Raw genomic sequence first — 134,133 nt, 5'->3', positions numbered from 1 at the left:
GGGCTTCACCAAGTATGGAGTTGCCGGAAGGGATAAAGTGGAGCGTGGTCCCTGTTCTCAGCATCACTGCGCATTCGATGCTCAGCTGCATTTACAGGTGCCATGTGAGTTAGAAAATGAAATACTGTGAGACAGCCTCTTCTTTTACAGCCACTTCATTTACAGCTGCCGAGTAAATCGGATTTTGAAGAGGTATCTGAATTTAGGATGTTTCTTTCCACCAAACCACTGAAATTTCCAGAGAGATGAACTGTGGAGGCATGAGGGTACCCTGGATGTGAAAAATAAAGCAGTTTCCTGTTGCTGTTCTCAGTTTGAGCTAAAATTTCCCTATGAAAAATATGTAGCTGCCAGCGCTGTGGGTGGAAACTATTTGCCGTACTTTTGCATGCCCGCCTTTTGAATAACGTAAGTCTTAATAAGAAAAAAAATACAGCCTTGTATTGACACCATTTTGCCCAGTTTGATGATCAAAAGTGCTTTTGTTCTTTCTGCTGCTCCTGTTGTTTTACACGGAGAAGACTTCAGTAAACAGAGAGCGAGGCTGCCCAGGCAGCGGCAGAGAAGAGGATTAAGCTCCAGGAGCGAGGCACAGATGATACCTGGAGGTGACGCGTTTTGTAGTGAACATTTCATTAGCTCCCACAAAGCTGTCTCGCTGACGCCCGTTCATTAGCCACATACTTCCCAGCCCAATTGCCCATGTAGCTCTGCAAGGGATCCCATCGCTTTATCCCAACGGTGCCGCATACAAAGCAGGAAAGCTCCAGATTTCAAGCTAGCCCCTCAGTAGGAGATATAATTAGGGAGTCTGGCCCATCAATATTTCACCGTGTCTCTGCTCCGTGAGGGAACGGGCTGTGGGATGTTTCTCTGTAGCTCATGTGCTTCTCAAACTTACCTCCTTGACAACTCTTTAGTTTAAACAAAGATTATTTTGGAACTGGAGCTGTCAAAAAAACAAAAAAAAACCAAGAAAAACCCCAAAAACCCAGCAGCTCCAGGAAGTTTTCTTGTTAAAATATGTTGGCTCGGCAGCACCATCTTCTGTTCTGCCCTTTAAACAGCCTTAGATGTCACACTTTAAAAATGGGTACGAGTGCCTCGGTTAGCTCAGGGCAAAAAGAACAGTTTGAATATGATTGGGTTAATGTTTTCCATGCTGGGAGTCGAAGCCATAAAACAGATATAGCACAACAGATTGGAAGCATGAGCCCAGCTCTGCAGACCGAGGGGGCGGCAGGGACCGGGAAACCCATGGTTTGCCCATGCAAAACCTCGCAACCAGGGGCAAATCTCTCCAAGTCGAGTGGTTTCCCAGGTGAGATGCCTTCCCTCTGGTGGTTGTTCTCCTGCTTATGGGATTTTTCAAGGGCTGTGACTCCCTCATTACTGCGGTGGCTTCGGGGGAGCGGGAGGTGAGATCCTGCCCTGCACAACCCATCGTGCACGCTCGCTGAGCCCCGCTTTCCCCGGACACGCAGCAGCGGGGATGTTTGCTGTGGGGTCTGCTTGGCTTCGAGGTGGGGACATTCCTCCCTGCCAGAAAAGCTGCTCGATGGCCACTCTTTGGTGGTGCTGCATAAATGCTGGGTCCCACCCGACAGAGCCCAGGGAGGTCCAGGGACAGGTGAGGAAGCAGAGAGAGGGCAGAGGGAGGAAGGACTCGGAGGAGCCAACCCGGGCTGAGGAGCTCTCATACGACAGCGAAAAATCAGGAATTACAGGAGGAGCTGCTCCTTGCCCCACTGCTCCGCAGCACATTGGGATTCAGGCAGGGATCTGTGGCATGAAGGTTAAATTAGGAGGGCCGCTACAGTAATTTCTCCTATCTTCTTCTGGCTGGCTGCTGCCTCCTCTCCACGTCCTGCATGCATCCTCTGGGCTGGCAGCTCACCTCCTTCACTTCCAAGTACAGCTCTGCTTCTTCAGCCCACCATACAGACAACTCCCCATACGTATCACTATAGTGTTTGCGTGAGAAAGAGAGAGAATACCCATATTTACCTTTTACTTTAGAGTATTGTTGCGGTCCCGAAGTAATTAATATCTGAGCACCTCAGATCCTTGCGTGGCAATCATCACACAAGAGAAAAGTGTTCTTATGAAAAATACAACAAAGCCCTTAAATCTAAAACACGGCAGCTTTCTTGTAAGAGACACTCTGTGGCAGGATTCTGCAACACAGCAATCAGTCTCGCTTTAATATACAGACCAGGGTAATGCAAGAAATACTTGGAGAGCAGCCACAGCTTTCACAGCAGCTGCTGCTACAGTTTTCGTCAGGATTAAGTTCATTTCAATTATAGAAAGGCTTGTGATCACCTGCTAGGAGGTTTTCAGCAGTTCAGGAAGCCCAGGGTGTGTATACAGCTATATTTAAATGCCAAATGCCTGGCATACTCCGGCACCGTCCCATTTGCAGAGCACTCTGCAGACACCCCCTAATTAAGTGTTTAAGTATAGATTCCGTCAAACTTCATGGCTTGATACGAGTGGATTTTTTTAAAAGATCCACATAAATCCTAATTTAATTTGGGGGCAATGTAAAGGAGCTGAGGAGACTGAATAAAATGGACATCATGCCGTGCATCCCTTTGTCACTGCTGCATTGCTCGGGCTGTGCCAGAAGAGGGCTAAACATTGTACCTTCTGGTGCTGCTTCAACCCTTCACTTCATACAATGAAACCATGAAATTCTCTGTCCCAGTGTAAGCGCCCAGATGCCCAGGCAAACCTCAAAAAAAGGAGAATTTTATTTTGCACGGAGGTTGATGGACAACTCAGGCAGGAAAAAGGCTGAGAAACCCACGTGGGAGCCTGGAACCCCCCATGCAACCTCAGAAGGAGAAGAGGAGCGGGAGCGGGGGCAGAAAATGAATGTCCGTGGTCTATGGTAGGAGAATGGGCAGTTTCACGTGGCCCATCTGCCAGCCACTGACACCAAAGGTCTCTTCCATGATGCTGCTGGGCCCAAGAAGCCAGGGCCTCGTTGGCCACAGTGTGGAAGGGAAGGGGCTTATGGAGGTTGTTCAGGGAGTTAAGTGAGCGTTCAGCACAGCACGTGCCAACCTGGGTACGACAGCAAACAGACCTCTGGGGCTCCCAAAGTTTAATCGTAGTCATACTTTGCCCTTCTGTGCCCTCATCTGTGGGAGGTTTGCAGAATGAGCAGCAGATGGTCCCACAAGAGACACCAGTCTCCCTGTCTGACGGCAGGAGAAGGCAGGTATGAAGAGAGGCTGCCATTCACCTCCCACTCCCCATCAGGCATCTATAGGGGATGTCACATTGCAGGGCTGGCCAGCAAGGTCACCACTCTTCCTACCATGCCTGTCTTGTCATCATCAGACCCCACAATTGCTGTGAAGGTGGCAAAAAAGGGACAGAAAACAAAGAGGCCAGAGGACTCAGGCAGAAGAGAGACCTTTTAGGGCAACAACAGCAAGGGCTTGGCAGCAGTGACTTCTGGTGGGAAGGTCTGGCACCTCATCTTCTGATAGCAGTGATGACAGGCATGTCACAGCTATCATTTGACCTAGGGAATGATGTGGTTTGATTGTCCTTTTAAAAATAAATTAGGAAACGGCTAATGCCAATTTTTAAGAAGTGTCAGAACAACAGAAGCTTCCCAGCACTATCCAAAGTGCTGCCAGAATGTTGTTCTCAAAGGAATTAATTTTGTCTAATTAAATATCTCTGCAGAGCTCTCCAAGTATCAAACCAAAACATCAACAAGCAGCACTTTGCAGACTAATCGGAATCACGCTGGAGATTGGCATCGTGTGCTGAAGTGTTAACAGATGGAGCGGATGGTCACGGTGGAGGAGTGGGAAGACAAACCTCCCTTTCCACCCCTGCCCCAAACGACGTGCTTCATCCCCCATCTCAGCTCACCCATCTGTTAAATGCACGGAAAATACTTCCCATAGCATGGATTTACCCAGAGGACAAGCGAGCTGCGGTCACAGAGCGGTGCGGCAGAGGCTTTGAGGGAGCTGAGAGCTTTGGATTTTTTGGATGAGGTTCAGATGAGCCGGGGTAGAAGCCCTGGTGGGATCCGGAGGATTATATCTCGCTCCACACTACAGCAAGGGGAGTCTCGTTGCTTGCAAACCCTGAGCATTTGTCAATGTTAGGTTGATGGTTGGACTCGATGATGTGAAAGGTCCCTTCCGACCCAGACAATTCTATGATTCCATGATTCAGGCCTGCCAGAGGCCGGCTCCCAAATCCATCCGAGATGGACCGAAGGGCTAAGCTGCATCCTAGAGGCAGAGGGCTGCCACCGAGTCCTGCCCTGGAGCATCCTCTTCTTGGATTGCTAATTCACACAGAAAATAAACCATTTTTGTTTTCTTCCTGATTCAGTTACTGTCACTGGCTCCTTTTTAAGTCCCTAGGAAGTGGAAGCCTCATGTTACAGCCAACTCTGTTGCTGCCCTGAAGTTGTTGTTCTCAACTCCTCCTATTTATCGAGGAACAGCACGTTTACATCCACAGCCATGTTCTGGCAAGCTGGAGAGATTTTTGACACTTGGAAAATAGAGCTTTTTAAAATAGTTCTTACCTCAATACCTTCCAATTTAGAAAACCTGGACTATTCATTACAAATCAGGTTAAACGAAAAGAAGTGAGAAGTAGCAAAAAGTCTTCAAAAAAGTATAAATAGCCAGTTGAAATTGCGGGTGCGGGTTGGTACATGGTATAATACAGCCATTCAGCGCAGGCTCAATTATTTCTCAAACCGTTCTGAAAAGCCCGCTGGCTTTGCTACCTATTATGAGCGTTTACCCTATTTCTAGGAGACATGTCTCCATAGAGAGAACTCTGGATGAGATTCGATGTGGTGGCCACCTGATGCTCCCGGAAAGTCCTCCCTGAGTCAGCTGCTGCGTTCTGAGATGCAAACGTGGTGCCTTGGCACAGCACGGCATCGTCCGCGGGCCGGACAGGAGCATCTCACCCTCCTGAAAACTGTCCGAGTACCGATCCCTGCCAGCAGACAATAATATTATTCCAGCTTGGAGGTTTTTTTGGCTTTTTTTTAGTGGAGCGACAGACACCCCAATGAATTGTTTGTGCGCCGGATGATTTCCATTGACAGGAAATCATAATTTTGCTGCAGTAAGGAAAAAAAAAAAAAAATCAAAAATTTACCTTTTGTTTTGGAAAGCCACTGCAAACGATAAAGGATGTAAATTCTCAGTGCTGTGCATCTATAACCATTTAAAATTTTCTATTTATAGCCTCTCACGTTCCTATTGGCCTGATCCCCAGAAATGCTGGGTGGTAGCAACAAGTCTCCCGAGGGAGGACAGGGGCTAAAGATGATTTTCAACAGGAGGGGGAGCTCTCTCTGCACCAACGCCTGGGGAACCACCAGGCAGAGAAAACCTCGGGGGAAAAGCTGTGCTCACCATTTTGTTCCTTATGTGTTTTCTCAGATGTTTGCAAGAATTTCACAGGCCATTTAACTGCAGTGATTTTGTTTTATACATATAGTGATGCTCTATAAATCTAATACTAAAACAAGCTTCCATGCAAAGTATGTTTTCATTCCCGTTTAAATGCAACAACTTCGCTTTTTTGGAGAACAGGGAGGGGAGAGCACACTTGTCACATCCCTTAGAGGTCTGTAGGTATTAGAGGTCTGAAATTATATTCCCTTGTAATTTCAAGTCGTTTACAGAAAGCTGTGCAAGACACGGCCACGCTGGGTATCTGAATTTCCTATTTAAACAAAAAAAAAAAACAAAAAGGTTCAGATAAGATAAATGTATTTTGACCTAAATAAACTGAGAAATAAAATCAAGGACTTAAAATTTATTTGGAGGGAAGGGAAGGGAAGGGAAGGGAAGGGAAGGGAAGGGAAGGGAAGGGAAGGGAAGGGAAGGGAAGGGAAGGGAAGGGAAGGGAAGGGAAGGGAAGGGAAGGGAAGGGAAGGGAAGGGAAGGTGTATGATTAATTTCTTTGACCTAGTTTTCTGCATTTACAAATATACAAAATCTTCATTTTCTGCACAGGGGGACTCAAACAGCTTGGGCAGTTTCCGTATTCAGAGCTCCTGGCCCAGATCTTGCTCAGTTTTTTCAGCATCATACATAATTTCTTGTTCAGGAAAGACTTGTTCTGCTTATTTCTCACTTTCAGTAATACTACTTCATACTTTTCAGTTTGTCTTGCTTTCCTGTGTGCCTGGGGCAAAACACCCACCATCCACACATCCAGGCATACGCTCCCAAAGCAGAAATCCACTGCCCAGGCTGTGAATCCTTGCGCTGTCTGCCATTGCCATTTTGGGGACAGGGAGATGGCTTTATGCCTGAAACCAAAGCTAGAGCTTAGGGATGCGGGTTTAACCCAGTTCAGCCCCCCCAGTAGCGCGACACTGGGCTCAATTCTGCATGTCCCAGGGAAGCAAAACGCTCGGTTTTTTTTTGCTCTGGGAGTTTTTTCCTGAATTCCTGGGTTAGTTTTGTTTTTTTTTTTCCCTGAATTCCTGGGTTGGGTTTTTTTCCCCGGTCTCACGGACGCCCCGTCCCAGGCCACGAGGTGGCGGCAGCCGCCGGTTTCCAGCGGTGCGGCAGCCACCGGATTCCGGCAGCCTCGGGTTTCCAATATCCTCCTATATTGGAGGATATATGCATATATATGTTTATGTATACATAGATATATATATATATGATCCAATATCCTCCCTGAGGGTGCTCCGCTGCGCATTATAGCGGGGTGGGAACAGGCAGAGGGGGTTTGGGAGGGAAAAAGGGATTTCGCTCCAGCATCACCGATAAGGGAAATTTTATCAACAACTGGAGGGTGTTGGGGTGATTTAGGGTTTGATTTAGCAGGTTCTGGGTTGAAGGAGCCCTCGCTGCTCCTGCCGGGTAGTAAAATAGGCCTTTTCTGCTTCTTGTCCACTGGGATCCCTAAACGGATCTGCGGGAGTTTAGTTATATTTTCTCTCCTATTTTGCGCTTCATTTCATCCTGTCCGTTTGAATATCAAACGTAGTTTAATTCTCCTGGCTGTTAACACACGGAGCAAGTATGGCAGATGAGCAGCCCTTTCATTTGCCTTCCTAATTACTACCTTTTTCTTCTTTTTTTTTTTTTTCACCCCCCCCCCCCCCACCTTTGCAATCAGAATGTCTTAACTCACAAGTGAGAATTACTTTCCAATTTACTGCTGCGGACAAAGCAGTGCCTGGCAAAGATGTGTTTCCTTTTTGCACACTGTGTTGGTTTTGGCTGGATTTCAAGTCTGAATATATATATATATGTGGGTATATAGATGTTTATGCACTCTTTTGGGTGGGTCTAGACAGAAAGCATGGACAGACAAACAGACATTCTGTTTTCTCTTTTGCAAGGGCTTTATCTTCGGCTCAGAACAGGAGGGATTTAAGTCTGTTGGTATCAATTTGATTAAGAACACGGAACATTTTTCATTATTTCTTTTTTTTTGTTTGTTTCTTCCCAGTTGGGATATTCTTAAGCACCAGGAAATTATGCAATCAAAATGACTGTGTAACTCATAATTGCAACAGCCTTTGGAGTCAGCTTACCCCTGACTGCTGAAATAGTTTTATTCGCTGATAGAATATTTCTGTATTTATTGAAGAAAGCCTGTGGTACATACCTTTAAAGCCATGACTTAGGCTTCAGTCTTATGAAGAGATGGGGGAAAACATAGGGTTTGTTTTGTTTCTCAGCCCCAGAGAGCCATATTCACCTCCCAGCTTTGGTCACAAAGTTCCTGGCAGAGTAATGGCACTTCAAGACTGATTTAATCTCACTGTATTTCATAGTTACTTCCATGAGGCACACAGGGGACCTCAGCATTTCACAGTGACAACAGGACTGAGATAGGGACCTGCCTGTGCAAATCTCCCTCAGCCAGCAGCAGAGATGGGTCTTGGGGCTAGAGCAGTCCCAGACCCACCTAGAAGAAGGAACTGAGGCCAGTGTCCCACGTATTAACCAGTTCCCGGTAAACCCCTCTCCAGAAAGGTCCACCAGTTTCCAAAGGAGCATGTGCAAGACCTGCATTTACACACCCAGGGGAGATGGTGAGGAGACACCACACATCTCATGGTAGGCCAGGCTCCAGGTGTGTGTCGGGCAGCACCGTGCCTTTCTCTTTAATGGCAGCTTTAACAGAAGCTGGAACAGCAGGGCTGAAAATTGATGCAACTCTCCCAGCAGGTCAGTGGTCTCATTAGGTACATATTTAACAGGAGTAAATTCCAGCGCTGAGCCAAACCACAGCATTGGAGGTGAAGTCAGAGTCCCCGTGAAACCCAGTGTCCTCCAAGCACTGCTTTAATCTCTCACCTACCTTTGGTATTTACCTTCATTTCTTCATTAAAGGATTTTTGTTTACCCAGGGCAATGTGTCATTCTCCCCAGGGGAGCTCAAATTTAAACCAGGTGCAAGTCACGGCAGCGCTTTGCCAAATGACCCACCACCCTGCACTTGATGACACAGGGACAACTGCAGTTCCGCGGTGGAAGAGGAGAAGTCCCGGTGCCACCAGGGCTGGTATTTACCAGCACAGCCCATGCTACCAGAAGGACACAGCGATAAGGATGGGATGCCAATGTTTGACCCAGCCTGCTGATGGACCTCCCCATCTTCTAATGACCTTGCAATGGAGGACATCAGACAAAATACCAGTTACCCCCTTCCAAGGCTCTCAGGGGTGCTAGACTGGCATGATGTGTGTCCTGCAAAGGAATATGCATCCTCTAGCATATTCCTCCGGATTTACACCATAAAGCAGACAACTGGGACATGATTCTCCATGAGCAGGAAGTAAAGCCTCATTTCTTGCGAATCTGTGTCCTATACTACTGCAAAAAACCTGACTCCCTCCCCGTGTCTCTCGTCACACCCACATCAAGTCGAGAGTATGTGCCGTGATGACATGCACGCTAATTAGCAGGCTAAAATGCACATGCAGCCTGGCTGGGCAGCTGCCACCGAGTGGGATGGCAGATGGTCACTCTCACAGCCTTCCCACCCCAAGCTCGAGTGTCTGGAGGTCAGGTGGGGGAAGGGGTTTTCGGGAGACATCCAGAAACTTCTCTTTGGTTCTTCTACGCGTCTTCTTTCAAGTATGGTTGGATTCGGCAGCAGAGCTCAAAGCATTATAGGAGGCACCGCCGGATCCTGCAGCACAGCATTCCCATAGGAAAGTGGGATAGCTGGGCTGGGCTGGGCTGAGATGAGGTGGCTGCTGTCTCATGTCACCCCACAAAATCTCCACCTTCTGCATCTCTTAAACATTCTCGGCAAGTCTGGAGCTGCAGATGTTGTCACACTAGAACAAGCTCCTGTTGGCTGGAGCTGGTAGCAGTTTCCAGACTTTGCCTTTTCTGGGGTAACACAGAAATACATGCTGGAGTTAGAAAATGTATAAATATTGAAAGCAGAAGTGGGGTAACTTCTTTGTAAGAGTGGAAGTGTTGGTAGGATCCCTCCTACAGTTCCTCTTCCTATAGTTCCTCTATATCTACTTGCCCCGTTGGATGGTCATTTACTCGGGCGTTAAGGCAATGCAGAGGAAGCCCTAGGTTCTTCCTCTTCCCCTGCTGATTTCGCAGTGCACTCAGTGGGCACTGGTTTAGGAGAGTGGAACTGGCCGAGCTGAGAGCTGTGGCACCATGGGGCTGGTTTGGGGTCAACATGCACCAACCCAAGCCCTTGGTGCTGCTGGCAGGAGGCATCTTGCACTCCTTTGCCCCGGTCCCCTGTTCTCACTCCCTCTGTGCTGGCCCGTGTGCTCTGGGAACTGACCCAGGTGAAAAGCAGAGAAAAAAGGAAAAAGATTGAGTTTGAGTCTGGATTAATTCATCGTTCTGGTTGACAGCGTGACCACTCACTGGCAAGCATCTCCTCAAGAGAAGGGCCGCCTTCTCTTTGAGCAGCAGCTGATAGAGAAGCCAGTTATTAAAAAAACAGCCTGAAGTTGCAGCTAGAGGAACATCTTCCATAGACACAGGCACTGGTGCCAAGAACAATCCCGCTTTCCTCCAGCCCCGGCTACTGTTTCCCAACACGGCAGTGCCCTCGCCTCCCACTGACGGGTGGTTTGGGCCAGATCTGAGCTGGCTGGAAGCTCCTGCTTGGTTGTCAGCGAAAACAGTTCCCTCACCCAGCACCCTGGGTGGCCGTGTGCGGCCGAGGGTGGTGAGAAAGACATCCGTCTCTCCCATTCAACACTCCCATGGATTTGTGCCCAATTAAAATGACTATTAACTGTAGCCTTCATTAGTAGGACTGACAACGGCAACTTATAATCAAGTGTTTGGCTCGCGGAAGAGGCGGAGGAGGGAAAGGATCACTTCTCCATTTACCACAGATATGTTTAAAAAAAAAAACAAACCTAAAAAAAATTGCCCATGAGTAATTTGAGTGTGATACAGCTGGATTCTAAAATTCAGGATTTTGGTGTGGGAGGGAAAGAAATATATTTTAAATCCCTACTTTGTCTCCCCAGCCAGATGACTTTTAGCAAGGATCAGGTTAAGGTGGTGACTGTTTTCCATGTTGCCTCTTGAATGCTTCTGCCAGAACTGGATTTTTATGTCCCATTTATAACAGGGCCGGAGCAGGGGAAAAGTGCTGTAATGGAAGTGCTGACACCACTTCATCGCACGGCAGCCCCGCTAACGATGCCCCTGGAGCTGGAGGAGCCGACTTGGCAGCTTATACCTGGCCAAGCCTGACAGAAAGGCTCTTTGGAAATAACTTACTGCTCTAAAAATAAACACAGAAAGGCTAAACTTCTTTGCACTGAATGGGTGGCAAAATCGCTCTTGGCTTTGTCAGAGTCCCAGGACATTGTCCGGGGCTTCCCTAGCCAGTGCTGCCACAGGACAGGGTTAATTGCTTAAAAAAAATGGGATTTTTTTTTTGGTGTTACTTATTAACGCTCTTTATCTGAGACAGGAGGTACCTGAAGGAGAGAGGAAAAACTGGCTGAGCTGGAATAGCCCTGGCCTCGCTGGGGGTGGAGGCAGAGTAGTGCACAAGACTGAAGGTGTCTTATCTACGCCATGTCCTTCTGTCCCTGTGGGACTGCAGGAGAACCGCTGGCCACCAAGTGTCCTCTCAGCCCTCAGGGGCTGCACTGGGCTGGTGTGGTCCTACTCTGGGCTTCCTCACGCATTTGTCCTGCACGGATCCCTTTCACTTGTATGGAGTGGAAATCCGTTACTGGGGAGGAGGAACAAAGGCTGGGCGCTTTAAGCCACCGTGCTGTGGTCTTCAGGGAGTTTCTGGTTATGTTCTTGGAGGAGCCGCCTTCTCTTTTCTCCTGTTGAAACGGACGTTGTGCCACAAACCGAAGGGCAAAGTCCGGGGAGCAAACCGACTGCAGGTGTGCTCAGTGCAGGGCACCCAGACCCAGGGGAGGCGGCACTGCAGAGAAGGAGTTGCTGTTTAACACTTCAGCTGGGGACACCACCATTTATCTTGATTTTTCCAGAAACCAAGCCCAAAGTTGAGTCTCGAGCAGAGCTGAACTCAGTTGTTTTTTTGCGGAGGGGAGAACCGTGCAAAAATCAGGAAGTTCTGAGGCTCACGGAAGCAGAAATGCTTGTTCAAACCACAAAATCTAAAGGGAAATTTAAGAGAGCCTGGGGCTTTTAAGAAGAAACTGTTCTTTTCACACAATGAGTTTCCCTGAGCAATGCACCAGTGTTTAAGCAGGGAGGTGACACCCAGCCAGCAGGACCCAGAGCACGGGAAACACAAGGGATGCTCAGGAGATGGGAGAGCGATGGGGGCATCACGAGAGCTGGGAAAATTAATTCAAAATATGTCTTTCAAGTGGACTTCAACAGTTTGGAAAAGTGTAGGGGTTACTTGAAAAGCAGGTTATGAACAGATGTTTTTAACTCAAAACACATTAAGGTGAAAAGCCCCGACGCAGCCGTGCTCAGCGAGGCCCCTGGCACGGTGCGACACATCCCCTGCTGCAAGGCACTGCTCCGCTTCGGGAAATGTATTAATTTAGTGGCAGCCAGTGGCTGCGTTTAGCCATTCCCCTGTGACAACGGTTGCATTAGTAAAGCTAAGAAGATAATAAATCTGGGGCATCTTCGCCTTCCACTCCCTCGTGCGCATTTTCTGAGCTCAAACCCTTTTGCTTTCTTTGTCTCAGACCGCAGCCCTTGGAAATGCAGTAGAAAATTCCAGCAATTCCCTCCAGCCGAGCAGAGGCTGCCACGTGGGCAGGTCCATACATGGCCACCGGCCCTCTCCACCATCAGACATCTTCAATGTAACTCCAGACTCAGACCAAGATTAGCTTTCACCCGGAATGCGGGTTTGCAGCTCTTCCAGGGAGTCTCTGCAGGTAGCCTTGTGTGCCGTGGAAGGGTTTCATTTCGTTTCTCTGTACAGCTTGTAAAAAAGGCTTCTTGGAAACCAGGTCTTTGCACTTTACTTGCATTTGCTTATCTGCCAAAAGCTGTTTCAAGTTACTCTTTCCAAGCCGTATTAAATGAATCCTTAGGTAAGAAGGAGGCGGCAACAACAAGTACTGTATATCTTTGTTGAAAAGTCACCGCTTCTAATTACGTTCCCTCCTCATAAGCTTTAATATCCAGGACTACAAAATGAGGTCAACCTCTATTAAATGTAATGACTTTCCCTGTGGAGCTTGCAATGAAAGCAGCTGCGCAACAAAGGTTTCTATTTAAGGAGGGGGGAGTTTCTGTTACAAAGAAGTCCCTAACTCAGGGCAGGGGCTTCATTTTCATTTGCTGGCTACAACAAAATGAAAAGATTTGGGTTGAGACTTTAACCAGTGCTTATCTGAGAAAGATAGGAGCAGATGAATTAAAACATGAAGATGGGGAAGAGCAAAAGCCACGTTGCTGCCGGAGGTGACCTAGAGCCACTCTGGCAAAGCAGCATGTTAAATTGCAGGCAGCTCCAGAGAGGGCAGAAAGCTCAGCTGCATCCTTGAACCAAAGCAGGTCCATCATGAACCCCATCCTTGAACCAAAGCAGGGCCATCACGAGCCACAGCTGCACCCAGTAAGCGCAGAGAGGTTCTAGAGGAGGAGCAGGTTTGCTTCTTGTTTCCCTGCGGGTTAGATGCAGTTGGTTCCCTACGGGTGCCCTGAGGAACAGGCAGCGTTGTCTGCTCCTCGAGGGGATGAAATTAAACCTGTAATGGATACAGGAGCTAATTTTGAACCCTGCGATGAGCACTGTTTGTGCAGCACTGTTTGTGTCGCACTGTTTGTGTCATGCTCTCGCTGGGCAGCTCGCGTGGCCGGGTGCCTGTCAGGCAGATGTTACCCTGCCCAACCGGTAAGTCTGCAAATCTCTGATTTTCATATAGCAAAAGCGCAGCAGCTTGAATGCTTTCGTGCTACTGTAGATATTTATGTGGCTCTTTAGCTTGGTATTTTAAGCTAGGTAGGCACAATGCTGTCTTAAGAAATAAGTTCCCTTTTACATTAGAAACCGGAGGAAAACATGGCCACAATTTTAAAAACTTGCTGTTGCCCCGATAATAATCTAACAACAGGCAAAGTAAGTTTGCTCTTTCTTGAAAGGCATTTTTTTTTTTTTTTTTTTTTCTTCCTGCAGCCTTGCAGGCAGTTGTTAAAACATAGTGCCTGCCAAGCCCAAGAGGACTGTTTCGGCATCAGCTCTCTGCTAATATTAACTGCGCCGCGTTCAGGTCGCCATGTTTGAGGCTGTGTCGAAAGCAGGTTTAGAAAGGCAGCTGCCGGCTTCTTCACCTCCCGCCTCTGGCTGCTCAGCTCTTTCCCCCCCCCTCGCTGCTACTTAGCTCTCTGCTTTGCCTTTTTTTTTTTTTTTTTTTAATCGCAGCAGTCAGTTGAAATATCATGCAAATGATTTCTGCCTTTATTAATGCCCCGGCGTGCTAGTGACGCACTGCAGCCCTTCTCGCAGGAAACACACAAAAAAACCAAATTACCCTGGGGCGCGCTGGGAAGCGGGGCTGCGGACCAACTTTCTGCGCCAACGGGGATTCTCGCCCTTTAAGAAGAAGAAAAAAAAAAAAAAAGCCTGCAGTAATTTTCCATTACCCTGCACCGGTTCTTGTCTACGTGGCAAGAATTGTTTGCGGAGGCTGGAGCATCACGGGTGAGGCGCAAGCCCTGATCCGGCTGCCGTTGCCTGGCTACGTGCTCGGCATCCGGCATCGCGCCAGGCTCCCGGGAAGCACCTTTGTTCCCGAGGAGGGATTTGAGCCATGTTTTCACGCCGAAGGCAAGGGACAAATGCTGCCTTTCTCAAGCAGCCCTGGCAGAACTGGGCTTTCCAAAGAGCGCGAGCCGGCCAAATACTCAGTTATAATAATATGCTTGAGGGCCAGCTCCTGTAATGGTTTCTCTGCCTTCGCACAGGGAAACGTCTTATAACGAGCTCGTGTTGTTTGTTTGCTGTTGAGCTGATCGCAACAGTCGCTTAATCAAGGCAGTGTGTTGAATCGGGGAGAAATAATACCAGCAAAATCTCCCCCTGCTTTTGCTGTTTGCATCTAATAAACTAGATGCGTAGTTGTTGTTCTGCAACTTGATAAACAGATTTTTGTTGGTGTTTTTTTTTTTTTTTAATGTAAGCTCGGGAGTCCTAATGGGCGAGTCTCTGCTCCAGTCAGCAGAGAGTTGTCTGAAGTGCCTGAAATATTTCAAATGCCACCAGCAAAATCTGCAGCGGCACAGAGGCTCGTGTGTGTGTGTGCTTTGCCTGCTGGCTGGGGCCAGGCTTCATGTACGGCAGCAGCGTTAGTGCAACAGGCATTTTTGTGATGTTTCGGGCATGGCTTCAGCTCCAGAGTAGCTTATTTTATTTGTGTGAGGCTCGATGCTTCCATTAATAACACAGCTTTGTGTGTCTCTCTAGCAGCCTGTGCTGTCAAGGTCTCTCCCTCCACCAGCAGCCAAACCTACTGATAACTGCTAAGCAAACAAGCCCTCCCCGTTAGGAAATGCCACCATTTGCTTTCTGCAGCAGCTCCGGGTGCCCTCAGGAGCTGGCCCCCAGGAGGAATGACTGAACATGTGGTTTTGGGGTGTCTGGCTACCACTGGAAACCTGAGAATTGAAAAATAGGGCATAGGGTGGAACACACTGAGCGTCAGCCTTAATTTTGCTTTGTGAAGTATGAAGCCAGAGGGGAATTTTATGCTCGTAATCTGGCAGCCTTCATCGCACAGATGAAGGAACCTCACCCAGCAGAGCCCTGGCATGGCTACAGAGGGGACCACCTACCCAGCCCCGCTCCTTGGGGGGGCTCAACATGAATCCTGGCTTTGAGGCATCTCTCCCTGGGCACTGGCATAGCCCTACCTGCAGCCCTCCCTGTAGCCCTGTCACACCGCGGCGTTTGTCTCTTAACCACAACCTCTCTGAGGTTTATAGTTTAAACATGTTGGCCTCCTGTAGTTTCTCTTGAAAATTAGCAATGTTCTCTGCTTTCTGTGCTCCTTTTCTTTTTGGTCCCATTTCCTCACATCCAACCTTTCTACCACCTCCTCATCATCATTGTCCCTGCTGCTGGTGGCCCCATTGCTGATGCCCCTGCCTTCTGGAGACCTGCACAGCACTCCCTACATCCCGGAGAGCCATGCAGGAAGGGTGGATGGAGCTGGGCACGTTTAGCAGCTTGGCTGTGTGCTGTCTCTTGCCTGGAATGTGCTTGTCCTTCATCAGTGAAGTCTGCTTTGTATGTTGGGAATGACTGCGCAAATGTTTGGGATGATGAGTTTCCGTATCCCTTGGTCAAATTTTCCCATATGGGTAACTCAACAATTAGAGACAGCACCTTATCCGCATTACGCATTGCTTGGCTCTCTATTCACTTAAATTTTTTACTTGTCTTGTCTGTCCTTGGATTGTTTAGAAAAAAAAAAAAAAAGTCAGCTACTGCCTCTTAGCAATTTTAGCAAACCTTGGTATCTAAGAAAAGATAAGTTTGACTCTTGAGAAGCAGTTGTTAGTAGTAGCCATTTTTCTTTTCAGATGTGAAAAGCAGAACTTACGAAGTCTTGAATCTTTTCAAGAAGGCAAGCTCATACAGTGGCTTGGGAAGGAGGATCCCTTTCTGAAATAGATTTGGCCCTGTGCTGTGTTGGCTACAAGGTGCCACCACCACAGCTTGCTCTGACTTGGGATTTGCTCCATGCAGAAGAACGCGGAGGATCCGGTCTGCCAGGAGGAGGGTTCGCCTCCCTGGTTGGAGCCATCAGGAATGTGGGTGAGTCGCTGCCTCGTTTGAGGAACGAAACCTTCCATCCCAGTGTCTTATGCCTTTGCTTTTAGAACTGGAGTGTGTTCTTAAAGGTAACTCGCGCTCCCGTGGCTTCTCTGTGGCTCAGTCTTAACGTCTGGTTTCACATTTTGTAATTCTTTCTTAAAAGCACGTAGGTGAGCCTACATCTTTCTACGTGCGCTCAGAAATCCATAGGATCCAGCAGATTTTATGAGATCAGAGCAGGCAAAACCACTTCTGTCCCCAGCGAACACGGCTCATTTTCAGCACAAGCAGCGCAGCGGGGTGTAGTTCTACAGCAACGTCCCTAATTAAAATAGTGGCGATTTCTAAATACAAAATTAGAACAGTCTTTGAGGACAATTTGTTTCAAGAAGGCAAGAAAAGCAGAGGAGGAGAGAATGTGTAGGAAAGACATTCAACACAGCACAATTTGCTAACTTTTCTGGCTTTCAACCATTTCATTAAGCTTAGGGGGACCTGTGGCCATTTTGTGAATGATTTATCTCATTTCGAAGGTTTTTAATACCTCAAATGATATTACTCCCTTCGAAAATAAGGTCCTTGCTTACGTGGATGCTTAAGTATGAGTTTAGGTTTGTTCTTTTATGCTTTGCAGACTGAAAAAAAAGCTATTAAAAGACTCTTCTTACTTTATGCCATTTTTCCTTTACTGCTATTTGACATCTAAACCTGATCCTTTTTTCCTTATATAATAGCTTTCATTCTTGGGTTTGGTGTGGGTTTTTTTTTTTTTTTTTTCATTTCGATTTAAGTCTGCCAGTTATTCCCAAAAGCTCAGTATTTATATTTATTCCACCCCAAGCATGTGACTTTTATGACTGCATAATTATATCAAAATGAATTTGGGTTCCTTTTGTTGCAAAATGTTCTCGGGCTACAGATACGATTTGAATGCTTGATAAGCTCTGAGTATTGAGATTACAAGAAAAACTATCTACAAAATCCTACGGATTAAGGTCATGCATGAGATATTTAATTCTCCCTCCTGTGAGGCTCGATTGCAAGATACAGTCTGCTCCCACCGACTTCTTAAAATGAGAAAGCTTGAAAAATTGACCAGATTCTGTCAAAATTGCTTTGCTGCTAGAGGAGCTGGAGGTGTTGAAGAAATAGGGAACTGTGAGGAAAGGAAGAAGCAGGGACCAGGAGGGTCAAAATCCCTGCTGGCTCACAGCTTGAAAGCGAGGAAAGCCACCAAGATGACTCTCTTATTTTTCCTGCCAGAATTTGATCAACTATAGAATTAACTATATTGGAAGGGGCAGCTCTTCCTCTTCTTTGTTGTTGTGATTGCAGCAGTGTTTCAAGGCTACGGTTGGGACCAAGGCACCATTTTGCCAGGCCAAAGAATCTGCTTCCTTGCAAGGAAAAGATGTAAAGTGAGGGTAGGAGAAATGTGGAGAGCTCATGGGGGAAGCACCTATGGAAATTCAGTCGTAGGTTTTTTTTTTTTTTTTGCCAGAGGCAGATGTGTGATCAGACAATATCCCACAGAGCCTTGACTTGATAGAAGGTCAATCTGGGATTGGTCTCTGTGGGCCAGCCAGGCCCTGAAGCTCTGAAGACCACTGCTCGGTTCTAAATCAGGAGCTGAGTTTATTTTAAAAGAGATGACCATTCTTCTGCTTGAATTTGCTCTGAGATCACCAGTTCTTTTTTTCCGCAAGCTATTGAAAAATCATCCGAAGGGAATAACTTCTGTATTATGACATGCAAATGGGGTGTATCCTTACTGAGAACAAACCACCCTGTTTTTAACAGTTAAATATCGATCAGCTGCATGCGCTCTCTTCTCAAAATGACCTGGGGATGTACCAATTTCACCCTGTTGCAGACATTATTAGTCTCTCCTGTCCTTCGTGATGCCTGTAACTAGGGCATTGCTGCTGCCCAACTGCATGTCCCAAGGGAGCCTGGTGGTGTTTGCCCAAACCTGATTGGGCTGAGAAAGGGGTGGAGAAATGCACTTCGCTGCCCAGGATATATTTAGTGAATGCAGCTGTGGGAGGCAACGGGAACAAGAGAGTTCTTGTATTGCCAGAGCTCTGACAGCTCACATGCCTAAGTAATCTGCTGTTTTCTTAGCAATATGTTTTCCCCCCCCTCAACAGTGTTTTTAATTTGAATGTAAAGTTATACTTTAATGGAGCCAGAATTCTTCCTGGAGCTTAGAAGTGAGATGCGTTACAGTGCCAGCCTTGCTATAGCCCTTCGAGAGGAGCAGCAAGCACCTTCCACGTGCACTGGACCTTCTCCATGGTGAGGAGGGGGATTTAACTTCATTTTCATCCCTTAGAGAGGCTGGTAGTGAAGGAATATGCCTTTCATGTACACTGCAGTGCTCGCTTGGACTGGAAACGGCCCTGCAGCACCAGTATGGCCCCTCCCAAGCAAATACACTCTGCTTCTTCCTAGGGCTGATGAGCTGGGGTGGGGAGGCTGCTTTCGGTATTCCAGGGCACTTTATCGTGCTGTGCAAACTCTGCTGGTCTTCCTGGCATCTCTGAGAGTTGCTGCTAAGTCATGGAATAAGAAAAAAAAAAAAAAAAAGTACAAAAACAGGTTTACCGACCCACTGGGTCAAGTGAGAGCATGTCACTGTTGCTCTGCATTAGGACTAATTTGTCTGTACTCCCTGGCCATGTTCAGACTTGCCCCTGGAGAAAAAAAGACCAAGGCTGGGAATTCCCCATGGATCTTCTTCCCTGGCTTGTTCAGCAGTGCACAAGCCATGAGCTGGTCTGCCTCAGGCATTAAAAGTTTATGACAAATGAAACTGCAGAATATAAAAAGAACTTTTTTTTTTTTTTTTCGGGGTGGGGGGGGGAGTCTTGTTAAGGAGTTAGAAAAAAAAGGCGGGTGCGGGGAGGTCCAAAATATGTCCTTATGTCTGGGCACAGAGATGTATATATTTAGAGGGAGACAGACTATGCCATCGCTTTCTTAGAGCTTGGCCCACCTTATGGTGTTTTTCCACCCCACAGCAGCATCCCTGGGAGATGCTGGGGTGGCCCAGCAGTGTGACAGCAGTGACACAGGGTTTCCTCTGCCAGGACAGCACCCTGATCCTTCCCACCCCACACTGGGCTGCCTGGCTTTGACCTTCCTGCGGCAGGGACTTGTACCCACCCGAAATCCCCATCAGAAATGCAGTTCCTGTGGGTGGCTTTCACAGTTCCTCCACAGGCTGGCACAGACCCTGAAACAAAGCCAGCTTTTATTAAAGTTGGGCTGTGTAGGAGTTCTGGATACAGCTGTCCCACCTTTGCATGTGAGAGTGTTGGTGGTCAGCTTGTTTATGGAAAATAAAATGTTTACGGGGAAAAAAAAAATGCATCTGTGAACAAATCTGCAGTGAGCTCGATGCCCTGGGTACCCACACATTCCGTCCCTAATTCTCACAGAGTCTGTGCCTGAGACTTGAGGTTTTTCAGCAGTTAAATGGTTAACTTCAGGACTAATTGGCTCTGAGCACTCCAGTCCTTTGCAACAGATTATTGGCATGCTGGTAAGAGCAGCTCCCTTCCTTCCCTTCCCCCATCATTATAAAAACATGTACTGTAGGGAGAAACCAAATACCACATGGCGCCCTACACGGAGCCCATCCGTGCTCCAGCTCGGTATTTAGCACAAAAGTCCCTTTATATTTGGGAAGCGGAGGGAGAAAATTCTGGAAACGCAAGATCGCAGTGATAACCGGCTGAATCAGCAGATTTATTTGCACTGACCAGGGCGCTGGAGCCCAGAGCTCCGTGTCCCAGCCCAGCCAGCACCCACTCGCCTTATGCCGGTGGGGAAAGGTCCCGGGTGGTTGCCCAAAGGTGGGAGATGCTGGTCCCTGCACAAGGAGAGCTCTGCGCGCTCTCCGTCCTTCTCTGTTTGTCAGGTCACGGCTTTGCCGAGGGCTCGGGGGAGTCCCTGAGGGACTGAATGTAATGAGAGAAAAATGAAAGCTTTTTTTTTTTTTTTTCTTTAAAAAAAAAAAAAAAAAAGTGAGTTGTATTTGTGGTTTCCTGCGGGGACGCCTGCGTTTGTCGGCAGCTGGCTAGAGAGGCAGTCGCCATTTTGTGAAGAGGCATTAATGCAACGGGAGGAGACATGTTGTGTTCAGGGGAGTTTGTATTTTAAGGGTTTTCTCCTTGGTTTTAATCCAGAGGCATATTCATTCCACCTTCCCCCTCTTTCAGTCCAAAAGCCTTCATTCTTTAACTGGAGCTAACAAAATAATAACAAGAAGTAAGAAAAACAAGGAAAAAAAGGGAAAAGTTTTCCTGAGGGGAATCACAGCCAGAATCAGGTCTCTCTCCAGATTTAAAGAAATTTAGAGACGTAACATGGTTCCAAAAATGCCACCGAGCTCCTAGCGAGGGTAACCAGGATGATAACGTGGCCGCTCCGGCCTCGCGGAGGCACGGCTGAGGCGTTCAGGGAAAATGTAGTAGATCGAGTATATTTTAAATAGTGTTTGGTTCCAGCATAAAAAGATGGCTGACTGGTCTGTGCACGCACATTACCAGCCCTTTTTTGACTTGCACAGGCCGACCTGGCTTCCAGGTATTGAGATTTTAGTTTTGATCTGAAGTCTCGGGCTGCTGCTGGTGCCGCAGAACCGCTCATTTGATCGAAAAGAGACAAAGCTGATTGTGGCAGGAGCGAGGTCAGGCTGAATCCCCTGAACTGCAAAACTCCCGGAGCAACAACAGCATTTTTATTAAGGGGCTTTGGTTTTGGAATTTACTTTCTCCTCTCCGGGATCTTCCGCTTGCAAAATACATTATAAGGCTCATTTGTTTAACAAGTCTCTGGGAGCTGGGAGAGGGAGCGTTAATGCCGGCATTTGGGAATACGAGCGATAACGTTGCATTTGATTTTGGTTTCGTGTCATTATTTTCTGGTTTCAGAGTCAGGAAAAGCTGCTCATTTATTTTTCATGCAGCCGTATTTTTATCCTGGCTTCTTAAGGAGGCAGGGCTCATGAAATCGGGCCGTTGGAGGCCTCGAGCTTTTGATCCGATGTTCAGTTCCAACAAATTTCAGCTCCAGAGTTTCTGCGCTTTGGGGGAGGCTGCAGGTTATAGAGACAAATTAGCGCTTCTGAGAAAGAAAGAACTACAAAATGAGTGCGAAGGCCATCTTTTCTGCTGTCCCTGTTGACCGGTCAGTGTTGTCTCGCTGAGAGAGGCGGCGGGCTCTGCCTGGACGTGGCGCAGGAGCAGGGCCGCTGCGGCCATGCTGGCTGGGCAGGCGGAAGCAGGCCTCACGGTTTCAGCTGCTCATGCCAAGACTCGATAACGTCTAACTGTGATATTCAAATCAAAACTAGGGTTGCAGAAAGGATTAGTCATATTTAGAAGCAAGAGTAAGCCAGATTCCGCCATGTTAACTGCAGCTGAATTGTGCAAGGCCTTTGATCTCCTCGCTCTGGGTCTAGAAGAGCATTTCCTTTTAAAGCGTGTCGCCTGCAAAGATCTCTCTGAGACGACGGTTCCTTCATGACAGAAAAGTAATGTAAAGAAACCTTTTTGCCACCTCAAGATCGTTATTTTCTTGATTGGCCTCTCATACTCTGCAAGGGTTACATGAAGTCCTTGGGTCAGATGGAAGTGGAATGGAGTGCGCACCCATGGCCGGCTGTACCTGTGGTGCAGAGCTCTGGGATGAACTTCAGGCACATCTTTGGTTTGTTCCTGTAAGACATTGCGTTATAATGATAATATAAAGCATAAAATAACTTCCATATATAAACATTACTTTTTCAACATATACTAATATGCCTTCCTGAACCTCTTAATTAGGTTGTATTTTCTCCTACACTTAATTCCCTTTTATTAACACCACTCGAGTAGACTTTCTGCATTTAAATAATTGTCTTTCAACTTCATTTTTGGTTCCAATTTTCATTATCTTTAGTGTGTGTATATCTATATATAAAGATAATCCTTTATTAATCTTTTGAAGAGAACAGTTTTAATTCATGCAGCAAAAGTACTGTTCCTGAATATTCGTTATCAGCACCTGCTATCCTAGCCAGGAGCAAAATATATTAATAATCAGAGTTTAAGAAAAAAAACCCCAGTTATTAAAGTCCCAGTGTTCATTTTTGTTCATGTTATGATTATAAATTATTCAAGCATTTGACTTTATCTTCTACACGTACAAACTTATGTTCCCCATACATTGTTTTCTTTCAAAGCGTTCTATGGTCTCCTCTATCTTATACACTAAGTCAGAGTGTTCAAATGTACTGTTTAATACCAGTAATGTGTGTGGCTTGTTACAAGAAAATTTTAGATAGTTTCCCAATTAAATGCATTTTATTTTTACATATTTGCTTCTACTTAAGTCTAACATTTGGTCCCTTGATACTCTGTTTTATGGAAAGGTTTTAAAGGTATACTAAAAGAGACGATTAACAGGTGAAGTACCTAAGTGCAACTTAATTTATATTATTCCTTTTGCCCTTATTAATAAAAATGGGCAAGAAAGAGAAATGTTGGGGAAAATACAAAAAGGAATGATGCAATTATACCCACATATACATGCTTGCTCCTACTCTTGGAACTCACAGACCTCTGCTTTATGTTCTCTTTCCCTTCCACGGACAGCATTAGTTCGTGGCAGTTATATTTTCCAAGTACTGACATACATGTTCGTTCCTAAACTCACTTCATATGCTTCCATATCCTTAGGACAACATTCCATTTAGACACACCAAGAAAAACCTGGAGTGATTCCACTGACCTAAATGTAATTACTCAGTACTGAATTAAAGGCACAGGCACATAGCTTAAGACCCATATGTTTGGAGCAAGAAGAGGAGCTCAAAATCTCAGCTTTTGTTATTATCTAAAGGTTTCTAGACCTTAAAACAAGACATATTTGTAAAGAGAGGTAATAACTTCTTGTTAAATCCACAATTAAATCTTGAAGCAATCAAGTTGTCTTTTGGGCACATGGAATCTTGTTCGGCTCTTCCGCTGGGTGAAATTGCAGCAAAAATTGCACTCAGATTTCTCAGCCAGTGATCGAGTGCTGTGGGTGTCTCACCCAAGACGTCTCGTGTTCCCTTTGCTGCCTTAATTGTACAAAAAGCCACTGACCTCGTTTTGCGACAGGACTGTACCAACAGTGTTTTCTTGGGCTGATCACGTCTTCTCACAAGCTCACCTCCTAATACTATTTTTTGACTAAATACGAAAAAAAACCCAAACCCAGTGTGAATGATTTCAAGCTGAGACAAGATTATCACCGTTAATAGCTTGGTTGGAGAGAAGGAGTGTTTGCTTGAGCGTGCAAATCTGTTGCCTGCAACAGCTAAAGCTGCTAATTCCGGAGTTGAGGTGGAGGACATGCCTGACACCGTTCTGGTCCCTGGGCTGATGGGTGCTCCTGGCTGGGTAAAACTCTGGCAGGAGCCGGTTTATAGGGAATTGACTGTAGGAAGAAAATATAAAAGCTCTTGGGAAACATCAGTCTGACACAGAAGCTATTTCTGTGCAGGTGGCATTCTAATCCAAGGGTGTCCCTGATACAGTATCACTGCGTCAAAAATTGATTGGTCTCCACATCTAACAAGTGCTTACAAATATGAAGAAGTTTGTTTCGAGCTACAAATATAAGGGGTCTTCTCTTTTATGTATATGGTACATTGCAACGGGGTGATTCAGTGCTTCATCAAGCTGTCTATAAAATAAAAAAAGCATATGCTTGTAAGATTTCAGAAAAAAGGCACCGTTTCTTTTCACTGCATGTGGCAATTTGCTGAATAATGCATCATTTTGTCAACTATTGTATAGCAATCAATAAAATGCCCTATGGTGCTACCTGCACACGGGAGACAAGAATGAAGATCGTTATGGAAACAGGCTTGAAACTTGCTTGAAATAAAAATCCCAGTTCTATACTTGCATTTTTGGAGGCCTGAGTTGTTTTTCTTTTCATTCTGGAGGAGCTGTAATTCATCTTGTTCGATTTGAGTGAAATTCATCATGTTTGCAAGGCTGGTATGAAGCCCCTGTGCCTCCAAGGAGATTTACCAAGAAAGTGTTTTTGTTGTTATGCTCATCATCTAAACTTCACAAAGTCTCCACTAGAACTCAGATGGAGAGTTAGTAGAAAATAAAAATTAGAGCTTATAGTTGTGGGGGGAAGGGGTGTCCTTGATTTTGATGTGTAAATACATATTTGTGCTAAGTCTGTTTTCCTTTTTCTGATTATATTCCTCAAATACTTAAGCAATCAAGCTTTACTGGCTCATGTTTGCAGCAAATAAATTTCAAGGATAGACAGATGAATGCCTTTGGAAAATGAACTTTAAATCTGCACAAGGAAGTAATCAGGCTAGAATTTCAAATTATCTGAGTTTAAAAAAAAAACCACCAAAATTATTATTAATTTCATTGCCTAGATCTTGTAAAAATGTATTTTTTCCAGCTATATTTAAAATCCAAATATTCTGAAGATTTTGCTTAAAAGACATAAAGCGTTCTTTTCTAACTCTCTGTGATATATTGGAAAATGAGAGAACAATTCTTTATTTTGAAAAGTAAGATGGGGTATGGGTCTCTAAATCTTGCCAATGTTTTTTTTACAGACTCTTGATGAAATGATGACCACCTCCCAGCTCAGCAGAACGCTCCTATGACTCCACACACCATTTTTCCAGACAGAATGGTAAGATAAAGAACACTCTTTGCAGCTTCCACCTTTTAAACAGATTTAAAACCCTACCAGTATGTCCAATCCTTGCATGTTTCCAGTCCTGCAAGTTTCCAAGCAGCACACTTCAGTACAGAGAAGTTCAAAGCGTGTAAGTCAAGTCACAGAACCTGCCTTTGCACTTTATAGCTGTGGGTATTAAAGTTCCTGGGAAGGTGCACGTTACTTTCTTATTTGCTTTTGAAGGTGATTTCAGTAATAAGCAAAGTTGCATCATCCTTTTTCGCGTAAGATGTGTTATACCTTGTTAGCGCTTACAGAAATTCTAGAGCCTAAGTAGGTACAGGCAAAATGGTCAATCGGTATTTTTTCTGCCACTTCCCAGTCCTCTTATAAAAGTTTGTCGAATACTTTGTTACCTAAAAGCTGACCTTAAAAAACCAGATCATTTCCTACAAGTAGCAGGGGTGATAAAAGGGTAAAGAAGCAGATTTGTTGTTCCAAGCCCCGGTGGCTTACTTTAAGAAGAAATGAAACATATTAATAAACAGTCACCCAAATTCTTTAAGTTTGAAAAAAGTCTAGAGTTTTAAACTGTCATAAGATTTCATCAAAATAAGGGGTAATGTATCTTTCCTTGTACCTTCCTTTTCTTATGTCTCTAAGACTTCCATTTAAGGCAATCGCTCTATGTTAAATGTTGACCAAATACAGCCTAAGTACCTTGACTGAGGTGGTTACTATTTCTTACAGTTAAGATGGCAACAAGGGATAATTTGAAGATGATCTGTAATAATAACAAAGAAATTCAAGCTTCAAACCTCCTTAAGAAAAGCAGATTTGATTTCTAAAGAAAAATACATGTATGTTCCGTAGTTAAGCTCATATAAAGCACAATAATTAATCTTCTCACTAGACAACAATTATTGGTCTTTTATTTGCCTTATTGTATACAGGAACTCATGCATAACTCAAATAGCGAGGTGGGTAGGGTGTTCAGGAGCTCCTAAATCTAAAATTTGAGCTCAGGTCACAAGATCAGGTGGACAGAAACAATACTGATTCTTTGATGCACTGTGACCAACAAGTTAAAAATTTGCTTAGGAAAGACAGTTAAATCCCACAAAAGACATTGGTTCCATTTCTCACTTCCCTTGCTTCCTTATACTTTTTATTGAGAAGTTATTTTTCTTTGGGAACAGGAATAAAAATAGATGAATCTTGGTTAAAATTGCTTCGTTTTGAATAAACCGAGAAAGCACTGGAGTTTGGCTGAACACACTGAAAGATTTTTTTTTCTTTACCATATGTTTATGACACTGATAAGAATTTGTTTCTTATTATTCTTGGTAATAAATCGTTTTCTTGCTGCTCACAAGATCCATCGTTCTGAACACGAGCACCGTAAAAGTGCTAGCAAAACCACCATATTAACATACTCTTAGCTTTCAGTGTTAAATCCTAGAAACAAAAAGGGCGTATGTAAAAGTTCTCTGTGTGTGTGGATGTGTTTGCAATTATTCATTACGGGCTGGAACAAAAGTCTGGATCTGAATTCCAGTTCCAGCCCCAGAGCAGAATGAATAGCACGAGCTGATGGCTAGAATTGGGGTTTATCCTCACTGCTGCGGCTGTTACTGCTTGTCTTGTGACAGAAGCAAAAAGCTTTAGGATCAATATACCATAATCATCTTCACCCATCACACAGGAAAGTCTGTTCCATGCTTAGAAGAACTTTGTCCTTGTTTGCGTTTCTTTCTGTCGCTGTTGCTCTGTGTCACTGGTGTGAGAAGCCCACAGATGGGAGCAGCGCAGGATCAGCTGGACTCTTGGAGGGTCCGCACAGGCTGCTCAAAAATCCCAGGTTTTCAGAAGTGTGATAGAAGGCAATTTCTATCTGCCTGCACAATTACTGTGATTTTAATAGTGAATTACTGAGGAAGGAAACAGAAGGGAGGGGAAAAAAAAAAAAAAAGCAGATTGTTTTAGTAACATGTTACAGATTACATACACAAATAGAAAATAGGACTATACTTTATTCAGGACAAAGTGAAAATTTCTGTGAACACCCAGTTTGGAGGAAGTTAAATGCCTACCACAAAACAGCTTGCTGTGTTCAAAGGGCATTTGGTATCCTGTTTGTGTATTCTCTATCGAAATAATCCAAACTATTATGTTTGGCTTCAGGCCTAGAAAATTGTTATTGATTTCTCCGGAACAGTTGATAGAGGTTTGGTTGAAGAAAAGTTTGGTGACATCGCATATCTCCCACTCTTGTTTAGACCCCTGTTTTTCACTTCAAGAGGCAGATATGATGCTTAACCATTTTGTCAAATGCTGGCGTCAGATCTCTCCTTTTCCATTATATTTGTGTCTCCAAAGAGCTCTTCTGCATTTGCACCTCCTGTATCGCAAAGCACAAGCTTCTTCACCAATCTTTGGGTATCCTCTGGTACAGAGGGCAAGTTGGGGCAGGCAGGGAAGGGACACTGCCCTGTGAAAGTACAGAGTGCTTTTCCGTGTCGTCCCTAAGGGATAATAACAACCTTCACGGGAGCTGGGGCGGGGGAAGGAAAAAAGGTTGTAGAATAAAATAGTTTGGGTAAGTACCAGAAAGTGAGGTTGTGTGCCTCTATTGGGAATGCTGGACACAGATGCAGTCTCAGAAAATAGTTCCCAAATTAGTAATGGGAACATTAAGTTGTCTTGTTATTATCAGACATGTGGTTCATAAAATATGGCTGAAGTATTTGGTCGAATGATACATAAAGCAAGAATACGTGTTCTCTAAACCAGAAGAAATAAACTGTATGGAGGAATTTGCAGTTGTGTAGAAATGCTGAATTTAGAAGAAAAAACCGGGGGTAACCACAGAAGCAGTAGAAACGAGAATTTTGTGTTTATGGAGAGCTGACCATGGGAGATAAAAAAGTGAGAAGGGAGACTAGCACTGTTCTACCATTTAATTAGGAAAGAAGAATGCAAACAGATAGACTGTTACTGGTACAAGAACAGCAAAGTTGTCAGACAAGTGCCGCAGCTCTGGAGAGAGCGGCTACTGCTGTTCACGTACGTGTAACTCACTCAAAGCCAAGAAAGAGGAGAGGTGATGGATACTTGTGTAAGATTTCTTGGAGCTGCTTTAGGCCTTGGTGGCCAGGAAGCAAGAGAAGCAATACTGAATATATTTCATGAGGATATTAGACTTCCAGTAATTTTTTTGGTTACATGTAACAGCAATACAGAAAGTGATTTCTAAAAAACCACTTTGTCAGTGTGTTGTACGTGAATACTTTTTAAAAAGAGGAATAGTCTATTATTAGGGAGTCTGGTGTAGTTAGAGAAAATCAGATAACACTTTGAGCATACATGTTAGGTCTTGTTCAGTTACAATCTTAAACTCTTCTGGCTGGAACCACAGTATTCTTACAAAGTGCCATTATGTCTTGAATGCTTGATCTCTTTTTTCTCCCTTTCATGTGGTTATTGCAAGTGATCACACTTTATATATTTTTCTAGAAATGTACTCGGGTTCTGGGAAAAAACAGTAGAAAGGCTGGGGATTGTAACTTTTCATCTTAGTCCTTGCTGTGAAGTCGTACCTTGCAGTGTCGGCTGAAAATGCCGGCATGAGTAGAAGTGCTTTTGCTGTGCCCTACTTTTATCTAGTTCCTGCCTTATCCTTGGCTGCTTTTCCCCTTTCCTCACTGTTGGTTGTTTTCCAAGGAGGATGGTACCTGGGTTCTGTCCATGCAAAGGCAGTTACATCCAGTTACACATGAGTAGCTCCACTGAGAGCAAGAGGATTAGCCTTTGCAAGGATCTGAATGGGAATGAAGTTGCAGAACAGGCTTCCTGCTCTCCATAGTCTCCTTAGACCAGAACTTCAATTCTCTATCTTGTGGGGGGGAAAAAAAAGGCCTTTTGCCCTCGTCCAGTGAGAAGCAGTTATCTGCTGGTTTGATCCACCATTGATTCTTTGGCTGGAGGGTCCCTTTATGCAGGACCACCACCATCCCTTCTTGGTAACCACCTTATCTCTATTCTCTACAAGCCAGCAGATTTGTGCGTTCCTCTCCTGCTCTCCTACACAGGGAGGTCAGCTTTTCTCTGTATTCTTGAAGGAAATATATCTCACAACTCAAAATCTTTTCTCCTCAGGGACATTAGTGAGCGATTCTTTTCAGCTGACCAGCTACTTCTGGCTTTTCCAGGACCCAGCTCAGGGTTAGCTCTGAGGTTAGCTAGTGCTGCTAAAGTCCAACTGCGTGATTGCAAGTGCCAGACTAGCTCCTGAGACCTTCCATAATCATTTGAAGCATTGTTGGTTTAATTGCTGCTATAACTACCCACGTTATTAGTATAAAAAAGGAAGAATAGGACTCCTTTCTCTCTGCTTTTAATGGAATAAGCTGTGCAAATAGAAGGAGAAGAAAGGCATGCATATCATTCAAAGTGACTGCTGAAGTATGTAAATATTAATTATGCTGCTCTGTCAGGTTTGCTGGGTGTGCCTCTTGCAGAGGAACATCATAACCAACCGGGTGGGGACAGGCGTTTTTTGACAGTGACCAAGAATGTGGGGGATGCCCCTCTATTGTGCTGATATCTGAAGTGGTTTCCATGGCAGTAGTCAAAATAGGAGACAGTGTCCTGGTGAGGTTGGCATACGAGACAGTTTCTATGGTGTTGGCTAAAAAAAGCACGATACCTCATTTTATTTGGGTGTCTGTGGTGTTTTTGAGAGGTAGTAATGAGGGCTGGGATTGCTGCTGCAGGTGGGTGATGTGGTCGCTCTGGTTCTTTCTGCCGGTGGGGCTTAGAAGCGGGCTGAGGGTGTACGGCGCAGGAGGCCCAGGGCAGTTGGCCATACTTGGGTCAAGAGAGCAGAGGGTTTTGTGGCACCTCTGTCTGTGGAGAGTTGGAGCCGGTGCCTGGGTTTGGTGGTGGGTGGGGGCTGTGCCAGGGCCCAGGCCAGGCTGCCGCATAGAGAATCGCAGAATCATTTGGTTGGAAGGGACATTTAAAGGTCACCTGGTCCAACCCCCCCTGCCATGAGCAGGGACATCTTCCACTAGACCGGGTTGCTCAGAGCCCCATCCAACCTGACCTCCAACGTTCCCAGGGATAGGGCATCTACCACCTCTCTGGGCAACCTGAGCCAGTGTTTCACCACCCTCAGTGTAAAAAAATGTCCTCCTTATATCTAGTCTAAATCTTCCTTCATTTAATTTAAAGCCATTACCCCTTGTCCTATTGCAACAGGCTTAAAAAGGGCTAATGAATCATAGAATGGTTGGAGTTGGAAGGGACCTTAAAGATCATCTCGTTCCATCCCCCCTGCCATGAGCAAGGACACCTCCCACTAGACCAGGTTGCTCAAAGCCCCATCCAGCCTGGCCTCGAGAACTGACATGCTTTTTGTGGGAATGTCAGTGCGGGGTGCGAACGCAAACGGGGCCATTGGGTGAAGGGTGTTTACAGGCCAAGTTGGCAGGGTGAGCCCCAGTACAGATGGGTGCAGGCTCACGAGGGGCGCCTTGGGCAGGCTGAAGTCTGAAGAGATTTCTGAAGCTTGGGCTTCGAGAGAAGGCGGTGCTCGGACCGAGCAGGGTCACGGCTGCGATGAGGCGAGGTAGAGTGGGGACGCCCCGGCCAGGTGGGGCTGGGGAGGGGGTGGCAGCAGGGCTCAGGCCCGCCGGCGGGGCAGGCGCTCCGAGCCGGCTCCCGGCTCCCCGCGGCCCTCCTACCCCTGAGGGGAGGCTGGTGCGGACGGGGCGCAAGCCCGCGGCGGGGCGGGGCGGGGGGCGCGAGGAGGCGAACAGGCGCCAATGGGAACGCCGAGGCGGAGGAGCGGCGGGGAGAGCGACCAATGGGACCGGGCGCGCGCTCGGGCCGTGGAGGGGAGGGCGCGGCGCGACCAATGGGGGAGCGGCGCGCGGCGCGCGCGCGCAGCCGAGGGCGGGGCGGGGCGGAGAGGTTGGGGGGGCAGGGGTGCGGGCCCGCCCCTTCCTCGCCGCAGTGAGTAGTGAGCGGGCGGCCATGTTGTGCGGGGGGGAGGGGAGGAAGGAGTTGAGAGGAGACGGGAGAGAGTCTCTCACACACACGGCACAAGATGGCCGGGGAAGCAGCCGCAGCTGCAGCTGCAGCCGGGCTCCCGGGCGCTTTCCGCGCCGCTCGGAGCGGGGACGCCTGGCGATCCGCCCCTGGGTGCCGGTGTCGGAGGCCGAGTTGGGCCCGGCGCTCTGAGGGGGGTTGCGGGACTACGGAGGAGGGCAGCGAGCCTGGCTGCTGTGCGGGGCTGCCGACGGGCGGAGGGCAATGGCGCCGGGTTGCGGAGCTCTGCCCGCGCCTCTCCCTCGCCGGGCGGGCGCGGGACCGCCCTTCATCGCGGGCAGGGCGAGGAGGGGAGCAGTGCCCCGTTCTCAGGGCCCCCGGTGCCTGTCGACGGGCTGCTTTTCGCCGGGTAAGTGCCTGAGTCTCCTCGTTTCTCATTGTCCTTTGTCCTTGGGAGGAAAAACAAAATGTCCTTGGAGCCGGGAGGGGGAGGGGGCGCCTGCCTCTCCCTGCCCCTCCCCGCCTTTCCCTGAGGGGAGCTGTGGGGACCCCCGCTCGTCTCCGTGACCCCTTTTTGGGGGGAGCCGTGTAGTTTCGGGGGGGAGCGGCGGGAGAAGGGGTGCCTCAGAGGGAGCCCGACACTCGGCGGCTGCCGGACTGCAGAGCGTCCCCCCCCCCCCTCCGGCTCCTGCAGCACCGAGCACCCCGTCCCCCAATGCAGTAGGGAGGACGGGGGGGGCAGCTGCAGACGAGTCCCCCAGTGCAGCAGTGGGGAGAGGGGGGGCTGCAGACGTGTTCCCCTCCAGTGCAGCATGGAAGGGGGGCATCTGCAAACCAGCTTGTAACTCCAATGCAGCAGTAAAGGGAGGGGGGGAGAGGTGAAGGCTGGACTACATCATCAGTTAAATGTTTAGTCCCAAGCCCGTGTCTGTTTAAAGAGCATTTGTTGCCCATTGCTGCTCAGAAGGGGATATGTTTTTGTAGTTTGTAAGAACAAAGACGCCATGTCCTTTTCTCTTAAAAATAAAACTTGCTGGTTTTTTTGTGGGGTGTTGGCTTTTAACTCTTTCTAAACCAGTAAGGAAAAACAGGCTGCGGATGAGACAGTACTTTACTATTTAGTACTTTACTGAAACAATAGATAGAAATTTAGTTCACTTGAAAAACAGCAGTTCAGGTGCAGAACTTTAAAGAAAACTCTTTAAGAATTACGTGCAATATGTTTTTGCAATTAAAACGGCAATACAAAAACTTACAAGCTTGAAAAAAACAAAGCTCGGTCATGCCAAGTCTACAGTTTAAAGTTGGCAAAATACTACAGTTGTGATTTAGACGACACTACGAGAAGAAAAGGTAGTGACTTAAGTATGAATTACATGATAAGAAAACAAATGGGTTTGTGTGTGACATCAAGCTTTTAAAAAGCATTTATTAGGTGTCAGTTTTGTTTTTAGTGTTCAGTTTATGCGTTTTTTAGGGAGCTTGCAGTAATTTCTGTTTATGTAGCTTTTTTATCGTTGTTTCGATGATTAATAATTTAGAAGTTGTACAACACCTATTGCAAGACTTTCTAAAAATGTAAGTTTAAATGGAATGCCTGGTGTTTGTTTTGTGTTCGCTCGCATTCAGCAATCACCGATTTAAGGGTAAAATTGTAATTCCAAATGCATAAAAAGTCACTGTAGTAGGGCAAGACGTAAATATATAAGGAACTTTAGTTTTATTTGGAGATTGTGTATAGCCATATTTGTTGGATTTATCTGGTACACACTTGTACAGAATTATAAAACTCCGTGCAGGTTTTAAATATTGCAATTGGAGGTAAATCTACGTTTTCTGGTACTTCCTCTGCAAATATGAATCCGTCATTACAACAGTGAAAGTTGGCTTTTTTTTGGAAATGTAAATACACGTTTAAGCGACCGTTGGACTTCTATCACCTTTATGCCAAGTGTTCGGTATCTTTCTTTTAGATATGGATTATGGTGGTTTTATAATCCTAGCAACAGTTCTGCAGTGTAGAATAGGTTCTGACATACTCACTTTGCTGAAAAGAAAGTTCTAGCTTTAGGTGGGTGTCTGCTGAATTTTGCTTCTTTATATATATTAGGGGATAATTTTTTTAATAGTTTTGACCTGTTTCTTTCAGCTGTTGAAAATAAAACAGCAGCTAAATGTCTCTGAAAGTAAATTACTCTTAATTCTTAACATATTTTATTTAATGGTTTTGTGTTTTTGTATATATAAGATACAGGAATTTTAATTTATATCTAGATGCCTTTTAAGGTAACATTAAAATGTGATTTTAATTTATCCACGTATTTACAGGATGATTCCAAACTTCTCTTACAGTATGAAATAGTGGTGATAATTGTAACTGCTACAAAATAAAATGTTAAGCCTTTTCACAAAAGGCGAAAAAAGTTGGTTAAAGGTAGTGCAAATACAGTGTTCCTTGTGTTCAAGAGCATAGTTTAGGATCTAGTTAAAGGTTAAAGAAGCTGAAGGGCAAAAAAGATATCTTTTTTGGGGGAGATCAAGTAACTTATGACTTAAAATTCAGAGAAGCTGATGACAGAAGCCATTTTAAAATCACTTTGCTATCACTAGAGGTAATATTTAATTTTGCATAGCCTACTTCTAAAGACTATAATGTGTGGAAAAAAAAAAGTAGAAGGACCGAGAGGTATTGTGTGATAAATTACTCAAAGAAAAAAAATTCTCAAATTGGCTAGACATTTGATCTTGAAGTCATTCAAAATTAAAATAATGGGAGACAGAAGAGCAGATTGCAGTTATTAATGCAAAAATATAGACCATGAATGTTGTATGTCAGTCAGTCTTCATCTCCAGTGTTTTTCTTCAGCCAAGTATGTACAGCCACCCGTACTTTTATTTTTAGAGTTGAGTTCTAAAGATACACTTACTGCTATCATAAGTTTTTCCTAACCTAATAATTACCTGAAGATCAATAAATTTCAGTCATCTGACTTGTTCTGCTTTTCTAAAGCAAAATGCTGAAAATTTCCATACTTTCTTTTTTTAGGTAGAATTACGTGAACAATACCTTATTTCCTGACTGGCTTCCAGAAGAATCGTTCGTACCTTATTTTCTTAGGTAAGAGTGGTTATAACCTGTGGTAGTATGTTAATTTTCTTGTTATTTTTTTGTTCTTGGGATTTGCCTTTTTGCTGCTGTACAGACGGGAAAAAGAAAAATCTCATGTTTAAATTGGAGAGGAGACATTTTGTAAATTATCTGGACTTTTTAAACATCTTTTTTTGCAGATATTGGTAGACTGTCTTAAAATAATGTGATATTTATGCTGCTACTTCTGAAAAAAAATTAGTTTACTGAGGCTATTTACTAAGTAGATTGTTATTTTTTTATATGTGTATACACATGCATTATATTTGGTGGGAAATTACAGTATTTTCCTATAAACCCAGAAGTTCTGTATGTCCCATTTCGCTACTGAAAACGTGCATTGAACTTTAAAAATTGTTTGGTTTTTGTACTTAATGAGTTTGTACCATTAACGCTTGGGAATATTGTAGAATTTATATACGACAGTACTAACCCTAGACTTTCAGGTATTTGAACAGAAGGAGATTTTTGGAGCCTGTTTCTCATTTTTGGAGACCTCAGTGCTAATGCTTGGCAAGGATAGAATATTATGTTTTTGTACTGTAGGTAGAAGTTTTATTAATCATAAAACACCTTATGAGTTTTGAAGAAGTTTAGATCAGTTGAGAACATTAGACCTGTAGGTAAAATCTGTACGTACCTTTGTTTTCAGACAAACCTGGTTTTGTTTTTTTTTTTCTTTAAGGCTATTACTGGATATTGTTCCCACTTCCAAAGAGTCAGATGGCTGGTTGAGTAAAAGACCTTGAGCAAACTTCTGTACTGTGCACACCAGGTATGTTACACTGTGCTAGTTTTTTTTGTTGGTGGTGGTTTTTTAAGTCATCCTGGAAGTAATTTTTTTTTTTTTTTAAGCAAAATAAACATTGAACACTTAAGCTACAATGTTACCCTGTTGAATTTTCTTTCAAGTTTTAGTGCATTTGTAAACTGTTAGTATGTACTAAATACAGTAATGTTAATGTCTCCTTACACATCTTGTAAGATTTTTATGGTCACTCATAAAGAAGACTTATTTAAAAAAATCTGAAATGACCATGTCAGCACATTGTCAAATAAAGCTGTGCTTGTGAGGATTGTCGTCTCTACTAAGAACATTCAGTCTAATCAAACTTTAGAAATGCTTTCCCTTCAGCTGAAGGTATTGGTTCATTAGCAAATGACATTCGGAAGCTTTTCCCTTCTAATAAATTGTTTTTATACTTAGAAAATTTGTAAAAAATGAAAAACTAATTGTTTTTAAACTTAGAAAATCTTCTTTCAGTGTAAATTTTACTCTAAAATCCTAAACCTGCACTCAGTCGTTACAAAGTTTCTTGCTGTCGTCCTTGTGGTATAAACAAATCGGGTTTCTAATGTTTGGTTGTTGTTTTTTTTAAGCTTTAAGGTTCTGCATTTAGAGACAGTAACATGTTACATTTAAATCATTTTTTCACCACTGTTTAATTAAAAGTTGGGAATCTTGTTTGCCTGTCTTAACTGGTTCCTTTTCACAGCTTACCATGCTAATGTACTTCAATACATATTCAGGGCCTCAAAGTGTAAGGTGTCTTCGTGAAGACAAGTGTATCGAGATTCTCAAAAATACTCTCGATAATTTACTTCTAAAATCACGCTAACTTAAGAATTCAGATCTTATGAACCCCTACCTGAGTGCAGCTGTTCTCTTTGTCTTGGATGAAGGCTTCAGCCTGTTCATATAAGAGAAAAGTCGTGGACAAATTTTGCGTAAGCTGCATAAAATGTCTCTTTAGGTTGTAATGAAGCTGTATCTGCAGTAAGTCACTGCTAATATGCAAGACAATTCAAATAATATTTATAGATAATAGACGTGTACCACACATCATGGATGTCCTGCAACAAAACACAGCTAACGAATAACGTTGTTAGGTATGTTCTAGAACTTCATTGTGTAACTGTCTGATATGAAGTTTGGGAATCAGAAGTTCGTTAAAAATTATCTGGCACCTTGAGAAGAACAGCAGAACATATTTGAAATCTGAAGTGAATTTTCAATTTAGAGGGTCAAAATCACTAGGTCTTGCTGTCCGTTACGATAAAGGCAAGACTAGCCTGATTCACATAAAAGTCTGATAGTAATGGTGGGACTGAACTTGTCAAACTGAAGACCTGCATTCCTAATGTTAAATCTTTAAAGGTCTGAAGCTGCAACTTTATTTGACCTGCTCTTTAAAAAAAAAAATAAAAAAAAATACAGTGCTCTAGCAGGGTCATCTTGACTGACCTGAGGATTTTATGATAAATATGAAATTAAGCACTGTGATCTCAGTCTTAGATATTTCCTGTACCATGGTGCTGTTTGTGCTGAATAGATATTATAATAAAGATAGTTTTAAATGTCCCTCGTTACTGTTGTGAGCGTTTTGGAGCAGCCTTTTCTTGTAAGAACATCTAGTGAATGGCAGCTTGATCTTCACGTTCGGTAGACCTCAGTAGGCAAGATGCACACCACTGGGGGCTTGAGGAAAGTTTTAGTTCGTAACTATCCCACAGCACGCTAATGAGGATTGACGAGGTCAGAAGAATGCTCCCTGATTGAGTCTGAGCATTTTTGGCAGAGCAAGCTGTTCCTCTCTGCTGATGTAAAGCCATATTAAGTATTCTCATAGAATTAATTTGTAGCATTGACAACTTATATGGAAAAACATTGGTGTGGTGATACATATCATCTTTGCTGAAATGCTTCATCAGTTTATCCTTAGAAAGAATCTGATGTCAGGTAAATAGCTTTAAAGCATTTGGCCTCACCTCATGCTGTAAAAGGAGATACGCTTTCCTGATTATTAAAGCTAGAAGCGTCAGTCTTTTGGTGAAGGAGTCATGGATCTATGACGCAAGGCATGTTTTATGTGGTGAAGGCCGTACTGTACTTGTGAGACCTCATTCTGCAATTTAAAAATAAATATAAGCCACAACTGTAAGACTAACTAAAAGAAAAAATAGTAAATCTATGTTTATTTTTAAACTGGGGATGTATTTTTTTCATTACACAGGCTACAACAATTACTGTGAGTAGTCCGAGTAAAGATTTTTAGTTTAACGTTTATTAAATAAATTGAATGTTAAATAGGAAACACAGGTGTTAATCTGAAAGGCCAATTTTTTTCTGTTGAAACTTGTATTTACTAGCTTTATACTTTGTGGCTCTTGGCATAAGCCTTCAGCTTTTGTGACATTCTGTATTTTGGGAATGAATATGTCTTGGATATTAAAATTTGAAAACTCAAAATACAGTGGTATATTTTAAAAAGGTGGAAAAATGATCACTCGTGTGGTCGTATGAATGAAATGTAACACGTTATTAAATCTTGGTGCTGTTTTTGCAAAACTCATTGTTTGGTTCATCTGTTCACTTCAGAGTAGAGGACTCTTACTGCTACTAAGTGATACCGCTCTGACAAATATTAGATTCCTTTTTGCAAAATTTTGCTGAGGTAAGAAGAACGCATTCTGGTCGAGTCTTAATAACTTTTTCAGTAGAGGAAGCTGTTCCTCGGTGGTAATATAAAGCCATATTAAGTATCCTTATTGAAGTTTCTATGAAATTACCATAACTGGATGCGAACTATTGAATAAAAGAAAATGGGAACCAACTTGAATGCAGAGGATGTATGTTTAGCTGTGCTGTAAATTATTAAAAATGGCATAGAGCTGTAGGCTGAAAATCTTTCAGTCGTTAACTTTATCTCGTCTTTATATATATTTAATTGTAGTTTCTAAGTGGCTTTTTTTTTTTTGGAGTGAAATGTTACGTAAAGGACAGAAGAAGATGTAAATGGCATAAGTAAACCTCTTTGCTTAGTTCATGGCTTGAGCTTTGTGTGACTGATAGATGCCTCTTGGATGATCAAAGTCCAGCCACCATGATGTGTTTCTCCTACAAAGTGCCCATCCACCATTTTAGAAGTACTTCACTCTTGTGCTTCCATTTAATAGCAGCTGTTGGATCACATTTTAAATGCATATTTTCAACCGCTAAATTTCACGTTCACTTGGATATTCTACATGTTTCTGCCAGTTTACTATAATTTTTATCATTGCCTCTAAAGGGATCTTTTTCCATATTAATCATTTCAAGTAAATTACATCAACAAAGAAATTACAATTCTGTTCATCACAGCCCGCTTTCTTTTTAGACATCTGAGTAGCTATCAGTTTGAAGAGGAGAATTGAGAAGATTGTAGAAAATTACACACAGTATATATCACTGAATAGATTCATTAATTTTTTCATATTTGAGGCTATGTTCCAATATAAGTAGATTCTGAGAGATCATGAGATCTCTTTGCTTGTCCATGTTAGGTGGATAACTTGTGTGCCTCGTGATAGTGGGTGACTTCATGCGGTTGAAATTTACAGTAAAAGGGAAGTTCATGAGCTATTTTAGAGTTTTAGGTCTTATCTTAATCTCACTACCTCTGCTTGAGGTGATTTTGATTAAGTGTTTATTTATGTGGATTGCCAATAAGTATTGTTAAAGTTGAGTTTTCAAATTTGGGACTTGTCCATATACAGATAAATTTGAGATACAGAGTAGATGACTTGTTCCATATCAGTGTGTTAAATAATTTCACTGAATCTAGCTGATACCACCTCTTAATTATTTTTATGTGAAAGGCAGATCAGTTAGTTTCAGCATACTTCCACTTGATGCCCAATTGATCTTTTTCAAAAATGTCAAGAAAGATATTTTTTTGTTGTTGCTTTGTTTCTCAAGGGATTTGTGTACAGGACTGGGTCTGAATTTCTTGGGTGGTTTGCACAGGTTCTTTGATAATAGGTTGCCTAGAGATACTTCAAATTTTTTATAAAAATGTCTTTTGTACTGTATGCTGTGATCTGCTGGGATTGGATGTTTGGATTTTTTATTTTACTTTATTTGGGCTAGGCTTTTGTAATAGTCTCAGGCTAGTGCTCTGGTCTTCTAGACCCTTAAGATTATTTTTTTTTTTTTTAATTTTCTTTTAATCCAAGTGTTTAATATCATTTTCCCTACAGATGTGTTGAGGAATTGATTTACTCACTGTAAGCAAAATTACTGCTCTTGGTTGAAGCACTGGTAAGTTGTTATTCTGAATAACATTTACTTTTTAGCTTTAAAAAAAACCAAACCCTCAACGAACATATGTGGCTATAATGTTTAACTTGCTGAAGTTTTTGGCTGAATACATCCTGAAGTTCCTTACAGAGTGTCTGTGCGCGCATGTGTGTTTCTGAAAGGCTCAGTTAGAAGGACCACAGGAGCGTTCTTGCTGGGCTCTTGGGAAGTGAAGCTATGCTTGGATAGTACTCCCAACCCGTCTCACTGGAGAACAGCTTTCATATCTAATTGTAGTTCTTTGGGCTTCTGCTTCTGTGATTTGACTCCATATTTTGTTGAGAACTACTTGCTTGTTCAGAAGGGTTTGGTACACAAATGTCTGTCTCTACTGAGTACTACACCCAGTTTGGATAACGTGGTATGGAAAGTATCATAACAGGAAGAACGTGTCTTACAAGCATCTCATGTTGTCCTTTTACGCTTCTGTCAAGATAAATGAGGGTCTTTAAGCAGATAGTTACTGTCTTCTGTTCTGTGTTCTGCTTCTGTTCTTCATTCATACCATTTTCTGCGAAACTGAAACTTCACGTAAAGCTGATACAGTTTCCTGTGTTAAACTGCTGGCTAATAGACTTCATTTAGGAACCATTCCCCAGATAGTCAAAATACCAAATTGGTAGGCTTGAGTAGAAAAATACATTCAGTTCTGTACTGGATGAATATGGTGATAGGATTTTCTCCAGTTTTCCTTTTCTAAAAGGAATTTGGTCTTGATGGCCTTTTGCTGTCTCTGGCACATTCTGTGACTCTCTTGGGAGTTGTTTCTGGAAATACCCAAGTCCTTTTGTCTTCGTGTCTGCTTAAAATTCAGACTCCTTGATTCTACAGTTTTAATTAGGGCATCCATTGCATTTTGTGTATATGAATCAACTTTTTTTTAGTGGGAAGCTCTATTCCTGTGGAATACATGCCTTTTTTTAAGAGGCAGTTTCTTGGAAACAGTTCTTCCAGTATGACGTGCTACCTGATTGAGTAATGGCTGCCTTTGACTGCAGACAACTTGAGAAAATGTTCCAAGAAGCAAATATTCTCCCGTTTCAGTGGATAGATGATAGTAATTCTTAACTGTCCAATATATGTCAGCAGCGACCTTCAGCAGCTGTGCTTACCTAGTACAAACTGCCATCTATGTGGCCTCAGGTGCTAGAAAAGCAGCTACTCCCTGTTTGTGCTCCAAAGTCCACATCACATGAGTGGATGAGAAGAAAGGAGGGGAGACTAGTGTTGCACTCTTTGGAAAGGAAAAAGGGAATCTGCAGGGGTAAGGTGCAAACCTCGCTGAGCTCTGTTATTGTGGCCTTATGCTGCTTTTAGGTACATTTCATTTTGAACCCATTTTATCACTGAGTTTTCAGTCCTGAAGGAAAACGGTAGAATTCCTGAACTTTGAGGAATTCAGTTCTCATTGTGCATAGATGTGCTCAGTTTTGATGATCTTCAGTTAGTGTTTCATCTCTTCTACTACTGTGTTCTGTAAGTTTTATTACTTTGTTCTTTCAGAAGTCTTTAACTGTTTTTCACACGGCAGGTATGTGTAGAACAGAGTATTTCCTGCTATCTTAGAAGTAAATGTTAAGCCTTCCAACTATCCCTCAAAACGCTTCCTATGGTGCCCACTGTTGCCTTTTTTCCCCAGTCACGTACTATAATCTCTAAACATGTGACTCATGTTCCATTTTTATGTTAATCTTCATCTGTTTCCTGCATCTTTCTATGTGCATTTTTCTGTTTTCTCTCATTGGATTGTAAAGTAGTTGTTGTCGGATCTGGTTTCTTCTGGGCAGGAATTTGGCTTTTCAGTTACACACTGAGTAATTCTTCCATCCCCTTCTGTTTTATAATCCTTACCCAAAGGAAGGGGTGAAATTCTTAATTGACTTAGAAACAGTTGTCTTGGAAAGAAGTTGTTTCAAAATGCATGTGTAAAAACATCCAAATGTTTGGATCTTGAAAGATCCGGTGTTACCCTCTCTGGATAACATAATGTTTGGTTGAAGCACTGATTTTTAATTACCTTTTTTTTTTTAATAGAAGGGGGTAAAATACTTGAAAACACCAGGCACTTTATTGAAGTTGGCATACTTTGCTTAATGCAATAAAACTTATTATTTAAAAACAATATACACCAAAAAAAAAAGTACATTTGTGAAGTTGTCTTACCTGAAATTAATCTCTAAATCTGAGACTCCTGGCAAACAGCCTTCCTTAGCTAAAAATACCTGGTCCTATACGGGTTGTACTTTTACTGGTGGGCTGACTGAACATCCAATAGTACTAAAAGTGGACTTAGGACTGTCCAGAGTACTTAGTTATTTTTAACGAATGGACAGAACATCATTACGGACTTTAGATGTCAATAAAGGGCACATCTGCTTTTTCCTCTAGTATAAAAGTAACCAGAGATGTGTCTTTGAGAATAAAAATCTTGCTTTAATGAACTTTGAAGTGTAGAACTTGAGGTTTGGTTTGCTCAGAACCTCGTTCTGTCCATTCAGCTCCCTCTGTTGGAGTGAATTCCCCTTCTCAGCAGTTAAGTTTTCAGTTCAAACCTCAGTGTGACAGATTTCACTCTGGAAGATGCTCTGGGTGTCGGTGTCTTACACCCTTGTGGTGGTGCCTGTTATTGGGTGTTCTATGTGCTATTTGCCTTCAGTCTCAGACTTAAGAAACACAGGGTTTCCATAGATGTGAAATTGCTGAGGCCATGGATTTGGCCATAAGAGATGTCATTTATTGCTGTGGCCTTTTAATAGGTAGAGCAACAAATAAGGAATTACAAAAAAAAAAATGAAGAGAGAAACTTTGTAACCTCATATGTTTCAAAACTGTTGCCTTAAACCTTCAGGCATGGTTGGGAATGGTGTCCGTTGTTGATATGGAGTGTCAATATGTTACTGGTGATTTGAAGGAAACTTTGAAAGTATTACATGACCATCCAGGTCCCTTATTTACCAAGACCAAAATATTGTGTTTGGATACAAATACCATAAATAGTAGATAATAAAGCTTGAAAAATGGGATGATGCCTAACTGGTGTTACTGAAGGAATGAAACATTCGTGTCATCTAGCAAAAAAATTGGGCTACCTTAAGTGTAGGATCACTGCATATGTCTTAGTAGAGAAAGAGTATATTTTTGCAACATTATTTAAACTTCTTAGTAAAATGTGTCTTATTTCATAAATAAACAAATGCTGTGAAATCTCTTAAAGCAAATGTAGATTTCACATGGAAAAGTGTACAGATTGCTATTAATATTTTGGCCATTACTGTGGCATCTTTTTGATGTATGAATAACTTCTAGAATAAGGACTGTTGTACCATGGTCTTAATTCTAATATATCACCGGTTCTGCTTGCTGCTAATTATACAAGGTCAAGAGAAGAGTTTAAAATGAATATGGCAAAGTTACTTGTAAAGTTTTTGGTACAACCCAATGCAAGTGGACCTAGTAGGGAAAGTTGCCTTTAAATTTGCTTTAGGAGATGTCATTAGTGTCTAGGGCAGAAGGCAAACCCAACTGAAAAGGGCCTTTCTAGGTTGACTAATATGTAACTAATTCACATTTTTGAGAGGTGGGGAAAGCTGATGCCACTAATTAAATTTCCTTATGTTAAGCTTCTTACAATAACTATTAAAAAATATTTAATGGTCTTATTTATGGGGTTTCCACTGTGCTCATGTTAGTACTTCTGAATACTTGATTGTGACAATAATGGACAACTTTGTGGTGATATGTTTTTCATGTTTTGGTACCTCAGTCTGGGCATTAGCATTAAAAATTATTTAAAATTTTAATTTATCTTCAAATGTCTAGATAGATTTGAAATTAGGCTTGTATACCAATAAGAAGTAAAAAAAAAACCACCCCAAAACGCTGTTTATTCAGTTTAGTGTGTGTGAGGGGTAAATAATTAAAAGTCTTTAATTCCTTAATTAAAAATATTTAATTCCTTAACTGAGGATGAGTTGAATGGTTGAAACAAAAAATTTCTGCAAACTTTGAATGTTCAATTTCTGGTTCTGAAAATGTGGAGCTCCTGGGGTTGGATACTACCACAGCTACACACGTTGCACAGTGCAAAGAGAATTACCAGTTCCTGAATTCGATTTCTATGCGCTGTCATTCCTTTCGTTCGTATTTAAAACAAGGAAGTCTATAGAGACTGTAAGACAGGACATACAGGCAGTTGTGAAAATCAGACTGAGGTTTACTGCACTGGTTCCATTGCTGTTTGCTTTGATATAACTGGTTATTTTGACATGAGAATGGGGAAACTGGAATGATGAGGCGGAGACCACTAGATGGCTCCACTGAATTTTGCTGTACTGTGGGTAATTTCTACATCACTTCTTGTAAGAGTCTGCCCAGGATTATCAGGGGAACAACATGGTGGTGAAGCTGGCTTTCAGACTAAAATGAGATTAAAGCTGCACACATTCTAAAGAATAAATTGATGTTGGAGGGCAGATACTCAAAATCATGAAGACATTTTAAAACCTTTCTTTGTATGTCAATCTCTTTTTGCAGTTAGCATTGGTTTTAAAATGCTCTTCTTAACACTTAATAACTGCCTGTACTTGATTTTTGCATGTTAGGAGTCGGTGTGGTGTGGTGTGTTTTTTTTTTTTATTTTAAGTACATGAGCTTATTTTTCTTGGAAGAAAATGTAAAGATGGAGACATTTGGGTTGTATTTATCCATGTGGAAGTCATTGGATCAGTTTGGTTTGTCACTCACCTGTGGTCTTGGTTGCTGTTATATGAAGAGTAAAGTTGAAATATGGGTCAGGAGCAGTACGGTGGCCTCGCTAAAGGCAACTGGTGTAACTTGTTACCATTTTCATCTGACTTCTGACTGTCCTTTCCCACCAGTAACTGAACCAGTCACTCTGTTTGTTTGTAAGTGCGTGTTTGCTGTTGCACTGTGTGTCTTTCATGAGCTGGAAGACTGGAGTTAAGATGGTGGAACGTCTTCTCTCTAGCCACCATCTGTATATAGGAATCCAGTTTTCATGCCTATTACATTGGTTTTGATGGATCTATGCCTTTGAAGAAAGGAGCATGGACAGTAGTTTAAAAAAAATTGGCTTATTATAATAAACTTGGTTTTCTACTAAGCAGTGTGAGCTTTAGTAGATGGATCAGTCCAATAAAGGTGGTTGCCAGAGCAAATATCTTGGGTTTCCCACTATTGATTTCTCTAGTGTTTTAACGCTATGGAGAAATTTCAAATGGAATTTATGGAGCCTGAAATGGTTTTCAAACTTCTAATCATTCCTCCCCTACTACTTTATGGTTTGGTTAAAGTTCATATTTTTGACTCTTGAACTGATGATTTGCCATTGTTTGTTCATGATAAAAGTAGATGTTCTGGAATATGTAATAAGGAATGAAGCATCAGTTATATATTTGAGCTACCTTTGAGGTACAGTAGTTGAATGTCTTAGTTTAAAGATATGATCTGTATTCCAACAGCATTTTTCTTTTAATTTTCCATAAAGAATCCAATCAGATGAAGAGTGTCAAAAGGAGTCTACGAATGAGACACCAAGATGGCAGTTCCACTGTTGATTGAGAGGTTGAGGAAATGGACTGATGCTTGAGTGCTGTGATATGTCTGTCCAAGAGAAGGATGTTAAAACGTGGACTCTCGTGTTATTAAACCAGAGAAGATCTGGGTTGTGACCATCCTATCGAAATGGACTTTGCACTTGAATTAATGAGGGGACTCTATCAGTGACTGTCCAATGATGGAGCTGTTTGAGAACTGGGTGGCAAAATTTTCCTCTTGGGTTGTGTACTCGTAACAGGCAAATTCATTTGGTAAGAGATCTGTTGCTCCCACTTTGCAGAAAATGTAATGTTTTTTTTAAGTAACTTAATAAAAGGTTTTGGTTTCTTTCACACTTTGTGTTTGTCCTTTCTGGCTGAGTATTTTTTTTCATTGTGTTGATACTGAAGTGGGTTACATTTTTGGTTGCTATTAAAGTGAAAAATACTTTAGCTGCTAAGCACTAAAGGCAAGGTAAAATTTTGTGCTATATTTGATATAAAATGTGGTTTTCATTTGCAAATTATCTTCACTTTACCATGACTTTCGATGAATTTTTATTCGTTGGTTTGTTCATGCAGGTGCTTAATGTTAGGGGTTTTTCAGGACCTGACCTATTGTCAGGGTACTTCTGCTGAATTTTCCGAAGTTATTTTAAGACGAAATTGATATCAATTGAAGGCTGGGCAAATATGACAATAAAGGAGCACTTGAATGTTTTGTGTAACCTTTTTCGGTTTGCTGCTTTGGTTGTGTATGGGTACAGAAACTTTTCAACAGATTTCCTGGACAACAGACTTCCTAAACAGTCTATTGTGTCTTAAAATTGTTGTGTACAAGAGTCAAATCTACTTCTCCTCTCTTGAATGTAGACTTCGCTGCGTAATACTGTACCATGTGTTTGATAAGAAAAAATGGAATTACTTTTGGTATTGATACAGATTACATGTTAACCTTTACAAATGAATTTTTAAATGGTTCTAATATTCAAAAAAAAAAAACCAATTTCTTTTCAAGTTTATTCTGGATCAAATAGTAAAACTGTAGCCACCTGGCTATGTGTGTTTCACCTGAAATTCAGAGTTGTCTTTGTTTTCTGCTGGAGGGCCAAGATGATACACCTAGGTTCTCTCAGCACCAGGTTTTTTCTTTTAAAAACAAACAAACAAAAAATACAAACAAAAACAAAGCCCTATTGTGTGTTTAACCATTTGGCTTGCTCAGTTCTTTGTAAATACCCATTTCTGCCATGATGAATTGTTCATACCTGTTTAAGCTCGCTGTTTTGATGATGCACAGTTGCTTGGGTTTGGTTTTGCCATGTGATGCATGGTGGAGTTGGCTGCTGGGACCAACCTATAGGGTTCCCCGTTCAGACGAGTGGATTTCTTTAGTGTTCCCAAAATTGCTTGGAATGGTCTGGCATGGTGGTTTTTTTTAGTTCTTGTAGTTTAGGTGCAAGGGGTCTTAATAGTTGGTAAAGTGAAATTCTTTAAAATGGCCTGTGGCAGCAGAGCGTACCTGATGAAACCTCTTGATGTGGAGAGATGATGGGTTGTTGGAGGATGTGAATGGCAAAGGTGTGGAGGCGTTGATGGGGTTTGTCTTGGTTCTGCTGGTAGAAGCTGATGTTTTGGGGCTGTTGGCATGCTTTGCCGTGGATGTCCCCATAGGAGCCCAGATTAGCCCATTGCCCCTTGCTCCCCCCCCAGCAGTCCCCCAGGGTCTGATTTCCCCCTCTTGCTGTGACACGCATATACAAGATGTCCTTGCACTTCTTAAGAGTCTTTTGCTGGTGGGAAGGCAACTGGTGGTCAGAATCCAAGAGGTTCGGGGATGCTTGGATCGCCTCCATTTCCCAGGGGATACATCCTCTCCACACTATGATGTTGTATTTGAGATGTTGCTTGATTTCCAGTTGTACAGCTTGGCTATTACATGGCTCTAAAATTAATTTGTTGTATTAAAACCTGTTAATGAACATTAATGGGTTAAGAAATGGGAATTAGAAATAACCCCTTTAATGGTGTCAGCCTTATTTTACGGTAGTGCCTTGGCGGAACCCATGAAAATTGTGTGGCTGTTGGATTTTTGTTGTCGGGGAGAACCACTAGGGAGGCGCTATCGAGCTGGAGGGGCTTCCCAGCAATGCGGGGCTTGTGTCCCAGCGCCTGGCGCCCTTGTCCCATGCTTTACGTGCCAGTGTTGGGTGACAAATGGTGGAGCTGTTGTCTGGGGCAACTGCCACTGAATGGGGAAAAAGCTACCCCTTGGGTGGGCTGAGCCCCCAAGGTGGGCTGTTGGTGCCCTCATGGCTGTTAGCTCCACTTCCAGTCTTTCAAAATGGCTTGTAAGAGCACCACTTCCTGTCCAGGGAGGAAGTAATTTTAGCCCAGGCACTGAAATATTTAGCAAATCTTTAAAACAAAAGGCACAAATTCCATTTCTTCCTGGTTTCAAAAGGGTGTCTGAGCCACATGGGGTTAAGGTGCCCCTTGAGCTGGGGTAGTTGGGAGCAGCCGGGGCTGTGGGGGGTAGCAGGCACCCTTTAGGTGGAGGCTATCTCTTTTTTTGGTAGAAATGAAGGGGTGGGTCTATGGTACATCACCTGAGTTGTGGGGTAAATGTAGAGAGTGTCAATCAAAGGCAGAGCTCAGAGCTGGGAAGGAGCTCTAGATGGCGGCTGTGCCTTAGAGAGAGCGCGCTCAGCTCCGTGCCTTCCCCAACACTTTACGCAACTTTCCCTAACTTTCGGGCAGCCTCAGGGGGCCCCCACAGCCCCTCGCCTCTCCTGGGCACTAATCGGGGGCCGAGCCGACCTTTTTCGGGCAGAAAAGCAGCTTTTGAGGGCTCCCTTTTCGTGCCTTGCTGGAAAGAAGAAGCCGTGGAGAGAGCCCAGGTCGTTGTTTTTCCAGCTTAGAAGCCATGGCGTACCTCCATTTTTGTGCGCTCTCCTAATGAGCTTTTTCCCCCGGACATTTTTCTACTAATTATCGCTTCTTTTGCTTTATCGGCAGCATATTTTTTGGGATTAGAATATATATTTTTTTTCATTCTCTGAAATTCGTATTTTATCATTGTAACTCTAAATATTTTGGATCTAATGTTTTTCCACTACCCGAAACTAATATCGACTTGGTCCTGGCGGCGGTGCATGGATCAGGTAGGTGAGCAATTATTATTAATAATTTTTAGATTTCTGCCGTTTTGAGTACTTTGATTTTCGACCGATTTGAGCTGTATTGGGATGACGCAATAAGATACAGAGATTATTTGCATTCAGTGTTACTTTGGGAAAGTTTGCAGGATGCTCCTCTGCTGTGTTTATTCCCGGATTTTTCTTCTAAAAACGGTTATTTGTTTTAAATCTCTGTTTTGCCGTGTTGATCAGTGTTGTGTATTGTTATAACAATATCATTGCAGCGTCAGGACTTTGTTCCTGATAATGAAAGCCAGTGAAACGAACTGGGACCTTACCTTTCTTTCAACTTTTGACAGTAAATACCTGGGCACAGGACTTCAAAGCAAACAGACACCCCTGACCCCCTCTTAATATTTAAGAATAAAAAGATGATGAGAAATAAGGACAAAAGCCAAGGAGAGGAGGGTTCAGTCCACAGCAATGCATCGAGGTATGATCTATCAACTTTCTTTTTTTTTTTTTTTGTAAAACCTGTGAATACCCTGTTTACTTTGACAGCCTTGGGTTACTGTCAGTGCTTAATACAAAACATTTTACTGATTTTGTTTCCTTTTTAAGGAATGACCTTGAGATTGTTAGCATGCCACACCCTAATTTTTTTTGGTAGCAATTTCTGAAAGTTGTGTTGTGACTTAAGGGCCCATGTCATAGTCAAAAGGTACTGTACCTTTATTCAGGGGAGCCCTTTTCTCTGTATTCTGTTTTTCCACCTTTTGAATTTCAATTTTTAGGTTTTTTGTGCTGTGAAAAATGACCTTGTCGGTTTAGCCATTGCTGCATTGCACCATTTTACATACAAGGCAAATTTTTCTTTGAAGAATCTCAGAAGTCTAAACTTTAACTGAGGGCCATACAGAAGCCTGGTGTAGTAGTAAATTATAGTAAATAGACACAAGAAAAAGTTACATGAATGAAAAAAAGCTCATTTTGAAATATAAACTGGAAAGTGCCTGTTTGTCCGATACCCCTTACTTCAAATTTTATTTCAGCTTGTCGAACTTTGATACTGTTTAGCTATTTTAGAATATTTTGATACATTTTAACCAGACTTTCTCCTGCTGGTGATAGCATTTCAGGTTATAAAATATACACTGGGACTGGTAACAAGAGCCTCCAAATGCTTTGCTTGTTTGTTTGATACATTTTTCCTCCGAGTGTTTTTATTTACTTTTGTTGAGTAATGAGATTCTTTACAGATTTTTATAAACTTAACCTTGATGTGGGAAACATGTGAAATACTGGAAATGTTTGTGTGCTAGGAATGCAGAAGTATAATTACTGAATTGCTCATTTTGTATTTAAGGAATCGGCTTTTTCAAAAATTGGAAATTAAACTATATGCCTTTTTGTGTTCTAGTTTGTAAATACACTTTGACTTTTGCATTTTGTTAATTTTGATTGAATCGTGGCCTGTTTCTTTTCCTCTGGTGTTGTCTTCAGTAATTTTTAACCAACATTAATAAAAAAGAATTTTGAACTGTCTGTTGTATCACATGTGCTTTATGTGATGTTTGCAGGGGTTTGAATAGTATTCTTCATGTTCAGTATTTAACCTTCCTTAAACACACAAACTCAAAATACTGTGGGAATATATATTTTTTTCAAATTACTGTAACCTTCTAGCATAAACTTGGATGCTATTCTGGATTTGTTAAAATTGCAGTCAAATTTTAAATCCTAAAATGGATCTAGGTAAGTTTTTGTTTAATTTGAAATGATTATTAACTAAATTAGCCTCAGGGACTCTTGAAGCATTACATATAGCACCTATACAGAGCTTTTATAACAATGCAGTTTAAAACAATATCAGACTTTTAAACCATGCTATCTTTATGTTACTGCAAATATTGCACACAAAATATTGCCTTTAAAAGTTGATATTTTTTTTTAAAGTTACGTATGGTTATTTAAGTCTTTATGGGGTTTTTTTGTTGTTTGTTTTTTTTTCTTTTTTTTTAATGTGGTTTTACCAGCAAAAGCAATAATAAGTATATTTTTTTTTTCAGGAAATCTGATTTAAGGTATTTTATCGGTGTTAGAAATATGCTAAGTCTGAGATGAAATTGGAGACATGTAGCAGTAGTTCCATAGAAAGAAAACCTTTGGGTTTTGTGTCCTTAGGGGTATTATATTTGCATAGTCTCTCATGTGTGCTTTTGGTGTTCTCATTGAAAGGTTATATATAATTGATCGATTTGGATGTAACACCTGTTGTGTGAGGTTTCCCTTCTCCCCCTTGACGATTTTTTTTCTTTTTTCTCTTGAAATGAACTTTCTGTGGGTAACATCCCCTCACCTGGAGTGTGGGAACAATCGAGCACAGGATATTTGTAAGTGAGCCCCGTCGAGCTTATTTCTGAGCTGTGAGTCAGCTGAATGTCGTAAAAATGGGCTTTACTTCCTGAGGTTGACTCGAAGTTGTAGGGGAAATGATTTCTAGGAAGTCAAGCCACCGCTTTGCTTTACTGTAGCCCAGAAATGCACTGATGGCTGCACTTCATGTGCTGATGGCCAGCTGTCTCCCTGGTTGGTCGTGGGACCAGCCTGGCATCCATGGGAATACCTGAAGTCCTGTTACCCAGAGCCTGGTGGGAGGCCTGGGTGGTGGAGATGGGCGGAAAAGGTAGATATGGCCCGTGACATTCACCTGGGCCTGAGAAGCAAACATTCAGGACTAGAAAAAGGTGTTTAAGCAGAAGAAAACACAATTCCTGTACACCACCTTAGTGTCCTGACATGGGAATGTGTTTGGAATTGATTCCTACCTTTCCCATCCTGAGGAAACACAAAGGCATGTGCTGAATAAACAAAAGTACCTGAGAATTGTCCTAAAACAGATGATTCTTCTTGGGGAGGGAAATGGTGTTAACTCTTTACAGCTTGGAAGCGGAGGGCTGTGCTTGGTGCCTTTCTAGATGAACAGCAAAAACTGTCCTTTGTATATGGACAGTAGATGTTTCCAAACTTGAAGCTGGTTGATTTCATGCAACTTTCTCCACCTTGGGATAAAAGTTGGGATGCTGCAGTTACTGGTGACCACCACCTGCCTCTCTGGGACTCACATTAAATAACTGAACCAACTGCTGGTGCGTTTTCTGGCATTGTCCATGCAGCCTTTCTGAAAGGCAGGTGTTGCCAAAGGGTACCTCCATGGTGGAACCCCGGTGTCAGCCTTGGAGGTGAGGGGCAGGCTGGGGTCCCCCTGACCTCCAGGAGTGAGTTTTGTATGGGACAGCAAGGAACAGGCGGTGGATACGGTGTTCTTCTCGTTTTCCCCAGCCTCTATCTCTTGCAGTTGCTCCTGCACCTCCGAAATACCCCGGGGTGGGAATGGTTGCTGCTGTGGAAGCTGCAGGGCTGGGCAAACCCTTGCGTCTTGGCTTCTCTGGCGCTAAAACATTATTTATTTGGGGAGATAAAAGGGGCTGTGGCGGGTTCAGCCTGTTTTCTGTTCGGGGAGCTGGCAGTCTGAGGTCTGAAATGGCGTTGTTTTTTGCTGGGCGGCCACTTTAGAGAGGCAGAGCGTTGTGCAGCGTGTGCTGCAGCCCTCGCAGAGCACAGCACCCTGGTTTTACGTGGCAGCCATTTTATGAAGATGTAGTTACATATGAGAGAGGATTTGGTCGGGGGGGGGGAGGAGGGAAACGAAGACGTTAAACAAAAATCGCCCTCCTTGGCTGCGGATGAAAGCAGAGGGCATCCCTTTAATCTTCCGAGAGTGCCGGGGAAGCCCCGGTTCCCGGTGAGAGGAGAAAGGAAGGCTGCAGCGCCTGGCATTTTGGTGCGGGTCCAGTTGAGTCACAAAATGGCTGTTCCTTTGTGCCGCAGAGCTGACAGACATACTGCATTGCACTGTGCGCGCTCCGGAGCGGCAGGAAGTCGCTGGTGGGGAGTTCAAAGGCCATGGCGGCCGGCGGGGACGGGGATTGGCTGCGCTCCCCTGCAAGCGGGCGGATGGCGGCGGCGGCCATGGCTGCGCACGCCGCTCCCACGCCAGCCACCGCCTCCGCTGGGTGTACTGGGAGCACTGGGAGCCCTGGAGCGCCTTGCTGCCTTCCTTCGCTTCTCCCCATCTGGCGTGTGCGGGCTTTTAGTACTTTTTTTTTTTTTTTTTTTAATAGAGCAGGCTATTTTAAGAAGCAAGTGGCTTGAAAAGGAGCAGGGTTATTTTTGGTGCCGATTTTTTCTTTTTTTTTTTTTTCTCCTTTTATAAACTTTGAAAGGAAATGCAGAATATCGTAGTATTCCTGGAACATCTGACTTTTTTTTTTTTTTTAATAGTGTTATGGCTTTCAGCATCCTTAAACCATTAACACTCGTTCTTGCTTTCAACGTGTGTTTTGCTACTGATTTTCTTTGAGCTGAGTGGAAACGTTAAACGCATTTATTAAAACGCCTCTGACTGTGGGTTTCAGCTTTTCATCCAGGCTGACGGGTTATATTTTAGCTGTTGCCACCATCGTGTATGTACCGAGTCTTTCGGTTTCATTTGCGCTGCTGGATTCTCTTAACAAGGATTTCCCCTCCCCCCCGCTCCTTTTTAAGCTTTAACCCTTTATGAAGCTGTCCGGAGGCTTTTTTGAAAAGGGAAAATGCTTGATCAGTGCAGGACACAAAAGGAATAATGTGCAAGGAATTCATATGAATAGTGATGTAATCCTTGCGCAGCACAAAGGAGATTGTTCTTGTTTTGCTTTGTTACTTCTGTTTCACATTACCCTCTCGAAGGAAATGTCTCATCTAATTACGAATGCACAATTCTGAGACTTTCAAGTTCTCTGTTTCCTGTTTAGTGATTGCTGCCAGGAGTGGATACAATACACACAGTGCTATTAAAAAAAGCCTCACCAACTGCAAGAAGCTACATTTAGCTGCAATTTGATCTCTTCTGGATTGTTCTTTTTTCAGTTAAACATCTTAAGCTAATTAATGACATTTTGCCTATTCTCTAAATTGCTGAATAAAAATGGGAAAATGGGAATAAAGCTCTCACCTGGGTAATTCTGTGACCCTGCCAAAGTGTGTGCTCTGTGTGTGTGTGCACGTGGGTGCACGCATGCTCCCACCCCGCTCCTGCCCATGCCACCGGTGCTTGCGGCCAAGAGGAGCTGACGTGGCCGAGATGGTGGATTAGAGCCTGTTCCGCTTTCTGTCGGGTTGATGTTTCACCTGCTGTGCTCTGAGGGCAACGGCTGCCCTTATCTGCACCTTCCCTCACTTCCTATATGAGCCGAAGCCTAGCTCTCCCACGGCTGCGGGAGAAGCGGCACAGTGGTGTGGTGCCACAGGGTCCTACCCCCACCGCTCCTGGGGATGGCACTTCTGAGAACACCGGATCTCACGGGTGTGCCTTGGGAGCAGCGTGGCTGCCCGCATTTGGGCTGCAATAACCACGTTTTGCACTAAAACGTTTCCACTGTTAGCTTTGTGTTAGGCCTTTAAGAGAGCTCAGAGGGAGGGCCAGGAAGGCAGTGATGTTCAATTTTAACCTCTCCAACTTGCTATAGGAAGAAACCAGTTCCCATCTTTTCATATTTTCATATTTTAAAAGTTTTCATATCTTACCCATAGTCTCAGAAAGCTGTTTGTATGATTAGCAGGTTACTGAGTTGCTAAGCCTGTTTCTGAGGAATTTTTATAGTTAGATGTCTCTTTATTCAGTCTTACCACTGCTAGTTTTAGGGAGCAGCTGAGGTCCCAGTGGCAGATGCAGTGGGACCGGCCACATGGCCAAGTACCCGTGGCTGTGGGCAATCGTGTAGGGACTCAACTGAAGCTTCTGATGCAATGGCCTTGCTGCTTCTGAACTCGAGACAGCTAAAGGAAACCTACTTTGGGTGGGTTTGGCAGTTCACGCTGAAATTGCATCTCCTGGAGGAGTGTATATTCACTGTATCTTGTTTCTCACGTTACAGACAACAGCTCCAGAAGGAACTGCAATGTTAAATTAGGCTGCTAAGTTCTGGGGGTGGAGAAGCGCTTCTAAATCTCCCATTGCCCCAAGCTGAAATCCAGCTCAGGAAAGTGGTGATAATGGATGGGGGAAGATTCTGTTCTGCATTCTCTCTCCTCTCCTTGAAGGAAAATAAACACCAACAGAGGAGCACAGGGGGAGGGTATGGCCTGGATTACCATAATTAGATATAAGCAGCCTTCTAGCAAAGGATGTACTGTTCTACTGACATGGTGTCTTACATAATTTTTTCTGGTGTGTTTTTATTAAAAGACGTGCTGAAAAGTCGTTTGAAGATGCTCTTTCAACAGGTGGTGGTGTGCATGTGAAGTCCACCTTTATATCCTGTGAAGGATCCTTGAAATGAAAGCAAAATAGACTAGATGAAAAATTCACACCTGGTGACTTGCAGTGAACCTTTTCAAAGTCTGTCACACTGATAATGCCTCCTTTTCTTGGAACAGGGTTTGTCTTTTGGATATAAGCAGCAAAATGTTGAGTCTTTCCAAATGTTCAGGAGCGCTTATGTCACTGCTAAATTATAATTTCCAGTGTACAGCTTGCTTTATATTTACCTGTGGTCTTAGCTAACCTGAGCCATGGTGTGTTTTTCTGGCCTTGACTTCTAAGGTTGTTATAAAAAGGTTGAAGTGGTGATCTCAGGTGCCCTTCTGGTGTTGTGCTGGTAACGCTTGTGTGGATTTTGGTCTTGGCAGGGCTGGTGTGGCGTAGGTTTGCCAAGCACCGGGTACTTTATGGATGGGACACCGGACACTTCCCTGGTCCTCAGCCTTCACTCCGGCTGTGGACAGGTCTGTTCCACTGTCAAGGATCCACCAGCTCCACAACACCTGGCTCCGTAGGAAGAAGTTGTGTTGTAACTATTTACTGTTTTCTGGCAAGTTTTATTGCCAGGTGTAGATGACTTAATAGAATTGCTAATGTATTCATTATAGGAGACATTTGCATCTCTTTCGTGGGGAGGAACCTCTGCTCTTAACTACAGAGTTGTCACCGGTTGAGAGCTTTGAATGCTATGTGCTGTCTGTGAAACGGAGGCCTAATGATGAGCCTTAAATCTCTTGGTTAAAAACAGCTTTTAACAGTCACTTGGGAAGAAAACCCTCGGGCCAGGTCAGGCTCCGCTTTTCTGAACTGCAGCTCATCTGGAACCAGAAAGGAATTTGTGCACCACCTTCTTGTTAATGATTTTGGGTCCTAAACTGCTGTATTGCTACATGTCTTTAATCTGTTGGGTCTTAAAGGAAGTCTGCAATTGTTAAGGGAGAAAAAACAACCACCCTTTCTGTACTGATTTAAACCAAAACTGTGTGTCCATCCCCTCCCCTCATCTCCATGGCCTTTACAAAAAATCGGCTGCTTCGGACTCCCCTTTGTGCTGCCATGGAGCCTCAGCCTGGCTGTCCCCTGCTGGGACAAAGCAGAAGCTGTGGCCGGAATGGCAGAGGAGCACAGCGAGTTAACCCCTGCCTGCCTCGGCGGAAGGTGTGGGCTCCTTCCATGGCTGGGTGAACCGGGACCAGCTAGGGTCCCTCCCTCTAGCGGGTGGTGGATGTGGAGAAATAGTGGATGAGGAGACGCTCCGCCGCCTTCCCGGGCAGGGAGAGACGGCCCCTTTTCAAAACGCTGAGAACTGCAATTGTCCTTCCCTTTCTGTGCAAGGAAGGGGAAGGATGCTGCTTTTGGAGATCCTGAATGGCGCTCCTTAATCAATCAGACAGGTCTTGACTCCTTTTGTCCCTGTGCTGTTTCTTTTTTTTCTTTTTCTTTTTTTTTTTTTTTCTTTTCCCACTAAACATCCCAAGCATTTTCAGACTCTGGCTCAAAGATCAGAGAGCGAGAGCGCCAGCTCTCCCAGTCGTGAATGAACTGCTCATTTTGCTTGCTTATGCGAGCATAATGTGGTGTCTTTGTAGTGGAGAGGGAAAAAAAAAAAAAAAAAACCAAACCCAACCACCCCACCACTTTTGGAAAATTGTGATTCAGGATAGCCCAATGTGCTCTACAGGGAGCCGCAGCAGAGCGGGGAGGGATATATTTAGCTCACTGTGTGCTCAGGATTGCTTTGCCTTTGGCATTTGGGAGTCCTGTGCTGGGGCAAGGAGCGGTGGCCAGAAAGATTTCCCTCTGCCTCCTCCCCTTCCTCTCCTTTGAGCCAGGCTGGAAACCAGCACAGCCCAATTCAGATGGTTATTTAGATAGGGTACCTGCCGAGTGCTTAATTCCACAGTTGTTCCCAGTAGCACCAGGGCCCTATTGAGTCTAGTGCTGAGTAACTGTAATTAACACCCAACCTGTGCGAGCCAGGTTTGCAGTCAGAGGTGGAAAATGCGTATATGCTCCTTGGTAACTCTTCTTGCTTGCCTATTTAAGAAAAAAAAAAAAGTCGCTGGTGGCAAAATGAGGTTGTGGAAGTATTCTTGTATTTTTTGAAGGACATGTTGGTTATCGGGCTTGGGCAGTCCTGTAACCTTGGGAGGGTTTGTTGTGCCCCTCGAAAGCTTGCCCAGAGTTGGCCAAATTATGCTGTGAATATTAAAAGTTGTTTGAGAGTCGCTTCTAAACAGTATGAAGAGCCTGGTGCGTTTAGTATATTCTGGTTTAAGTTCCTGCTTTGGGACCGATGGTTGTCAGAAATAGGTACCACAAGTGGGCAGGGATATTAAGAGTAGCAGGAATATTTTTCTTCCCTCCCTTCCTCCCCGTTTCCACTTCTGCCTGCAGGAAGTAAGTCAGGAAGAGCTCTTGGATTGACCGACCCTTCTCAATGCTTATCACTCAGGAAATCTTTGCCTCGCGAGACAGGCAAGCACCAATCACTCTTTTTAACAGACTCTCAGAATAAAATAAAGGGAACTCAAAAAGGCTAGGAGTGAATTTATCTTCAGTATCACCAGCTGAGTGTCATTCACTTTGCTCTCCTGCAAGCTCCATGTACTCTCTGGCCTTGGCTACACTTAACTATAGTATTTGCTGTGTTTTTTTCCCCAAGTGTTTTTTTTTTCCACAAGGCAAGGGATGAATCCCCGTGAAGTTCTTCTCAGTCTTCTGTGGTCCACGTATTTATCCCCTCTTTATCAAATGTTATCGCCTCTTCACCAGGTGATCTATAGCCAGAGTCAGTCTTGTGTTTCCTTCCCTGCCTTGTTTAGCCTAGAGGTGAAATTTGATGTGATCTGGTGCGTTTTTACAGCTACTGTGTGACTTGGGTGGGTGCATCATCATTAACTGATGGTGCTGGGTTTTATTTGCAATATATGTAAGGCATTTCATATATGCTTATATATGAGAGGGAGCATCACATTTATAAATCAGATATTCAAGGAAATGTTTAACAGCATCACGGTATCCTGCTGAGTCCGTGCGTTGGCATCTTGTGATTTGTCACTGTCCCTTTGTGGGTACAACAGTTGGTGTGTAGGTCACTTTAGGAAGACACATCAGTGTAAATAGTTCTAAATTGGTGGCCTACACTGGCTTTGCTGATCTCTGCTTTGGAGTGAACCTAGGGCCGGTGCTACCGGTGGATGGGTGAGACTGGTGGCTCTCGCTGAAGAGCTGTGGGGGCTGAGAAGCCTCTTATACTGGTATAGCTGGACCTGACAGATAGGCCTGGTCTGGAGAAGACATCCTGCTCGCTTTGGAGAGCCACAGCCTGGCTGCCCGTCCTGTGGGTCGGTAGTGCCATATGGCAGCAGGTCCGTTGGGCTGACTTTGGACGTTTGAAGGTTGCCATGGAGTTGGAATGTTTGAGCTGTTGGCTTGGCTCTGCCAGAGACGGGTGTTGAGGACCCAGTGGTGGCCAAACTGAACAGCTGGGTTGCTGCTGCCCCAAATTTGGGGTCTTTTCTCCTCTGCAGCTCATCTGTGCTACCAAACGTGGTGTACTTCCACTCTTCCTGGTTCCGGTAAAGGCTTGGTCCCGATTTACTCACTAAGCCGGCAGAGACCTATTTTGCTCTTTCTCTGGGCTCGTCTTCTGAAGTGTTAACAAGTTCCAGTGGCTCATGGAGGAGTCCAGTAGCCCAGTCGGTGCCGGCCTAAGCACCAGGTGAGTACTGGGAACATGAGCTGTAGAGTGAGGATGGGTGGGAGAGGGTGTCTCCCAGCTAACTGCCCTTGGCCTTTTGGTGGCAGGGAGCCAAGACATGGATGGACACCTGGGTGTCAGTTATCCACAGGACACATGAAGCTGTGCCCAACAACACATAAGGGTTAAGTGTATGTTTGCAGAAGGGATCAATAAATTTGGTTTCTGATATTATCCAGCCCTGGGAATTCGTGCCGAGGACCTTCTTGAGCCTGCATGGGGTGGTTTCGCTGGTGCTGAGTGTCTGCTGAGCTTGTGAAGCCCAGCAGAACGTTGGTGTTCAAATTTAAACAAGTTTGAATCCAGAAGGTTCACAACAATTCTTTAAGAGGAGCTTGGCCTGTGGGAGGGTCTTGGGTCATTAATCCTCCTTTATCCCCCTGGCTAAATTCAAATTCTGTCCATCAAAAGCCAAATTTTAAAGTCTGGGACAGAATGGTCTCTGTTAGAGCCATTCTTTTGTCAGCTCTTGGTTCCAGAAATGTGTATTGGGTCATTTTTTCAGCTTGTCTTGCCCCTTCTGGGAACACAGATGATCTTTGTACTGGTTGAGAGCTTATAAAACGTTTTGTTGCTGTTAGCAAAGATGATCCTCTATAAAATGAAGTCATATGTGAAATATTAAACGCTGAGGCAGGAGGCCTCAGGCACGTGGTAATTGCCTTGTAAACATAGATGCCTGATTGTAAAGGGTCTTATCGCTGCCGTTCAGCTACTTATTTCTTGGAAGAAATGTGTCCTTCTTGGTAAGGGATGATTTCGGTTTTTTCCCCCTCAAGTCAGGAGCAGGCTCTTAATTAAAACAGAATTATAGCCTGAAGTATTTCTTAGAAACCAGGGGAGCGTATTTGGCTGAGCCTTAGCAGATCTCAGTTTTTATAGGAGTTTCTCACATCGAGGAAGTTACCAAGGGCCCAACTGCAGCTTTCTGTTTGTTCAGGGCTGTTTCTCTGCTGAATTTGGAGGGGGGTGGACTGGTTGAATTGTGATTTTTGTGACAATCGATTATAGCTTATCCCTCAGTGATCATTTAATTGGAAGTAGGTCTTGTTTGGATGTTAACTTAGGGGCGTTAAAGCAGGGTGTATTCCAAAAATAGCTTCTGAAAAGAGGACTTAAATCTCCAGTTCTGTACAGTGTAAGGCCTGACCTGACATACAATGTTGTTAATCCTTTATACTCTGTTGGCAGGTAGAAATGCTTCCTGATTGTCTCGGTGAGAGTTAGAAAGGATTACCTTATGGAATTAGCCTTTTCAGTTCTTTTTTTTTTATTATTATTTATTTATTCCATCAATGTAGAAGTAAAGACAAGCATGTATTCTTCTGCCTTAAGAACAGGTTGTTTATTAAAAAAGAATTATTTGCAACAGCCTTCAAAAGGACATAGCACTTCTCATCTGCATTTTTTCCCCTAGTAGGGCAGGCGTGCGCATACCTGTACATGCAGATGTGTATGTCATCTGTCCCTGGAGGATTCATCCTCTCTTCAGATGATACAGTTCACATCTTGGGGGGAAAAAAAAGAATTATAGTGTCCGGGTAATGCTGTGGATAAAGGACATTAATTACGGCTATCGATGTGTAGAAAGGCTGTGTCCCTGTGTCCTTGAAATAAAGTTTGGGAGCCTTGAGAAACAAAAGAGCTTCAGCGTGGGAGGAGGCCAGTAATTAGTGTTCTGCATTTAAACAAATCCTGCCAAAGCCGCCTGGCCTCAGTCTAGCCTGGGTGGTTATAATTTCTTCCAGCTATTGCTAATGAATCTGATATAAGCGTCTCCCTCTTCCATGTGTCCCCATGGAACACGGACGCCAGTGGGACTCAACCATAGCCTGATGTTGTCACTTTGTGCCTTGACAGTAGAGGTTTGGAGGCCTCTAGATCCCATTCTTCCGTGGAGGTCGAGTCGCCGTCCCTGCAGGAGGCTCTGTGGGACGGTGTCCTGCCGAGCCCTGCCCGTGGAAACCGGCTGTCCCCAGAGCTGCTGGACTGTTTTCTCCTGAAGTGGTGTGGCAGTGTTTCCTAACAAATTCTTGGTTTTCTTGGAACAAAACCAAACCCAGACACTCTGAAAATTCTCTAATGGAGAAGTTTCATCACTTGCTCTAAGTAGACTGGGTTGCAAAACGGTGTGGTTGAGCGGGATGTTGGGAGCAGATGTCAGCAGATCATTACTGTGGATGTGGTCAATGAGAAACTCTGCAGAGGGTGGCAGTGAGATGTGGTGGAAGATGCTGGTGGTGGGGTTCAGCAGGAGAGCATGGTGATGGAGGGCCATGGTGGAGGACGCTGTGGTGGGGTTTATCAGGAGATCACGGTGATAGAGAGCCATGGTGGAGGATGCTGTGGTGGGGTGTAGCAGGAGAGCATGGTGATGGAGGGCCATGGTGGACAAGAGTAGGCTGGAAGGAAGGGACAGGTGGTGGCAGAGTGTAGTGAGACGGTTGTGCGTGGGGCTGTGCCTTTGGTTGTCACAGGTAGGAGTGGGACAGGCAGGAGTGACCTGCCCTGGAAGGGTGGCAGCTCAACTCGATTTTCCAGCCCTGCCGGGAGGGAACGATGCCATTACCCCCCTCTCCTTCGAAACCAAGCTGGGGCCATGAACCGGCAGCCATCAGTGACGGCTCACCCTCCGCTCCTTCCTGAAAAATCCTCCATTTCACTTACTTCAGCGTCAGAAATTCTCACTCGCCGCTGTTTGTTTCCCCTGCGTGTGCTGCGCTCTGCCATTGTGAGGCCTTGCCACAGCCCCGGAGCGAGCGGCGGCCGCAAGATGGAGGAAGGGGGAGGGCTGTAAGATGGCGGCCGGGAGCCCGCCGGCTGGAGGCCTCTGCGGAGCCGGCTCCCGCGGCGCTCGGCTGCCGCCCTCTGCCCGCGCCGGCCCCCGCTGCCGGGCCTGCGCCGTACACTTCACAGACAGCTTGAGAAATCTATTTAAGAGTAAAAAAAACCTTATTTGCATGGTGTAAATTAGCCCTATGTGCCTGTGGATATACCTATGAATAGTAGCTGGCTCTAGTGATCCCGTCTCCATACTGCACTGATTTCTGTAGAATTGTATGTAATTGTACCTCTGCTTTTACTTTTTGTTTTTGTCTCTGTATTATTTCTTTCTTGATTTGTGAAATCCCAGCAGAACCTCCAATGTATTTTGTTCTTTTTTTGTAGTTTTGTACCAAAGGAGAAATATTAAAAATCTGTTTTTTCCTCTGCAAAGTTTTCCTGACTCTTCTTTTCACGCTGTTATACCTGCAGCATCCCTTTAATATTACAAAAGCATCCGACTGCAGAGCGGGAGCTGACTTGGAAAGAGATGCTTCTTGTTCAGAAAGTTTGCAGTTTTGTTATTGCCCCACTGCATTTTGGTTTGTGACAGAGTGGGATCTGCAAAGCTGCTTTACTAGCGTGTATGTTATATGTTGTAATGAGTTTTCCGTTTTCTTTAATTGGGTTTTAAATGAAAAATCGATGTTGGGAGTGATTGGGCAAAGGCGTTGGAGTATTTTGGCCACCTAAAATAGTTTGACCTCTCTTTTTTTTTGTTGAGGAGCCTGCAATTAAGTGGAAAATTCTTTATATTAACCCCTGTTGAATGTAAAGGGAAGAAAAAAAGAAGAAATACACGTATTTGATGTTCTGCTCTCCCGTTATTGGATACTTGGGAGGTGCAGTCTGCACAAATTAGTGTAAGCCTTTAAACAGGAACTGTCAGCCACGGGCCTCTGTGAACTCCTTTCTCATAATAATAATATATATTATTATGCATACAGTATTTGGTGCTGGCCCCTTTCAGAAATTGTGTGTCGGATATTTGAACCTCGGGCTGTACTGGGTTGTTATGGGACGTCAAGCCAGAGCAGCTGCTTATCTTTAATACAGCAGGATGGTCTCTGGATGCTCCAGCTCCCAATATACCGTATCCTTCCTCGCTCTGAACGAGCCACATCCTCCCTGGAGCACCTGTGCCGGTGGTATTAATGCTTCTCTTCGTGTTACCACCACTCCTTTTGGTTTGGTGTATGGGCAGGAGATACCATGCAGTGATTTGGAGCCTGCAGTCTTGCCCGTGTGCTCGGTGCCTGTCCTGGGAAGGAATTGCATCTGCTTCAACCTGCCCTTTTGGGACCACACGGTTCACATTTGCATTTAGGCTAGTCCGGGCCTATCATTGTAGCTTTGGATATGGCTCAGGTTTGCTCGCTGCGTATTTCCAAGCTGTGACGGTACAGTTAAAATGTAATCTCTTCTTTCTCTACCATCAGTCGCTCGGCATCGGAAGAAGCCTCTGGCTCTGACTCTGCAAGCCAGTCTGAAAGCGAGCAGGGCAGCGAGCAGGGCAGCGAGTCAAACAGCAGCTCCGAGTCCTCTGAGAGTCAGTCTGAATCCGAAAGTGAATCAACGGGTTCAAAATCCCAGCAGACCCCTCCTGAAACCAAAGAAAAACCGGCCTCTAAGAAGGAAAGGATAGCAGATGTTAAAAAGGTATTGCCCCTGCCGCTCCGCAAAGCCGTGTTACCCCTGTTCCCACCACGAAAAGGCAGACGGCAGGACCTTAACAAAGCTGTCTTCGACTTCTCTGCCACTTACACGCTGACCGCACAGCCCCCGGCCTCTGGTGTCCCCAAGTCACTTGTTGGCTGTCTGGTCTGTGCGCTTGTGCCCTGCTGGTGTCACCCTTGTGAGCAGGAGCTTGTGTGTTTGATGGGACAGCCCTTTGGACAGTAGCGATGGGGCTGACTGGTGCGAATGAGGGGCAGGTGCTGGTCATCAATACATGACCCTGTCATTTCATCCTCTGTCTTTTCACTTCATTTCTATAATTCTGTAGTGTTCAAGGCCAGGCTGGATGGGGCTTTGAGCAGCCTGGTCTACTGGCAGGTGTCCTTGCCCATGGGTGGGGGGTGGAACTAGATGAGCTCTAAGATCCCTTCCAACCCAAACCATCTTATGATTCCTTTCGCCTGTCTGTCATCTCCTTCAGAAGTCGTAAAGCTTCCCCGTGGGATATATAATCAGGAGAATGCTTGTCTAGGATTTGGGCCACTTTGGTTTGTTTCTGTCACTGTCTTCCCTTTGAAAAAAGTAAAGGAGAAAAAAAAAAAAAAAAAGAGGAGGAGGAAAAAAGCTATTTAACTTTTATTATTTTTTTATGTCCAGAATAGTGGTTCTTTGTTGTGGTTTTATTTATTTTTTTTTTTTTTTCTGCAGCTTCCCAACTCCCCCTAACAATTCCCCCTCAAATAGCCAGGTTTACCCTCTGCCTGTTGCTGCGTAGGAGGCAAAGGGATCGCAGGTGTCCAATGCACGTGGTTGGTGTTGCATCTGCCCGGTGCCAAAGCTGTGCCTTGGTCACCTGCTTTACTGGAGGGATGGAGACACCCGAGTAACACAGCGTAGTGTGGGGTGAGAAAGAGGAGCTCAAATACCCATTTGGAGACAGGAACTCGGAGGGAGGAAAATCAGGTTGGGGCAGGGATTTGGTTTTGTTCATTTGTGGTGTGTAACTGTCCTGTTCTTAGCTGTGAGTTTTATGGAGAAAGTTGCTATGTGTGTAAAGGCTGAGAAGGACAGTGCTTTCAGCCCGTGCTCCCACCCACCCGTGAGGGAGGAGAGAAGGATTTTTTTACCAACTTCTCCCTCTCACAAACCTCTGGGCTGTTGTCTCCGGTCACGGCTAAATCTCCCGTGTTCAGACTGGCAAGGAAGATTGCGTTTATAAGGCAGTTGTGGTAACACAATATTCAAATTTCTGTTTCATTGTTGAGAAGTGGGGACTGAAGGAAGTTTTCTCTTTCTCTGTGGTCTTCTATGAGCATGTCCCTAACAATAAGCATTAAAATTATTCTCTGAGGGAGCGCATCCATACACAGGGTGATAATTAGCATGGATGAAACATGAAAAGGTCAGGGCACCCTCTAATAAGAAAGCCTCTCCCTTCCTTAATTTCTGTGTCAGTGGGTGTTTCCTTAGCTAGGTCTAACCTAGGTGTGTTGATACCTGTTCTCCTTGAATAACCAATGCAATTAATTATTATATTATTGTTTATTTTGTATTTCTGTCTAGATACACCCATGAAGGTGAGGTTAATTTGCATTAGGTGCTATTTAGATTTGTCATGGGAGCTGATCCCTCCTCCAAAAAGTCTGCCATTTAAAAGATGAAAAGACAAGTTCTTCAAACGATTCGGGGAGTATTTTGAGTTTTCCTTTCATGTGAATTTATCTCTCTACTCGCATGCCCAGCAGAGATACACCTTTGCAATCTGTCTGTTGCAGACAGATCCCATTACTCCTTTAACAGTAGCAGAAAAATTGCTGGGCTGCAGCCTTGTATTCATCACGCTCTCAATCCCAAGTTGCTGTTGCATCTGGCAGTGTATTTTGAATTCTTTTTCCTGCCAGCGATTTGCAGAGACATTTGAGAGCTGGAGGGAGAGAGGAGCAAGAGGAGAATGAATAGGTTTAGAACGCTGTAAGAGGATGAGCTCTGCTGAGGGTGAGAGGGATTGTTGGTGTGGGTGTTGGAGAGGCAAGTTGGTGGTTTGTATTTGCCCTGTAAATCTTCAGGTGTCCCATGGCACCAGCAGTTCTGCATTCATGTCCCTCAGGGCATCGGTTCTTGTCTCCCCCCTCTCCTGTGCATCCAGCAAGAACAAAAGCATGGTGTTGTATGCAGTGTTACACCACTTAGGGCCTGGTTACAGCAAATAGAGCACAGCCGTTCCCAGAAGTCAGCTCTGCGTATCCATGTGTCCCATGTGGTCAAACCGCATTCGCATTGGTGCATTCAAGAGAAGAACCAGTGGTCCTGCCACCTCACCTCCCCAAGGGACAGGGTGCCCCGGTCCGTTTGACACACAGACTGGGTCACAGAATTCACTTTTGAAGTTGCTGCTGGCAATGTCTCATCACCGGGCTCGTTGGGCGGCTGGTGGGGTTTTCCCTACAGAAAGGAATTGTGGTGGAAGCTCTTAGTGACAGTGGATTCTCCCTTTATGTTGATACGTCCATTCGTTCCACATGCAAGGTGTTGCCTCCTTACTTTCAGCTTGCCGAGGACTGGCTGTCTCAATGCCCTGTCCTTCAGCCTGAATAAGCTGTAATTTGTACCTGGTGGAAAGATGGACCTCTATAAAGAAAGTGTTGAGATAAAACATGTTGCCTTAGACTGTTACCAAATACCCCAAAATAATCCTTTTCAGCCAGTTTTTTAAAGAGTCCATCTACTGGTTGCTGATTCCATAATGGTTTTATGTTGATTTTTTTAAAAAAGAAAACACATTTCCCGTCAAACTTCTCTAAAATGTCAGAAATAATTGGGGTGAAGCAGGCCTTCTGATGGTCTGTTTATTTTGCAGATGTGGGAAGAATATCCTGATGTTTATGGGGTTAGGAGGTCAAACCGAAGCAGACAAGAACCATCGCGATTTAATATAAAAGATGAGGTAAGAAAATAAAAAATAAAAAAAAAAAGATGAGGGATTACTGAACACATAAAACCAACCAAACCCAAAGAACAGAAGGCAGGTCTCATCTGCGTTGCCTTGTAAATTCTGAGTCCTGGCCTGGAGCGTGGATGTTGGAGCTCACGGTTGAGGTCCCGGTCCTGCAGTTGGATCTGCTTGGAGACCTCTGGAGTCAGCGGGACACGGTGTGGGCCGAGATCCACATGCTTGGATCTGATTGCTGGAGTGGGGCGTAATGCAGGTCGTGCTTGGCTGTAGAAACATCCTGGAGAGAATGAGTCTTTGTGAAAAAAAACCACGAAACCAAACCAAAACATAACACACATTCAACCGGGAATAAAGGAAACTTCCCAGAAACACCTGACAACAACAAAACAGCCATTGTTACTCATCCCGGAACAGATCACGCTGATAAATGAGTGTGTGTGTGTGTGTGTTCAGCTTTATGAACCATCGCTTTTCTTTGGTTGAATATTGGGGAGTCTTTTATGCTTCAGCTGGAGGTGACAGTGGTCAGAGCCTGGCAGACAGACCTTCCAATTGTTTCTTTTGTCAGAACATTGTTTTTTTCTGAAGATGTAGGAATTAGCTGCTGCCTTCGTTTACATCTAACGGGCTTTCTGCACAGAGCTTGTCATCTACAGGTCTTCAGGAGGGTTGAGTGGTTTCAGAGAAGAAGGAAAACCAGGGGAGAGGCTTAGCCTGAAAGGAAAGGCTGGGGCTTAGAGCTAGGTGCAAAAACATGCAGTTGGGAACCTGAACAGAGGAGTAGCCAGATTTTCAGCAGAGCAGGAGCCCAGTAGTGCTCTCTGATGGTCAGGCTGTTTGTGCTTTGCCAATGAAATGTGCATTTGGATGCTGGAGAGATCCGAGCTGTGCGGCAAGCGCGGGTCTCCAGCCTCCTTGCTCTGGTGCCACCCCCTCCAGACTCCTGTGCTGGATGTCCCACCGTAGCAGCAGGTTAGGAAGGGGCTTGGGGGCACATCATTGACTTAGCTTTTGTTTTCCTTTTCAAGTTCGGCAAAGGCCAGTCTCGCTGGCCGCCTCTCTGTGCGATGCCCCGCCATGCACTGTGCTGGCGATGTCACACCCGCCACAGACCTCCGCTGCAGACCCCAGTGCCCTCTTAGGGGCTCAGGTAAGTCCCGTCTTTTTTTGTTTTACAATATTACGTGGTTTTGCAAATGTTGTTTTCTTTTTCAATATCTTTATTTCCTACTACTTAAGGTACGATAAAGTTTAAAAAAAAAAAATAAAAATCCGAGATGTAAAAACTTTGCTATACCACAAAATATTGTAAAAAACAAAAAAAAAAAAACCCCAACCACAAGTCCTCTGAATGACCCCACTGCCACCTTTGTGAAGCGGAAAGCCAAAATTAACAAAATTGGACCACTTCTTTCCCCCCTTCCCTCCCCAAAACACCACTGTCTGGTCCCCGTAGGGCAACTCCCATCTGCAGCGAGTCCAGTGGAGGGTGTGACATGTCAGGAGCACAGTGCTGGGGCCTCGCAAAGAGCAGGAGGAGATGGAAAGTCATGCTTTTGGAAGACCTAAACGCCAAGAGGGAGAAAATAGCGTAGCTCGAGCCTGCATGGTGCTGAGCCCTCCTTGCTGCAGCTGGCAGAGACCCAAGGCGCTTGACACCTCTTAAGATTGCTTTTTACCTTTACAGGGTTAATCCCGTCGCCAGTGACCTGCTCTTGTCGCTTGCTGCTTGGGACTTCCAGCACAGTGTATAGGAGCTTTTTAATTGCCTTCTTCCCTAACGCTTCTCTGCAGTATTAGCAAACAGCATCGCCCAGGCGGCGCGGCAGGCTCAGAGCGAGAATCAGCCATCGCACCTCCCTGTGGGCTCCCCCCGGTCAGGGGAGATGGCACGTAGGTGGAGGTGGTTCAGTTTTTGGGGCACCATTCGATCACTGGTCTGTTCTCTGAGACCAGCGGTTTGGGCAGGGTTATTTCAGCGTCACTGGTTGCCTTCTAGGGACTGCCCGGGGGCCACAAGGCCCATGGTGTAGGTCTCGGAGCTGCAGTCCAAGAGGGTGACAACTCGTGATCAGTGCCGAGGCGTGGGCTGAGAGATCAGGAAACGAAACAGCAGTTTTGCATAGGAGCACAGAGCTGCTCAGAGGACCAGAGCTGTCTCCAGGAATAAGAACACACATGAGTTTTTTTAGTAAAAACAGTACTGGCCCATGCGTTTTCTTTGCAGTTCATAAATCAGCTTCAGGTTTCAGTCAGGGGAAGTGAGACATGCAGAGCCAGGTGCCTTTTAGAGTGTTCTGGGGCAGTTGAGAAATAAATGTGCCCAAACTAGACACAGTCGTCTTGCTGTAAAAAGGATGGTTTGAGATTGGAGTTGGCAATAAATGGCGCGGTGCATCTGTTTGGGGAGAGAGAGGCCGCAAGTCATGCACCAGAGGTGTTCCTAAAATACAGCTGGGTTTGTTATTGAAAAAAAAAATATTCTGCTCATTTGCATTTTCATTAATGCTCTGCCTCATGTCTTTGTGGAAAGTTCAAATGCTGCTGGTATCACTGTGAGACAGAAGTTCAGCAGACATAAGAAAACGAACCTGGCGAGCTGAGGTTCTCCAGCTTTTCTGGAGCACTAGACCTCAGGCTTAAGCCTGAAACAAGCAAATCCTCACTTTAACTTCAGTCTGAAATATTTTTTGCCTCCAAGCAAGTCTTCATCTCTCCTAGTAGGCAGCATGAGCTCAAGAGGCTCTCCTGGACCATTCCGATGGCTTTGAGTCTCCATTTCTACAGCTCCAGGCTAGCAGTGAAGAGCAGATGGGCAATCTGTAGGACTAGAACTTTAAAACTGCTGCTGTGTTGACCTGCTTGGTGCTATGTATGCGGCATCGTTATGTTTTGTACAGCTCTGCTCCACAGCAAAATACAGCATCATTAATCTAGTAGAAGTGTGCGCATTTGAAGTGCTGGGAGAGAGAAAGAGTAAATTAGATGGGAGGCGGCGGTGAGTGTTGGAGAGGGAAGTCTGATCCCTTCAGCTGGAGGTGGGGAAAGCAAATTGTAAGAGGCCAGTTCAGTCCAGTTAGAAGTAGTGGTGCCGGAATAAGTTGGGCATATTTATAGTGTTTGGTAGGGGAAAGAGGAACTAGGGAAGGCCAATCATTTTCCTCCTTGGCAGCGGCATCCCGGGGGGGCAGCCCGAGCCCAGCAGAATTTTGCCAGCTCTGATATGAAACCTCTGAGAGTGAGGAGTGAGCACCCGGCATCTCGTGCTGGGCTGGCAAAGACCTTGGTGGGGACTGGAGATGGATTTTGTCAGCTTAGGTTGTGTCATTCAGGGAGGTGGCGTTATTAACATTCAAGTTGCATGTGATTTCCCAACCAGTCTGCTTCCTGGTGGCAGTGGGTGGCAGGCTGGGGTGCAGACGGGACCTGGGGTGCATGCTCCGGACCTGGCATGCTCCCGGCTCTCTGGTTATCACCTGTGCTTCCTTCACCGGGGAGTTTATCACCAGCCAGAGCCCGTGGGTTGGTACTGATAAGGGGGTGATACAAGCACCAGCTCTGTTTGTGCTGCAGAGTCCAGGGCAGAGGTGCAAATCCCACCTTTGGGCCGATTTGAGCAAGCCAGCGTGGATTTATTTATGTATAAAATGGTAGAAAGCAGGTTTCAGCCAGGGGCTGGAGCCTGGGACCACAGGAGGAGCTGGTGAGGAGGACACAGGTGTTGGTGGTGGGCGACAGAGCGGGGATGGAGAGGCTGAGTCAGCGGTGGCTGTTCGGGGCTGCTGGCACGGAGCTTCCCAGCACTGGGGCAGGGAGGATATGGGAGCACAAGGCAGGCAGATGACTCAGGCTGGGGACTGGCTGTGTCAGAGGAGACAGAGCTGGGCTTGACGCGCATCCAAAAAAGACAATGGTGTCTTTGAAAAGAATGTGACAGAAGGCGGCTGAATTGCAGTCACAAGTTAAATTTTTCAAGGCAGAAGGAGGTGAGGAAAAGATGAATCGTTAAGCGATGGGATGAGCGTTGGCTTTGTAGAGGCAGCGACAGAGCAGGGGAAGACTAGCGGTGTTAGGAAAGTGGACACCAGAAACTTGAAAAATGGGATTTTGGCAAAGAAGTAGAGTTAGTTTCAAAGAGCCAAAGATCGTATTTGCTTTTCTCCAAATCTGATCTTCTCTGACGCAGAGCAGGAGACAAATCCACCTCTCTTTACTTGTGGTTTGCCAAAAGACAGCAAAAAGTAAATGTGCGTTGAGGGACAGCTCTCGAAAAACATGCCAAAATTGGAATGGCAAAGCAGCACGCTTCAGAAAGTGGATGAGAGATTAAAAGAGAAAAAGAAAAATGAGGACTTTTAAACTTAGCTGTGTTGAAATTGAGATCTGTGGAATGTTTGGCTGATGTTGCAAGGGTAGGTAGGGCTCTCCGTGGTGTTTGCCAGTCACTTGCTTCCTGGATGCCTGGTCTATGAGACAGGGCTTTCATGTAGGGCTGTGAAACAGGTGGATGAACAGACATTCGTAGTAAGATCTGGTGCAAAAGGTGTTATTGTGTCACGTGTAAGTCTGACACCAAACCACAGTGAAATTCAGCAAAGCTCTTGGTCTAACACAGCATCCAGTATTTCACTATGTTTTAATGGAAATGCTGGTGCAGGCGAGAAGGTAATTTTTGTTGGTGGAAGGGAAGCTGTAGAATGAAAATAAAGGATGCAGAAAGAAAGCAGAGGGGTGGGTCATGGCTCTCCAGAGCCTCAGCTTTTTCATGTTGCAGCTCACCCCATTTCACAAAATTCTTGTGTGAACAGCTCTTGGTTGTAACTTTGCCGTCTCTATCCGGGAGGGTGGTGGGTGTACCAGGAAATGCAAACTGAGGTACCTGTGGTGATGGACAGGCATTACCTAGAGCTGAAGATGAACACTGCGACAAAAAGCAGTATGAAGTGGAAGATTTCCAGTAAGCGTGTAGAGCAAGCAGTCTTGAAGGTTACTTCTGTCATTTTAGTACTCCTGCAGAAATCTCACATTGGTTTCTTCAGTTTTCTCCTGCCTATATGTGTTTTCTGGGGCAAGTGTATAAGGTGAAATCATCTGTTGGTTGAGGGGTGTTATTTGTGTGGTAATCTGCTTCTGTGGTTGACTAGTTTTTACGAAAATGGAGTTGTGTACAACCAGCCTAAAGATATTATTTATTTTTTTTTTAGCTATCTTGGTCTGTAGGAGTTAATGACACCCACTATTAAAATATTACAGCAAGTAGTTAGAATATCTCTAGATATATTTAGCCAGAGAGACTTCACTGGTGGAGACTGGAGGATTAAGAGGAAGGAAGGCAGCAGGACATGGCTCTGACCCAGTCTGATCCTCAGCAACCTTTCTGTGGAAGAAATACACAAACAGGAAAGCAAGGACGCTCTTACGATGAGAATATTGTCTTTTTATATGAATTTCCTTCCTTATAGGAAGTTTCTCTAATGAAGGCGGAGATCATATTGCATATCTGTGGCTGCAAAAGTTTCTGCAATCGCAGGAACTAAGCCTGAACGCCCCCAAATATTGCAGGATTCTTGCTGAAAATGACAAGTATGGGTGTGCATTCAGCCACTGCTCTTTCAGTTAGAAGCCATGTAAAATAGCTGAGCCTTGGCACTGCGGCAGGACCTGAAAATGCTGTCCAGGAAACACCAAGTCACGCTGCTGCTGGGTTCTTGACCATCAGGCAGGAGTGACCTTGCAGCAGAGGCAGAGGTGGCAACAGCTGAGGTCTCTCTAATTTTGCCTCCAGCACTTGGGCAGTGTGAGGTTTGGTGGGTTAAATTCAGCCCATGGTTCTGTAATCCATGGGGTGTTGCACACGCTGTGGGTCTGCTCGGCCACTGCCACCGCCGAGACACCATCTGCCAGGTATTGGAGATGGATGCTGAGGGGTTGCAGCCTTGTGCATCCCGAGCTCTCAGGCACTTCAGATGTTGTGGTAGATCTCTCCAGCCTTTCTGCAGAGAGTTACCTTCTTGAAGTGGCATTAACCCTACAGCCGAGGCCGTGTGGAAGGAACGGTGTAGGGGAGATGCTCTTTTGCAGCCTCTGTGGCACCAAAGCATCCTTCAAGGGCCAGAGCCGCCGGGCTGTGCCCAAACTCGGACCGCGTGCATGCCTTTCAGTTGCAGCCTTGAGGAGACGGTCCAGGGTGAAGTCTACAACCTGATTTTCTTTCTTTTCAATTAAAGGCAAGTAGCGAATCTGAAAATGAGAGCCCAAAAAGAAGAGGCCAGAAGCAAATGAAAAAACCGTAAGTTTCTAGGGAAAAGGGTTTTGAATGATGGTACTTTGTCTTGTATTATTTTTCAGAGTAATAGTATTGGATTTTTTGGTAGGTGTTGTCAACATGGAGAACTTGTAAAATAAATTATTTAGTATTTCCAGTAATAGTACTTTGGATGAATGAAGTATGAATAGGGATCTACTAATGGGTACAATTTCCCGACTTTTCTTTTGTTTATATTTTCCCACTTTGCCCATGACAGAATGTGAACAAATCAGGTTCACTTTCTGTTGTCAGTCTTTCACTTCTCCATCAGGTTACTTATTCTCTTTCAGAGATACTTAAAATAGTTTAATCAAATCACCTTTTTGATTAATAGACAATAAAATGACGAATTATTATTCTCTTTATTTTTATAACCCTCTAAAACAAAAGAACTTCCATTAAAAGGATACTTTGGATGTCTGGTCACCATAACTGAGTTCACTTACTGTCACAGTCATATTTTACTGCCTTTTTCCATCTAAGAAGTGCCTTTTAGTTTTTCCAAACACTAAAGTGAACTGAAAGGAACTACAAGCTGCCTGCTGGAGAAAATTTAAACACAGCCACATGATCTTTCTTAAACACAGCCCTTTCTCCTGTTTCTTGTCTTTTAGTTTTTCATTTAGTTGTACACATCAGTGCAGGAGGGAATGTAATAAAGTGCAGGGAGGACTGTGGTAGTATGGACCTCTCCTGGGCAAGGGGAATAATCCCTGTGGACTCTTCATGTTCCCTTAGAGAGAGGAGGGGCTCCTTCAGAGGGCATTTTGGAGCTGCAGCTTTGCTCTGAATTGCCCACAGAGAACGTGCTTCCTTCCACTAATGGAACGGTGTGATTTGGCTTCGTGCTTGGAAACTTTAATTGCCTGAATTTAGATGGCAGGAGACTTCTTGCTCCATTTTCCAGGATACAAGGAGATCATGTAACTGTGTATGTTGTGGCTCATACTCTGTAAGTGAAAGTGAGCGCTTCTCTTAAGGTTTTTCCAGCTCATTTCAGAAGTGGAGAAGTTGAAAATTAAAATAAATAAATCTAAGCACTTACCTACTCAGTTGTAAGAAGTACAGCTCTGCCACAAGCAGAGATGTAGTATGTGTTAAGAGACACCCTCACTCAAGATACGTTGCCCCTGCGTGAGCTAAAACCTGGTGACTGAGGCCTCTTCCTAAAAGCAGAAGATCACACCATAAACCCCCCCATGCATTGCACCAACCAACCAAGAGTGCGGTTTTGAACTTTTGTATCGTAATTATGCCCTGCTGGTATTAACCTAGATGGCTTGGATGTCTGCTTAGCCAAGTATTTGTGTTGAAATATGATTACCCTTCATGACCTACATTTCTGACTGTAGAAATAAATGGAAAAGAGAGGTCTCTGGTGAAGAAGAGGATGAAGATGGAGGGGAGCAAGGCACCAGTGGAGAGAGTGAGCCTGAACCGAAGAAAGTTAAAGCAAGAAGACCTGGCCAAAGGAGGTAAGGAGTGGTTGGTTCAGTCCTGTCTCTATTGCTTTCTGCCTATGTCTTCTCTGCTTGTACTGGGTGGAGAGGTGATCTCTATTTGTCGCTAAAGAATGTTTGGGTTTTTTTTTCTGCAATATTGCCCTCGTTTATCACCTGGTAAACCCAGGACCTAGATACTCTCTTATCTACCCATTTCATGCTCCAGTGAGTGCCGCAGTGGTTTCCATGGTAGTTAAAGCAAACTAAATCCCTAGGAGTCTAATATTTTAAATTCATGTTTCTTAAGGGCACTTCTAAAATGGATGTTTACGTAAAACACACTGTATTATGGCTTTCTATTAATTCTTATTTTAGAACAGTGGCCAAAACCAGTGTTAAAAAGCCTCACAAACCCCAGCGTGGGAAGAAGAGAAAGAAACCAGACTCATCTGAAGATGACGATGACGACGAAGATGATGAGACCCCCAAGAGACAAACTCGACGAAGAGCAGCCAAAAATGTCAGGTATGAAGAAGTGTGGGATTGTTCGATGGTGAGAGCTGACTGGCTGGGAAAGAGGGGACATCAGAGGGCCCTGACTCCCCGTGCGATCCTGCAGGGAGACTGTTCTCTGCCCTGCAGATACCCATTGCCAAGATTAGGTTCTTTTGACAGGTTTATGCTGCAAACATCTGGGTTTTCTTTACCTTGTTTTGCCATCTGTAAGGGAGGGAATATTTACCAGTCCCTCCTAGAGAAATGCGAGGTTTGCATAATGTTTCTAAAGCACTCTCAGATGAGATTAAGAATTACAAATAGTAGATTAAAATGAGCTGTGCTAGATGGGACCAATTGAGAGTGGCTGATAGGTAATGCCTTGGGACAGAGCGTTGAGATCTGGTGGAGGTAAAGCATTATCCATTCCCCAATATATCTTCTCACCTTTTGGCAGTCCTAATAAGGAACTTGCAAAGAGCCACCTGAAGAATATTTTTTGATGGTTAAACGTTCATCAAAGATAAGAAGTGTAGCTCTCATCTAGGGCAGCATAGGCACCTATGCAGCATTTTGATGCTCTGCAACCTCCATTGTTAAACCTAAAATAATCTTTCAGTGGATAGAGGAGACTTGCTCTGTTGATGGCCTTGCTTCTGCTGCAGGGATTGTACCACCTCCTTATGAAGCATCCGGTGTTGACCATGGTCAGAAAAACTATATGGCCAAGATAGAATATTAGTCTCATAAAGTGTAGCTATCTGAGTATCTCGGGGGAAAAATGCTGAATGGCTAACTTAAGAAATGCCAGCGCTGAACATGCACTGAACCACAGGACAGATGCTGGAGAAGGCTTGCTCCAGTCTATGCCATTCTGTGTGTTTCTGGACTGGGAAGGGTCAGGGGCTTTTTATCACTTTGGTTTTGATCTTGTTCAGTTACAAAGAGGATGATGATTTTGAGACGGACTCTGATGACCTGATAGAGATGACTGGGGAAGGAGCTGATGAACAACAAGACAACAGTGAAACTATCGAGAAGGTCTTGGACATCAGGCTTGGAAAAAAAGGAGGTGCGTAGTTCTGGAAAAAGCCTTTGTTCATGCACACTTGCAGTTTCTCTTGAGCTGGTGCAATGCCTTTGCAATTTCAAAGTGGGGCCAAGGGTTGTTTCAGCGCTCTTCACCCTTTCCTCTGTGCCTCTTATTATTTATGTCTTCTAGCAGCTTTTGTAAAATCTTGTATTGAAAAACCTAAAATGTCAAGTTTATGTGCTTGGCAGCTTTCATTCATCGTGCACGCATTTTGAAGATGTGGTCATTGTTCTGCAATTCTTGCTTTTCTCTTCTTTGAAATATAAAATAGAATTTCCAGTAGAGTCAGTTTTCATAGCTCCGTTGACAAAGCCATAATGAAAATAAAGCTGACGTTTTGTTCTCATAGCCTTACAAAAGTGGTTTTGTAAAACTGAATGGTTGTGAACGTTTTCAAGAGACCTTTGAATTATACTTAAAGAAAAGGCATTTATGACAGATTTGAAAAGATTCTGTTGTGTGGAAAACTTTTGTGTGCCTATCTTACTGGGTTGCAGAATCTGTAGGATGTTCTTTGTGCTGTCACAAAAGATGTATTAGAAAAATAACTTTCTGCTCTAATGCAGCTCATGTCCAGTGCTTGATAACGAAGGTACTGACTGCAGCCTGATTTCTTTTACAGCCACTGGTGCTTCCACCACAGTGTATGCAACTGAAGCCAATGGCAACCCAAGTGCGGACTTTGATCCTGAAAAGGATGAAGGAGAAGTTCAATACCTGATCAAATGGAAAGGCTGGTCGTACATCCACAGCACATGGGAGAGTGAAGAGTCCCTGCAGCAGCAGAAAGTGAAAGGCCTGAAAAAGCTAGAAAACTTCAAGAAAAAAGAGGAGGAGATCAAGCAATGGTATGCTTTGCTTCAACCAGTGATTTGGCCTTGGGCAAATCTTTTTTAGCTAAAGGCTTGCAGAATCAGGACTGACAGCGTTTGATTTCATTTTGCAAAGCATGTTGCATCCAAAGCAACTGTTTCCAGTGCACAACACTCACGTCTCTCTTTGTCCACTGATGAATGTCCCCCCTCATAGAGGTGATGTCTGTGGTCATGGTGTTGGAAGAGAGAGGAAGAGGCATGAAATCCACAATGTTGGCACTTCCCCTGGCTTAAGAATTGGGGTAGCTGACAACAAATAGACAGTGCGCAGATTCACTTGGCCCAGGAGGTGACATGAGGGATTGCAGCTGTATTAACCCTTGTTAATTTTTGGGCTTGCCTGTATGCAAGTTTTTGCATCGGTTTATGTCCGACCTCCCCAGGAACTGTAAGGGGAGTTACAGTGTGTTTCCAGAGTGATACAGCTGGAGTAGCAGCTTCCATCTCTGTTTGATTCTGGTTTTGAGCCTGAGTCTTGCAGCAGAATAAGGCGTTATTTAACAGGGAGACAGTATGAACATCTATGGCATTTGCTTCTTAGTAATGATTTATAATTACAGGAAGCTTTACGAAAAATGTCATGTAAGCAGTAGTCTGCTTCAGTGACTTGTCTAAATGACAGAGCCATATAGGAAAGTAGAATTTTTCTATATGTGGCCTCCATGAGCATTATGACAGAAGCATTAGAGTGGTTTTTTGTTTTGGATTTTTTTACATCTAGGCTGGGCAAGGTATCACCTGAAGATGTAGAATATTTCAACTGCCAACAAGAGCTAGCTTCAGAGCTGAACAAGCAGTATCAAATAGTGGAGAGAGTAATTGGTAAGTGAACCCAAGACTTTCGTAAAGATGTGGGAACTTTAATCTCTAGCAACAGCGGAATGAGTGTATGGCACTCTCTTCTTCCCTGTCCTCCAGTATCTCTGGAGAAAAAAAAAACTGGTGTTAAGTGCATTTCAGTGTGGGAAATTCAGGGATTTGAGCAGTAGAAATCCAGGTTTACAGATTTGTATTTACAATCAGTACAAGTCAATCGCTTTCTTTGCCTGGAGTGTGGGATGATACACTAGTTTCCAAGGGAGTCTGAAGTTCCTGCTGCTGAAGTCCTTTGACTTCAGCCCTTTGGATGCAAGGTGTTTGCAGCCAAAGCAGCAGTACAGGCCTGGCTTTTGTGAAGACCACTTTCTGTGACGTGATTGAAGATGTGGTTAGGCTGCAAGGCAGCTCGGGGGTTAGATTTTGATGATTAGTTATAAAAATAAAAACGGGACTTACCAGGCACTTCAGTAATATCACAGTCATGTCAGCCAGAGGTGCTGGCATCCAGTTGCTTTGGGAATTGTCTTGGAGAGCTGTTTAACCTATTTCCATACAATTCCTATAAAAACGAGTGAGGTGTGTGGCAGCGAGAGCCTGCTCCCTCTGCTGGCTGCCTGCACTCCAAACCCTCCCTTCCCTTCTCTCTCCGAACACAGCTGTGAAGACCAGTAAGTCTGCGACAGGACATTCAGATTTCCCAGGTAAAGGAGCATTTTTTGGTCCTTCTGAACTTTTCCTACTCACCGTGACCTGTCTGTGGTTGTATGGGTGGTTCTGACTGCCCCTGTGAAACCACACTTGTTTCAGCCACAGAACGACAGTTGCTGAGGTTTGGCCTTTCTTTTTTTTTTTTTTTTTTTTGCGTATTTTGCAGCAAACAGTCGCAAAACATCCTCGAATGACCCCGAATACCTGTGTAAGTGGATGGGGCTGCCCTATGCCGAGTGCAGCTGGGAAGACGAGGCTCTGATAAGCAAGAAATTCCAGCACTGCATCGACAGCTTCAACAATCGTAACAACTCCAAAACGATTCCCACCCGGGACTGCAAGGTTTGCTTCCTTCTCTTCTCTCCTGTTTCTTCAGGCTGGGTCATGATGCAAACACTGGGAATGGGAAGTTTTGTCAGGGTAAATTTCAGAGAACGTTTTCCCATCCTCCCACCGGTGTTTGAATGGTTGTTTGCTCTTCTTGTGTTGTACTGGAGGCAGAGATGTGAACCCCCTTTTGGTTTCATTTACTCTGTGCACAGTGAGAACGTTGTGTCCCCCTGGGGAGTGGGAGGCGTAATTAATCCAACAAAGTGCTTCCTCCTCAGAAGGAGCTGCTGCAGAAATGCAAAATTTTGATATCAGTTGGATGAAACAAGAGCGCACCTGGGAGAAGAGAAAACCTGCAAGATGCTGATAGAGTGGAGGAGAAGGACAGAGATAATGGGGGAAAAAAAAAAGAGGACAAAAAAGAAAGTGGAGCTTGTTCCATCTAATGTGCATTATGTGCAACTTACTGCACTCTTGTGGGGACTCACAGCTCTGGTCATCAGAAGCAGAGGACAGCAGGCAAAAATCAACGCTGCGGAGTGGTTATCTGAACTGCAGACACAAACCCTGGCTAGGAAAATGTGGACGGACTTTAACCGATGAACAGATACCTGTTTGTTCCTCAATTTTCATCCCTACTTTGTCTTTTTCTTCAGCGGGCTTACAGCATCTTCTTTTTCAGGTGTTGAAGCAGAGGCCGAGGTTCGTTGCCTTGAAGAAACAGCCTTCTTACATTGGTGGTGAGAACCTGGAGCTGCGAGATTACCAGCTGGAGGGCCTCAACTGGCTCGCTCACTCCTGGTGCAAGTACGTATCAATGCTGTGTGATTCTCTGGTCAACACTGCGAGGTATTTAAGAAACGTGTAGATTTGGCACTTCAGGGCATGCTCTAGTGGCTGAGATTATAGGGGTTTTTTTGTGTGTGTATGGTTGGACTTGGTGATCTCAGAGGTCCTTTCCAACCATGACGATTCTGTGATTTTGTGAGCCACGTTCATTTTATGTCTCCTGATTTTTCTCCCAGTAGGATCTGGCCCTCTTGTTTTCATTGAGGTCTTTACCCGACCTGCTTCTGCAGCTTGAAGGATTTCAAATGTTACCATGCCCAGCTGCAGTGCAGACACCGCAAGCAGGAACAGTCCAGAGGATGAACTTAGGAAACCTTGTGCAAAAACAAAAAGCATTTTCCCTCTCTGGGCCTGTTCACATGCTGGCCTTGGCTGTTGCGTGAGCCTGTTACATCTCAGCCCTAATTTTCCATCTCCCTAACTGAAAAAAAAGGGTTTGTGGCTCGGCACGCTTATACACTCATTGAATTGTTTGAGAAATGGCCTTCTAAAATTAGGCCACTGACTCCACTCTCTCTTTGCCTTTGTCCTTGCTTGCCAGTTTGGAGTGACCGTAGTCTGTTCCTTTTTGCAAGTTATTGTGCCGTGTACAGTCTGAATGCCCCTGGGATCCACTTGGAAGCGTTCAGATAAATGTTCTTGCACTGCCTCCTTTCTGTCCCTGCCATGGATTGCTGGTTTACTGGTAGACAGTCAATTAGCAGTGGCGGAAACACGCATTTAGACAGGATTTATGTTTGTTCTCTTCTTTCTTAGGAACAACAGCGTGATCCTGGCTGATGAAATGGGCCTGGGCAAGACGATCCAGACAATATCATTCCTGTCATACCTCTTCCACCAGCACCAGCTATACGGCCCTTTCCTGGTGGTGGTGCCCCTGTCCACTCTCACCTCCTGGCAGAGAGAATTTGAAGTGTGGGCGCCTGAGATAAACGTGGTGGTTTACATCGGGGACCTCATGAGCCGGAACATGGTGTGTCATCGGAAAGCAAAGGGTGTGGGGTTGGGTAGAAACACTGGGTGCAAAGCAGCAGCCTCTCTTCTGGGGTGGCTGATAGACAGCAATGAGAGTACTGCAGGCAACCAGAGCTGGGGTAGCTGAGCACTTGGGTGTAATTCACTGCTGCAGGGGCTTTTCTACCTTATTGCCCCTCTTAGAGTGAGCACAGGAGTTCTGGCTTCCCTCAGAGGGTCTGGAAACCACCACTGCACTGGACTGAAACATGCTGCAGTAAGGAGTATAGTGGTGTGAAAGTGCTTGCCTTCTATATTCTGAATTATTCAGATAGCGAAGCACGCAAATGTTGTGAGTCTGGTGGTGTCAATAGTGAGATGAGAGATGACTGGCAGATGAGGGTAAGGTCACAACGGCAAGTTGTTTGATCTTATTTTGTTACCTGTGCAAGGGCAGTTGAACCATCCGTGCACTAAAACAAGCTGTTCCTTGGGCATCCTGAGCTCATCAAATAACACCTTGAACAACAGGGTTTTGGACTTGGTTGGAGTCTCTGGCTGTATCTACAGCAAAATAATAATTATTAACTCTTTCCTTTCGATAACATTGGTTGAAGTTAACATTCATCTCCTCTCACAGATACGTGAATATGAGTGGATCCACTCTCAGTCTAAAAGGTTGAAATTCAATGCACTTATCACAACGTACGAGATCCTCCTCAAGGATAAGGTGAGTAATGGTCCAAGGATGTTTTTATTTAGACTTTCTCTTGCTTGCAAAGGGGGGATCCAGCCCTTGACTAGTGGGTTTGACCTCTTTCCTCTGTGGTGATGGGGAACCTATGGCTACTGTTTGCTTTTTCTTGCCAGTAATGCAGAGGGAACGTGGGACTTCGGTTGTATATAGTGTCTTCACTCTTGTACTGCACAGTTGTGTTATTCTTTTTACTTGTAAGACACCAGGCAGGGCAGGAGGTGGATTTTGCCTGGTTTAATTAGGCTAGTTAAGAGGATGAAACATGACACTGAACCGCTAGCCACGGTGTTAACAATATCTGGATTTTTACACTAAGGAGAAATCTGTCTGCAGGGCTTATCAACCCTTTCAGTGTATCACTGAGTCCTAGGAGAAAACAAAAAGCTTAATACTAATGCAAACAAACAAACAAACAAAAAAAATTGAAACTCTCGGATTACCTTAACTTTATAGGCTTGTTTGCCTGCTCTCCTGCTGATGCTACAGCAGGGCCCCAGGGGCGTGGAGAAAGGGAGGAGCAGGGGGCTAGGGGAGGACTGTGCTTTCTGGGTAAAGCAAAGGTGGATTTAAAACAGGTGTACTTGCTGAAAGGCTATTCAGGTATGGCAGGAGTGCTGTACAGCATGGCCAATTTTCACCTTTTTGTGGGGAGGCAGAACTGGTTCAGGGCTGGGGCATGACACCCTGGAAAGCACACGCTGCAGTGCTTTCTGGCCGTGGAGCGAGGTGGTGGGGCTTGTCTAACCCAGTGTCTCTTGGGGCCTGGTGGTTTTTTTTGATTCTTTTCCTCCAGGCTGTTTTGGGAAGTATTAACTGGGCCTTTCTAGGCGTGGATGAAGCCCATCGGTTGAAAAATGACGACTCTTTGCTGTACAAAACTTTGATTGATTTCAAGTCCAACCACAGGCTGCTGATCACCGGCACCCCGCTTCAAAATTCACTCAAGGAGCTCTGGTCCCTGCTGCATTTCATCATGCCAGAGAAGTAAGTCTCCTTTTGCCCTTCAAAAAATACCTTTGTGTCCATTCTTGTCAATAAATAGGCTCGAGGGAGTGCAGGATGGCAGAAATCCCTGAATTAAATCTCTGAATTAAACTCAGTGGAGATAGAGCAATGAAAGGGGAACAGAGTTTGGTGGGGGAAAATCAGAGGTTAAGTAACTAAGACAAAGAGTATTTCTGGCAGCAAATTGAATGGGGAAACCTAAAACGTGTCTTTCAAATCTGTTTGCTGTCTTAGAGCCGTCTCTAGAAAGCTAAACTTGTTTTAAGCTCGACCATTTCTGAAGTTTCCAGCACGTTGTGGTTCAGCCACCCTCACCAACCATTTGATGGCAGTCTCTAGGAGTATTGCTCAAGGACAGTGCTGTCCAGCCGGTTGTTCACGTATCTGCATTATAACAAATGTTTTATTTTCTTTAAAACAAAACGGGCTAAGACAAGCAAGCCCCCAAACTTATCAAAATTATGTTTGATGGCAAAAAGAGCTGTCCCCCAAATTCTTTTTACTGGATCACAGAAAGAGTGAAGGAAAGATTTGAGGTCTCCCAAGTGGAGGAGAAGAGCAGATCTCCGTGTTTCAAAGGAGCAGTTGGGAGGAAGCAGCAATCCAAAAAAGCCTTTAGAGCAATGTAAAACACAGTCAAACCATGCCTAGGGGAGGGCACTGTGGGAGGTTCAGAAACTGCTGCCAGGTAAAACCCAGCAGGAGACAGCAGAGCAGAATACTGGAAAACTTGGGATTTTGGGTCCTGGCAGTCAGTGTGGAGCTCAAAGATAAGATGTTAGGACGGCACCTTAGCCCAGAGAGCTTCTAACATTCCCACAGTCTGTTTAGTTGGCCAGGGCAGAGTGAACCTTTTATCCTCCGCTGTATCTCCATCAAATTGACGATCTCCTGTCTTCTTGTGCAGTGGGAACATATCCAGTAGGTGATGTTTGGTGCAATAAGACAAGAGGTATTCTGAACTGTCTCTGCTCCTCATTTCTGTTGCTAGATTTGAATTCTGGGAGGATTTTGAAGAGGATCATGGAAAAGGTAGAGAGAACGGCTACCAGAGCCTTCACAAAGTCCTGGAGCCATTTCTCCTGCGCAGAGTGAAGAAGGATGTGGAGAAATCTTTGCCAGCCAAAGTGGAGCAGATCCTCCGTGTGGAAATGTCTGCTTTGCAGAAACAGTATTACAAGTGAGTCATTTATAAAGTTACTGGGAGTGCCAGTAGAAATGGGCACATCTTCCTCTGTGCCTTGGGAATGTTTCAGTATACTGTGTTCTTCAGAATGCAGTGTGACAGCCATCATCTGTAGCAGGAGGGGCTTCATGGTAGGAATCTGAGGTAGGCTCTGGTGGTATCTTTTCCTCTGGGGTAGTCTGGAGATGCTCTTTTAGTGTGATACAGTTCAACTGGACAGTTTTGCGGGACTGGGGCAATGTGGTTTTTTGGGTAATGTGTGAGTAAAGCACCCCTCAAAATTGGGGTGCTGTTACTGTTAAACCATAATAATATCAAGAGGAGAGTAACATCAGGTTTTCTAGTGAGGAAACAGCAGTATTCTGTAGAAGAAGTGAAGAGAGAGGGAGGGAGGGAAGCAGACTGATGCCTGAACAAGATGTCCTTGAAGTTTTTATTCCTCCCAGGCTCCAGCATGCCCAGCCTGTGCTGTGAAATGGTCTGGACTTTTTGTTTTCCTGTTTGCAGGTGGATTTTGACAAGAAACTACAAAGCTCTTTCAAAGGGAACAAGGGGGAGCACATCTGGTTTCCTGAACATTGTGATGGAGTTGAAAAAGTGCTGCAACCACTGCTACCTTATCAAACCTCCTGAGGAGAATGAGAGAGAGAATGGCCTTGAGACCCTGCAGGTGGGCAGGGGCTTTGGTTACCACCTTTTTGCCTCTACTTTCCTCTTTCTTCTGTCCTTGCACCAAGATAAGATCTGGTGAGGCTTCTCCATGAGAAATAGCCCTCACAGCTAAGCCACTTGAATCTCCAGCCCTCTGCTTCCACTGTATGCAATGCTTTGTGGCCACCTAGAGTGGGAGGTGCATGCAATGTAAGATCTGTCTTGGATGATTCATTTTGTGTGTGGCCTCTGATCTGTAAATCAAGATGATTTGATGAGAGACATACAGGAGAAGCATGACCCCAAAAGAACCCGATCTCTGCATGTCTCTGTGTAGTGCTTTTAAGGGTAAGGTTGGAAAGCATCAGCTGGAATGACGGTTACTTCTTCAGTCTCTGATCAGGAGCAGTGGAAAGCTAATTCTCTTGGACAAGCTGCTGACCAGGCTGCGGGAGAGAGGCAACAGAGTGCTGATCTTCTCCCAGATGGTGAGGATGCTGGACATCTTGGCAGAGTACCTGACTATCAAACACTACCCTTTTCAGGTGAGAAACATGAGCATGGAAAATAGTAGGGTTCACTTCAAAATTCAAGAAAATGCAGAAGAAGCCTGGGCAGTCGGAGTCACTGAGTTTCCCTGAGATTGGTGGCTGGGATTGCAGGTTGCACTTACTGAAATGCACTGGAGGGAACTGGGAAGTCCCTTCATTTCAGTGTGGCCCCATCTCTGCAAAATGCCTCCTCTGACAGGCTTTGGGCTGTGTGTCCTGTGATAAACCCTGAGGAGAGGACAGCAAACTCAGAGACCCTGGCTGGGAGCCTGTAACGGGAGCTGCAGTGTCACCCGCTGGGTGACTGTTGCCTGAGTGTTACCCCCTCCTCCTGCCCTTGCAACACAGCAGGCTAAGGCAGGGCGGTTATTTTTAATTGGCGGCTATTTTTAATGATTAAATGCTCCAGTCAGGGAAAGGGGGCTTGGATGCAGCAGTTCCTCAGGGCTCCTTTACCTTCTTTCTTTTATCATTATTGTTGATTTTTCCAGCGCTTGGACGGCTCGATCAAGGGGGAGATCCGAAAGCAGGCGCTGGACCACTTCAACGCTGACGGCTCCGAGGTACCGCAGCTGGGGATGTCCTGCCGCAGGAGGGTCCGGGGGGGGCTGCCCAAGCAGCGGGCGTTTATGGCTGAGCCGTGGGTTCTGCCTGCCAAGAAGAGGATTAGTTGACTTCATTTCTTTTTACAGGACCCCAGATACTTTTAAAAGACACAGATATAGCAGGTTTTGCAACTAGCCATGTTGCTTATTTTAAATCTCCCCCATCCAAAGAACAGGGCTGCACATTGCATCTCCAGAAAGTCCCGAAGAGGCTGGGAATAGCCAGAATTTAGAAATTCTCTCGCCATGGTCATGGGGAATGAGACAGTTGCTAAATGGTTCCTCTGGCATGAAGCTGGTTTTGGATGTGAAATGGCAGACGCAAAAGGGGGATTATAGTATCGGCAGGCGGTGGAGTCTGGTGTTGGAGGTGAAAATCTCCAGTGTAATAGGAGAGGGCATCTCGAGCTGCTTGTCTGGGCTTGCTGACTCACAGTGACTGGTGCAAGGCACTTGTTTTGCGCCACAGTGAGCCCAGCCAGTGAGAAATACCTTTCCTCGCTCCAAAAGCCGGGACTGGAGGGGGATTCTTGGCTGACATGGGAGATACAGCAAGGTGCTTCATGGTCCTGGGAAAGTTAACAAATAAAAGTGAGAAGGAGACAGCAGTGCGGGTGGGAAAGCAGCAAGAATGCCCATAGGAGCTGCCCTTTCCCCTCTCCTGGGGGCATCCATGATGAGGGCTTAGGCATCTTGGCTCTAACCTGGCACCCCGTGCCCTTGGGCAGTGACTCAAGCAGTCTGTTAGTCACTGATCTCATCCCCAGCAGGCTGCAGGCAACAAAAAGCATGTGGTTGCCTGCTGCCCTTGTAGGAGTCTGGTGGGCAGCGTGGGCTGACCTTCAAAAGTGACTCCAAGGTGCCCTTGCCCTGTGTTGTTTGCATTGCTCTCCCATGACAATCCATGCGAGGCTCTTCTTGGAAGAGCACACCTTTCATCCCTGCCAGCACGACTTCACCTTGTGGCTCAGCTTAAAGACCAGTGGCACTTAGCCTGGATGAGCAGGGAGTATGGAAAGGAAATCCTTTTTCTGCTTTAAGAAGCACAAACGCAACAGAGCTCTCCCTCCATTTCCTTGTATAGCTTTGGGAAATTATTGCTATTTTATGTCCACAGTTAACAGGCTGGTTAATTTATGGATGCCTTTTTTTGTCTCCCCCGCCAGGACTTCTGTTTCTTGTTGTCCACTCGAGCTGGAGGGCTGGGAATTAATTTGGCCTCTGCTGATACTGTTGTTATCTTTGACTCGGACTGGAACCCCCAAAATGATCTTCAGGCTCAGGCTCGGGCTCACAGGATTGGACAGAAGAAGCAGGTGAGAAGAGTTACCTGGGTCATTTTCTCTGTGGCTTCAGTGTGTGCATCTAAACGGCCTGCCACCTCACCAGAGCTTCTGAAAACCTGGTCATTTTGCCCCCAGTCCTGACTCCAGGAAATGAAAAATCAGCCCAGACTTGCCAGATGCCACGTCTTTCTGTTGGCTTTGGGTTCTGGGATGGTTCAAAACCAAGAACCCAACCAGTGGCATCACACTTCTCAGCCCTAGTGGACTCCGTTCTTTATTATCCTGAAAAACTTAGGAAGTAGAACATCCACCTTTACAGTTTTATTAGATATGTGAAAAGTTTGATGTTAATTTCGATTTAGAGTGATTGTTTCAGAAGATTTTTATTCTGTGCTTAGATACACAAGATCTGTGTTAACCAGCCTGATTTCACTTGCTCCCCCTGAGATATAAAAGAATGGGCCTGTTTTTATTCTAAAAAGACAAATCTGTGCATGAAGAAACCGTATCAGCAGACTAGTCTCCAAACAATGGAGTGATGCAGAGTCTGTGTCAGCAGAGCACGTTCAGGTCCAGGAAATAGCTCTGTTTGTTGGGTTTTTTTGCCCTTCAGGTGAATATTTACCGCCTGGTCACAAAGGGTACGGTAGAGGAGGAGATCATTGAGAGGGCCAAGAAGAAAATGGTGCTGGATCATTTGGTGATCCAGCGTATGGACACCACTGGCCGGACTGTTCTGGACAACAACTCTGGGCGATCCAAGTAAGTGATTGTGTCAGGAGGCAGAAATGTCTGGTGCAACATGTGGTGTAACCAGCTTCACCTGCTGGTATTTCCCAGTATTAATTTGATAGGATACAGGGCAGAAGACTAATAAATAATGGCAGCTTCCACTGATTTGGCTTATGCAACTATTAATTTAGACACACAGCATAAAGATGATCAGAAATAAAAAACTAGTTTTAATGCATTACTTGTTTTTCCTCCTGTCTTCCTCTCAGAGATCATCCTGGTCTGAGGGAACCTGCTGGTGGTTGTGGAACAGCTGCAATTTGGCAGTGACCTCAGTCTCCCCATTTCCCCCCAGCAGGTGGAGATTGTTCCCTTTATAGTAGTTGTCTGTGCTAGAGCAGGAAAGAGATGAGGGATGGAATAAAAAAGCTTTTTATATTGCTGGGTAGAAAACTTACTTCTTGATTTATTATTAAAAGCTTTGCTATGGTTTTGTGTTGTAGCAGCACTGACCACATTTTCTCTGTCATTTGTTCTTGCAGCTCAAATCCTTTCAACAAAGAGGAGCTGACAGCTATTCTGAAGTTTGGAGCTGAAGATCTCTTCAAGGAGCTTGAAGGGGAAGAGTCAGAGCCTCAGGTAGTTTGAAACTACAATCACATAGCTGTTTGTAGTCTTCTGTGGGTCTGCATGGGGGATCGTGTGTGTTTGCTCCCTCTTTGTGCTTGCCCTGTGCATGAGAGCAGGTCAGTGCACAGAGCACGTGTGATCCCAGAGAAGCTGAAGGAAGAGAGCTCTGGGGTTGAGGAGAGTCTTGTTGTCAGGGATTAAATAGTAATGGTCACCAAGAGAGTGCCTTGGCTCCCAAGGATTCATTAGCAAGTTATAGCAGAGCCTGCTGAAAGCTCTTCTCCCTGCCTCCTCTGAGCTCTTCTGCAGCATCCTTTTTTGGTTGTTCTCACGGACAGGCAGGAGTCAGCACAGGGAAGTCGAATAGGTCGCTCTCTCCTGCTTCAGCACAGCTTTGCTTGACAGTTTAGTATTGAGTGCTTTGACCAATTCTCTTAATGGCCCGAGTAGCAGAGCTTCCCCCGAGGGAAATAGTCCACAGTTAATACGTCTCACTGTCTGGAAATTTTCCCTGTTGCTCAGCCTTGATGTTTCTTTTCTTCTGTCCTATCACCCTTATTTATACGTTTTTGTACCACTTGAGACAGTCCATCCCTGCCCTCAGTGATGACACCCTGCAGATATTTGCACTTTATTTAGCTCATATCAGCACAGTGCGTGTTTAGCTATTGCACCCCACGAGTCTCGTCTCAAAGCCTCTTATTTCCTGCTGTGCTCAGCATCCTCTGCTTTATCACTCTTTTTTTTTTCCTGACTGGTAGGAGATGGACATCGATGAGATTTTGCGTTTGGCTGAAACACGAGAAAACGAAGTGTCCACCAGTGCCACCGACGAGCTCCTCTCCCAGTTCAAGGTACGGACCCCCAGGCTCTGTCGTGGCATGCGGGAATGTGGCTCCCCACATCTTGCCACCGTGGTAAGGTCAGTAACAAACAGGACAAATCAGGCCCGGTGAGAGGTGACCTGTACAAAGCGGTTTGCTGAGGGGTTGTCTGGGTTTGGGAGCTGGGGAGATACGTAGGTATTAATTTCAAGCAAGTGGTTTTGAAGGCTGTGAATAAAATACAGAATTTACCAAATTTGGAAACAAAGCTGATAACTTACAGAGGCTCAGCAGTACTTCTTAAAGTGCACGTACTTTCTCAAAAGCTGTTAGCCCAAAGATGTGGCAAGGAACCAGGAATGTAGTGACATAGGGATCAATTATAAAATAGTTATGGAAATGCTGGCAAAATTCCTATGGGGAAGGAGTTGAGGCTTAGCAGACAGCTCTGGGTTATTCCTGCCAGGGGAGGGAATTTTTAAAAGTGTTCCTTTGCTTATGAAAGGTGGCCAACTTTGCAACCATGGAGGAGGAAGAGACAGAGCTGGACGAGCGGTCCCAGAAGGACTGGGACGATATCATTCCAGAGGAGCAGAGAAAAAAGGTGGAGGAAGAAGAAAGGCAGAAAGAATTGGAGGAAATCTACATGCTGCCTCGAATCCGGAGCTCAACTAAAAAGGTACGGCCCATCTTGAGGAGGTGGGAGGGCAGAGCTGGTAAAGGTGACACTCAAGGGAAGTCTTCTTGCCATCTGAGAACTTCTTTGCCTCCTCCAAAGCTGGTTAGGAGTGAAGCACAGAGGTAGCACACTGACATCTTGTTGGCGTTGTGCATTGTGCCCATGGTTTGTAATGCAGTGTGAGGGCCTATACTGGATTTGGAATGACTCGTCTTAGCAGACAAAATAAAGAGAACCTGTAGTGAGCACAGGGCAAAATATCCAGCTCTATAATGCAGATTTTACTGCAATTTATGCCAATTTCTGGCTATTTCCTTCCCTTGGGCTCTCTAGCTCCCTGGACTGCTCTTGCCAAAACGTGACCCTTGCAGGCAAAAGAGATGGCATCTTCTCAAATCCTTTTTTAGGTGGTATGATCTACCCCAGTCCAACAGAAAGCAAACTGTGCAAGGGAACTGCTGAGATATGGCACTTTAAAGGGTTATGAAGTATTCTCTGGGGTAAGCTGGGGAAAACCATTAAAGTGGAAACTAGAGGGAAGGATAATTTATATCAGATGATTCCAGATTAATTTCTGAGGTGTCATGGTTTTCAAAACAGCCTAAGGGACTGTGGCACAAAACCACAATAATCAAGGTTTTTTAATATATCTTGTACCTTAGTAAATGAAAATGTGATTGTGAAACTGCTGGCTGGAAGGCTGCAAAGGGAGGATGACCACCAGAGCCTTGCCTAGCTGGGAACTGCAAGGGTGTGCAGCCTCTCTATGTTGGTTACATGGGCTTCTGCATCTTCAGGAAGAGAGATGTCTAGGTGTTTTACATTCTGAATGTGAAATAGCGCTGAGAGGGACAGTAAAAGTTGGTAGATTAGCAGTTGTTAACTGTCCTGCTGTTTTTCTGGTCCATACAGGCTCAGACAAATGACAGTGAATCAGATGCAGAAACCAAGAGAAGGCTTCAGAGATCGTCTGGCTCGGAAAGCGAAACTGATGATACTGACGACGAGAAGAGACCAAAGCGCAGGGGGCGTCCTCGAAGTGTTCGAAAAGATACTGTGGAAGGATTTACTGACGCTGAAATCAGGAGGTCAGTGCTGAGCACAAGAGACAGTTCAGAAAACAAATACAGAAATCCTGTGCAGGTGGAGAAAACCCCAGATTAATCGAGGAGATGTCCACCTGTAAGCACATCAGCGGTTTAAGTGGAGCTGCTTTATTTGGCCACCTTCTGTCCCTTTGTATAGTTCAGTTTGCTCCCAGCTGGTGACCTTAATATTCAGGTCTGTGTAAAATGGACTGGATTGTCTTTAGTCAGGCAAGAGCGAAGCAAGAGCGAAGCAAGAGCGAAGGTACCTTCCTAAAATTAATCCTTGTTGTAACTGCCCTTCCTGGGCCAAGTGGATTGAGCTAATTCAATATCACACGTGAGGTTGAGGTCTTAGGTGCCATGCGATACAGAGCTGGAGAAGCCAAGGACTCTGGCCTTCCTGACATTTTTCTGGCAGTAGTCCTGCTGATTTGAGCTTGAAGTGAAAGGCAAGCTCTGGCAAAATGACCCCACGAGAAGCACTGGGCCCGTTGATCCCAGCAGTTGTGTATCCTCATCTGCACTGTGTCCCTGAAGTCAGCTGGGGGCTGAATTCCAGAGCATTATTTTCTTCTCATATCTTCTAACTCTTCAGCCTTTCACAAAGATCTTTATTTTATGGCTCTGCCCAGATGTTCAGCCAAAGATGGAAAAGAGGTCATTGTAAGTTTTCCTTGACTCTCTCTGTCCGACTCTGAGTTGAGGTATTTTTAAACAGGAGATGGTCAGACATTTCAGATTGTGGTAGCTGCCCCATATCTATCCCTGAAATCATAGAGGAGGAAGGAGGTGTTGCAATGTGAACTGTAGCAGCTGTTTAGGTTGTCGCGATGTAGCAGAAAGAGGCTGAAAGAGCACAAGATGAAAAAGACAAGGGGAAAAAATTAACTCATTTTAAAAATAATCTGTAGTTGAAGCCAGTGGGTCTACTCCCAGCACAAGGCACTGTTCAATTGCAACAGTGTCTGACTCTTGCCCTGAAGTTGTGTGTTAGCCATGGCAGAGATTTTCACAATAAAAATAAGACATAAAAATAAATAGCAATCCTTGTCTGCAAACCTCTGTGATGGATTGCACTACACTTGGCTCTTCTGTGATGGGTTGTTAGACTTATAGCCTAAGCATTAAAATTACCAATGACATTGATTTAATGCCTCTTTTCTCCTTGGAAAAACGAAGTTAATAATTACCAACATGGTATGAGCCAATGCTTTCTTTCAATTATTTTTTTTACACCACGCTTATGACTCCTTTTTTTTTTTTTTTTTCTTCATCTGTGAAACATCCAACATTCATAATAATGTTGTGTTCTTCACCAGCCAAGGTCACAAAACTCTTCATGGGGGGCTAATGGATTAGGCTTCCCAGTCCTGAGTGATGCTTAGCTAATCAGTGTGGAATGCAAGGTTGATAACATGGCAGGCTGTAATTAATATATTCAAGCGTATTTGTGATATTGGACACACTTTGTATGGCGGTTGCTTTAGTTTGTGGTGTTTTTTTTTTTTCTTTTCTTTTTGCTTAGGTTTATCAAGGCTTACAAGAAGTTTGGACTGCCCCTTGAACGGTAAGTCTCAGCCTGGCCCTGCTCCGGAGGGTAATCACAGGGGGACGTGGTGTTTCTAAGCACAGTGTTGCTGGGGGTGTTTGGTACAACCTCCATGGACAGCACAAAGCCTTGCTGCCCTGCGATCTGTATCCCAGGCGCTGCCGTGCGGTCCCTCGTGTCCCAGCCGATGGGCAGGGATGAATCCTGGCCAAAAAGCAGCGAGAGCAGTAGTGGCGCTGGGCTGTGCACAGCATCATCCTGCTGGCAGCGTTTGGCCCTTGGGGTATTTCCACTCTGCTGAGAAAGGAGAGGGAGCCGCTGTCTGAGCGGCAGATGCTACCCAGAACTCTTGCCAAGCTTCTTTGTGCACATTAGTGTCAAGACTGAATTCAGAGCATCTTTCTTCTGCTGCCGTATCCCTCTTGAAGGGAAGCGGAGGACCCACTGTCCTCGACCGTGGGTCTGCAGAGCCCCACACGAGTGCTGTGACCCAGGGTAGGTGAGGGAGGAAGGGAAATGGGCACGGGTGCTGGGTCTGGAAAGCTGCAGCCCTCGCTGAGGTCTCAGAGCTGAGGCAGGGATCCCTCCGTATGTTATCTGAGAAATGGCTGTGGTTTTTTAGTTGGTTGTAATCTTCTGTTGTGAAACACAAGGTTTGCATATGGGTCTTGGTGTTACAACTTCAGCCAGGGAAAAGGGACAGTAGATGGCAGCTTTTGACCATCAAATGGAGTTAATATGAAGCTGAGAAAGCATGAAGGAACACTGGACAGTCACAGAGGGTACCTGTTGTGCCCAAGATAGTTCTCATCTTTGCTTTAATACTAAAAAAGTCCAAAGGATTGGATCAGTTATACTACACCTGCACTGTACTGCAGCTGTTGGACCTAAAAACAGACTAAAACTGTGTTATTTCCTGCACAAACTTGACTTGTGCAGAACAGCAGGTTTCCTACATTCATACGTGCACAGCATTTACTGGTAAAAGCTATGAAACAATTGCTCGGGAATTGACTGGGAGGAGAGATGCTCTATCAAATACAAAACTTGCAATTCTTTTTTTCCCCTTTCCCAGGCTGGAGTGTATTGCCCGGGATGCTGAGCTGGTGGATAAGTCTGTGGCTGATCTGAAACGGTTAGGGGAACTCATCCACAATAGCTGTGTGTCAGCAATGCAAGAATACGAGGAGCAGCTGAAGGAAAATCCAAGTGAAGGTAAGCAAGAGGGTTGTATGCTGCTGTTATGGGGGTTTTGGGGAAGTTCCATGGAGCTGGTGAGAGAACCACCCCCGGCTGGACAGGGAGGCGTGCCACATTGCAACCGAAAAGCAAAGAACAAGTGAAAAACACACTTAAACCATCACATCTCTGCCAGGCAGCTCTCACCAATGGAGGGAGACCCCTGAGTCTTCTGCTCAGACTGGAAAGTGCCATTTGGGTCTGTTGGCTTCTGCTGAACATGAGTTTTTGTGGGGAGGGGCTGAAGTCATCAGCTTATTTAATGCTGGGCCACAAGGCAAAGCAGATCATATTTAACAGCTCGTGGGACTGGGAATCAAACTGGTGCTGTGTGCTCCATGGTAAAGCTGGATCTACAACTAGCACTTCTCGGAGCTGGCATCATCAAGCACTCTGTAGCTGATCTATGCTGTTTGTTTGGAGATACAAGGGTCTAGGCTGGATTTCACGCTGGGTCTCTGCCTGTTGCAGCCCAACAAAATTACTGAAGCAACAATTCCAGTGTACTTAGATGTATTTTTAAAAAAATGGTACTGGGAGGTGTTTGGATTGCAGATCTAAGTGAGTTAGTGAAAGACAACTTATATTTTAGGCCTCCCTTAGCAGACAGCCTTGTGTTTAAATAAAAGATTGTAGGCAAGGTCTTCATCTCTGCGTGTCTAGACATTTTTACAGAGGCACTTCTTTCTGTAAGAGTTCTCTAAGTTGCTGTGTTTTATTGCTGAGCAGGGAAAGGACCTGGAAAAAGAAGAGGTCCTACTATCAAGATTTCTGGTGTCCAAGTCAACGTGAAATCCATCATCCAGCATGAAGAAGAGTTTGAAATGCTGCATAAATCCATTCCCACGGACCCAGAGGAGAGGAAGAAGTGAGTTTGGCTCAGTAGGCAATGCAGAGAGAGGCTCAGGGAATTTGGATTTTGTAGTGGAAAAAGAATAGCCTAGATGTGTGGATTTGCTTTATCGTCTGCAGCATTAAAAGTAGCTCATGTTTGAAATGCCTTCAGGTACCGCCTGACCTGCCGTGTCAAAGCTGCCCATTTTGATGTAGACTGGGGCGTGGAGGAGGATTCTCGCTTGTTAGTGGGAATTTACGAGCATGGTTATGGAAACTGGGAGCTAATTAAAACAGATCCAGAATTGAAGTTATCCGATAAGGTAGGTCGCTTTGCTTGTTGCTTGCCTTGGGTCCATTGCAGTGTTCACAGGCAACATGTTTGATTTACTCCAGAAACAGATGTTTATGTTTGTAACCACTCCAAAAATAATAATAAATAATAATGAGGCAAACAGCGACCTCCATGGAATGTTACATGCTTGATGGAAAGCAGAGTTGTGTTAGTTGATTGGCAGTAAATTTTCTCTGAGCGGTACAATATGAACCACACTGAAATGATGCAGGAAGAAAATGGTCACGCTGACATGTGTGGTTACATGCACGGTGTAGACAGCGCATTGCATAATCCTGACTTGATATTTCCTTGAGCATCTCACAAGAAGCTGAGTCTGAATTTCTCTGTGGAAATAATTTTTCACAGATTTGACACTGCTTATGTCAAGGCTGGTCTGTGTTAGCTTTGAGGGTATAGTTACATGACTGGCTATGGCAGCAAAGCCAGCTGGAAAGCCTCCATCTAGTTCCTCTGTTCCATTCCCATAAGAGCTGTTTATGGGGACCATGTTGAAATGATCCAGGTTAAAAATAAGCCGCCATCCGTTGTGTCAGCACAATGGAAGGAGAGCAGACTGCAACGTAGGGCAGAGGAACATCGGGGATCTCTACTTCAGCTTTGCTGCCAATGCGCTGCATTCCCATGACATCCCCACTAGTGTTTTTAGCAAAGATCAGACTGTGGCTGAGCACCCTTCTGCATCTGAAGTTCAGAAAGGCATTTTACAAAGGAAACAATTGCCTGGGACACGCCACCCAATTTCCAATCAAGTATGAAGGTAACTAGAGTTGGCAAACTGAGATATTTCCTCCACAAAGTGGCACCTTGCAGCCTTGTTTTCCGCTAAAAATTGTGCATGTGTGTCATTGCTGTAGCAATGTCTGAGGCTACCAAAGAGGACAAGGCTGTCACAAACAAAGCTGATGTGTCAGGGGGAGTGGACTCAGTTTTGCAACTCAAAGTCCCGCATATAGTTTCTAAGTTTTTTTTCTTCTCCAAGAAAGATCATAGAGAATCTAGAGAGCTGCCTGGGAGTCCTTTCTCTTCTGCAAAAGGCCAAGGGGAAAGATGCTTGCTCCAGGAGCTTTGCTTTTGGCTAGACAAGGAGAGTCTGTGTGGGAACTGGAAGAAATACTTGAACCTTCTTGTTCCCTGAGAAGGTGCAGCATCTCCAACCCTTTGCTGGATCTGGAATAATTGCTGCTAGAGTCTATCTCTTTTGCCAATGTTTGATATAGGTGCATGTGGGTGCATTATTTTTTTTTTTTTTCTTGTTTATCAAAGATCCTACCTGTTGAGACAGATAAGAAACCTCAGGGAAAACAGCTCCAGACCCGAGTTGATTATCTACTGAAACTGCTGAAGAAAGATCTGGACAAGAAAGAGAACATGAAAGATGGGGAAGAGGTGAGATGTGGCTGCTTTATTCTGGGGGTTTCAGGATGAGTGGTTTGCTGATGGTAGGAGATAGTCTGCGTTCCCAGGTCACTGAACATCATCTACATGCAAGAATATGGATTTGTCTGTTGTCTGATTATATTGTGATACTGAAATGATAATTAGTAAGGAACAAGTAATTAATTATTACATTTACTGAGGAACTCGGGCTCATCAGGTTTTCTGCCACTCTGCAGGACTGGCAGTTTTTTGCGAGATGTTCAGGAGATGGGGTATGTCCTCCGGAAGCAGCTGTAGCTGTTTGCTTGCTCTGACTTGTTCTGTGTTTTTGCCAGGGCAAGCTAAAGAAGAGGAAACCACGAGTAAAGAAAGAGAACAAGGCTCCCAAAGTCAAAGATGAGCATGGGAATGAACTCTCCTCTCCTCGGCACTCAGACAACCAGTCAGAAGAAGGTGAAGTCAAGGTGAGTCAACTCGGTGGATAAGCGGTGTTCCTGGGTTTCCTTGAGCTGTGGTGTTACTGCAGAAACTCACCTGGAGAAGCACCCCTAGAAAAAGCCCTGTGGAGTCAGGGGGCACCACAAGAGCATGTTCCCACAGGAGACTGACAGTGTCACAAAAACACATTCAGCTCTTGGTGTGAAAGGAGGACCTTTCCCACCCACTCTTTTACGTTAGTGCTTTTAAGGGTTTTGATGGATCCTGGAATGGCCACACACATCCATATACTGACTTGGAAGAAAGGTTGTCTCAGGACAAAGTCTGTTGCCCTTATAAAGGAGAGAAAGAAGAATTGTTTCCCTCTCCTTTTCAGTACGTCAGCCAGTGGTGAAGCTGGAGTTTACCAAGGTCATGCTGTTGCTTAGAAAACCTTCTGTCTTTGAGTGGTTTGGCTTGAAGTCTAAGGCTTTTTGTTCGTGTGCTGATCCGTATCTACCTTAGGGGCTGAGCGTTCTTGAGCGCAGCTGGCATAGGAAGACAGTGCTTATCTACAGTGTGCCAGCTACTTACAGACTGGGGCTCATCTGGTTTTTATACCCTTTTTTCAAGGGTTGGGTGGGCTGCAGCTGGTTAAGCAGGGTTTGCTGTCTGGTTAAAGAGGTGTGAGGGCAAATTTGGATGGACCTCCAAAATTGCCTGTGTTTCAAGGATGTCAGTTTTATGGAAGAAAGTGTACATGAGGTGAGAGACTCCAACTTTGTGCTGTGACTGATATTCTAGGAGGATGGCTTGGAAAAGAGCCCTGTGAAAAAGAAACAGAAGAAGAAAGAGAACAAAGAGAACAAGGAAAAACAGACAACCACTAAGAAGGAAAAGGAAAGTGATAAAGAGAAAAAGAAGACAAAAGACAAGAAAGAAAAGGTATGTGGTACTGTCAGGAGCAGTTCAAGAGATAGGAAAGTCTCTGAGCAGAAGGGCAAGCTATGGGATGTGTGATTCATTAAAGTCACTGTATGAAGAGACACCAATGAAGCACTGTGGGGTGAGGTGGTATCCCATTTTCAGCCCTCCTGAATTCTTTTTTGTGAAGAATTGCAACCAAAAGCGGAAAAGGCAATGTATCCTAAAGCTTGATGGAATGTGAGCAAAAAGGAAAAGATTTTTTTGGATTGCCTTTAAAGTCCAGCTGTCCCTGTGACAGCGATATGGCCAAATAGCTGATGGTAAGGAAGAGAGGGGGAAGAGCCTGGAGCACTCAGATCAAAGTTCTGTTCAGCTGTGATTTATCATAAGGTTGGCAGCTCCTTGTCACTATTCCCCTCTAATTTAAATTCACCCCAGATAACCCAACTGGCCACACCATCAAGACTGTGAGTTGTCCTTGTGGCTGTTCAGGACTCACCAGAATAAGGGTTTCAACATCAATGGTATGTTGCGGACTAAAACGTCCCTTGAATTTTGGGTACAACTGCCCTGAGGCTGGGTTCAAATTGGAAGGGAGGTAAAAGCTCCTATAATAATGGCCTGAACTACCTGTCCAAGGAACAGGTATGTACTGCATGCCCAGTGTGTTTTGACACTGAGGTCATAAGTGCAAACCAAGAAGTTTTGTTGCGTATGTAGGGGAAAGTTTGCTTTCCCGTGATTTTTGGTGTGACTTTGACTCTAAAGAGCTTTGACTGCAAATAAGTCATATAAGTCAAAATTTACACTAACAGGCTATGATTTGAGGTTGATTTCCAGAGGGTCTGAGGACTAGTGACCTCACATGAAGTTGCAAATCCTCGTAGACATGAGAACACTCTGAGCTCTGTCCTTTGCAAGGGATATATATTGTTTAGCTTAACCTTTCTTCCAAGTCTTCAACATTTATTTTTTTTTCTCTCCATGAGTATGAATATCGTATTCATGTCCAAAATGTTGACTCTGACTTCTCTCTGCTCCCTCAGGGATGACGTAAAGCTAAATAGAGGCATTATAGCTAAACAATTTGAGATCTTGGGAGGAAAGTTGTAGGAGCGGTGCCCGGGGTTTAACAACTGCCAGTAACAATAGTGTGGAGGTTGTTAGTTGGATCGCTTGGGATCCTGCAGTTTGGCTCATCGTGTGATGTGTGTAATTTGTCCTTGTTAAAGCCTAAAGGTGGTGAAGCCAAATCTGGAAGTAAAGGGAAGAGATCACAAGGTCCCGTCCACATTACCGCAGGGAGTGAACCGATACCCATTGGAGAAGACGAGGATGACGATCTGGACCAAGAAACATTCAGCATAGTGAGTATTTCCCTCGGGAGATGGGAGGGCAGTGGCAGAGAGCCCAGCAAGGCAGCCAGGGTTTTGCTTACGTGTTATCCAAGGAAGTGTTTTAGGTGTTGGGCTGTGAGCCCCCTTCTAGTGCCCCACGGTGGTTTCCTCTGGTTGGTCTGAGAGCATGGCAGGACAGCCCTGTTATGAGAGTTGTCCACCAGCCGCCTCTGTGCCTACCTGCTGTCTGCTGTTAATGGCACTTCAACTGGAAGAAACTTCAAAGCTCTTTCAGCTCCCGTTTCTCACCAAGCAATTGCACTGTTACAGGGTTCAGATAACTTCAAAATTCAGCTTTGCATGAGTGCACTCGTTCATCCCCTGTCTCTGCCAGGGATGCCATCCAGGGCAGAAGAGGGCAGCATGTCAACGGAGCATGCAGAAGGGCTCTCTTCTTCAGCTAATAATTTCCCCCTGCTCTATTTGACAGGCCTGGGTTGCAGAATACCCTGCAGCCTTAGGTGGTTGCCTCTCTCCTGTAGAAGGCAAGGAGCTATTGGGGCTCTTCCAGGCGGGGAAATGCAGGAGAGTTTTGAGGGTGACCTTGTTATAGCTGTGGGAGGTACGGAGTTATCTGAGCTGTAAGCACTTCCCTCGCTGTGAAAATGCCTCTTGCAGCAAACATGCCTGCAAGGCTCCTTGTAAAAAATAGCCTTTTAGTAAAAGTTGTGATGACAGAATTTCCTTGGCCTGACTTGCACAGGGAAGTGCTGAAATACCACTTTTTAACAACAGTTCTCTGAATTAAAATGTGTATATTCCCTCAGGTCGTGTGGGGGTTTTTGTGTCTGTTTTTTTCCTTTTACTTTCCCTCTGTGATGCATGAAAGGTCCAGTCAGGCAGCAGAAACCTGTCTGATTTACTGTCTGTGCACAGTGTTGATGAGCACAGCTGAAAAAGACGGTGCTTTCATCTCACGTTTTCCAGTTTGGGTAAAAGCAATAGATTAAAGCGCCCACGGATGGGGATGGACAGGGAGGCTACTGAGTGAGCGCTCCTTCATCTGGGGCTGCTGGCTCAGCATGTCAGCGCTCGGTTATGCATCCCTGCCTGCCGTGGGATCAGGGCAAGAGCAAACCCTGTGTGAGGTTACAGTTTGCAAAGCAAATTGTTCCCCTCTAAAAGGGGCAGCAGTGGAGATGGAGAGACTCTCATCTTTTCCTGTTTTTTTTCTGCAGCGTGTGTAGCAAATTGTTATTTTCATAGCTGATTTCTCCTTGCCTAATGGTCAGATAAAGCTAATATCTCATGCTAATGAACTTCTTCAAGCCCTGTCTGATTAAGAGCCCTGTGCCAAATGAATCACTTTCTGCACTCTCTTGCTTTTTCAAGTGCAAAGAAAGGATGAGACCAGTAAAAAAAGCACTAAAGCAACTGGATAAGCCTGATAAGGGACTGACGGTTCAAGAACAGCTGGAGCACACGCGCAACTGCCTCCTAAAAATTGGGGACCGCATCTCTGAGTGCCTTAAAGCCTACACTGACCAGGATCATATCAAGCTATGGAGAAGGTGAGGGATCATTTTGTTTTCTTTGGCTGGTCTATGGTAGTTAAAAATGGTAGTTGTAGGCTTGCTGGGTTTTACATGGATGAGTGTGCCATTTGCCTCTTATTTAACCTGTGAATTCTTACGTTTTCTAGCCCACTCAGTCCATGACCAGTCTCAGGTGAAGGGTTTTGTCTGCAAGTTGGGCTGTTTTCATTTAAATTGATTTCAGATCTAGTTTAGATAAACCAGTACACACCTATTTATTTTACTTTGAAGAGCTTGGTTCCAGCTCTTCTGATCATCCTGTCCTGGGCTGGGTTGAGACTGTTTTCCAGAGAGGGTAGAACTGATTTATTGTTGGTTTGAAAGCAGCTGGCAGTTAAACTGCTGATATAGCAATTAACAGATTTATTTTTTTTTTCCTTTGATATAGCAATTAACAGATTTTTTTTTTTTTCCTTCTAGGAACCTATGGATATTTGTGTCAAAATTCACAGAATTTGATGCCAGAAAACTGCACAAACTCTACAAGATGGCTCATAAGAAAAGATCGCAGGAAGAGGAGGTGAGATCTGAAGTGCCTTCCCTCTGGTTGTTGTCTTTACACGTTGTCGCAGTTGAAGTGTCAGTACTTTCTGCCTCTTATCATGGGCTTTCTTTATTGTTGTTGGCAGTCTGTGATTTTCTTAACATCTAAACAGTCTGGTTGCATTTACCTCCTCTTTCATGTGGCATTTCTCTCTTCAGTGAACAACACTGGTCACTTTGTCCTGGCTGTTCTGACCAAGAAAAAGCATTGCTTGGTGTGAAATGTTGTGTTGAGTTGATCTTCGGAGTGAAAAGTCTGGGAGTGCTGCCCTGTAGATATAGGACGTAGAATCAGAGTTGAGAAGCACACAAAACTGTGCCTGTTTTGTACCACATTTATGGTGTGCCTGTGCACCCCATGTGTACCATTGCCATTCATACCATGCTTGGGCACAGTTGGTTCACCTAGTCCTTAAGTGGCCCACAGCGTGGGGACTCTGCAGAAAAATCCAGAGCCTGACAGACAAGTTGCTCACATAGTCTGAATCTTTTGGTGGAAGAGCAGGTGAGCTGTAACCCTTTCTTCCACCTTGCAGGAGCAGAAGAAGAAGGAGGACATGTCCAGCATGAAGAAGCCCTTCCGCCCAGAGCCATCAGGCTCCAGCCGTGATTCTGTGATGTCCCAGTCTCATGTGCCTCACAATCCTCATTCCCAGAAGATCCACATGCCCCCATCCCACACGCAGCAGCAGATGCACGGGCACCCGCGTGACAACTACGGCCATCCCAACAAGAGACATTTCAGCAACACAGGTGAGCGCTGGCAAGCCAGCAGAAACCATCCCTTCTAACCTGATGGCTGCTTGTTTGCTCTTGGACATACATCCTTCCAGGACTTGGGGCTGGTCAGGTTTAAAGGTGATGGGATGGAACATAGATTACCACTGTGCTTATCGCTGGACTAGAAAACATGGTGATACAGTGATAATAAGAATATGAGAACATGACAGAGTAAGATTTGCTACAATAATGATAAGGAAATTAAAAGAATAAAATTGGACCCACATAGTTTAGGGAGGAGAAAGTTAAAGGGGCACAACAAAGTTATAATTTCTTTGAGAATTCAGCAAAGTAATGGGCTTAAACTAAAGCATGAAAGACACTCACTGGTGCTTTCCTCACTGCAGACCGAGGAGAATGGCAGAGGGATCGAAAGTTCAACTACGGTGGCAACAGCAACCAGATGTGGGGTGGGGAGCGGCATCACCAGTATGAGCAGCACTGGTACAAGGACCACCACTACGGGGATCGGCGATCTCGTGGAGAGCCCCATCGGAGCTCTGGAAACTATAGACCAAATAACCTCTCCCGCAAGAGGCCATACGAACAGTACAACAGTGACCGAGACCACAGAGGCCACCGAGATTATTATGACAGGTAATTAATTCCCTTTCATCTCAGGCTGGGAAGGGTTTGCGGTGATGCACCCAGCCATAGTGACCAAGCGTTCCTTGGGGAACTGATCTCCATCCATTCGTTTTCTCTCTGCAGGCACCACCATGATTCCAAGCGGCGACGATCCGATGAGTTCAGGCCTCAGAACTACCACCAGCAGGATTTCCGACGGATGTCTGATCACAGGCCGCCAATGGGATACCATGGCCAAGGACCTTCAGACCACTACCGGTCCTTCCACACAGACAAATCGGGAGATTACAAACAGCCTCTACCGCCACCTCACCCTGCAGTGTCGGACCCTCGCTCGCCCCCCTCTCAGAAATCCCCCCACGATTCCAAGTCACCTCTCGATCACAGGTCACCTCTGGATAGGTCGTTAGAACAGAAAAACAATCCAGATTATAACTGGAACATGCGGAAAACATAAAGTGACTGAGGGGGGGGAAAAGCGCACGTCTGAAATACTTGGTTTGATACAACAGTGGCTGGTTTCTCCAAACCAGCAACCAGAAACTCTGAACATGCTGCTATCATCTTGCTGGGTCAAGGAGGATTTTGGGGGAGTAGGTGGAGGAAGATTTTCCCTAACTCTCGGTTTGGATTCCCATTTCCTTTCCCCTTTTTCACCATTGAACTCTGGAACCAGCCTTGCTGCCTCATCCTTTGTTTTGTTTTTGTTTTCCCCATTCCAATGGACCCAAGGGAATTTTCCCCAGCCATTGTTTCCCTAAACAGAGAAGGTGGATCGATGCTGCTGAGGACTGTGCAGAAGGCTTGGGTGCCTGCTCTGACTTGATGTTACATGACAGATGCTGCTTTGGGATGGGGATAAACTGGTTGGGCTGGGCTTTGTGTGTAACCAGCATAGGGCAATGGGAGGACATATTCAAGGAGGGACAGGAGAGTCCCTCAGCAGCCAAGCTTGGTTGAAAGAGGGACTCGATGTCTCCCTGCAGAGTGACTCCAAAGGAGTTGGAGCCATGCTGGTGACAATCCATTGCTTTCCTGGCCACATTATCATTTCCGTGTCTTTATCCATTTCAAGAAACTGGCTCTGCTTTGATTGCTGTAGTGTCCCCTGCAACAGAAGAGGTGTTGGGGGATCTTCCTCCCATCTCCAGGGCTGGAACTGGCAAATCTTGACTCCAGGGGCCTTTGGGATATGTGAATAGTAGACAGACTTCCTTAGTGAAGGCTTAGTTCTCTTCTAAGCAGTAGGAAAGAAATTGGGGTGAGAGCAGTATTTCCCAGTGGACAGGGCTCAGGAATTCATAACAAAACTCCTCTTCTCTTCTGACGTGGGCAGCTTGGATGGTCCAGAAACTAAGAGATGCTGGCTGGGAGCTGCAAAGTGAAAAGATGGCTCTGGGCATCTGGGGATCCTGAAGCTCCTAATCTCCCTGCCACCAAAGTGCTCCAGTCTTTGGGCAAGTCTATTCTCTGTGTGCTTTGTGAAAACAGTGATCACAACCTTTACTGCAACAAAAGCAGAAGGGATGGTAGAGCAGAGCTCAATAGGAATCCAATGGACTGATGGCTGTTGAGCAAACAGTCACCTTCCTGCCATCAGCAGTGACTCTGAATTGCTAAAAGTACCTGCACTGAAAGACCTTCTGTCTGTCTACATTGGAAATGTGCCTGAGGGCTTAGCACCTAAGTGAGCAGGGGGAGAATGAAGAATTCAGGACTGGGTCCTTAAAAATCCTTGGAGCAAATGTCTTAGGAGCCCGGCATGGCAGAGGGAGGAGAGGAGTCTGCAGCCCGGCTTAGTGGACTTCAGAGCAAACACCCCTCCAAGTATTTGAGCCACAGCATGTGATGCAGAGCAGTGTCCAGGCTGGAGACTGGTGTGGTGAGAGGGGTTGCTGGCCAGAAGTAGTTTGAGTGATTATTTTTCATGTCCTAGGTCTTTGTCCATAGAGTCACATCCCTGGAGACCACAAAGCTCTCCCAACAGCTGGGCTGCCCACAGCTTGGTTGTCTGGGGATGGCTCATCTCCCAGAGTTCAGTATTAAAGACCAGGCTGTTCCAGACTGCTCTTTTTGGTGGGGAACAGAAGCTGGGCCTCCTGTTAAGATGCCAGTATCCGACCCTAATAAGCTGTGATGTTCTTTCCCTGAAAGACTGAGGGGAGATGGGTGTTCAGGGCTGGCTTCCTGATTCCAGCCAGTGCCTTGGAAGGCACACGCAAACCGACACTAATAACCCCCCGTTCCCCGCTCCATGCAGCGCATCCCTTGAAATGCCATCAATCCCTCCTTTCCAAGCCCGCTGTTTTAATGGGACACGCAGGAAGTGTTTTTTGCTCCTCTTTTGTTTTTATTTTGCCAGATTTTCACCAAATGCAGGGCGGTTTTGCTTCCTTAAGGGCACTGTGCTGCCCTGAGAAAGTCTTGACGCTTGTGTTTACCTGTGCAGGAGGAAGTGAAGGCGAGTCTTCCACAGTCCCCCTTGGAGCTGCCAGGTGATGGGAAGGTGCTGAGATATAGCACGTGTCCGCGGCGTTTCTCACTAAGCTGTGATTGCAGGCGCGCTTGCTGTGGTATTCAACAAAGAGGTCCTTTCTTTTCAGAGGTATTAGCTTTTAACGTGAAAATGGAAGAAACCTCAGAGGGGGAAAGAGAATCGCTCTTTTTGTTCGCCAAGCGGTGCTATCACGATGGAGAGTTCGTGCCATACACTTGTAGCAAAAGGCAATACTGGCCAGACCAGTGTTAACGGTTGGTGCAGGAAAACTTTGAACCCCAGCAAGAGGCGTTTTCTGTGTGCAGACGTGGGGGTTTCTGCTCGTCCCAGGCGTGAGGTTGGTTGGGGTTTCCTTCTTGTGCAACAGCAGAAGCTTTACCCATGTCCACCGAAGTGCTGTCCACGCTGTCACGTTACCCTGGTAGTGAAGTCGCATAGTTTTGTTCACTCGTGTGGGGTGGGTCTTCACTGGGTTCGGCTTTAATGAAGCTGGAGAACTAGGTTTGGGAGAAAGTCCTCCTTGAGCGCATACACACACACACACACATGCATTCTATGTCCCCTCAACATAGGGACCATAACCAGACACGGTCACTTGGACGTGGGTGGGATCGCAGGGGACAGGTCCACAGCCATAAAACTTCACTGCGGTGTTTGTGTCAACACCTGGTACCGCTCTTCCTTCCCAACCAGCTGCGGGATTCCCTCCAGCCTCTTTGCAGGAAAAAGTAGCAACTTGCTGGGTTTTCTTTTTTTAAAAAAGAGAGTTTTTCGGCCTGACCCCCTTTGGAAATGGTGTAAAGTTGTGAATTCACACGATGGGAGTCCTGCAGACCGAAACCTGCTGCGGGGACAGGCAATGCGGTGCCCAACCGAAGTGGATACTTAACAGCGCTCCGAAGTCATTACGTGAACAGTTTAAGTGATCCACACAAAAATATACTATTCTGCTTTCACCCATTTCCTCCTGACCTCCGTCTCCCCTCCGGGGAGAGAAGGACTTTTACTGTAAAAATGTGGACTTTTAAACCTGTTGACTAAAAACAGTAATTAATATTAATTTATATTTGTGAAAAAATGCCACTGTCCTAGTGATTTCTGATGTAAATATGTTGTTTATATAGTATGTATTAAATTTTCCTACATTGTAAAACTGCTGTACTTTTGATTCTTGTATATTAAAAAGTGTTACTGAGATTTTCAGAACCGTGCCAGCGTGCTGTGTCTTGGAGGGATGGGGGGGGGGGGGACGGGGGGGGTTGTCCTGCAGCCCCTCGGTATAACACCGCTCCGGTGGAAGCGCTGGGCGAGCGCCTGAAACCGGGGCTGTTACGGGATCACGGGGCCCTTTCCTGCGGGCCACGGGCATGCCGGGATGGGTATTTTCACTGAGCAGGAATAAGCATGTTCTTCTTGGCTGTTTCACATAGTTTCGCAGGCTGCGGTGATAGAGACTTGGAAACCCCTTCGGATGGGAATTTCCACCCGATCAGAAGCCCATTTCCACCGGGATTTTACTGGGATGGTACCAATGTTTATGTGTTTATCCAAACCCCATCTTTTCTGGATCTTGGGGTGCGTAAACTATTTTTTGACCCTTTCTAGGGAGAATTCCCCTTTCTCTAGGAGCAGTGCTGCTTCTGCTACATCCCTGGAGTTCTCCACTCCATCCCCAGCCCCTCCTGGGCAGGATGTGCCTCTCCCCAGGTGGGAAGCGATGGCATCCTGTGGGCTGCTTTGGGTTTGGTCTTTCCCCTCCATGCGTTCACACCGAAGCCCACACGGCAGGACACGGTGCAGGGATTGAAGCTGTTTCTCCCGAGTTACAAGAGCTCATTGTAAAAAGCACTTTTCCCACCTGTAGCCACCGGGTCCAGCCCTTCCCAGCCTCCCTGCTGCTGAGCCAAGTTTCAGCCAAGAGTGAAATTTCACAGTTGAGTTATATGCCCCTGAAAAATGGTTTTCTTAATGGAAAGAGTGACTGGCTGTGAGCCGGGGGGCTGCGGCATGGAGAGGAGGGGGCTTGGCGGTGGGGAGGTGTGGGGGGCTATGGGGAGCTGGGCTGGTTGTCCCTGCCCAGAGCACGGGGGGTGAATCTACCTGAGGTGGGTGATGTTTTTAATTCAACGCTGACTCGTCTCTTACCCAGGGCTGCCCGCAGGAAAGCTGGAGAAGCAGAGGCCTGAGGCAGTGGGCAAGTAAGTTATGGGCACCATGACGCTGGGGGACATTGGCATCATCTCCCTGGCATGCCCCTGCCAGCCCGTATCCTCAGCACCACGCTGCGGACACTGCAGTCCCGAAGACTCGTCAAAGCTGATGGGGAAATGACCCCTTGGCGTGATGCAACTTCCCCCATCTCCCTCTCAGGTGGGTCCAGTGAGTCCCACAGGAGCGTCTCCTCCATAAGGCCGTGGTCTGTGTCATGTGGTGGCCATCCCAAGGGTGCTGGGCAGGGCAGGTGGCCATGGCTGGCCTGTGTCCACATTGTCCAGGCTGGACAATGGAGGTCCCCTCAGCAGGAGAGGGACCTCCTCAGGGGAGGTCCCCTCGGTAGGAGGGGGAGCAGGAACCCCACCACCCTGCCTCGCACCCACCCCAGGGAGGGGACAGGAAGGCTGAGAAGCCCTGGCTTTTTGCTTTACGCTGTGCCAGAGCCGACCCTCTAGAGGGCAGCCGGTTACCAGCAAAAAGCCATTTTTTGGTGAATAATATTCCAGTGTTGTGGCTGTCCCCAGCCAGGTGGGCGGGAGGTGCAGCCGGGGGGGTGCCGTGTCCCCGCTCGCCCGGAGCCATCGGATGCAAAGCTGGGAGCAGCCAAGGCTCTGGCCCGAGGCCAGGGGATGGGCAGGAACAGCCGAGACGGGGCTTGAAGCCATCCCTGTGGCACCCGAGCATTCATCACACCACAGGATGATGCGCTTCAGGCAGAGGGGTAGGACAGGATGGGACCTTGAGGCCCCAGGGGCTGCCTGCAGAGGCTGCACCCTCACCGGCTGTGGAGCGTGACCTGGAGAACAACTTGAACCTCTCGGAGATGCCATAGGGTCATTGCTGCCTCCACTGCCCCAGTGGCCCTGCATGACCTGTGCCTTCACCTCTTACCTCCTGGGGACAGTTCCATGCCATGTGTGACTAAGGAGGACAGGAACACCCCAGTCACTTAGGGGGCATCTCAGCACTTTGTCCCACCAGGAGATGCGGGTGTGCTCTTGCTGCGCAAGGCCGGAGAGCAGGGGACCGTCGGTGATGTCTCGGCAGGGCAGCGAGCGAGGGAGACCCCTGTCCCCCCATGCCCTGGACATTTTTTTATATGACTTTGCAGATTCAGCTAAAGCCGAGCTCCCGGGAGCTGGTACAAGCGGTGGCAGAGGGAGCGGGTTTGCCTCTTTCTGAAAGCTGCCGTTTCTTCAGGGCTCTGGAGGAGGGGCCAGGTCGGGCCTCAGATCTCTGGTATTGGGTGTCTTTGCATGGATTTGCCCAAATAAGGTGCGTTTTCAGCTGGTGCTGGTGTCCCACCCAGCCTCAGCATCCCTCCGGCCCCCGCTGCAGGGGCAAGGAGTCCGTCGGCTTTTCAAAAAAAGGAAAATGAACAACAAAAAATATATTGCAGTTTGGGTTTCTCTCGTTAGAGGGCGGTAAGAGACCCGCCTGGGGCCAGGAGCGATGCCCAAGAGAGGGGACATCTTCGGGATCCCATCCCAGCTGCTGGGGCGAGCAGGGGAAGGGCAATGGTACCGGCTTGGACTCCATGGCCGTGTGTCTCCTTTCCCAGCAAGGCTCAGCTCCAATAGCTTACTATCTATATTTTTCTCTCCCCACCCCCTCTTTATTTTTCTCATTTGGCTGTAGATAAATAAAACCCCAGAGTGAGATTCTCAGGAGCGTTTAGGACAGCTCTCAAAGGGTCTCCGGGTTCCAGAGGGAAGAAAGCTGCTCCGTGAATGCAGGAGCCGGGTAGCATCCGGAGCAGCGAACAGCACCATCCAACACACTGGAAAAAAACCGAGACCAACTCATTTATTGTCAAAAAACCTCAAACTTTACTTGTGTTTCTCTCAATAAATAATTTACAGTATATACACGCGGTGACACTCCCGTGGGTCTCAACTCAGGGAGGAGGTGGAAAGGGGGGGGGCCTTCTCATAATGGCCACCCCCTCCTTTGCTTATGTATTTCTTTTATTTCCAAGTATCGGGTCTTTCTTGGCCACACTTCACCTTTAACCAGAACTGGGTCAAACACAACCAAAATAAAGTGCTTCACTGTTTGCTTCCAAAATAGGGATATCCCAACCGCTGCGTGACAGAGGGCCACCATTGGAGTGCTCACCTGGACACGCCGTAATCCAATAGACTTTTCCTGGGCTGGAAATTACCCCTAAACCACAGCTCATCGTGCCGTAGGGTGATTCCTGCACAGGAAAGGGAGGTCTTAAGGAAAGTATTGACTTGTTGGCACGCTGTGGCCTTGCCAGCTAAGACTGCTTTCTAGAAGCTCTGTGCCTTCCGAGGGATGCTTTGCAGCCGCTGTTAATCTATGGGGGAACAAAGCACGGAAAAAAAGTTTCCTCTTACCCAGTGACAAATTTTAACTTTCAAAACTTAGCAGTTTTAATTTCTAGGGAAGACTAACTTTCTTTAACAAAAAGTCCCAATCAGCCTGGCAGAGCAATTAGTGCATTGGGAAACTAAGAACTGTCTCGTGCCGCGGTCCAGTGGCTGCTCTCCTCGGCGCCTCCGAACTGTGATATCCTTATTCCAAAATCTCCCTAAACAGAATACCTGGGGCACCAGCAAACAAAGCAAGGAGCAAAGTAGTAAACACATCTTTTTGTTTCTTGTCTTTCCTTAAACATTTAAAAACCAATTACATCTCTTCATCTGTACAGTCACACGAGATCAATGCCAGGGCTCTATATATTAAAGAGACAATATAAATTACATCCATTGACACAATTTTGCATTTCTCTGCTGCTTTACAAATGGAGCTCTAGAGCTGTTAGGACACAATGAATAGTCACATTGAGTATTTACACCAGGCTGCCTCTTGGCACCAGTTCAGACTGCCCAACGTAGCCTGTTCCCACCTCTTTTGGTGCTAGCTTGTCTCATCATGCCCAGAGACCTCCCCTGAGAGCAGGAGGTACCCCTAAGAGTGACGTGTGTTTTGGGGCTGGTTTCTGGGAACATCTCCCCAAGGAAAGGAGGGGAAACTCATCAAGAGGTCTCCGAGCTGCAGACCAAAGGTGGTCTTGCTGTTTGTTCAGTGGGCGATGAGGTGAACCACAGAGGAACATGGAGAGGAGGAGATGGGCAGCGCTACCTAGTGGGGGAAGGAGATTGTTGATGGTTTCAAGGCAGGGAACAGACATTTGGGGGCAGTCGGGGGGGGGGTCCCTGGATTTCTGACATTTCCCCATTTCTGATACAAGCCCAGAAGGGCTTAAGGTGCAACTGGTCTGCAATGGGGTTGCAAGTCGTGACCCCAGGACGAGGAGCAGAGCAGAGACCTAGCAGCAAACAAACAGAGCGTGATGCTCCTGCTCCATCCCAGGGCCCGGCCGAGCCGCGGGCAGGGAAGGGGGTGCAAGGCTGGAGGGAGGTGTGGATGGAGTCTCCCACTGAGCAGCCTCCCCGCTGCCAGCTTTAGGGGACTGGGCAGCAAACGGCGCAAGGAACTCATCCAACGCTGGGCAGAAGTTACAGAAACCACTTGAATACTGGCCAGGTTTCTCTCGTTGCCATCAAGAGTCCTCGGTGGGTCCAGGCAGAGACAAGGGAGCCAGGAATAAAACTACCGAGTGAATCAGACGAATGAACTGGCTAAAATAGGAGATGCCCTTTCAACCACAGCAAATGCAAGCCGAAGCTTGAGGATCATGCTCCTCTTCCACCCAGAAGATGCCTGGCACTGGCGGGTGGGCAAGTGTGGGACCCTTCCCAACCATTTTGGCCCCTTACACCACTTTCTGCAACAACAGGGCTGCGGGGAGAGCGGGACATGCCCAAAAAGCAGAGCCCGGCCCCGTTGTGGTGGCCAGGCTTGGCCCAGTCTCGCTGTTCTGCGCCCTCCTTGCAGGCTCTGCTCTCCAAAGACAAAGCCACGGTCACACAGGCCAATGTCACAGTCACTATGTGCATTTTCCAGACCTGGGGGAGCACTATGAGGAGGTGGGGGCTCCTTAGCACCCACGCTACTGGGAGGAGGAGGACGACGACGAGAGGGGGAGGCGAGGAAGGTCCAGACAATGCACAGTCCAGCAAAAACTCCTGACCGGTCCCATTGGCAGCACGTTCCTCCCAGGCAAGAGCTGGAAAGGTGGAGGACCTGGTGCTGAAGAGAGGGGTTGAGATTTGAGGACAACCCATGGGGCTCTGATCTCCAGCCTCCTGTTGTTCAGCGCTGCCATCTCATCCCTGGTCCCCTCCTGCTCCTCTTTCCCTGCTCTCCGCAGTGGGAAGGAGCAAACCTCTATAACAAGCCCAACCAACACTGACTCAAACACAGCAGTGCTACCCAGAGGGTGGGAGAGGTCCCCGAGGGAGCCGTGTTGCCTGGGGCCAGGTCCCTTGTCCTTTCATAGAGGTGCAGCTTGTCTTTGTTGGAGTGAAGCATCTTCACATCCTCAAAGGCGTAGTAAGCAGCCAGCATGAAGTTGACATCCCCCGTGGTGAGGAGGTCAAAGACGCAGGACTGGAAGTAGAGGTCCTCCACGGGCAGCTTTTCCCTGCACTTGGCCGTGGCTGTTTCATATGTGAAGGCCTGGGGTGGGGCTGACAGGCTGGGCCCCTTCCTACGAGCACGGCCCTCTGTGGCCTGAGCCGAGCGGATGGTCTGGAAGTCAATCTGTTGGTTGACTGGACAACCGCGGAGGCACAGGTAGAGGCCCTGACTGTCCCGGTCCTCCACAGCGTTGACCACCTCCTCCGGCATCCGCACAGCGAAGGTGAGGTACCGGCCCACTTGCCTCACCACAATGGTGGTGCCAATGTACTTTGCCTGGATCTCAATGTGTTGGCCTGACACCTTCTCGGTGATCTTCAGGCTGTTGGCTCCATGCTTGTCCCCACCGTTCTTGGAGCCATCGGCAAAGGCAGCAGGGAGCTCGTCCATCTCTGCCTGGTACACTTTCTGGTCCACACACTCCTGGAAGCTCTTGAAGATGATGGTGAGCTGCAGGGGAGGAAAGAAAGGAACAGGGTTACAACCAGCAATGACCACCTGGGAGGACACAGCCACCACCAGGAGCAGCATGGGAGGTGGAGGAGCTGTCTCTTCAGCCCAGCCAGGAGTGTGGCCTTCAGTTCGTGGGCAGGTGCTTCCTTCTAAGAAGTTGCCCCAACTTTCAGGCACCCAGACATGGACATCCTGCTTCAGCACAGGGATGAGGACACCATGTATGGAGTGAAGACCCAGATGCTGGACTGAACATACCACCTGGATCTGTGCTGTTATCTCCAGGCCCAACACAGGAGCTCCTTTGTAGCTGGAGCTGGTTGGAGTATCACTACTCACAGGCTTGTGGTGGCATGCCTGAGCATGCAGCACTGTCTTGCCTCCAGGGCCTGGCAGGTGGCAGAGGGGGATGAGTCCTGACTCTCCTACAGAAGGTGGAGCTTCTCCTCTGACTCCCATGGCATTTACATCCCAAAGGTTGGACTTCTTCCTTTCCCTGGCTGCTCGCAGACCAATAGAATCTTCTCCACTCTTCTAGGAGTGATACGGGAGTAGACTGAGCCCAACACAGCTCCCCAACCTTGGCTGGGCTCAAACACGAGTCCCTTGCTGGAGGAAGGACCTCACAGTGCTTGCTCTTCCTTTGCTGACCTGGCTTTGCAGGGAAGGCTTGATGATGAGGAGGAAGAGTAGAGTTTGCATGGGAGGAAGAGCAACTTGCTCTTCTTCCCATGCAAACTATGCTTCCTCTTTCACCTCTTGCAGACTTGCTCTTCCTCTTGCACCTCCTTCCATGAAGAGGCAGACTGAGACCTGACCAGAGCAGGGCAGGAGTGGAGGAGAGATGGCTCCAACAGCTCCAGGGCAGGTAAGCCCGAGGGCTGAGTATGAAGGGAAAAACTAAGGCTCTCCAAGGACTGGGCTGAGCACAGTGGTGGCTCCCAACACCTCTGTTCCCAGTGGTGTTCGTGAGGAGTCCAGAGCTGCCCAGAGCCCTGGCCATGTCCCTCTCTCCCACCCACTCCTTCACTGAGTGCCCAGATGCTCCCAGCCTCACAGCAGCCCTACTATCCCCTTCTCAGCCACATCACGAGGCACCACCATGCCCTGGGTTTCAGGCTGCACTGCCCCTAAAATGGACCTCCTGCTACCTCCTCTGGGTCCAGCCCCATCTCTGGCTGGAACAGACCAGAGAACATCATGCAAAAACACAAAGAAAGAGGCCTGTGGGCCGAGAGGCTCTCCTCTCATCCTTTCCAACAGCACATGGTCCTCTAGCAATGACCCAGTAATGCTTTCACAGCTCATGCAGCAGATCTCATGACTAATCCCTCCTCACCACAAGCCCGTGAGGCAGATAACGGGTGAAAAGGCTCAATTAAGATGGTGATCCTGGGATCCAACCAAGTAATTCCAGGTCCCTGGGGTCCTTAAGGACCATTTTTTTCAAGCCAGACTTCCCTGCAAGCTTCAGCAGGTTTTGATGTCTTTTGGTCGGTATGGACTTGAGAGCATCATTATGTATCTTTAAGGAAGTTTAGTAAGGACAAGTTAAAACCAAAATGCCAGCTCCAGCTCCAGCTCAGCTAAAAAGGTCACATCCAAAGCTGAGAAACAGTCCCTGTCCTACGTGTGCTTCTCTCCCCACACAGGGAGAAGCAGATCTCCCAGACATGGCAGGACAGGGTATCTTCCAAAAGCAAGAGGCTGCCTCCAGCGGAGCCTCCCCTTTTTTGGCACAAAAAGTGGCCTGTTTGTTAGCTTTAGAGTTTGTGCACCACGGAGCAACATGACAGTTCATCAGCTCCGGGTCTCTCCGGAAGCTGAGGCCATGTCGCACAAGTCCTGCTGCATCACGGCAGCACATTTTCACTTGGGTTTTCTCAGTGTTTGCCCTGTACCTTTGGGATGTTTATTTAGGCTGCCAAAGCACCACCACAAAAAGACTGTGCCCCACAAAATGCCTTGACTCGGCTGCAAACCACAGAGACAATTACGAGCCTGGGCAGATGGGAAAGCAGTGTGAGGAGCTCAGCTCCCTCCAGGCTGTTTCCTGCAAGCTGGAGCCTCCCTGGAGGGCAGTCCTGGGTTTGCTTGGACCTTAGGTGTCTCCCAAACGCGGCCACCATCATTCCTGGTCTGGCTGTTCACAGAAACCTGGAGTCTCCCAGGTGGGAGCCCTCTTAATTTGCCATCCCCAACTTTGGCCATGATTGCCCTCTAAGCTGCAGCATCTCAGCCTCCTAACCATGATGGGGCTGGATGTGCTCAGGAAGAAACCACAGGCCATATAAGTGACAGTGGGGACAGAGGAAGGATGGGTGTCTGATATTTAGGGCCAAACACTCAAATTCAGAGGAGCTCCCACCCAGTCTTACGCTCCCCAAGGAGATGTGCAAATGGTGGAGGAGAGAGATGGTGGGAAGAAAGGCTGTCCAGGAGCACCTCTGCCCTTGCCCACCTCTGCTCACGGAAACATGCCCAAGGCTCACCTTGCTGGTGGCGGTGGCCGTGGAGCCAGGCAGCACTGGCGTGTTGGTGACCTGGACATTCAGGTAGTTATTGTCTATGAGCGGCCAAGCCCCTTGCACCTTGCAGGTTTGGAAAGTGTCTGTGAAAGTCCTGAGGTGGGGGTCCCCGAAGAGCCCGCAGTGGGTATAGTTGGGGGCAGCCGAGTGTTTGTGAAAGCTCTTCTCGTAGTGGCAGATTTCAGGGCTGTCGGAGCGCTCCTGGCTGTCCCCGGGGGGCAATGTCCGGAGGCGGGGCTGGGACGTGGGGCCATCCTTGGAGCAGTTGTGTTGCTCCATGAGATCGTCTATGCCATGCACGGCGGAGTGGTAGGCCAGGTCCCCCCTGCAGGTGCGGGCGGTGCGGCGGGTGCAGTGCGCGTAGGCGCGCAGCGCCGTGCAGAATTCGGGCGCCTCCTCCGTCCCCAGGTGGTGGGAGCCCGACGTGGCCGCCCAGAACTCAGAGTTGCACTTGAGGATCTTGCATGGAGATGTCACTGCGGGAGGGGCAGAAAACATAAGGTGGTCAATGTTTGCACGCCTGCGTGAGGGACATCCAACTCTACCCCCAACAAGAGGTTGGTTTCCTCCTCCCCCAGCCCAAACTCATGACATTGGCTCTACCGCGTGACCGGGCCTTGCTCACCAGACATGACCATCTCACATGACCCAAACTCTCATGCATCAAAGCCAAAGAAACCAACAGGATCTGCCCCAATTTAAGCCAAGAAGGGAAAGAGCATCCAGCCTTTAGAGTAATGCTCCTGGGGGAAAACCAGGGTGCGGAAGAATTGGATATATTCATCAGCAGGGATAAGGGAGGATCATTAATGTGGGGGGATAATGTGGGTGTTTTAATGCCTTTTTAGGGTTTGACATTCAAAGCTCTGCGCTGCATGAATTACTGTGTGTTGTGTCCACACCGAGCTCTATCAGCACAAAAATCTGCCTGCCTTCCTTTTCCTCCTTCATGGACATGGGGAAACCCAGCCCCGGCATGACCAGGGCCAGACACATGCCCCAAACACAGGTTAGAGATTAGAGCAGGAGCCACGTGGTGACCAACCCTGCAGCAGATCCGTTGGCCACCCCACCACCCTCACGGCTGCCGCAGTGCACGGAACAACACTTGCCAGTGTTCCTGTGCCCCCGGAGAGAAGCGGGAGCCAAAAAACCTCTTTCTTGCCTGCCGTGCGCCTCTGCCCAGCCCTGGGAGCCCCGTTCCCAGCCAAGGGAACGCTGAGAGAGAACAAGAGGTGGAGGAGAAAAACCGGCGCGGCCGGGTGCGGGGATGCCAGCTGAGCCCCCGCCTCCCCTTCGCACCCGCCTTGCGTTGCCCACGCGGAGGCGAAGCCAAAAGCAGCAGGGCCTTCGCCAGGCTCAGCCGGCAAGGAAAAGTCAGATCCTCGGTTTTTTTTTTCCTCCCCCCAACCTCTGCTTCCCTGGAGCAGACGTGAAAGCAGCTGTGCATAAAGCACATGGCCATGACTGGACGTCGCACAGACACCGCTCTGCCCGCGCCAGCTTGGATTCGTGCTGGGTGAACCCAGGCTCACACCACCTAAAATTCACGGTGTCTTCCTTCCTCTCCTCTTAATCGACCCCCTCGGAGGGCTTGGAGACAGGACGGACTCAGGTACAAAGGGCCGAGAAGAAAAGCCCCACCATTTCCAGATGCTTTCGTGGTGCCTCTCACAGGCTACACGTACGTTCCCGTCTCGGGGTTTGTTTAGAAGGAGGCTGGCAAGGCATCTCTGCCAAAACCATTTCAGATTTGTTTAAAAAGAAAGTTACAAAACCCAGTATTGTTTCAGGGAAAACAGTATGTTTTAGTTTTAAACATCGCAGTGCTGGAAACCTAAACATAGCCGATGCTGGAAAATCAGAAAGGGAGACTGAGGCTATAAAACACTAACCAGCCCAGCTTTAAGAAACAAGCCTGTCTCCTCTCCCTTTCCAAGAAGAGTGAAGTGCAAATAGGAAACGGTGACAGGTTCCTCACAGTTTTAAAATTCATGTTTAACAAACTCAGATGCTAGCAACAGCACCAAGAACCCGGGAGCTGTTTTGTCTTGGCAGCATCCCATTCAAACCTGCGAGAAGCACTGTGGAAAGCCCTTAACTCATCATTGACCAGAGGTGACTCGATAACAAAACAAGCTTTTGACCTTGGACATGGGTTCACGCTTCTGCTAAGCCTCCAAATTTAAAAATATTTTTTATTTCATGTCCCTTTCTTTTCCACCGCAGTTGCGTGGTTTTCCACCAGAGATGCTTTGCTTATCGGTGGGCTTCCCATCACAGCTACTGCCTTCCCATGGAGTGCTTTGCTGGGCGTTTCTCCCGGATGAGAAACATGATGCAAATGCTGTCTTGTTCCCAGCACGCAGAAAAGCCCAGCTCCCCAACAGGAGGCTGTACATTCAAACACGGCTGTTGCAATATGCTATAGCCAGCACAGTGCCCCGGCTCAGAGGGAAGAAGTAAGGGATGGCATTTGATGCAGGCGATGGCACACGGCAGCACAGTCAGAGCGACAGGAGCAAGCGAGGGAGAGCAAGCAGGCGTGTTTTGGGACGAGATGCTCACGGTGCAGGTTTATCAGGGTGGAAAATAAGGAAAAAGCACCTCACTCCCTCTGACGAGAGGCTTTGCAGATCCCCAGGATGCTCCCGGTGGAAGGCAGGAGTCAAAAAGCCATGCAGGAGCGTGACCAGCGCCACCGTTGTTGTCAGTTATCCCACACAATTGTGGCAGCAGGCAATTAAAATCATTGCTCTCCTAGTACTTATGCTAATGTAGAGCTTGAGGATGCCTTGAGGTCACATGTGGCCTGTCACTGCAGACAGACTTGCCAGCACAGCCCCGGGAGGAGCTGGAGGACACGTCCCTGGACACGCGGGACCCATACACTCCACTGCACCTGACGGCTTCAGCGGGATGCAGGGTGCAGAGCATCCCATCCCATGCAGAGCCCAGGCTGCTCCAGCCTTCAACTGCTTTGTAGATGGTATTTCTTTATAATAGGAATAAAGCCGAAGCCTGTTGCTCCTTAAGGACGTGCTTCATTTGCTTGGATGAGGAGATGCAGGCATGAGCCATCACAGACTATGGACAGGGTGGGCTGCTGAAGAACAGTCCCCCGATACTCAGTGCGAAACACATCCCCGTGTGAGCATCCCTCGCCGCTGCACCGTCCCAGGGTCACGCATGACTTTATAAGGTACTGAGCTCAAAACAACAAAAAAAAAAAACCCACAACAAAACCATGGGCAGGGAAGCCCATCTCCTTCCTCCCTGGGCCTGAAGGGGGAGTGTTCTTCTTTAAGATGTTATCGCTCGAGTTTTGGCACCCGTCCCTTTTTCGCTGTTTCGCTCAGGGCCCCATATAAGGCCAGATATTTCCAAAGCCAGGTGCCGAGCGGCAGAGGCGGTGGGTCCCTCCCCGGCTGCTCACGCCTGAGTTGTCCCAGAGATGCTTCTCCAACCGCACCGGTGGCCACTGGATCTGGCAAAGCCCTCGAACTGCTGGGGAGGGACCACGGCCGATAAAGGCCAGAAGGGAGAAGAGCAGGCATGACCTTCTCCCTCTCCAACAAGCAGGCCTTGCCTTGTCCCCTCTGGCAGCAGCTTTGGCACAGCGGCGCAGGCTCATTTGTACCCGGGCCAAGAAACGATGTTTATTCAATTTCGCATAATCTATTTTCCATCGACTCACAATGGATCTGTTTTTCAACCACAGATGACTTAGCACGGAAACAAACCCCTCTCAAGCAGGAACCTGGCTCTCCTGGGTTCTGTGAGACACCCCCGGGCATCTGGGTGATGCCACCACCCTTTCCCATGGCAAAGGGTCCTCCATCCCCAGGATGGGTGACTTCAACCCCTGCTAGTCCAGCCACCTCCCAACCTCCCCGTCATCTTCTCTTTTCAAGGGCTTGGTGCCACTCAAATGAGGCAAAAAATTTCCTTCGGTATCTTGAAACCAACAGTTTCGGAAAGTTTAAAGCCAGAAGAAATCATGAAATCACCTGGACCAAGCCAGCCGCCCCCGTACGCAGCCTGGTGCCCCATGTTTGTTCAGGTATACCTCCCATGAGGACTTCTGCGGTCTGCCCAGTCTGAAAAGCCACCCCTTTCCTCCGCGTGCTGCTTCAGGAGTTTATCACCTTTACAAAATGCGGGTCTTGGTTCTAAGTGGATTTTATCTGACTTCATTGTAAGGACATAAAAAGAACCAGTGATTTTCTCCAAAGCAGTAAAAGGTCCGTTAGTAACCAGCATGTTTCCCACAAAGATATTTACCCACTGCAATCAAGTCACTTGTCAATCCTGGAGATAAGCTAAACGGTTTGCACTTTTAAGTTCTCCCTGGAAGGTGTTTGCCCAACCCTACCATCAGACCTCCCTCCGGCAGGCTTGTTTCCTGCAAAAACCTGCCACCCTAACGGGCGATAGGATGCGGGACACACGCTCCCTGCTCTCCCAAGGTCACCCCTTTTGCCAGGGCGTTGCACTGCAGCCGGTACCAAGATGCGCTGTTCGGCCGTGACCTTTTCCAGAGCTCCCAGTTTGCAAAGCACCGGTCCTCCATCCTCCAAGCATCCCGTGGTCTACCTGCCCCAGCGAGCTCCCGCACGGTCCGGAGCCTGGGGTATCGCATGACCCGGGTCCCACCGCTCTGCCCTCGTCATTGGTACGTTATATTACACGCTGCTAAATCAAGTGTTCAAACGTATTACATGCACGCATCTCACTTTAACAGCCTTTTAATTATCAGCGCCCCCTATTTTCCCTTCAGCTCGTGTCTGGTTACCTGGATCTCATTTACCCAAATCATGTTTTTTCAGAAAACCAGCACAAAATCGACAATTCATTTGTTCTCCTGGAATTTCTCTAGCAAAGACAATGACTGGAAATTAATTTCAGAAAGCAACAGCCAGTTCCTTTAAGACTCTTGGGTGAATGTTAACCAGACCTGCTAATTTGAAAGCGCTCAGTGCTAAGAGATGTTGTTTAATATCCTCTCGGTTACTAACGGGCTGGAAAGTATTTCATCACCCACATGTGATGCAAATACATCATCCCGCGTCTTTCCAAATATATGGATTGAAGTGTAGATGTGCAAGCCTCACACATGCAGTAAAAGGCTTTTTCGGAGAACGCAGTAAAACGTAATTACCTTTGGCCTCAGATCTGAGCACCTTGACTTGGGCTCCTAAACACATATTTATTTAAGTAATCTAAATAAACATATTTATGCTGACACCTCAATAGGAAAGGCACGATTCTTGGAGGTGCTAAATACCAGTAACATCTACCAGCCTCAAGGAGACGTGGGCTGCTCAGCTCACGGGGGGACAGCGGTCACCACCAGCACCAGAATGACCCCAAGGGTTAAAGAACGCACATTGCTCCTCGAAAACCTGGTTGTCAGGATCCCTTCCAGCAAGATTTCCAGAGTCCAAAGCAAAACCAGAGGGTATGAAAGACATCAACCCTTTGCATCCAGCCCCTCGCACTGTCCATATCCCAGCGGGGAAGTCTACACGAGCCACCCCACCTGCTGATCATGCTGGACCCACGTCTTGGTGCCCGCATGGGCTGTGAGGCCGATGCGCGTGAACCGGTGCCTTGTCATGCCGGGGAGAGAAATGAGCCCATCGGTGCCATCTACAGCCCTGATGGATGGGGTGTCGCGGGCAGGGGCAGCTCTCCCGAGCCCCAAAGGGCACCGTGGGGAGAGGAAGACCCGAGGGCCACCTGACCCAAGCTTCGTGAAAGGATTTGTGCAGGATGGCAGCGCCGGGCTCTTCCAGCGACCTCCTTTGAACTGTTAATCAAGCACAATCTTGCAGAATAATAGCCTGGTTATTATTGCCTTGTTTGCATAACAAAGAGGCCCAATAAAACTGATTTGACTGTGCTCAGAGGGGGTGTGAAAGATCAGCCCTGAGAAAAGAGCTGCAGGAATGCAGCAAACTGCTCCAAAGCCTCAACCCAGGAAGAAAGACAATGCAATTTGCCATCAAGAAAAGCCCAATAGACCAATAAATTACCCATGTGCAAAGGGATTAGATCAGGTTTCAGTTGCACTGAAGTGGGGGGAGGAGGACCAGGAGGAGGGAACTGAAGGAGAAAAATAAACCTGACTCTCTTAAAGCGCTGGAGCTCATATTTTGCAAGGGCGTGCGGGGGGATGTTGCCTCGGAGGGGCCACCTTCCACGCTGGGGCCTGGGGTTTTGTGCTCTCTTCCACTGGCACAAGCAGCAGACGCATTAAATCCACGCAAAGGACCGTGCTGATAGAGTGACTCTAGATGTATGTGAGAGCACACCTCAATCCATGCAGCTTCTTTTAACCCGGTCTTTGTCTCAAGAGGATGCTGGGGAAAGGCTTTCTCCAGGTTCTCAAAGTCAAACAAGGGACACAGAAGGAGTTTTCTCCTTTCAACCTGTGTCAATCACTAAAGCATCTGGAGGACCTGCCGGGGCCAACTCCCTTTTGTCCTCAGCACCGAGTTCATGGCCCCCCACCTCTCCTCTTCTGGCCTTGAGAAGACACAGGGCAAGCACAGGCAGGAAAAAAGCAGAGTCAGTGTCTTCACCGGCACGAAACGTTGGACGCTGCCGAAGGAGCCCTTGATCGTTCCTGTCACTTAGTCAGCTCTTTTGGCTCCGAGAGTCAGCTTACCACTGACCCGGCATGCTTAGCGGGGGCGAACGGTCTCTCCCCAGCCCCTGCGGTCAGCGTCGCTCCTCCACGCTCACCTCGACATCCCCATGCAGGGAGAAGGGCGAGCAGAGACCATCGGAGAGGGCATCAACCATAGCTGGGGCCATGAGTGGCTGCTGCTGCTGCTCTGATAATTACCAGCAAATCTTGGGAAGTGCAGGAGGCACCATGGGTTGAAAGGAGGAACCAGCATTTACAGCCAAAGAAGTAACAGAATTGCAGACTTTGCTCTTATAACTTCATCCTGGGATTCAAGGCTTCAGCATTGCCTTCGCCACAACCGTTGAGGTCCCACCAGCTCGGAGAGAGCAGCGCCGGTGGATGGTTTGGAGGATGCGGGTTTTGCTCCACGGACGCGTATTGCGAGCTGGTGATGGAGAACAAGGAAGGTGGGAGGGAAGTGATCTCCTCTGATTCTCCATCTGCAGAAGGGTGCTAATGAAGCTGGATCCCTGCCATGGTGTGCCGCGGGCTGGAAAGCGGTGCTGGAGCTGCACACCTGGGCTTTCCCAGCTGGGGAGTGCCCTGCCGCTTTCACCAAGAGTTCTCAAGAGCTGGTAAATCTCCTTGAAGGGAGTGGTCCATTTTACAGATGAGGACACAGAGGAAGTGAAGGGTTTCACCCAAGTCAAGCCCAGTGGCAAGAGAGGTGGATTCACCCTCTCATCCCCTGCATGAAGCATCACTCTCAGCTTCCTCCCCCAGGCCAACGCCACCCATGTCCCCATCCCTCTGAAGCAGCAGTACCCAGACAAGGCCACCTCTGCCAGCCACCCCCATCACCGAGTGTTTCAGGTTTCCAGCAGACATCACTCTCCCCACGCTGAAGCTGTTTTCCCAGGGTGCCTTTGAAGGCACGGCTGCCACCCACCAGCGCCCGGGGGCCCCCCAGGTGTGGCAGCGGGTCCCTCGCCCTCCTCCCCCTCGCCCGGGCAGCGGCGGGGCTGGCAGGGAAACGCTTTCTGCTCACAGGTGTGGATTCCCTCTAGGAATAATCATCCCCACCGTGCTCTTGTGAAATTTCAACCCTTCAAACGCAGAGGTAAATGAGACACGAAACGAGGAGATGGAGAAAAGCCCGGAGCACATAAATCTGGATAAGGCAAATTTATACAATTAAACGCCTGCCAAAAAATTGCGGCATCTCAATCAGAGGCGTTGGTTTGGGTGCAGGGCGTGGGGTGGCAGCTGCCCGGCTGGCAGGCAGCAGCACCACGAGCCCCCCAAAAACCCACACGGGCACCCAACTAATGCTGGGACCACACAGGGATCCAGCGGATCCTCTCCTGCGAGCTGGGCTCCCACCTGGTGCCAGACTCGCTCCCCCCTGCTCACGTCCCATGGAAGCCACAATAGCTGTTCCTCCTTCACAGCCGCAGACCTTCAGAGGTTTATTTATTTTTAAGTGCACCTGATTGCTCCCCCCGCCCTGAGCTCAAGGCTTTTAAGAGAAAAAGCAACTTGCTAACTGGACCTGACCCCCCCAGTCCTGCTGCTCTGCGCCCTCCCATCCCCAACACAGTGATGCTCTCAGACACAGGCCCTGGGTGATCTCACATCACTGTGGGCTGGCAAAGCCCAGAGCCAAGATCTGTCCCTAAAACGTCCTGCCACATGTCCTTGTCATCTCAGCAAGGGCCGTCTGGAGTGTGTCACGCGGCAAGAAAAAAAGGTAGCTTGTCCAAAACCCAAAATGCCATAGATCATTATTAGGGCTTTGGGGACCAGAGTCAACAGCTGTCCAGGAAGGAGAGGAAACCGAGGGAGGAGAAAATACTTTGGAGTCAAGTGAAGCTTGCTCTCTGCCTGACCCACAAAACCCCCATACGTGCAAGGATAGCTCTGCTTGCTGGGAATTAAATGGCCAAACTCCCCAGGATGCTCAAGCAGCGGAAAGTGGGACTCAACACCCTTCTGGTGCTCCACCCTGAAGGACTTACTGTTCTCGCATCTGCAGGGACGCCAGCCTCCGGCTGCCCCGCACACCACGGCCGGGGCCGTTAGACAGAAGGGCTCAGTCTGCGCCTACGAGGGCTGCGTGTGTGTAGGAGCCAGCTTGTTCTCCGCAGCAAGAGCCCGATGACTTCATCAAGGGGATGGCATCTGGTTTTGCAGTTGGCCATAATTCAATTCTCCCCCTTGCTGCAGGAATTTCAGCTGGTGAAGCAGTGATTTACTCAGCCGGGGCTGCACTTGAGTGCAAAGCAATCTTGAGGCTACAATCGAACGCCCTGTTATTTTGAGAGCTCACGGACAAGGGAATAAATATCCTCTTCTTTTCATCCCAGTAGTTGCCAAGTGCAGGGTACAAAGCTTTTTAAAGGCATTTAGGGGCTCTCCTCTTACAAGTGCATTCCGGGTGCCGTGTACGGCCAGGCAGGGCCCTGCCTGCACAGATCGCTCCTGATCTGCAGCATCAAGACAGGATTTGCCAGGACAGCCAGAAAAAGGCCAAGGCATCCCCTCACCTGCCCCACCACAGCTGCATCTCTGAGCAACCCCCATCCCCCCAAAAACCCCTTCCCCATCATACTCTCTCCTCACATCACTCCTGCCTTGCAGCATCCCCAGGTTCACCCCAGCCCCCTTCAAACTTCCTGGGACCCTGATGCTCTTTTTTTAGTCCCGAGTTCCCCCGCTCCTCCTTATTCCAAGTTTGGTGTCTTCTCTAATGGGCAAAGCAAATCAAACCCAATCAAACCCATCCAGATGGACCAAACCCCCTCGTCTTTGACCTTCTTTGCTGTCCTGCTAACGCTCATCCCCTTGGGAGCTGTAGGACTCGGCCGGGGGGGGTCTCCCAAAGGATTGATGGGCTGAGGACGGGCTCGCTCGGGCCATGCACTGCCCTGCCAGAGCCTACGGTTGCTTTATGGGATGTGCCCACCAGGGAGCCAGAAGAGAGACCACAAAGCTCATTGTCACTGGGCCCTGATCCAGCGCCGCAGCCCAGTGCTCCGGGGACAGCAGGTTGGTGCAGAGACGGAGCAGAGCCCCCAGGATAGGAAGTTTTTATGGCTGCCCAGCCCTGCGAGCACTTTCAATGGGCACATCTGACTCAGCACAGCCGTTTGGGCCACGAAGAAGCTGCTGCCATGATAAACCCAAAGTCCCTCTTAGTATCCCCCCGATCCCAGTAACCAAGGACTGGGAATTTCAGGATTTTCTGTGGAAGAAAGCAACATATCCACCCCTTCCGCATTAAAAACAAGGCGCCTCCTTCCAGCCCCACAACGAGCCTTGCTGGCAATCGCAGAGAACTCCCTGTTCCAAGTAGGAGACCGGCTCCGAGCGAGCAACAAAACAAGAAAGCCAAAATATTTCCAGGTTTACGTTTGAATCCCTCCCTTCTTCTCTGCCCTGACAACATCCCGCACAGGCGCGCTGCTCCCCTGCCGCCACCTTCCCGGGCCCCCAGCCCAGCTCCCCGTTCACAGCGCTGGGGAGGTGTTGTTTTAACAGCCTCTAAGCCCCCCTTCTCAATTTCGGCTTAATGCTGCCATCACGTCCCTCCCTGCCGCTGAGACAAAAGCCATTTATCAACCGACCCAACACACCTCCAGTCGGGACGGATCCTTATCTGGAATCAACTGCATTGCTCAGATGGACCAAGGGCAGGAAAATCCCATATTTTTTTTTTTTGAGGGGAGGCAGGAGCATATTACAGCCGAAATGGGAAAGCTAAAGACAAACTGGGAAAGCCAAAGCAAACCGGAGTATGGGGGAGAGAGCAAAGCCTGACATCTGGGGCAAAACACCCAGGTCCAGATTTTGAAAGTATAAGAGGGTACAAGGTTTCTAAGAAAACTCGGCACAGCTTGTACTGGGAGGCACAGGCGGGGGTCAGCTAAGCACCCCGGGGAAATCGGGGTCCCATCAGGGAAGGGAGAGCACCCATGAGCATCCGACACTGGGACAAGCGGGACTTCTGCCAGGGAAAGTGTCAGCAGTGGCCTGCTCTGCCCAAACCTCCTTCCCCAGCTTCCCCACGCTCAGAGGTCACCCTGACCCACGCTGGGGGGAGGACGGGACACCCACGCTGGTGCTCCCCAGCCCAAGGGTGCTCGATGGCGGGGGCCGCCCAGGAGGCAGTGGGGTGAAGCCATCGGTGCGAGAGCAGCCTAAGCGGGAATCCAGCCTGGGGTGTGTGAGTTGGGGGGGGGGGGGGGCGGGTAAGCAAATAAATAAATAGGGCAGGACTCGGCGAGGCACTGATCTGACACGCTGAGCACCCGCTTGGGCAACCTCCAGCGGCCCCACTCAGCCGGGGCTCCCAGGAGGGGGTGCGAAGCTTCCTCAGGGCTGGGAACCTGCTGAGAACCCACAAAATCCCAGGAAGCAGAGGGGGAAAAAGAGGCAAGGATCTTCCAGGGAATAAATCCCCCCCCCCTCCCCTTTTTTCCTACCTTCCCACCCCAAAAAGCTTTCAGCGCAAGCCCCCGGCGTGCTCCCAGCCCTGCGCACGGGGAGCACCGTCTCCGCCTGCGCCCCGCTCCCGCGGGCTCCGGATCGCCTCGTTCTGCCAGTTCTTTGCACCTTATTTGACTGCTGAAGGGAGAATCAAACAAAGCAACCAGCCAGATCTCCTATCAAGTTCTTTCTTGCACCGTAAATCTCACCCGCCTTCAACGCTTTGCAACTCAAACGCTCCGAAAAAGGACGTTAAGCAACGCGCGTTGGGAGCAGCTCCAGAGTTCCCCCCCCCCCCCAAAAAAAAAAAACCAACCAACCACCCCATAAAAAAAAAAAAAAAAAAGAGGGGGTTCAGCTTCCAGCCTGCTGGGAAGTCCCCTGGGAGAAGTGGGGTCCAGAGGGACACCTCAGTGCTAAGGGCAGCGCTGAGAAGGCTCGCTTTCTTGCAATAGGGCTAAAAGGGCAAAGGGGGGAGGAAGGGCGTAAAGCAGTTATTTATTTATTTACTGCATGTGTGTGCAAGACTGCTTCACCTACGGTTATGCAAAAGAAAGGCAGAAGCGATTTAAAAATTAATAAATTAAAAAAAAAATAATAAAAGGAAAGTTTTACTTAACTAAAAAAGATAAACGGGGAGATTTAAGCGTTAGGGTTTTTCTTTCCCCCTTCTGCTTTCTCTCTTTTTTTTCCGCCCCCCCTTGCAAATGAAAAAAAAAAAAAAAAAAGGAAAAAAAAAAAAAAAAGGAGGTAAAGAAATTGGAGAGTTTTGGAAGGAACAAATCCGCCTCTGTGGACTGGGTTTCCCCTCCCCCAACAAAAACAAGCACTCAGGGCTTGAAGGAATTTGCAGGCAGAGATCTGCCAAAAACATTGTGAAAAACTATGGGGGATTCATTGGAAACAGATGGCGTTTTCAGCTGTAATTCTGAAATTCTCTCCTTTTCTGACACAATACAAACAAACCGGGGATGGGCAGGGGGGAGGCAGAGCCCGGCAGTCGGTGCGAGCGGCCGGGGGTGCGCGGGGAAGGGCCGGCGGGCGAGGACTCGCCCGGGGGAGCCGATGCTTGCCCGGACCATTTGGTTGCCATCCCTCCCTCGGCCAGCACAACAGCTCCCGGCCCGCCCGGGGTGAAGTTTTCCAACGAAATAATGGTGCTGACCATACTCCCCCCCCCCTCCCCGAGAAAACCCCATCCCGGGGGCGGCGGGGGAGAAGGGGGAGCCCGCTCGGTGCCGCCCGCGCATCCTCCGCCGCCCGCCGCGCTGCCCGGCCCAGGTGAGCCCCGCGGCCGTGCTCTCCCTCTCCGTAGGGCCGCCCAGCTCCACCCCCCCCCCCCCCCCCAGACATGCGAACTTCCCAAAATCACAAAGCAACGACCCCCCCCCCCCTTACTCCCCTCTTCAACCTCCCTCTGGTTCTTCTCTTCCCGGGGGGCTCGGAGCGGGGACCCCCCACTGCACTCAAGGGCACAGATTTGGCATCTGGGGTGTTAATATGTGGGTCGTCCCCCCCCCCCCCTTCCTTTCAAGGCACAGAGCACCCCCGGGAACGGGAGAACAACGTAACCTGCCTGACGCTGTCAGAAACAACCCCCGGTTGCCTTCGCTTTGATTTCCACCATCTCCTTCCTTGTGGGATGAGGCAGCGGGGAGACAAAGAAGATGAGGTCAAGGAAAAACACCCACCGCAACTGCTCGGGGAAAAGGGAATGTAAGGGGAGGGGGGGGCGACAGACACGACACCCACACCAAAACTGAGCCCCGCTCGCTTCTTTTAAACATGTGGCAAACTGCTGCAAAGAGAGGGAGAGAGAAAGAGGCCCAGAGACAGGGGGAACGGAGGCGGCTATCCAAAGGCTGCGAGAAATACAAGGCGTGTGGGGGGAAAAAATATCTTCAAAATAAAGAGGCTGTTCCTTACCTGAAGGGAAGATGCAGAGAAAGACAGGGAGGATTTGGAAAAGTCCCAGGGCTGTGGATCCTGCCCCTCTCCCCATACCCATCCATCCAGCTCGAGCTTTAACCACTATCCTCTCCCTGGAAGAAGAGTTTAAAAAGAAAAGGGAAAAAAAAAAAAAAAAAAAAAAAAAAAAGGAGAAGGGAAGAGAGGAAGAGAAAAACAAAAGGGAAAAATAAATCAATCGAAAGAAAGACTTGGGAAAAAAAAAAAATAAAATCAAAAGCCCCACATGGCTCCGCGGAGCGATGCAGGGACGGGCGGCCCCAGCTCCGCGCTCCGGTGGCCTCCGCACTGAAAGATTACACAGACTTTTTCTCCTTCTTTCCTCCTCCTCCTCCTTTCCTTCCCCTCCTCCTCCTCTCCTTCCCCTCCCATTACAAACCAGCCCAAACCATCAATCATCCCGGCTGCCTTCCAATGCCTGCATCCTCTCCCTGCGCCTCCTCCCTCCGCTCGGCAGCGCGGCCGCCCGCCTCCCCGGCCATGCTCCTCCGGCGGCGTGGAAGGGGCGGAGGAACGAGAGCCCTGCACCGCAGCCATGGGGAGGGAGAGGGGAAGAAAGAGCCTGGCAGACTCGGGCAAAGGGGTTATTGCTGTGGGTCCGGCCGCCAAACCCTCCCGTGCCCCGTGGGGAAGGGGGTCGGGGTGTGGGGGGGGTGTGGGGTGGCGGTGGTCCCACGCAGGATGAGCTGCGGGATGGGGTCTTGAGATATTTTTTTTTTTGCCCTGTCTCCCCGCCGTCACGCATGGCCGCTCGGTTGCCATCTGGGAGAGGGGCTTCCTCCCACCCCACCGGGGTCTCAACACCCTCAACGCGCCCTCCCTGACGCTCTCCCATGGGCCTAACAAGCGCTTTGGATTTCCCCAAAATTAAGCAATTTGGCGCAAAGGGCCCATCGTACAGCAGAAGGGGGAAGCTGAGGCAGGGAGATGCTGAGCAGCTTGTGCAGGGCAGGGATTGTGAGAGCGATGCTGTGGTCCCCAGCCCGCTGGGACATGCTCCCCTCCCTCTCCGGCACAAGGGCAGCTCCTCCATGCCGCCCCAGCCCCGGCTGCGCAGTAGGTGTGAGTGTTTCACAACCGTTCCAGGTCATTCACCCGCACTGGCAGCAGTGAAGTAAGCCCAGGTGACTCAGAAACAGCAAGTCTCATAGATCCTTATCATTAGACCGACATTCCTCGGAGAGGGGGACAACTGTCAGGAGTCCCCAAATCCTGCTGCCAGCCCACCGAGGACTGATGGAGAGGACTAATGCGTACCTAACACTCTCTCAGGACCTCCACCACAGCTTAGTTTGCACCACCAGCCAGCACATAGACCTGGATATTCAGCTTTCTCTGGGGGAAAGTCTCACCAGTTGTGTCGGTACGGTTGTCCTGAGGGGGTTTCACTTTGGAAGCACCCCTTAAAGACGCTTTGGGCAGCCCCCAGGCAGATGGCAGTCCTGGGAGCACCCTCCTGGACCATATAGATGGAGCAGCAGCTTGAAGCACACAGGGATCTACCTGCTGGGCTTCAAAATCCTGCTCTTTTCCACCTCCTGTGATGCCACAGCACGAAGAGGTGAGCGGGTTGGATCTGCAGCCCCACCATCCCAGGGGTCTGCTGCACCCAGGAAAAGGCTAAGAGGCATCCCCTTAACAGCCCACTTGGATCTATTTAAAATTTCTTTCGAAGGATGTTTTAGCCACAGTGAACTAGGACAACTTCACTTCTGAACGAGAGTGCCCACGGGTGTAATACGCTTTAATTAATATGCTTTAACTTCCCTGTTTTAGATCATTAGCCCTCCTTTGATTGAATGCCCCCTTGCCGTCCTAACGTTTCAACTCCTTTCTCTTGGGGATCTTATACAAAGAATAAAAGGATGCTGGTTGTTTTATACAACCCTTCTCCTAACTCTGTAAATGCCCTTTAACAACGGGTCCTTCCTCCTGCAGCTTGCTATAGGCCTGGGATGCTCCTTGACTCTGCTTCTAGTTGTCCTTGGAAATCCCCTTCTCTTCCGCCTCACAATCACACTTAAGGGTGCTTTTTGGAGTGATGGTAGCTTTAAGTCTCCGAGAAGACTTTGTGATCTCCTCCTGTTGTGGACTGAACCTGTGATTCAGCTACAACAAATATCCCACGGAAGATGAGGTGAGGAAGAGGAGATGGGAGTGAATACCCACGAAGCAAAGGGATCTAACCACACCTATCTAGTTCTCCTTGGGGACATTGAGCCCCCTTGCCTCCAAATGAAGGAGGAGCTTCACCGGGGCTTTATCCAGGCTGCAACTGGAATTAAAACGCTGAAGCTTTCCCATCTGGGACCCAGATGGGATCCAAAAATCCTGGGGCCTTGCCTGCTTGACTGGAGATCTGTCTCGGTCCTGATCCTCCTACGGCTGCCCTCAGACGATGTCCACTAAAGTCAGAAGGAGCTGTGTGTGCAGAAGAGCTGCCAGACCGGGCTGAGCTGGGCAGGAGATGAAAGCTGGCAGGCCGGATCCAGACCTGTAGCAAAGGCAGCGTGGGAGGAACGCCTACTCCAAGCACCTCTTTGTGGGGGATGTCAAACAGGGGCAAATATGTCCAAACCCTGCCAGCTGCTGCTACCACCCAAGAAGAAATGCCTGCTGATGGGATGTGTAGGCAGCTGGAGCTGGAAGGGGCCTGGAGGGAGGAGGGAGAGGGTCCATGAGCTGGGGAGAGCCCAGGCTGGGGGGAGAGAACCAGGGGACGGGGTTCCAGATCCCAAATCCCTTCCTCTCGCTCTCACCCTCTCCCCTTGCGAGGAAACTTTTGCTTTTATTTCAGCCTGAAAAACATCACTTCTGCCATTATCCCAGCTGATGACATATAACACGATCTATTTATTTTGAACTCAAAAAAAACCATCTGAATTGCAAACTTTTAAAATCCAGCTGCGAAATAGCTGCTGCGAGGCTGGTTTGATTGTTTGACCTGAAGTGCCACTTTGGTATTGCCGTTTTGTGGCAAGCTGACACATGGCAACGATAGACTGGAATCCAGTCGGAAGCATTATTTTTTAAAACAAGACCCTCGTCGGAGCTTCCGCCTTTGGTGTAGGGAAAACTGCGCTGCCATAAAGCAACGGCCCGATGCCCCTGGCTCCGGTTTGTAAAAATTTCTCCTTGATTTTGCTCAGTTGCATCATGCATTGCAAACGGGATTGCTGTTTTTGGCACCGCTCAAAGCAGTGGATTTCGCCGGAGAAAACAACAGATGTGTCCAAACCCTAACTGCAGAGCAGGAAAAGGCCCCAAATAAGGTGTGTTTCTGAAATCCTGCTCCCCCTTTCCATGTTTTTTTTTTTTGAATAACCTTCACCTTTCTGATTAGCTGAATCAAAGATCTGGACTTTTAAATCACCTACTGAAACGCAGGTTACGTGAAATTCGGATCTCTGCCTCGCTTAGCGGGGATATCCGGGCTTGGAAACGTGGAGTGACTGTGTTTTTCCCTGCTTCTTTTATTTCTTGAAGCCCGGCCGGGGCTCCCCGTTTAGGCAGCGCCGAGCCCGATGCTCTGTGCAAACAGCATGCGGGAAACCACCCACCGCTAAAACGCAAACACCTCTGAGGCGCAGCGGAGTTACGCCGTGCAGCGGCTCCGCTCGGGGGGCAGAGGCACCCCCGCGGTCGCATACACGGCCATTCTCCTGCCTGGTGTCATTACGGAGGGGTGACACGCAAATCACAGCCGGGGTTAGCGGACAGCATTCTCTGGGGGGATTTGCAGGATGAGCAGGAGGATCCCAGTTCCCAGGGGAAGCTCGGTCGGGATCGCTCCTCCGAACTTTACTTTTCTCTGCCCTGCATCACGCCGGGCACGGCTGTGGGCTTCAGCGGGGCTGAATGAACGTGTCTAATCTGAACCCTGGGGTTTACAGCCGATACCTCCCCTTACAGCCTTCCTAACGGAATTATTCACTACCTGTAATTATATGGCTAACGTAGCCAACAGGGGTATTTCTGAGGACTGTAGTTAGTAGTTAAGAGGAATGGATGTCAAGGCTCCTGGTCCGCTCCTGACTCTCCCATGAACTTTCTGCGTGGCCACTCTTCACGTGACAACCTCCTCACAGCTTCAGCACGTTGCCTTTGCCTGCTCTGCCCCGGGACAAGGCAATCGACCAACGCTGCTCGTGGCCTGGCCCGGGTAAGACGTGGTCACCTGTGCAGGAAGCTAATCCTGAAATGTTCTGCAATGACATACGTTTGGGGTGAGCAGCAGAAAGCAAACTGCTCCCTGAAGGAAGATGGAAGTAAGTCTGGAGTGGAAACCCCCAAACTGTTGTCTGGGGAGGTTTGACAACTGATCCCAAAATGTTCGTGGAGGTAAAACCAAACACCTGTGCTCTCAACAGTTCCCGTATTAAAGACAAAAACTCTGAAGAAGAAAACAAAAAACCCAAACCTTCATCCTTCTGCAGTAACAGCCACACCTCTCAAGTTTGGAATACTGGAAAACGCTGCATTTCATTGGAAAGAGCCTTCTTTTACTCGTCACTTGATTTTTTTTAACTTTTTACAGTTTCCCTGGCTGACCAGACTGGTCTGGTCCCCAGCATGACCAGACACTCCCTGAGCTGAGCACCTCAAAGCTGCCGCATACGCATCTAAACCCCCTTCCCTACTAACCCGTGGTGTTACTAACCTACTAACCCTACTAACAACAGCTGGTAAAGTGGCTGAGAGGGCAAAAGTGTCCCCCCACAAGGTCTCACTAGTGCTCACTGAACTTCTGCAGGCCCTGACTGAACGGGGCAGGCGGAGGGGCTGGGGCTGGGCTTTGAAGACTGACCCATTCCTGCACAGAGAAGAGTTTGCTGGTTTAGCTAATCCTCCTCCCCACAGCTGCCCCTGTGAACACCAGACCCTCCACTCCGGCTGTGGAAAGAGAGGCCAGTGGGCTGGAGGTGGAATAAAACACAGTTTTCCATACCAATAAACAAAATAGTAAGAACGCTTTGTTGACCTGCAACTTTGCATCCACAGATTAACTGATGAACTGCAGCCCCAGCTGAAGTCGCTGTGGGTGACCCTGCTGTGGGCTTTCTCTTCAAAGTCCCTGCTCCAAGCTCACAGCCATAAAAGTCACCTCTAAATGCTCACAACCAGCCAGGCTGGGCAAGGGGAAGGGCAGATGGGCTGGTGGAAAACTTCCAGTCTCACCCATGACAGCAAGCAAAACAAGCAGGGATATTCCCAGGCAAATAGAGTTTGTCACGTCAACTTTTTCTTGACTGGTGGCATTCATCCGTGTCTCTCCCTTTCCCTGGCTTGCAAAGCCCTCTGGGGTAAGGCCTGACTCCTACACACGGGAGCGTGTAACCATCCCTTGTTCGCAGCGTTTGGAGGGCTGGCTGGATTTCACCATCTGTATATTTAGTTCTCTGCAGGGAGATAGATGGTCTTCCTGCCCAGTCTCCTCTTTGGGGGATGTATAAAGCAATATCTCTTTAGTGTATCTTCTTCACATCTGGGCTCTCCTCTAGAAGAAAATAAAAGGTGGGCTGGGAGGTTCCCAAGAGCAAGTTCGCACGGCCAAATGTCAGCTCAGCAGAAAAGATGGATAAATCTGAACTGCCAAAAAATAAACAGCACAGAAGAACTGCAGAGAACTGTGTGTTTATCAGCGGAGACAGAAACCAGTCTCTGTAGTGGGACAGCCTTTCTCTGCTGCTTTTGAAACTACTGGTATCTTGACAAAGTGTAAACATAGCACCCTGATTCCCCCCCTCCGACCAACAGGTCAGCTAAGGACATCTCCTGGGTCTCATTTAAAAGTGGGAGATGACATGGAGTGTTTGCAAATCTGCATCTTCAACTCGTTGAGAAAGGGATGTTTGAAGGATCCTACAGAAAATGCTCTGTGAAAGCCAACCCCCTTGCCTAGGTCCCCATGTGTCCATTCCTGACAGCAACGGCCAGAAGTACAACCCCACGGCAAGACACCTTTCCCGTGCTGTCAGTGACGAAACACTAAATGACAGTGTCATCAGCGGATTTAAAATTTTTCCCTGAATATCTGGGAACGAGACATTCCTTCTTATGGGGAAAAAATGCAAAAAAAACCAAACCCAAACCCAAAACCACCAACTTTAATCCAGCACTCTATAACTATTTAAGCAAATGAAACTGGGAGTTTTTGTGAAGAGAGAGCAGCTCGGAGGTGGCACCGGGAGTCCTCCTCAATCCGGGATGGGGCTGGATCTGGGATTGGGGCTTGGTCAGAGCTGGGACTGGGGCTGGGACTAGGGCTGGGGCTGAAGCTGGAACTGGGACTAGGTCTTCGGCTGTGACCAAGGCTGTGACTGGGGCTGAGCTGGACTAGAACTGGGACTAGACTGGGGCTGGGGCCAGGGCTGCGGCCCCACTGGGTGGTGCTGTTATCCCTGCGCCGCCTGCAAAAGTATCCAGTTTATAAAATAAATGCAATCCAACGCCGCCTTAAACCACATGACATAACAGCAGCTTGCGAGCTTCCATTAAAATCTCAATTTGGGGAAATTGATTCTACCTCTGAGCAATTGCGATGCAATTACTCCAACAGGCAGCAATCAAGAATCACATCAAAACAACACCAAACTTTCATCTCCTGCCTCACAACCACCACCACAACAAAAAGCACCTGTCTTGCAAACACAGCCCGCTTTCCATTAAATGTATATAATGTTTAAGGAAAGGTGGAGGTCCCAAGAGTGGAAGCAAGACTCGAGAGGGGCTGCTCTGGCTGGTGCCTCTGAAATGTCCTGACTGGGGGCTATATTTTATCCCACCCCCGGCTCCTGGATGAGGTTATGGGCTATTTACGGACCAGTTCATCAGGAGCAAAGTCTCCCCCCGGCCAGACGTGCTCCAGCTGCCCATCCTCTCCCTACGCACAGATGTGGCCATCCCTCCCCGTGTCCCACATCTGTCCAGATGCCACCCCCCCTCATCCCACCCCCACCCCCTTTCTTTCCCTGGGGGCTTGCGAACACCCCAACGCTTTGCAACCTCGGGAGTTTTAGGGGAAAGCTTTTGGGTCCCCGCAAACGAAGCGCTCCCGTCGCGATAATCACGATCGGCCCCGTGATGAGCTCGGGAAGGAGAAAACATCGGGGAGGGGGAAATTTCAGTTTTCATCAGTGCTCGGCAAGGAATTATTCAATTGACTTAGCCCAGCAGGGTGCATTTTCAGTGGCAACCATCAGAAGGGCGGATAAATGAATAGCCAGGCTGCTATCAAGCCGGACGGAGGGAGCGAGAAAATGGCAAGAAGCGAGGTTTCTGATTTAAAAAAAAAAAAAAGGCCGGGGAGGGATGGGGGGAGGCGGCCGGGGAGCGGTAGCGACAACCTCAACAGGTCCCGGGGAGGAAGGGTCATGCAGGGAGCCGGGGGCAGCATGCGGCCGGGGGGGGGGTGTGTGGGGTGGGGGGGGTGTGGGGAGCCGCGCAGCCCCCCGCCCCCGCTTACCTTAGCGGCCGCATCAGCCTCTCCAGCCCTCCGCGGGGGTCGGTGCGGGGAGCGGCGGCTTTTGGTGGGTTTTTTGTTTTTTTTTTTTTTTTTCTTTCCCGGGAGAGGGGGAGATAAAACAAAAATCAAATCAAATCAAATCAACCCAAGTAAAATACAACCAAATAAAATAAAGACAAATAAAATGAAATAGTGAGGGGGGGGGGAGAACTAACACAGAAGAAGCGGTGGCGGAGGGCGGGGAGGGTTGGGGGGGAGGGGGGGGGGGGGAAGGCCAACCGCGGGGCGCAGGCAGCCCCCCCTGCCCTGCGCAGGGCAGCCCCGGCGGGGAGCAGCGCGGCCTCGCTCAGCGGGACGCGGGGAGCCGCATCGCCCTCCCGGAGCATGTGAGAGGCAGCGGAGGAGATAGAG

General features: G+C 46.9%; 2 protein-coding genes across 2 annotated transcripts; one reads left to right on the top strand and one right to left on the bottom strand.

Annotated features, from left to right (window-relative positions):
• Positions 1–47,486: 47,486 nt before the first annotated feature.
• On the top strand, positions 47,487–101,637 carry CHD2 (chromodomain helicase DNA binding protein 2). Its single transcript, XM_074155568.1, has 39 exons — positions 47,487–47,994; positions 48,330–48,463; positions 62,360–62,579; positions 65,455–65,541; positions 71,778–71,839; positions 73,210–73,332; positions 73,675–73,824; positions 74,733–74,866; positions 75,510–75,735; positions 76,484–76,584; positions 77,238–77,282; positions 77,456–77,631; positions 78,302–78,426; positions 79,225–79,441; positions 80,063–80,152; positions 80,973–81,163; positions 82,176–82,364; positions 82,878–83,040; positions 83,414–83,566; positions 84,064–84,135; positions 85,344–85,493; positions 86,077–86,225; positions 86,738–86,834; positions 87,587–87,679; positions 88,155–88,328; positions 89,241–89,416; positions 90,942–90,983; positions 92,041–92,180; positions 92,934–93,072; positions 93,211–93,361; positions 94,660–94,782; positions 95,109–95,237; positions 95,995–96,135; positions 97,350–97,484; positions 98,847–99,025; positions 99,470–99,569; positions 100,129–100,345; positions 100,720–100,969; positions 101,084–101,637. The coding sequence occupies exons 2-39, from the start codon at positions 48,402–48,404 to the stop codon at positions 101,415–101,417; spliced, it is 5,505 nt and encodes a 1,834-aa protein (XP_074011669.1). The 5' UTR covers positions 47,487–47,994; positions 48,330–48,401; the 3' UTR covers positions 101,418–101,637.
• Positions 101,638–109,931: 8,294 nt separating this feature from the next.
• Positions 109,932–133,754, bottom strand: RGMA (repulsive guidance molecule BMP co-receptor a). The gene is made up of 4 exons (XM_074156205.1): positions 133,723–133,754; positions 126,216–126,331; positions 113,129–113,640; positions 109,932–110,633 (listed from the first exon to the last, which is right to left on the bottom strand). The coding sequence occupies exons 1-4, from the start codon at positions 133,734–133,736 to the stop codon at positions 109,932–109,934; spliced, it is 1,344 nt and encodes a 447-aa protein (XP_074012306.1). The 5' UTR covers positions 133,737–133,754.
• Positions 133,755–134,133: the final 379 nt, after the last annotated feature.

Source organism: Numenius arquata, chromosome 11 (genome assembly GCF_964106895.1).
Source record: "Numenius arquata chromosome 11, bNumArq3.hap1.1, whole genome shotgun sequence".
Lineage (NCBI taxonomy): Eukaryota > Metazoa > Chordata > Aves > Charadriiformes > Scolopacidae > Numenius > Numenius arquata.
This window is presented reverse-complemented; position numbering and strand designations above follow the sequence as displayed.

Coding starts and splice junctions, on each gene's coding strand:
- CHD2 (XM_074155568.1), top strand. CDS start 48,402: ATGATGAGAAATAAGGACAAAAGCCAAGGAGAGGAGGGTTCAGTCCAC. Junction 76,585..77,237: donor AATAGTGGAGAGAGTAATTG/GTAAGTGAACCC, acceptor CTCCGAACACAG/CTGTGAAGACCAGTAAGTCT. Junction 87,680..88,154: donor AGCTCCTCTCCCAGTTCAAG/GTACGGACCCCC, acceptor TGCTTATGAAAG/GTGGCCAACTTTGCAACCAT.
- RGMA (XM_074156205.1), bottom strand. Junction 113,641..126,215: donor TCTCTGCATCTTCCCTTCAG/GTAAGGAACAGC, acceptor CCCCTCCCGCAG/TGACATCTCCATGCAAGATC. Junction 110,634..113,128: donor CGGCCACCGCCACCAGCAAG/GTGAGCCTTGGG, acceptor CCTCCCCTGCAG/CTCACCATCATCTTCAAGAG.